Raw genomic sequence first — 121,896 nt, forward strand, 5'->3', positions numbered from 1 at the left:
CTGAAGAAACCACTTCAAGCTCTGAAGAAACCACTCCAAGCTCAGAAGAAACCACTCCAAGCTCAGAAGAAACCACTCCAAGCTCAGGAGAAACTACTCCAAGCTCTAAAGAAACCACAACAGTTCCTAAACCTGTTATTTCAACGGATGTCCAAGAAACAACTTCTATTTCGATTGATGACACAACAAAAATGACAAGTACGCCGTCCTTGTCAACAACTACCTTTACACCGATTGTCATCACTGAAGGTTCAAATGAAATTACAACTCGTCGATCCGATGAACAAACTACTCTTGATGTTGGAGAAAGTAATTTTTCAGAGAAGCCAAACACAACACCCTTTGGACCAACACGTTCTCAGACAACAACTACTTGTTGTGGTGAAAAAACAACAACGCAGGAAACAACTCTTCCTTCAACCAAAACAATCGAACTTGTCAGCACTGATAGTAAAGGACCATCCACTGATGAAGCAGGAACTACTAAAGCTCCATCTGAGACTACTCCAGGAGAAACAACTCAACGACCACTTGTCAGCACTGAAGGTAAAGGACCATCCACTGCTGTAGCAGGAACTACTGAAGCTCCATCTGAGACTACTCCCGGAGAAACAACTCAAGGACCACTTGTCAGTACTGATGGTAAAGGACCATCCACTGCTGTAGCAGGAACAACTGAAGCTCCATCTGAGACTACTCCAGGAGAAAAAACTCAAGGACCACTTGTCAGCACTGAAGGTAAACGACCATCCACTGCTGTAGCAGGAACTACTGAAGCTCCATCTGAGACTACTCCAGGAGAAACAACTCAAGGACCATTTGTCAGCACTGACGGTAAAGGACCATCAACTGCTGTAGCAGGAACTACTGAGGCTCCATCTGAGACTACTCCGGGAGAAACAACTCAAGGACCACTTGTCAGCACTGAAGGTAAAGGACCATCAACTGCTGTAGCAGGAACAACTGAAGCTCCATCTGAAACTACTCCAGGAGAAACAACTCAAGGACCACTTGTCAGTACTGATGGTAAAGGACCATCAACTGCTGTAGCAGGAACTACTGAAGCTCCATCTGAGACTACTCCAGGAGAAACAACTCAAGGACCACTTGTCAGCACTGACGGTAAACGACCATCCACTGCTGTAGCAGGAATTACTGAAGCTCCATCTGAGACTACTCCAGGAGAAACAACTCAAGGACCACTTGTCAGCACTGAAGGTAAAGGACCATCAACTGCTGTAGCAGGAACTACTGAAGCTCCATCTGGAACTACTCCAGGAAAAACAACTCAAGGACCATTTGTCAGCACTGACGGTAAAGGACCATCAACTGCTGTAGCAGGAACTACTGAAGCTCCATCTGAGACTACTCCAGGAGAAACCACTCAAGGACCACTTGTCAGCACTGAAGGTAAAGGACCATCAACTGCTGTAGCAGGAACAACTGAAGCTCCATCTGAAACTACTCCAGGAGAAACAACTCAAGGACCACTTGTCAGTACTGATGGTAAAGGACCATCAACTGCTGTAGCAGGAACTACTGAAGCTCCATCTGAGACTACTCCAGGAGAAACAACTCAAGGACCACTTGTCAGCACTGAAGGTAAAGGACCATCAACTGCTGTAGCAGGAACAACTGAAGCTCCATCTGAAACTACTCTAGGAGAAACAACTCAAGGACCACTTGCCAGTACTGAAGGTAAAGGACCATCAACTGCTGTAGCAGGAACTACTGAAGCTCCATCTGAGACTACTCCAGGAGAAACAACTCAAGGACCACTTGTCAGCACTGAAGGTAAAGGACCATCAACTGCTGTAGCAGGAACTACTGAAGCTCCAGTAGAAACAACTCAAGGACCACTTGTCAGCACTGATGGTAAAGGACCATCCACTGCTGTAGCAGGAACAACTGAAGCTCCATCTGAGACTACTCCAGGAGAAACAACTCAAGGACCACTTGTCAGCACTGAAGGTAAAGGACCATCAACTGCTGTAGCAGGAACTACTGAAGCTCCAGTAGAAACAACTCAAGGACCACTTGTCAGCACTGAAGGTAAAGGACCATCAACTGCTGTAGCAGGAACAACTGAAGCTCCATCTGAGACTACTCCAGGAGAAACAACTCAAGGACCACTTGTCAGCACTGACGGTAAACGACCATCCACTGCTGTAGCAGGAACAACTGAAGCTCCATCTGAGACTACTCCCGGAGAAACAACTCAAGGACCACTTGTCAGTACTGAAGGTAAACGACCATCCACTGCTGTAGCAGGAACTACTGAAGCTCCAGGAGAAACAACTCAAGGACCATTTGTCAGCACTGAAGGTAAAGGACCAACAACTGCTGTAGCAGGAACAACTGAAGCTCCATCTGAGACTACTCCAGGAGAAACAACTCAAGGACCACTTGTCAGCACTGAAGGTAAAGGACCATCAACTGCTGTAGCAGGAACTACTGAAGCTCCATCTGAGACTACTCCAGGAGAAATTACTCAAGGACCACTTGTCAGTACTGAAGGTAAAGGACCATCAACTGCTGTGGCAGGAACTACTGAAGCTCCATCTGAGACTACTCCAGGAGAAACTACTCAAGGACCACTTGTCAGCACTGAAGGTAAAGGACCATCCACTGCTGTAGCAGGAACTACTGAAGCTCCATCTGAGACTACTCCAGGAGAAACAACTCAAGGACCATTTGTCAGCACTGACGGTAAAGGACCATCAACTGCTGTAGCAGGAACTACTGAAGCTCCATCAGAGACAACTCCAGGAGCAACAACTCAAGGACCACTTGTCAGTACTGATGGTAAAGGACCATCAACTGCTGTAGCAGGAACTACTGAAGCTTCATCTGAGACTACTCCAGGAGAAACAACTCAAGGACCACTTGTCAGCACTGACGGTAAAGGACCAACAACTGCTGTAGCAGGAACTACTGAAGCTCCAGGAGAAATAACTCCCGGAGAAACAACTCAAGGACCACTTGTCAGCACTGAAGGTAAAGGACCATCAACTGCTGTAGCAGGAACTACTGAAGCTCCATCTGAGACTACTCCAGGAAAAACAACTCAAGGACCATTTGTTAGCACTGACGGTAAAGGATCATCAACTGCTGTAGCAGGAACTACTGAAGATCCATCTGAGACTACTCCAGGAAAAACAACTCAAGGACCATTTGTCAGCACTGACGGTAAAGGACCATCAACTGCTGTAGCAGGATCTACTGAAGCTCCATCAGAGACTACTCCAGGAGCAACAACTCAAGGACCACTTGTCAGTACTGATGGTAAAGGACCATCAACTGCTGTAGCAGGAACTACTGAAGCTCCATCTGAGACTACTCCAGGAGAAACAACTCAAGGACCACTTGTCAGCACTGACGGTAAACGACCATCCACTGCTATAGCAGGAACTACTGAAGATCCATCTGAGACTACTCCAGGAGAAACAACTCAAGGACCACTTGTCAGCACTGACGGTAAACGACCATCCACTGCTATAGCAGGAACTACTGAAGATCCATCTGAGACTACTCCAGGAGAAACTACTCAAGGACCATTTGTCAGCACTGACGGTAAAGGACCATCAACTGCTGTAGCAGGAACTACTGAAGATCCATCTGAGACTACTCCAGGAGAAACAACTCAAGGACCACTTGTCAGCACTGACGGTAAACGACCATCCACTGCTATAGCAGGAACTACTGAAGATCCATCTGAGACTACTCCAGGAGAAACAACTCAAGGACCACTTGCCAGTACTGAAGGTAAACGACCATCCACTGCTGTAGCAGGAACAACTGAAGCTCCATCTGAGACTACTCCAGGAGAAACAACTCAAGGACCACTTGTCAGTACTGATGGTAAACGACCATCCACTGCTGTAGCAGGAACTACTGAAGCACCAGGAGAACTAACTCAAGGACCATTTGTTAGCACTGAAGGTAAAGGACCATCAACTGCTGTAGCAGGAACTACTGAAGCTCCATATGAGACTACTCCAGGAGAAACAACTCAAGGACCACTTGCCAGTACTGAAGGTAAACGACCATCCACTGCTGTAGCAGGAACAACTGAAGCTCCATCTGAGACTACTCCAGGAGAAACAACTCAAGGACCATTTGTCAGCACTGAAGGTAAAGGACCATCAACTGCTGTAGCAGGAACTACTGAAGATCCATCTGAGACTACTCCAGGAGAAACAACTCAAGGAGCACTTGCCAGTACTGAAGGTAAACGACCATCCACTGCTGTAGCAGGAACAACTGAAGCTCCATCTGAGACTACTCCAGGAGAAACAACTCAAGGACCACTTGTCAGTACTGATGGTAAACGACCATCCACTGCTGTAGCAGGAACTACTGAAGCTCCCGGAGAAACAACTCAAGGACCATTTGTCAGTACTGAAGGTAAAAGAACAACAACTGCTGTAGCGGGAACTACTGAAGCTCCATCTGAGACTACTCCAGGAGAAACAACTCAAGGACCACTTGTCAGTACTGAAGGTAAAGGACCATCAACTGCTGTAGCAGGAACTACTGAAGCACCAGGAGAACTAACTCAAGGACCATTTGTCAGTACTGAAGGTAAAGGACCAACAACTGAAGGTGCACTCATCCAAAGATCCTCTTCACTTTCTCCAAAACAAACGACTGACCGAATTAGCGTGACCATTGCACCAACAGCAGATGTGCTGAATTTCGTCGAAGACTGTCCAATGTCGATCACTTGCTCCACCGATAACATGAGAGTTGTTCTTAACAAAGCTGATTTGAAAGGTTTCTCTATGAGTTCTCTGCATGTTATTGATCAAAGTGCTCAATGCCAACCTTTCATCAATGCTACACATATCATTTTCAATGTTCCTTTGTATGGTTGTGGAACTACAAGGAAGTATTTGGAAAATGCAATCTTATATGAAAATAAGGTGAGTTGGTTGCCTAAGTTTTTAGACTCGACCTTATCAATTCTTTTTCGTTTGTATGTACGATCACATAAAGGCAAGAACATAACGTAAGTGCTTTATAATCTGATCTGAAATATTATAACAAGTTCCTTTATATCAATAACCTAAATTCAAGCAATGAAAATTTCTCAAAAACTTTTGTGTTTGCTTTATATTTCTATCACTTGTCAAAGTTTTTTTCATCGGGTTCATCTATTTGATAACATTGTTGTTTCTTCCATCTCAAAGTTTCAAAGGCTAAATTTATTTATTCATTGGCAATCCGTAAATCGCTTGATCTCTTATTTTACAGCTCTTGAGTAGCACTGCAGATTTGATCACAAGATCGAGACAGCTTCGAGTCAATTTCTCCTGTGCTTTCCCAACCACTTCCAAAGTATCTGCGAACGGTTACGACATTAAGGACATCATCCCAGACGTTTTAAAGGAGGAGCAAGGCTTTGGTGAATTCGCTGTCCTCATCAATCTTTACCAAGACGAGAAATTCACGCAACGTTTGGATAACGGTGAAGCTCCTGTTGAAGTTTCAGTTCAAGATCGAATCTTCTTTGAAGTCAAGTTGGATTCTATCGATCAACGCTTGACGGTTTTTGCGGAGAATTGCTCCGTCACTCCGACCGCAAACAAAGACGACCCACGCCGTTATTACCTTCTCAAGAAAGGTTGTAAAACTGATCCCACGTTACGTAGCTACGCATCCCCGCCTAACGCGCATCGCATGAGTTACGAATCTTTCACGTTTGTTGGAGTGGAAGACCCAGTGACGTATCTGCAGTGTGATGTCTCCATTTGCGATAACCAAGCTAAAGATCGAAGATGCCGTGACCGAAAATGTGCGGCTGATGATAGTGACCGCAAGCGACGAAGTTTATCTCACGGATACATCATGGAAAAGGAGCATCCACATTCAGGTTTCGTAATCCACAGTAAAGCGATTGTCACGCACGAGTTACACCGACATTCACGCAAAGCTCGAAGCATACGTCCTCAAACCGACTTAACCGCCAACGAAAATAAAGGATTTTATGAATCTAACTTAGGTAAGAATCTTTTATCATTTTTCAGAATCTTTTCAATCTGTTAATCGATAGCTACGTTAGAAATATTTCATTTATATTTCCAGAAATTTTGAAGTTTGTTATGAATCTTTTTTTTGGAAATGGATGCTCATTTTTCTTTTAATTTTCCTCTTATAGGAATTGTGATGGTTGCGCTGATGGTCAGCCTGTCTGCCTGTTTGACGCTCGGAATAATTATCTACACCAGATATCAACAAAAACAGTCACCAACCACGTTTCCATAGAAACTTAATGCAAAGCAATACAAACATATAGATAACCGTTAAAAAATATACGATTTATTTATTTCTAAGAGACGTCACGCAAAATTTACAAAAATGCGACAGGGCTCGTCCTCCATTTGACGGTGACGTATTTGTAAAGAAGACGAAATACGGTCAAGGCTCGTTCATGCCGATGGTCCAAAGATCAAGAGGGTCCAGTACCTGGCCCATGACATCGCTATGACGACGATACCCTTGCCCAAAAAATGATGCACAATTTCCGAGACAAAAATTTTGGTTTTAAGAGTACAATTTTATTTTTATTTTTCGACATTTTGAAAGAGTTTATTGTTATTTTTTGATTGAATTGACGAAAGCTTTAGAGAGACAAGTTTAATGGTACCAAATTAAACATTTTTAGGTTTCATTTGCAAAATAAGATCGCCTGATTTCCCGGTCCTTTGCATCTTGTACTGAATATTGAGCCTAAATCTCGCATTGAATCATTTTAGTAGTCAACAGTTATAGAATCATTGTTTTTTTTTAAATATTTTTCTCCTAACATAATTATTGTTGTTAAAAGAAAACGTTAAAGATATTATTTATGTAAATACAGAAAGTAAAATAAGGAATATTTAACTTATTTCTTCCGTCATTCACGAAGCGTCTAGTCAGCCTGTGACCGAGTCCTTTTTAGGCGTTTTTTTTAAGGATTGAGTTTCGTCTCGTTTGGATGTTGAATCGCAGTATCGACTATTTTGTTATACGATAGCCGGGGGTCCACTCCTTGTCCACTTAAAGCTTTTTTGATAGGGGCCCCTAGCGGTTTGCGTGAATGCTTTAATGGTTTTTTTCACTTGCGTGAATGCGTGAATTGGAAAACTTTGCGTGAATTGCGAAAAAACATATTGCGTGAATGTGTGAATTCGGGAAATAAATTTGTGTGATTGCGTGGATTGAAGGTCCGCTGGGGGCCTCTTGATAGACTGGATGGTGTGACTAAGTGGGCCGGTTGTATATGGCAGTTCTCAATTTTAGGCAAAAATTAATCTTAAAGCGAATGGACTAAAGGCTGATTCTTTTCAGTTTAGAAGATTTTTGATAAAGGGAAACCCATCGATTTAGCTCTCTTCTTCCTGATTAACTTTAATTTCTGTTCTAAGAAATTCATTTTTGAAATAGACTTTTCTTAATCATTCTTTCTATGAGATTAATCTAAGATTGATAGCATTGTCGTCGTCGAAAAAGAGCTAAATAAATTATTGAAATCAAAGAAGATGAAAATTAAAAATTTGTGCCTGAAAAGATCATAGTAATTTTTCCATAGTATCAATTTCCTGTAAAAGGTAAAGCGTGGACAACCAGAAGAAGCTAAGTTTGAATACAGTATCTACTCAAAACAAGAAAACATAATTAGCCCCTTTAAATTTTCTTTTTCATCTTCTTTCGTTAATTCATTAAATTTTCTTTATCTTCTCTCGAAATGAAATTAATTAGTACCTAGTCGTTGAATCAAAAACTCTATATTGAGAAAGAGAACTTCCCCTAGGCTGGAATGCAAAATTTTGATAGTTTTTCTTAGTTCTTCTTTGAGGTCGTGATTTATTTTGACGGGTTTTTGATTTTTTATGTTTTTATCGTTTGAAGGAATGCATGGATGATTCTTGGAGTGCTTTTTACAAGATCACAAGAGTCGAGAAATATTGAAAAGACTGGTTGACTTTTGACTTTGGTACGTTTGATTTTTTATTAGGGGGTAACTCAATATGATTTTTCTTGACTTTTAATAATTTTCTTAGGTTTAATTTGAAGAAATATTTACTCAAAATAGACAGCTTGTTTACTCTCATGTAAACGCTATCAAAATTTAATTTCTTTCGAAAGAATTCTTTCGGAGGATTGAAAATAGTGTAAAATCCCTTGTCTCTCACTCAACTCTCACCAAACACAATCATGTTTTTTACAGACAAGATGTCACAAACCTACACACCTATCCAACTATTTGAACTGGTTGGTCTGGTTTTTATCTTTATTGTTGGACTAATTGGCAATTCACTCGTACTCTACGTCTTCTTGTCGAAGATACGACGCCGTGGAGTCAAGGCCAAACCTTTCGAGCTACTTCTCTCTATCCTAGCTATCGTGGACTTACTCTCGACTTTTTTCATGCCTGGACTTTTTATATACTTCACGTCAGTTTATTGGAAGAAATGGCACTTCGGATACATCGGGTGTAAGATCTTGAGAAGTTTACCAGTCTTCTTGATCACTATTTCTCAAGGAATTCTCATTATCATTGCGTACCAAAGATATCGAATCGTTAAAGACCCTCTTCATAACAAACTGACAAGGTGAAAGCAAAAAAACTTTTGATTCCCTAAATCTTTATCCAATATTAAGGAGGCCTCCCAGTGGACCTTCAATTCACACAATCACGCAAAATTTGTTCCCTAATTCTCACGCATTCACGCAATGTTTTTTCACAATTCACGCAATGTTTTTCACGCAAAGCTTTCCAATTCACGTTCATTCACGCAGTTTTTTTTCTACTTTTCACGTATTCACGCAAGTGAAAAAGCCCATTCACGCATTCACGCAAACCGCTGGGTGGGGCATTAAGTACAATGTTTATCGTTCGATAATTTTGACTCTTGTTTAAGAAATCATGTATCGTAGGAGTTAAGTAAGCGCTGGAAGAAAAATTGTCGGCGGGAGGGGCTTAAAGCACCTTCTCATCAAATTTTGCTCGTTCTCCTACGCACCTCCTATTTTAGAAAACATTCAACCGCTCTTATCTCCCCCTCTTAAATTATCAATTTATAGACTAGCTTGTTTGTGACTAGTCAAGTGAGGCTTTAGGTTAAGGCTGTTGATAACAATTTAAAACTTATTCAAGCATTACTCTAATCTAAGTTTCGGATTCTTTTTCTTTAGATGTTCACTTCTACCCTCACTGAGTATTCTTATCATTGTATCAGCTCTCTTGGTGAGTCCATGGACGGTCACTTTAAAAATCGTTGAAAACAAAGCTAATGGAATAGAGACTTGTAATTCTTCATCAATGGAAGGTCTGTGGATGGGAAGGGTTTTGAATTTCATATTTGAATGTTTGAACCTGACACGTGGTGTAGTAGCAGCAGTAACCATAATCGTGCTCAGCCAAATGACGTCACAAGCATTGGAAAAGAATAACGATTTTTATAAGAACAACCCAGTCTTACGTTTACGCGTACAACACGTACGTCGCTTGTTACGTACTATCACAATAGCGTTCAGTATCTTAGTCATCCCCGCGGATGCGTTTCACGTGATCTACCACACAATGACGTGGACGATGAAGCTCACACCAGAAACGTTCGCCGTACTCCTCAATATTCACGTTCTGCTTAAACTTCTCCAATCTTCAAACAGCGCTTTTAATTTTATCATTTACGCCGGAATGAAAGGCGACGTCAACAACTTCTTACGTAAACTCAGCCGGCGTGTCGTGAGTAGATCCAGATTCGTGGTAAACGTAACGGAGAAAAAGGGAGAGGAAAGAATACCGAGAAAACTAACCACTCTTTCGACTATATCTTCAACTGGGTGTTGAACGCTCTAAATCCAAACTCAAACCCAGACCCTTAACTCGCTTTTTTATAATGAAGATTTATTGGATCAAGAAAATATAACAGTGAAATACTGCATTGTACCAAAAGTTACAGTGACTATTCCACTCAAAAATAGCTTGCATTGGTGAAGTGAAAAATTAACTAACGAAATTAAGAGAGAATTATTTGTGCAATGTATTTATATTAAAATTGATTTTAAATACTTTCACAAATAATCCTAGTTTGATATAAATAATTCTAGATTTTTCTACTCTACGATAGATCTTATAGTCATTGTTGTCTCTGACCGATCTCTCAAAGAGAAGCCATCTTTCCAACAACAAAACAATCTCTGGAAAATTTTGAATTTGAATCTTTTAGAATATAACAACGGATTGATACTACATTGAGCGGCTTGCAGAGTCTTCAGAATAGTTAACGCGAATCTTAAGTAGGAGTAAACCTCGTGGTTCATTTTAACTTCAGCAGTTCTTAACACGAAATAAACACAATGGTATAAATCAATGGGAACGATGCAGATACAATACACCAACACAATGGAATACAACAATTTTCGCGTGTTCTTCGTTCGCTCGATCAACTTTGGGTGAGCGGCGTAAAACTCTTTATTTTTGTTGAGCGCTTTGACGGTAAGGCGACCGTATACGAAGATGTAAACACACGAAAATAAATCTCTAAGCAACATTATGATGTCAAAAACGAAGTTCAAAACGAATCCTTTTCTTGAAGAAGTTTGCGAGGTTGATGTACACGTGTTAAGACCTGACTTTTTGTTCTGTAAAATATCCAACGTCATCGTCCATGGGATGGTTAAGATGATTGACATGATTGCGGACGCAAGCAACCATGTGATGATGAAACGATTTGTTATTGGTTCTTCTAAGGGTTTGCTTACAACACGGTATCTTTGATAGGAAATAAGCATGAGTACACACTGTGACAATGTGATGAATATTGATGGTAAACTTCTCAAAGCTCTGCAGGCTGCGACACCAAAATGCCATCTTTTCCAGTCGACAGCAGTCAAATAAATCAGTAGACCTGGTAAAAAGATTGTAGACAGCAAATCAACCACAGCAAGCACTAATAACAACAACTCGAATCTGCGCGTCGGCTTTCGTTTCATCTTACCAAAGAATACCCAAAATGCAATTCCATTTCCCACAATTCCGAGCAAAAATATGAAAATGAGAAAAGCCAAGTTTACGTAGTTGGCAAGGGTGCTTAATAACATAATGATGTGTTTGATTCTTTTAGTGAAGTAAAATGTGTTTAAATTTGCTCGTCAAATATGGTGTAAATTAACATAAAAGTAATACATTGATGCCAAATATAAAGGCTTATTGTTTCGCAGCAATGTTTTCATATAACCAGAGACCCAGAAGACTTAGATGGTCAATACAATTCAGTTCAAAAAAATCTTCCTGAATCACTTTTTCGCCTGTTCTTCAGGTTCGTAGGTTTGTATTGAATGTTTCACAAAGTGTTGATTTTTGTTTGCGTGTAATATTTATCTTTGTTTTGAACATTCTCTGGTATCCGAAGAACTTTTTCAAAATGGTCACACTTACTTGAAAATGTTCAACAAGTCATGGAGGTATTTTATTCAAGGACGTGTGACCTCATTGTTTGTAATGTTTTGATTGAACCTGTATATTAATACTGTAAAATGTAACTTCTGTGAAACGCGTATTGGTTTCAAACGAAAAGTTTTCTTTTGAGAAAACTTCCGAACTTTTCCGTTTTCAATTCAAAAACAACAGATTTAGGTTTTATAAATATTGACCTTAAAGAGGCACCTACTTGAACACAAAAATTTAAAAAGAGAGATAATTTTGTACAACACTATTAGAAATGTCCTGCCCATCAAATTATTGTCCAAAAATATTACACTTTCGAAACTACACGTTATTAAAAGAAAATGAGTCATTAAATGAAATTATACCCCTGTCTCAGCTGAAATCTTTCAGACTTTGACAGTATGATAAATCGAAGGCGTTAAATGTAAAAAGGGTCTGAAAAGTTTTTAATGAGCAGGAATTTCAAATCTTATTGTTGTTTAAAATTCAAAAATATGTTGAGATTTTCAAAATTACATTCACTTTCACAGGAGTGGGGGTGAGATGAAATTTCACACGATATTTTTTTTCTCATCGAGACGATTTTTCAACCAAATTTCTCAGAAGGGAAGAGGGGCCTAGAGGGCCTGTGATACGAGCATGACAATTTCAAAAACATTGGCGATGTTGAATAACCAGACTCTCACGAAAAACAAAAACAAGAAAAAATGTCACGTTCTAAATACGAACACCTTTGTGGTCAAAACTGAAATAAAGTGGGTGCAACTTTTAAGGAAGTCCATTTAACCATATTTGATTGGGTGATGAAAACAAGTCCATTGTTTGATCAAAACCGCATAACTATCTGGTTTTTCGATCGCTACTCAAATACATCTGGAGAGGGTCTGCTCACTTTCTTAGCGACTGACATTTTGAACAGTTGGAGGAAAGTCTCGCTCTGGGTGCTAAGTGGAAAATGAGGTTCTTTTTGTTTTTCCTATCGATTGCACTTTGCAATGCTGTTAAATTCACAAAGGAAGGTAAGTGGTTTACTGCCTTGTTGTCAAATTTGACAAATAATTTACGCCCCTGTCTCAGTGACCCGGGGAGAAATTTCACACATTAAGGATCGAGAATTTAAATCCTTTTGCTTTTAATGAGTGGGATTTTAAAACCCTAAATGAAATCTACTGGGGATGACTTGTAGAGTTTTCTTTCAGGTAGAGAAGGGAGTGACTATTGAGTCTGTGACACAAAGTCCCTACACTTTCATCCATTTTGAGCCAATGAAGAACGAGATGGAAAGGAAGGAAGGAAGGAAGCATAATGACTATAATTGAAATGACACTGATTCTGTTTATTTTATCTAATAGATATCCAGTTTTTTGGTTGTTACTCCAATAGCATGTATATAGAGTTAGCAACTTACAAGATGGGGCTTCACGATCGAGAATTTCAAATACATTTCAAAGGATACAAAGATGATGAGGAATGTTCTCTTGAGTCTGGCGAAGACTTCATTAAGTACGAATACTTTTATTTGGGCCACTATTACAGTCATTGTGGTATTCAACAGACTAGACGAGGGAACAAAATCATTTACAGTCAAACCGTCATGCTGACATTCGGAAAAGATCCTGTCTCAAAGCTGGTTCATCGAACCGAACAAATTGCGTTCGAATTCGAATGCGTTTTAGATGCTGATGCAAAAGTGAAGCTTCTTGGACCTGGACACGTAAATGTCTCCAGTTTGGAGGAACAATCATTCGAGAAAAGTAGGGTTTATATGATGACAATTCTTTTTTTACCAATTTTAAACTATTCAACAACATATAGACATTTAAGCAATGTTATGAAAACATAGGGCTAAAATTTTGCAACAAAAAAAAAGAAGAAGTATAAGGACAAATTGTGGACAACTCCGATTTTACAGAAAGTACAAACAGTCGGGACCACTACATGAAAAAGGCAACTATTGCCTTAACGGGAAGAATTTGCCGAACGGGAAGGTGAAAATAACCCGAAAAGGAAACTGTTTCCAGATTGAAAATTTCATCACTTTTCTGTTTTCCGTTTTGGTCAAGAACTTTTCATCATCCCCGAACGGGATATAGAATTTTTGTAAAAAAGCAGATCTTTATTTCCTGATCGAGAAAAAGTTTCCAAATAGGGAAATCTTTAATTGGGAATAGGGAAAGTGGAATTAAGAAGTGATTACCCGGTGGATTTCTTAACTACCTGGTGAATATTATTTATTTTCCTTCCTTTACAAGAGGGACAAGTTTTAAACTTTCAACAGGAATTTCCGGAGTGCTCAGAGGCCACTTTCCCGATTGGGAAACTGGTGAACTTCCCGATTTGGAAAGTCTAGTCATTTCGGGAATTTTTCCACCTTCCCGTTCGGGAAATATTTCCCGTTAAGGCAATAGTTGCCTTTTCCATGTAGTGGTTTCCGACTGACAAAGAAAACATGATAAGCAAAAGATTTGAAATTCAAAATAAGATCGGCAACAGCCTGATAAACACAGAATAAAAACTAATTCTCAATTCTAAAAGAAATTGTTTATTCTGCTAAGCTTCGAATGAACTTTTGAGTGACTGAACAAACAGTTCACAGGATGGTGGATGAAGACAATGATGCTAAAAGGATTTTTTGCCATAAAAGCCAGTGTGCGATATTTTATTGCGCTGGTTAATCGAGACGGAATATCTTATGACAAACATGACTTCTAGAAATTCTTTCTCATTTCAAGACTATTGTTCTTCTTACTGCGACGGAAATGCTGTTAGAAAACACAACTGGACGCGAATTTTGGTATACAGACGAAAAAGTTGTAACACTGACTGTTCTAAGGTCTTCCAATTAGGTTTCCACTCAACTCCAAGCACAGAAAGTCACTAAACAGAAACTTTCTTTCTCCTTTAGCGGACGTTGGCGAATTTGACATCAAATTGGTGCGAACAACTGACAACACTTTTACTTCAGAAGATTCGACGTCGCAAATGAGACTTGGTGATCAAATGTACTTCAAACTCCACTTTGATACCGTCAGAGATGACCTGAAGATCGCACCCAAGACATGCTACGCTGCAAGTGCAAAGAATTCTTCGGAGAAATACATCTTGGTTGAGGACGGGTGAGCCACTAATCATTTGACTGGTTTAAGTACCAGAACTACGTGTGCATTTCCCGCCATTCGCCAAATTAAACTCACGCAAAATTTAAGTCATGAAATTTCCGAATTATAGGGCTATTTCAGTATTTTTGCCCAAAATATCCTGCAGCATCAAAATTGATTTCCTAATGAAGTACTAAGAGAAGAGTACATTATACACCCCCCTCAAATAGACCCACCGAGACTACTTCCCACTGGGAAAATTAGCCAAAATATCGTCCCCAGTGGAAAATATCCTCCGATTTTTGTCCCCACTGAAAGTAATCAAACAAACTAATCCTCCTTGCAAAATATTACCCTATTTCTCCCATTCCAACTGAATTTTCTGATTTGAAAACAATGAGTTCAAATCCCCAGCCATAAATCAATCCTCATCGAGTTTTAGTCCGTTAATTCCACTGGCTGAAAAGTACCTACCAGGTCTGTGAGAAAGGGATATGTTATACAAAAGGCGACAAAAGGGATAAATCAATGCATACTTCAAAAAATATTATAGTAAAATGCACCAGGCGTAACAAACCAATCAGTTTTCTATCGATCAAGTTTGAACAAAATAATCATTCGATTAATCGAACATGATTGTATGTGGTTTAACTGAATTTAGATAGAAAGGGAAAATTCAATTGGTTACGTCATGAACACAATGCGTCATTCATTGATTTACTTACATTTTTCATAGTTGTCCAAACAAAGCAGATGGCACGGTTGAAGTGACCGACACCAACAACCAAAAGATCTTCGAATGGCAAAACGAGGCGTTCCGATTTTTCGGCGATTCCGATGCCGTCTACATCACTTGTGACGTCACTGTTTGCAAAAGTTCCGACATGGCGGCTGAATGCAACCGATGTGACGTCAATAATACAAGACGACGTCGCGGTTTAACTTCGTCACATAAAGCGACATACTTGACGGTCTCTAACGGCATCAAATACACGTTGTTGTTGTAACAGACGGATACAACATTCTTGGACGCTGAAACAGAGATTTGGTAAAATTCAACAGTGAATGGTATTAGGATTTTAGAAATTTCATGTATCACGAATAATAAGTTTAAGCTTGTAGCTAACGATAAAAATGATCAAATCGAAGTACAGTGGTAATTTTTTTTGTAGGATTGAACTCAAGTTCTTATTTTCATGTTTGTTGTTTTCAATTTACTTTTGATCGTGGTTATTCTGTTCGAAACCTTTGCATGATGATAAAGTATGAAAAGAAAATATTTTATAGCTTCATTTTCTATGATCTGGAATTCTTGATAAACAATATAAATTATGTAAAAAAACATATCCTTGCACTATTTACACAAAAGAAGTGCTGCCTAAAAACCATGAACATGCTAAAAACACAGCGAAACTTATGCTAAAAAACGATCGCAGAGTTGTGATTAGTCTAGATTTTTTTACTGACTGTTGGAAATGAAAAGGAAACATACAAAAATCCATGGTTTTCTAAATTTTTAACCGCAACCTTCGAGTCTCAATTGGTCTTCATTCCCGCTATACCTGGTATAAAGAATGAATAAAGATAGGAACCAAATTTTAGTTAAAATGGTTAAAATAAATTTAAGCGAAATAAGAAAATCAAAGAGTCTACGATTTTTCAACAAGCGTTAATTCTTGTCCATTTTTTTCTCGAACTTGTTTGGTCTCTTGAATCTGTTTTTTGACAATCCATAAGACAAGGGCGAGGGAGAGTGTAGCAGCGACCACTGAGCAACCATAAAACAACACTTTAGCACCAAATTTTTCATAAATATATCCACCTAGGGTGTTGCCCACACATTCGGGAAGTGAATATTGAACAGCATTGATGATTCCATACATACTTGTAAGAACACGTTTCGGAGATTTCCTTAAAACAAACTCCAAACCGACCGTCTCTGTGATTGGATAATCGAACATCGAGAGAATTTGAACAACACTGATTAACTTCGGGTCATTGAAAGCAGCCACCAGGCTGAACCTCAACACTAACACAATCAGTAATATAAATATGGTGGGAAATGAACCTTTCACGAGACGCACCAGCTTTGGGATGATCAGAAAACCGATAAAGTTTCCAACAGTATAAATAATAAGGTACAAGTTCAAGTCCATGGTAGTCGCGTTCAGATCTTTAAGGTATGGAAAACTGTAATAAACAATTTCCGACATCAAACAACCGATACCAAATAACGTCAATACCATGACTAACATCTCCTCCTCAAGAAGTGTCCGAAATAAAACTGTCCGGAATGGTTGTTGTTCAAGCTTTTCTTTTTCTCCTTTCTCCTCAAGTGGTGCTTCTTCTTCGCTTTCCTTCAAATCGTGAACATCCATCTTCAGTCCATGAAACACCCAAAGCAAGGTTAGCATATAACAAACGGAAAGAAATCCGTACAAAATGAACACACCGGTATAACAAGTCACGTGATCACTCGGGAACAATGCGATCGAATAATTCCCCAATATTGGACCAACCATGTGACCAAGAACACCAAAGATGCGTTGAGGTCCATACTTATTTTTCTCGCCATTTTCGTTGGATTGTTTGATTCGTAACATAACTCCAGTATCTATAAAAGCATCTAAGGAGCCATCGAATAGCGATTGGATTAAATTGACAGCAATCATCACCCAAAACAAAACTTGCTGGTCAGGGGGACTGGTACTAGTGGGAGATTCTGTACTGAATGGCGAGGTAGTATTCAGGTTTGATGTTGTGGTCGAGTTTCGGTTCTCCTCACTTCCAGCTGAGCAATACAGAAATGTTTTGGAACCAAACTTCAACGCAAGGACAGGCTGCATGGCGTTGAATATGAATACGATAACGGAACAAAGCACAATCGTCAGTCGATGAATCCGATATTTATCCGATATCATTCCAATGAATGGAGAAAACCCGATAACGCTGACCAACCGTAAGCCAACAATTAATCCAGCTTGACTTTTCGATAAACCGATGCTCAATAGAAACAATACTAAGTTCATGCGAATTGCAAACTCTTTTGCGATCAACAAAAAATACGCAAGTTTACAAGGAATCATGCTTCTACTGATATTATACCACGCCATTTCCTTTCGATTTTCCTCTGAAAATAAAAAAATACAGAAATAAGTATGAAGTGAAAATTTTGTCTCTTCTTTTCTTCTCTGAATATGAAAGAAATAGAAATGTATGAATTTCTTTTTTGTGTGATGTTGGTCTAAATTATTTAACAGAAACTAAATATAACAAAAAAGAGGATGAAACACACGTCTAAGCGTCGAATATTTTTGTGTCATATTCACGAAATTAAACCTACAGTGTGTCCCAAAAAGGCGGACACATTTTCAAGTAAAGTTAAATCCTCAAAAATTATTATCTAAATTGGGCTCCTTAGAATAATTGAAATAAGGTTACAATTCTCTTTTCAATTCCCAAAATGATTGGATGGGCATTAGAGATTAAAATATACTAGCCGGTACCCGGCGTCGCACGCCGGTTTAGCTGTTTGCTGAACGCATTTAAAGTCCTTTGGATGTTGGGAAGGTGGCTTAAACACCCCTTAAACACGATGAAATCAAAATTAAAGGGAAGAATTCTCTTCAAAGTTTGACTCTATCCCTCCCGGGTGACGTATCTTTTAACCATATTTTGAAAAATATTTTTGTGGCAAAAATGATCAGAAAGCAGAAAGGGCGCCATTCCCAAATTACACCATACCGGCGACCAGCGACATCCGAGACGGCTCTGCAATTAGATTTTTTTTCTCGCTTCGCTCGCGTTATATTTGCCGTATTTCTTGATGTTTAGGAAAACTTTGATGTCAAGATAAGCGGAGTGAAATAATAGACATGACACACGATTCGTCGAAAAAAGGCAGCCCGGGGGGTGCTTAGGCAAGAGAAGGAAGGGTATTGGTATATGCCGGCCTTAAAGGTGCCTTTTTTGAAACATGGCAGTTTGAAAAATCGGAAAATCAAACTTCAGTCCCACTAAGAATCGGAAAAATAGGAAAATTTTAACTTTTTGCCCCCAGAAAGATAGAAATTTGGTGAAATTTGTCATTAGTCCAAAAAGTGAATTAAAATTCACACAATATCCCTTGTTTCTTCTCCTCTTTATTCTGCTAAGGGTCCAAGGGGCAGGGCCGAAAGTCAGCTCGCAACCATAGTCCCCCCGGAAGGCAGCAATTTTATGGTGCTTTTTATAAAATAACTTCGTCATAACTTCGATAACTTTTCAAATTCAACAATGACTTAGATTTACAGCAAAATAATTATCGACATAGATGTTTAAAGGTCCCTTTTTACGAAGAAAGAACTCTAGTTTTTACCGCCTTTTGAATGTATTTTTAATGTTGCTGTTGTTCTAACAAACTTGTCTTGTGATTCTTATGTTTTATTTTATATTTGTTCTTTTCTTTAACAGATTCTGTTTAAAAGATTTTCTTTTGTTTTGAAAAGAATTCGAATGTCTCAAATCAAATAGGTCGTTAATTACATTCGAAAATATAAAACAAAAGAAAAGAAATAAAAAAAAGAAAAAGTCTAATCTATCAATCAAAACAAAGTCTTTATAAAACGGCGCGAATCTGATTTAACACATTTGTGGAGCAAGAAGCAAAAGTCATCTTTTAAAAGAACAAAACATTGTTTGCGAAATCGAAAGTGACACACAGACAGAAAACAAAATGACATACGCGTTATACTATTAATATATAGATTAAGTATGCAAGTCATAAATTTGGCATAAATTGTGAAGATTTTACTTTACTTTGCAGTGGGTTTACCAACTGACGGTTTGTGCGGCGAAAAAAATTATCTTTTAGAATCTCACCCTTACAGTGCAGAAAGAAATTGGTGAAATTCATACCCTTACAGTGCACATCAAATTTTAAACTCTTTTAGTGCAAAAAAATCAAAACTTTCGAGCAAAAATTTGCAATTTTCCTAGATTTGCTGAACTCTCCACCCATACAGTGCATGTATTAAAAGTCCACCCTTACAGTGCATTTCTGATAATTTGTAAAACATACCCTTAACCGCCGCACATACCCATCGTTCAATTTGCCTGACTGCCCCCCCCCCCCCGAGGTTCGTACTAAACTAAATAACCGCAAAAAAGGAGTACCAGTTGCGAAAAGAATTTCCAAAAATACGAATTGATAAACACAAACAAAAACAAAACCGTTACATTAAATATCAGTATGAGTTTGAAATATTTCTATCAAAAAATCCATCCTTACATTACATAATAAACCCTTTAAAACAATGTATCTAAGTTTATTTGATTCCAAGATATTATCGCCGTAATATGGTTCTTATTCAGTGTTAGTGGTCGTTCAAACCAGATTAGAAAAAAAAAACCACACAGAACCAAATTTAGGATCTTCTCTTTCAACATGAAAAAGCCCGGTCTGGCAATGTATTGTTTTAGCTTTTCGTTCAATTTTCTTTTGTTAAACAAAAGACAAGTTGCGATTTGCATACTTTTTTATCACGTTACCAAAATCTTCTATTCGTGTAGATCATACAACATTACTCCATAAGATCGAAAGAAATGGTACACACTTTTTTTTTTATAAGAATACACTTTATAAGAATGTCCATGATGAAAATGGGCAAAAAATTAAGAATATGGTAAGAATATCACCATCATTGAATTTAGCAACTGAACCTAAGAATGTCATATTTAATGCATCTTAACCTGTAGATTGCCAATTTCGATCTTAACCTAAGAATACACTAAGAATATTTTTGGATGATTTTTGCCAAAAAGTTAAGAATATCCATGACGAAATGAAAAAACACCATTCTTATAAAAAAAAAGCGTGTATTACTGCAATGGATCAGATCTTCCCTTACTGGCAGGTTCAACAAATATATATCCAAAAAGACAGAAGTCATTGTTCTATTTTCTAATCACATGATCAAAAAGTTTGCAAAATAAATCCGATTTTGGTACGTAAGCTCCATCATCTTTGAACAATAAAAAGAGACATATATGCTTTCAAATATGAGCATGATGGAATCATGATGAAATCGACATTAACCTTTCATCATCAGAAAAATGCCAAACCGTACACGTTCTTTATAAGAACGGTTGATATTTGATCAAAATCTTAAACATGCCGAGCCTGAGATTTTTAACGTGATAAGAAAATGCATGAGGAAAATGGGTGGGGTTTGGTAAGTGCGAACCATAACGGTCTCTTTTTCACACCCTCGGAAGTCTCTCAAATGGGTGCATAAACCATTAAAAAGAAAATTCTCTGTAAGGGTCTAAAAATTACAAAATTCAAAATTTCCTCTCAGAAAGGCCTCAAAGGGTTGTGATTTTCCAAAATTTGGACAAAAATCGAGTGAAAATCGACAAAAGTTTTGAGAAATGCCTCTCTAAGGGTCCCAAAAACGCCAATTTTTCCTCTCTCTAATCTAAGGGTCGATTTTCGATTTTTGGTCCTGAAATACCCGTCACCTTACAAATCTAGTGCCCCCCCCCCCCGGGGAATGCTTGCCCCCTTTTTAAGCCCCTGAACAAACTAGTTTAACACATTAAACAAGACAAGAAAGCTGATCCATAGCTTCATGTTGTTCTTACAAAAAAATTAAGGTATCATAGCTTCATGTTTATCAGTACTTCGCTATTAAGAAACACTTCAAGTGTAACAAAACATCATCTATCAATATCAAGTTCGACCGGATCTTTCTGGACATATTTCAAAACAATTTGCTTTGATTGCAAAATTGGGTAGGAAGGAAAATTCAAAGATTTGCACCAAAGACTCGTGATCAGGTCCATGACCATAAGTAATAAATTTTGACCGAAAAACTCAAAAAGTGAATTTATGATTCTTGGATTTGGACCGTTTTTGTCAAGACCAACAAAATTCGATTCGTTTCGATAGATTCTATCCTCTGATGAGTTCATTTAGAGTTTTACCACTGGCCCCCTTTTTAGTCAATCGTTGCATGAAACAATTTTATCATCTACACAAGGTTCAGATCTACAAACACTTGCACTTCTACGATAAGGTAACCACGGTTGGAAAGTTTATTCGCAGGGTACGTCCATCTCGATTTCACGATTACGAACTGATACCAAACTATGCAGAAGATGGATTCAGAGGTGTCCAGACCAAGTCGTTTTATTATCGATGTGTGACAGCATGGAACCAGCTACCAAAAGAGACTGTTAAAGCTACTAGCATCAAAGCGTTCAAGGAAGAACTAACCAAGGCATGGATGGAACATCCATTGCACTACGAATCAAGATCTTTGTAATTGTAGACGATAGATCGGTTTAGAGGCCCTCGTGTGCCTGGAATGTAAATCTTCATAAAAAAGGTCACTCAAAGGGAATAATTTCAAAGTGGGGATAAATTTGAAACCCGGGGCGGAGTAAGCAGTGACAGAGGTGAATGATGTGTATTATTTATTCCAAACTCTCCGCTGCTATTTTGTCCCCTTAAACTACCCATAAGGCGGTATACTTATATATTTTCCCAGGTTTTCTATCCCACTATCGGGCGACAGCACGTCTATGAGTGAACCTGAATATTTTAATACCTATCTCCTACCACCGCTCATATTTCCATTCTAAAATGGGGCGCACCAAAGCTTACATTGGGTTTAAACTATCTAACGAGCTTCTAACCAATATCATCGAGGAGATCGACACTTTATCCTCCAATGCAGCATCAGGACAAGATGGCTTCTCTGCAATTTTCTTAAAATGAGTCAAGTCACAGATTGCTGCCCCTCCTCTCTCTAATCTGTAGAAATATACTCGACAAAGGCTACACACCTCAACTTTTGAAAACCAGTTTCATCACACCCATCTTTAAAAAAGGCAACCAAGGCTTTGCTGACAACTATCGACCTGTAGCATTAAACTCGCATGTAACTAAGATCGTCGAGAAGATTGTCAGAAAACGGCTACAAAATCTTGAAGAAAACAACCTCTTTAAAGACCGGCCTCCACTTGCACGCGCTGCGATCGCACTTTTTGGCTTCAATCCTTTTTGCTTTGAAAAAAGATTACGTCATAAAAATGTAGCGCGCGCTCTAAAAAAAAGTTAAACACATTTAACTTTTTTCAACCGTTATGTCAGATCGCGTCAATGGACTTCATTTTTCTTTTGACCAATAGCGTGGAAGCTTTGCTCGAGAAAGTGCGACCGAAGCGCGCACAAGTGGAGACCGGCCTTAACGATAACCAACACGGATTCAGGTCTGGAAGATCATGTTATAGTCAACTACTATCGCACACAGAACAGCTCATCCATCACATTGAACAAGGACATAAAGGTGACGTTATCTACCTTGGCTTTAGCAAGGCATTTGATCGTGTAGATCATACAACATTACTCCATAAGATCGAAAGAAATGGTATTACTGCAAGGGATCAGATCTTCCCTTACTGGCAGGTTCAACAAATATATATCCAAAAAGGCAGAAGTCATTTCTGGCGTTCCCCAAGGATCAGTACTGGGTCCACTTTTTTCCTGATAATGATTCAAGATATTGACACCAACATCCTACATTCATTTCCATCTTCCTTTGCTGATGATACACGTTTCATGAAGGAGATCTCTAATAACACTGAATGTTTCAATTTCTTCAAAACGACCTTGATGTGGTGTATCAATGGATATCATTAAACAACATGCAGCTCAAATTCGCTTGAAATTTGAACATCTTAAATATGGAAAGAGCAGCAGAAAATCTCTTATCTCTCCGTAAAATTTCAAATCGAAAACAACCTTTGTAGCTTGTTACAGTCCAACAAATGTCTCTGAACAGGTTGATGTCGATAGTTTCTATTCCATTCTTTCTCAAACTATCCTTTCTATTCCTGCGCATAACTTTCTTATATTAGCTGGCGACTTTAATGCCCAGTTAGGGAATGATAATGTAAAATTTTCATACCATAAATCGACAAATAGAAATGGTAATAAACTCTTTGATTTTATGTTACAACATCAGCTTGTTGCTACAAATACACTTTTTATGAAAAATACTAATAAGCTCTGGACTTTTCAACATCCCTCTGGAACTAAATCCCAAATAGACTATGTCCTTGTCCGAAATAAATGGAAAAACAGTGTCAGAAATGTTCAATCATATTTCTCTTTTTCTTCTGTTGGCTCAGACCACAGAGTCGTTTCTGCACACATTTGTCTAAGTTTGAGATCTTCTAAAAAGTGCAAACCCAACCCTCTGAAATCTATTGATTGGCAACAAGTTTATACAAGTTCTAATCTTCGCTCTATTTATGCGGTTGAAGTGAAAAATAGATTTGACCTCCTCTCTCGTCCCGATCACAATATTGAAGAGAAATACCAAACTTTGGTAGACGCAAATGAACATGTCTGTCTCTCTCTTTTGCCCAAAAAAGTTAAAACCAAAAGAACACATCTGTCTGAAAATGATCTTGTCATCGCAGCACGCAATGAATACGATAAAGTCAAAGCAAGGCACCTATCTCGCGCAACCAGAAAAACCTCAAAACGCCTTGCTGACGCCCAAAAATATTTAGATGAAGCTTATTTAACAGCTGAAGCATCTTTTATTCAAGGTAAAATTGACTCTATTTCACATCTTCATTTTTCCAATCAACACTCAGCTGCTTTGAAGACAATCAATGAACTGTCAGGGCGCAAGGATCATCCATCGATCCAGCTCAAAGGAGGATCTCCAGAGAAAAGAAAAGAGAATTGGCTTGCTCATTTCAAGTCACTGCTTGGAAATCCCCCACTTCTCGGACCTGACCAACTTCCTCTGAACCAAGTTTTTGATCTCTTACACATTTCAACAGTCTTTTACTAAAGATGAACTTAAAATAGCTTTAAAATCATTTTCTATCAATAAATCTTCCGGTCTAGACGATATACCCACAGTTTTATGGAAAGACCCTATTTTTCTTGACCTCCTTCTAGAGTTTTGTAACCATACATTTAACGATTTTGTGCCACCTTCTGCATGGTTAACAGGGGGTATCATTCCAGTTCCCAAAAAAGGTGATCTGACCTTAGCCTCAAACTACAGAGGTATCACCTTATTCCAATTGCCGCAAAAATTTATAACAAACTTTTATTTAACCGTATTGTTCCTATTCTTGACCCCCTCCTTAGGAGAAACCAAAACGGTTTCCGGAAGGGCAGGAGCACACTCTCTCAAATTTTATCTATCAGACGAATTCTGGAAGAAATGAGGAAACTCAATAAAGATGCTTTTATATGTTTTGTTAATTTCAAAAAGGCCTTCGACTCGATCAGTCGAGAAAAAATGTTTCAAATTCTAGGTCTCTATGGTATCCCTGAGAAAATTATAAATGCTATTCAAGCATTGTATACTTCTTCCAAAGCAAAGGTTGTATCACCTGATGGGGATACAGATATTTTTAATATTCAAGCAGGAGTTCTTCAAGGAGACACTCTTGCTCCTTTTCTTTTTATAGTTGTTTTGGATTATGTTTTAAGAATTTCTGTTGATACTTTTAACAAAAAGGGAATTCAAATTAAAACGCCCCAGGGTACACGTGACCCTGGCTTGTTTGTGACTGATCTGGACTTTGCTGATGACCTCGCACTTGTTTCAAAAAGTATTCAAAATCTCAAAATTCTACTCCATTCTTTAGAAACTGCAGCAAGTCAGGTTGGTCTATACTGTAACGAGAAAAAAAACAGAATATCTTTGCTCCTCTGAAAACTTTCTCCCTTTATTTTCTTTGAAAGGTGTTGACATTAAAAAAGTAATCGATTTCAACTACGGCTCTCTTATCAACAGTTGTGATAGCGACTTTAAAACCAGGAAAGCACTTGCGTGGACAGCTTGTAATAAGCTCAACAAAATCTGGCAATGTGATCTTGACAATAACCTCAAGCTGAAAATTTTCAAGTGTCTTGTGGAGCCCATTCTTCTTTATGGTTCTGAAACCTGGACCATGACAAAATCTATGGAGAAAAGTCTTGATGGGTGTTATACTAATCTCCTAAAAAGGGTTCAAAATCTTGATTGGAGAGATCATCCCAACCTCGCCCAAATCTACCAAGGTCTCCCTAGAATCTCTTCTGTTCTTTTTTCCAGGAGGCTAACTTTCTCCGGCCATTGTTTCAGAGCAAAATCTGAAATCATTTCAGATATCTTATTGTGGTGCCCTACTGGTCCTAGACACTCAAGGAAGCGAACTTTCCTCGACAATTTGAGGCGGGAAACAGGGCTCGAGTTAGAAGAACTGAAAACAGTTATGTCAGACCGTGAGCTGTGGAGAGAGATACTCGGTATTTTCGACCTAACGGTCGAAGGATGATGATGAAATATGGAAAAATGAAGAGGAGTCACTCTGGATGTGAACATGACATACAGCAAACACATCACAAACCAGATCGGGAAAGTCAAAAGAATCATTGTTTGAATACATCGAACTTTCAAAACAAGAGATTGTCAAGTAATGTTAACTCTTTTTGGAAATCACTCGTACTACCAAACATTGACTATTACTCCCAGTTGTGGTCACCTTCAAAAAGATATCAGATCCAACAACTGGAATCACTTCAAAAATCCTACTTGAATGGAATCCCTACACTTCAACGTCTCAACTATTGGAAGAAGCTGAAAGAACTTAAACTATACAGCCTGGAGCGGGGCAGAGAAAGATACAGGATTATCTACACCTAGAAACTTGTCCCAAATTTCAACTATGCTGAGAACAAAGATGGCATTTTCAGTAACGATAACCAGAGAAGACTGGGCAGAAAATGTTATCTAAAAGAGGCCAACAAAAGAACATATAGAGAGACTCCTTGTCAGAAGAAGGTCCCAGACTATTTAATGTCATCCCAAAGTCCATCTGTAACCTCAAGAATTGCTACAAAACTAGTTTTAAACATCAATTGGCCATTATCTCAATTCACTACCACTTACTAGTATTTACCATCCTGAACGCACCTATAACGCGCCGCAAAAAAGACGGATTGTATCTAGTGGTTCCTTTGTTTTCGAAGACTGCATTTTTTTACAGTAAACTCTTTTTGGCAAAAAACTCGTTTTCGAATTTTCTTAGACTTTGGCCTTATAGTATTTCTCAGATAGTGATTTGTTTTAGACATCGTGTTTTAGACAATATCATAAATCCAAACATTCACTAACTGAGATTTTGGGATATAATAACATAATGAACTTTAGATACTTAATGTAATAACAATCATCACAGGTTTCAGAGACAGTTCGCACGAGGTTAGGTGGTGCGATTTTCTCAGAATTTCTAAAGCCTGAGATGACGAAATGGATAGAAATTACCAAATAAGCAAATGGAACCGAACTTGATTGGAAGTGATTAAAAATGGCGTCATAAAAAACTATCGGGAATCTAAATGAAGCAATTTAGACAAATTAAATGAAAGTCATCAAGACTTCTCTCAGGCAATTTATTTGACTAATCAAAGAACATCGTAAGAAAAATTTGATGCTTTTTAAAAACCACACATCAAACAGTCTTTTAATGCTCGTTTCCAAAAATATCGAAATCTAAGGTAAGTCTTTTTTCGTGACTTTTCCGTGCTTTGTTGATCGTAAACGTTCAAAGAAACACAAAGGTTGAAGTTAAACACTTTGGGATATCATGTGTAGAAACAGAAATTCGTTATGATGGTCGGATCCGGAGAAAAAACGGCTCCCTTTTTTGCCTTGAAAAAGAACGGGAAATCAACCCCTACAAACCAAGACCCTCCTAACAGTGCTCACAGATATGTCGACAAATTTTCTTTAATAACGCGTTCCGATTCGATCCAACATCGTAAAAAGAATAAATCAAAAAAGCTAAAAACGGACACTTTTCAACGCAACCCATTACACATGTGACACAATATATTATGTAAGAACAAGACAGAGTATACCGTAATTTCTCTAATTTAATACGTCCTCTAATTAATGCGAGGAAATTATTTTCGTCATTTTGAACTAATTTAAATCCGCTAATTATTAGTGCGAGCACCCATTTACCTACTTTTGATTTTCCTCTAATTTAATACGGTAAAGTTCAAATTTTCCTCTAATTATAGTACGAACTGATTTTTTCAGGATTAGTTTTGTTCTTTCAAATTTTTCAAATTTTCAAAAATATTATTTACAATTCAAAAGGGTCGTCATCGTCATCGTCTTTTTCAGTGGCATCGTCCTCTAAATCTAAGATAGTTTTAGCATTACCCATGCATTGTTCGTAGAATTCTCCACTTCTCACTTTGCTTGGATCAGTTGTTGTGATGCCACATACTTCAAATGATCTGGCTACCATCTCTTTGTCGTTTGACAGAACTTTGTGTGCTTTGTGTGCTTTCTCAACCCAGTCTACAATATCTTGTTTGCTTGGTTCTTTCGGTTTTGCCTTTGAAGATTACCATTGGAGGCAGCATGGTTCCGTCTGCAGCAGCTGACAGAACTACGGTGACATGCTTTTTCTCACCACCTGATGTTCTCACCACACATTCTTTGGTACCGGTTTTAGTGATGCTTTTAGCTGGTACCATATCAAAAAATGCCGGTGTTTCGTCCATGTTCCCAACAAGTGACAAGGGATATTTACCGATCCTCATGTAGCGACCAGCATCAAGATAGAACTTAGTGATAGAAGATTCTAGTTGCTGGGGAAGCTTTTGGCTGACAGATGTTCGGCTGCGTAGGGATAGTCGATGCCTTGCGAAAAACTTTTGGACCCAACCACGACTAGCATTGAATGTGGGATTGTGAGGGCAGATAACACTTCTTCCCTTCTCCTGTAAAGCGAGCACAGATACTGGAAAATGCATATCTCTTAGCTTGAGAATCCAGCATACAAGATCATTTTCAACTTCTAAGGGGTATGTTAATGGCCTACCAGCTCCTGAACGGTTTCCTTTGTCAATCGGTTTAACGTTTCTAGGGAGGGTTTTCACAATATTACGAAGGGTGGATTCGTTAACATTAAAAGCTTTGGCAGAAGCCACAAAGTTTTGCGTGAGTAGGTAGTGTTCTCTCATTTCCCTTTTTGTTTTTCTCGGTGTTGTAACGTTTTCTGGTGGAGTGTTCAATTTCGTTGGCATTCTTCACGCTGTCAGGGTTTAAGTAAAAGTTGATGATAACTGAATCAAAATACGTGGCTTTTCGTAAGAGATCGTTGTAGTCATGATTCCTTTCCAGCATTCGATTGATTTGGTCATCTGTAAGTGAATTTGGTGGTCGTCCGACACGCTTTTTACTCGGTGGGGGTGCTGCTGCTTTACCTGAAATGGTAAAAATAATAATTCAAATACTTTTACCAAAAAAATACCAACTATATATGGTAATTTTAACGCAAAGGGAAGATTTTATTTGTTCTTCGCAGAGCAAAATATAGTATGTACTTACTTCTTAGATATACCACAGAGTCATCAACTTGATTTTGTCCAGGTGCCAGGAAAGATGTAATAGTTGACTGGCGTTTCCTTTTGGTATTCGATGCTTGTTTTAAAAAACCGATTATATTCGTTTGGGTAGACATTTTCTTTCGAAGAACAAGAACAAAATAAACCACACGTGTAAGTTCAGAAAGATAGATCTCGCGAGTGAAAAGTGATGGCCGAAGAAAACATTCGAATGTCAAAAAACATTCGATTGTGCTGTGAGTTTTTTTAACAAACAAAGTTCCACTGCAGCGACTTCTTTTTTTTCTCAGGTCGTTTCGACAAGAAACAGCTTTGCGTATACACAACAACAAAAATGTGTGACAATCTTTTTAAATCTCTTCTTGTTCAAGATTTAAAAATTCCAATAGTATTGGAAAAGGAATTTACAGCTGCTTGTTGTATTAGAGGATACCATATCTACAGCTGGACTGGGTGGACTGCTGATATCGGCTCCATTTTGACTGTGAAGCCAGAAGTTAGACCTGGTGCATTAGTCGAAGATCAATACGCGATTGCTATCTGTAGTGATGGTCAAACGGTTGGACACGTTCCCAAATTTTTGTCAAAATTAACATATTTTTTCATCAAGAATGGAGGAGGATTGTCGGTGAAAATTACAGGAGAAAGGAGATACTCTCATGACCTGCCTAAAGGAGGAATGGAAATTCCCGCAAGCTTTATTTTTAAGACTGAGAACGCTGATCTTTTCGCCCAAATGAGGCAGATGACACGTGAAAAGTTGGAAGAGTTTGAAAAGAGAAGAAAATATGGGTTAGAAAAAAGCTTAAAAAAGAAAGAAACAAAAAACAGAAAATAAAAAAAATTGTCTTTTTTATTTTTCCTCCAATTTAGCGCGCCTTTACAAAGTTTTTCCTCTAATTATTAGTACGATAAAAAGATTCCAGATTCAGAGCAATTTATATCCTCCTATTATTAGTGCGACACCTCCAAAATAATTATTTTTTTGGTCGTATTAAATTAGAGAAATTACGGTACATCTTTGTTAAAGCTTTGGAAACAGGACCCTAAAGTAGAGATGTCGTCAATTTGCGAGAGAGAAAAAAGATAACTGTCAATTTTTGTTTTTAGTTTTGTTGCTGCTTGTCATATTTTAATTTTTTTGTCATGTAAATAAGGATAATAATAATAATACTTTATAATCTATTTATATTTACATATATATCATAATATTTCCATATCTTATAGAATTAATCTGAAGCTTCTGTTAAAAATTATTCCTCGATAAACAAAAACATTCCATCGAAGATTCAGGTTGAAGAGTTTTTGTTCAAGAAAGTCGATAATTAGAAGAAAAGAAGGGTTAAAAAATTGTTCCATTGTTGTTATGCATTCTTATGCCTTGAATTTCGTATACAAGGCGAACACGCGCATTCCGTTGCGCTTAAAAGTTTCACACTTCGCATTTCGTCTTCCTGAGTATCAGGATTTTGACACAACACTTTCGTGAAAACAGTAATATCTTTGGTAGGAGTACAACAATTACATTTTGGAATTATACCATGCTCAGAATGCAAGTCAATAGTTGTATCTGATTTACAATAACCTGCACACCCCAACACTTTGACGACAGTGGGTTGACAGTTTGGTAAGCGAATGGGTACTGTCACAATATTTAGTTTACAATTTTCTTCGCCAAATAAGAAGTCGCGAGTAGGACGACACCAAGAGATATCCATTAATAAGAATAGTAGAATAAACACGATGGAGAGATGTTCCAGTAACTTCCAGTTCTTAGGTAACATTTTGTGAACGACCATTACTCTTTCAACACACCAGCAAACATTCAAAACAAAACGCACTGTCTCTACTGCTTGTCTATCAAACAAAGTATAATCAATGACAAAGTTTCTCTCTTTTTATTTGAAACAATCTTTTCTTTTTTATTATGTAGCAAGATATTGTCTTTTCCGTTCTTAATTACCCGTCACTGAGCAAATTGTCACAAAATTGTTTTCAGAGGTCGTCCAACTGATGATGATGATAATAATCCACGCGCAAAACGAACAACTGTTCACAAAAGCCAAAATTTGGTTGGTCCTCCACGAAAGAACAATAGATAGTCGCAAACTACCCAATTATTTCGCTTTATTAGCAATCAATCAAACAAGCTGCCCTTCAAATACAAAATGGCCACGATTTGCTACTTCGTTAATCTTTTTCAATGAGCCGCTATTAACGTCCATAAGCTTCTTTCTTCTCTTCGCCACCGCTCGATTTGTGAAGCGCGAAAATCGTTCACCTCGCCAACCGACAAAATAACAACAAATTAAAGATTTCCAGGTAAAATCCTTTGTTTCCTTCTTTTATCACTTTCTAAAAAAGAAAAAAAGGAAAAGATTAAGTCGTAGTAATAAATCACAAAATTCGCAACAGTAAATTAACTTTCGAGTGTAGAGAGATACGTCAAATTATCAAATGACAATTTTTGACCGTAAAAAGAGTCGTCCATGTTCCGTGTTAACTGCGATGATTTTTTTCATCAAAAGCGAACAAGTGTATTAAAGGGAACACAACGAGATGAAAAGTATCAAAAAATGTCGATGTTTGCGCTGTGAAAGATAGCTGTTGGTACGCACTACCACTGATGAGCCAGTACACAATCAACTGTTTGACAAAAAATCGATCTATTGCCCTCTCAAGCATTGAATTAAAAGACTTCTTTACAATAGAAGCATGATTTGATTTCAAATGTGAATCCTTATTGAATACCCATCTCAATAGAGAAGCATACAAAAAAAACTAAAACAAATTTCATATATTAAATAATCCCCCATGGTTAAATAATCAGGTTTTTATACAGTTCGCTCAAAGAAACTTAAATCCAATCACTTTTATCCTCTACTGGCCTTCTTCGTGAAAGCTACCCCGAAAATGATGTTACTCGAATCTCTAACCTTTCAATAAAAAGTCTTTTGTCATCCACTCACGACCATTGTTTTCATCCAACGAAAGTTGCAGTGAGATAATAACAATTTTTGAATTGACAAATTAATAATCTACCCCCTGGAAAGCCTGCCTGAAGACGGTATAATCCTTTAACATGAACCATCAAAAAGGGGGGTTAGGATAGACAAGAGGGTGTTAATCTTGTACTCAGTTCTCTTCGAAGATCTATTATTAGAAACACGTAGACGCTCACGAGCTAGTTTCAAAACGAGGCCTGAGGACGGGAGGTATTTGAAACCAGACAGTAGAAAAGTTGAAGGAAGAGAGCGTGTGAAAAAACACTTCGAATCCGTTCCCCTTTTTTCTATGATGTTGTAATTGAGCAGATTTCGATTAGTGATAAAGAGAGATAGAGAAGGAGATTAATCTTAACAAGCCGATCTTTTTATCATCATTACCTTCTCAATCACCAAAACAAACACAAAGGAGGAGGCTCAACCTTCACCTTATACGCTCAAACACTCCTTCCTACAGATACTGAATTTCGAGAAAAACAAATTCTGGGAGGTTAATCTCATGTGTTTAAATCCCCCATCAAAATACTTCACTTAATCTAATTGAACGGAAAAACGTTCGTCAACGCCGTATCGTGACTGGATGTAACTTCCCTCACAAAAAATCTGTCTCCTTGTTGAAAAATGGTGATGTAAACATTTTGACCCCTAAGGTGCTGACCAAAATGCTGTCATGGCAACAAGTCATAATACTAGTCTATTCATTGTTAGAAGGTAGTATAGAAAACTCTTCAAAACACCATATCATCCATCAAAAAAGAATCCATTTGAATGCAGTCTGTGGACTATCTGCCCACGTGCGAACTACCAGCTCTAAGCTGCTCTTTCCCGGAGGCTTAAAAACGAAATTGAAAATCATAAAATGAAACCCGGTCAATTAATAAGAGACTTAGTAAAATGGCACAGCTGAAATGGTTGGTACACTCTTTTTTGTAAGAACATGGTGATTTACCCCCCGGACAAAGAGACTTTTGGCCCCCCGGACAAGCATCAGTTGACCCCCCGGACAACCCAAATTACCCCCGGACAGAGCAAAATTACCCCCGGACAAGGCAAATTTTGATGATTTTTCGCTACCCCCATACAATATATCCTCCACCCCATGTACAAAGTAGTAGCAAGGTAACAAAGTAACAAAGTAGCAAAAGTAGTACAAATGGGATTTAGAATTTGAAAACTAAAGAAAGTGAAAGAAGAAAGGGCTAGGTTCTATCTGTCATCCGAAATACGGCTTGAATTTTAAGCTTCACCTTTTCTTGCTTGGGAAAGGTTGAAGATTCAATTGAGTTTAAAACCCGAAGGGCTAGAATAGAATCTCTAACTATTCCCAGGCAAAAATAAGTGGCTTCATTTCCCATCTAGGAGTCTCGAGTCTAGCCCTTCGGGCTTGGAAATCAATGGAAGAGTCCTCTCTAGTCTTCATGTTCGAAACTCTTTCACTCATGCATAACGCCAGGATATAGTTTGACTGTAAACTATTTTCTATTTTGATTTTCCTGGCGTACAGTTGGATCTACCGAGTTCGATTTGCATTCCAAAAATCGGAACCAGTCGGTTCCACCGAATCGGTAGCGCATGCATCGACTTTTACTCAATAAGTCCGTCCAGATAAGAATTAGCCGACCCTGAAATTACAAACGCCTGTATAGGTAAAGCAATCTGTACACTGGAAAAACATCGAAATCAAATCAGATATCTAGGCTATCGCATCTATCTACCACTTTGTACAATTTCAAACAGAGTTCTCACAGCCTCGTCCACGAGAGAAGAAAGGCTATAAAGATATCGGAAAAAAGTCAAAATAAATGGATATCTAGCTATCGCATCACCACTTTGTACAATTTCGAGCAGAGTTCTGACAGCCTCGTTCGTGAGACTCAGAGAGGCAATAAAGTTAAAACATGTATGAGTGAACTAACCAAACATCAATAAAACGGTCGAAGGTAGAAGAAAATGTTGATCGAAAAATACACAACAACAGCGATAAAGGTTCACACACCGAATGAACATCATACATACCGTTTGATGTGGGATCAAGAAGGTTTATTTTATCTTTCTATTTATACGTCTTCTCTCCACGCAAATTGATGTCTCTAATTTCCTTCGTCCTCCTGATGTCACAACTTCAATGTCGAGAATCTAACTCTTTAAAAAATGCTGGCTAATGATGTGTTGGCGTATGAAAACTCTTATGTAAAAGGAGTGCTTAAAATTCCAATGTGAAGATATTCTCCTTAGCAAGTGTTTGTTGTCCAACCCTACCCCTACCGAATTCCACTATTTTTGAAGTCTCGAAGCATTTGCCAAATTCGGGACATGCATACAGAAGATACAGAAAGACAATCAAACAGACAAACAGAGACTCTCAGATTATACATCTACATCAAACTGAAAAAAGGCTTCATTCCAGGCTTGCCCTGAAATAACTGAACGGTTAAAAATAAATGAACAAAATTAAAACAAATGAAAGGCTTCCAAAAAAATGTTCTTGTTGTCAATCTTATGAGTAGGGGGTATTAACCTTTTCTGTCATGGATCCGTATGTCAAAAGTTATGACGTCATCAATGGAGGTGACAAACATACCATATAATACCTCATAGAGGATTACAAATCACCAATGCAATACAATACAGGATATTATGAATTAAAATTAGCAATACTTTAATCGTAGAAATTTTAGCGAGACTAATTTTAGCGTATATTAGCGAGTCAGGAAAATCTTGATTTTTTTTGGATTTATTTTAGCGAATCACGATTTCAAAAAATTTCGCGTGTATAAATTTTAGCGAATACTCGTATTACATTATTGACTGAGTTCGTTTTCTAGCATTTCTATGCACTGAAACCCTTCGTATTGATAAAAATGTATTAAGGCAATATAACCAGAAATTTCGCACGGATAAATTTTAGCGATCTGTCGATTCGGCGTGTTTTAGCGAGATTTATTTTAGCGAAAATAGGGAAAACTCACTAAAACGCTAAAATTAGTCTCGCTAAAATTTATACGATTAATGCACCATTTTCTACCTTTTCTCGAGACTTTAGGAAAATTTATTAGAAAATACATCGTCAGCATAGTAGGTAAAGGGATCTCCTAATTTTCATTTGATTTTAGGGGTTACAGTACAACACTGGGATCTTTATAGTGAGAGGGGCGTGTTTGGGAAAGGGGCGTGTTTGGGCGTGTTTGCGCCTTCTATGACTATTCGATTAACGATCAAATCTTATTAAAGGAAGGAAATTTCGTAGCAATGGAAAAAGAATTAAAGTGGGAGAGCAGAGGAATTTGGGGCGCCTTAAATTGTTTAATAGGTCCTCAAAATAATGTTAATTGGAGTTTTTGGACGGTCATTAAAACTGCTCATCTTTGATAAGGCCTTCCGGTCATTTGAATATCTTAAAATTTTATGAAAATTTGGCTCATCGTAATTTCTTAAAATAGCAAAGTTGTTTTTGACCTATTCTTTCGAGATAGGGAAAGAAATTTGACCTGCGGGGTTCACAAATGTCCAATATGGGCCGCGAATTTTGTTGAAGAGAGATGGATTTTCAATATTCATACAGAGATTATTTACTGTACTTCACGTGACCAAGATGGAAAGCGGGGATTTCATGTATCTATGCGAATCCTCTGACGGTGGGATTGAGTGGGGTGGTGCAATTGGGATCTGCTTGGAGATGAACAATGTATTTCTTGTTGATAGGGCTCTGGTAAAAGAGGACTGTTTGTTTGTTTGTTTGTAGAAAGTTTGAGAAAGAGGTTCTATAAAAAGGCATTTCTTAAAATAGCTGAGTGTGTTAAAAGAGATTTTCTTCTGAGGCAGTGTTGACCACATGATAGCGTACCGTGAGAATAAAAAAGAGACAGGTCAAGTCCTGTGTCTTAGGATGCTCTTGTAGAATTTTGTGAATGGAAGCGTCTTCTGATTCAATGGAAATATCTTCGTTAGCCCAGACCTTGTCAATGATTCGTGATTCGAGGAAATATCTTTTGTGCTGACGTTGGAAATAAAGTTTCTTTGATTAGAAAAAAAATTCGATGACTTCGGAGCTCCTGTGTCACTAATGCATTAAAATCCAAATTATGTGAGGTCCAATACGAGAAGCGAATAAGGCTCATCCCAGTGATTTTCCAAGAGTGTAGATATGTCCAGACAGACTTGTTTAAGTAGAGCATAACATACAAGTCACATTCGCTAATCTTTTAAATCCAAACTAAACTTAAGGGTGAGAAACGACGACAGACAGGAAAATTGAAGATCAAGATAAAAATACTTCAAAAGAGGGTCGTGACCTTGTTCCCAAGGGAAATATCAAAAGGAAACATTAAAACAAAAATATGGCGACGCAAAAATATTCTTCTTAGCGACAAAGTTATGATACAACTTTCAATCGACCGACTATATTTAACGAGACGAGTAGTAATAATTTGATTGGTTCAAATGGCACCAGTAAGTTTGGTCAGCCAATCAGAGAACAGCTTATAAAAAAGCGTATTGGAATGTCAAGATTCCACTGTGTGTAGGAGTAAGCAAGCATATAAGGGGGAAATGAATTTTTCTTAAACTATTTCTAAATGAAGATGGAAATGATTGAAGGAAAAAGATGATTGTTTCCTTTTATGGCAACCAAAAAATCTTCTATTTCCCTTCTGATTTAAACTTCTTCATCCGAAAATTCTTCACCAATATAAATTGTCTAGGTCGATGACATTTACATCAACATCAGTGTGTTGATACTAATACGATTGCTACGTGATGTGGCAAAGAAATGCCAAAATTGCAAGAAATCGAACGATCGATAAATGGATGGTATAAATAGATCCGAAATTACGATTTCTATAAATATAAGGAAATTGCGATTAGCGCAGAAATAAGCGAATGTAAATTTTTAATGCGAAGTTAATGATGTCATCTCCAACTAAACTATTTCCTTGAGAAACGTAAACAGTCCTGATGTTTGAATTGCTCGCAAACGCCCTGGTTATCACAGGGTGGCTAATAAGGGGGAGGGGGTGTTTGGAAAAAATCTCAAAACTTAATAAGCGGGGGGGGGGGGGTTTGGAATAAAAATATCCTGGGTGGAAAATTTTTGAGAAATTAATTAGCACCCCCCCACCCGGCTATTAGGTATCAGAGAGTAGTGTAGCTGCTTGACCAAGAAATTAGGACGTCTCTTATTAGGTGAGGTACTTTGGAATTAAAAGGGTGCAAAAATTAATGATCTGCTGAGTATTTTGGATAACTGATGATAGGAAAACTCACCCCATGAGTGGGGGGGGGGGGGGGGGGGGGGTCTACTCTGATGTTTTACTATTGAGCTCTTTACGACGACTGGATATCAAATACCTTTTGTGGCTTAACTTTGTCAGCGGTTAAATCTGGTCGGACAAAATTCTACGTTAAAATCCCAAAAAACCGGCAAGGTATTTTATGGAAGGGTCGAGGTTAAGAGGTAGTATTTTCACTCAAGTCACTTTTATCTTAAGTACATCGATTACTGAGGATTCAATACATTCAGTCTTTACAACTGAAGCCAACTTAGCGATGAAACCCGAAAAAAATCTCATTTGTTTATTTCTTAGTTTGTTTGACGATGAAGACTTCTCTGGGGAGATAAGACACCTCTTTAGAAACCAGGAACAAGGATGCAACTATTCAAGACGGAAATTAGGAAAGAAAGAAATTGACCAAAAAAACACAGCATGTGAAAGGAAACAACAAGCCTTCCCGGAAGAAGACTGAGACGTGTTGTTGTCGTGCCAATAGAAAGAAGACCTTGCATTGCGAAAGAAGGGACCGTTATACGGATGGAACACGTGGTGTAATCCTCTGACCGGATGAACGTCTTCTAAAGGTCTCTTGCAACGAAATCCTCACTAAATCTTTAATCTTATACCAAGCCTCATAAAGAGCATCGAGTGATGATAAGGAGCTTTATAGACGTGGCTTCTTTGGATATGAACTGAATGAAAAAACCGTTAAGCTGCTTAACTTCACTCAAAAGGATAAATAAAACTTTCGGTTGGATATTTTCGTGTAAAAAAAGATGATTTTGATGAGTACTTTGACAGGCAGTTTTACAAAGCACGTGATTATTGCGTAAATATGCAGATATTCAAGTGAAACCGTTGTAAGATCGAAATATTGACACAATACTGATGCGAAAAACTATCTATCCAAAAGGCTCCTGAAACAACATTTCAGGATCGACTCAAATGTCATACAGTCCTATAACAACCCAAAATCAGTGAAGAGGAAATGACAAAATATGATTATTGTGAATCAGCAGAAAGTCAAGCGAAACCGTTGTGAGATACAATCGGCTCCAGAAACTCCAGTGTTATACAGACCTACAATAACCCAAAAATCAGAGAAGAGGAAATGACAAAGAATGGTACAAGATGACCTGAAAATGATGATCCTAAAATGACAGCAGAAAAGACTCAATAATAATAGGTCAATGATAAAAATTACGAATAGAAAAATAATATATCTTCAAAGAATGGTGACGTCAGCAGAAATTCTATTTTTATTTTAGCTGTCATCATACTCGATAAATTATAATTCCTTCATTTTTCCTTTCCTCTTGTTTTTATCCTTGGGAAAATCAGGCAGTTTCAATTACACGAAATGAGATAAGGGCTGACCGATAATCAATCATTATTTTGTTTTTAATTCACCAAACTGACTTGGACATGAAGCCAATCGATTTCTTAACCATTGCTAAACTTAACTTATCTTTTGCCGACACGTGTCCCTCTCATTTCTGCTGACGTCAGCATGATTTAAATTTCAATACTTCGAGCTTTTAAGATTCCGATCAAAGAATTAAATAGATAGAGGTGATATTTTACATGATAACCGGTAATCTAGACCTTTTCTTTCGATTATTTTCACGAGGTCATCGGTCAATTATATACTCTCTACGACCTAAACTAACAGGGGGAGGACTGAGGTATGGGCTGAGAACCTCTGATTCGGAGTGTTCACACTTTTGATCATTAGACCATGATAATAAGGGTTAGAGATAATGAACGTGGGCGGTAAAAGTGGGTGGTGGGCGATTCAAGATAACGAAGGTAATCTGAATCTAAATGTATGTGGGAGTCGAAATTAAGGTTCTCTTAAGCCATCTAGAATAAAAAATGGTGTGTAGGTCAGAAAGAGCTATTCGACTTAAAATCATGACAAAAAATCCACGAAGTCCTTGGAGAAAGTATGAATAATCCAGGCAAAGAGTGCTTTAAGATAAAAATGAGACATTGAATAAAAAGAAGCGAAGCGAAGAAAAAAAATCTTGATTGGATTTATGACCAATTCACCGAAACGTCAAGACCATGTCAAAGATGTTTAGTTTAGAATGATACTTAGTGTCAGAATCAATTAAACTTCAAAGGGGTTGATCACCAATGAAAGTTGTCATCAGATAGGTTACAAAGAAAGTGTGCATGATTTTAATCTCACTGTCTGGCAAAGGCGTGACTGCCGGTGTTCACCGAGGACGTGGGTCAGGTCAACTTTTTATATAAAGAATCCGCTTTTCAGTAGCCTATTAAGGGCCAGCATAAATGAAACCGAGGTTTACTTAGAACCAACGTAAAAAGATCGGTGGGTGGTTTATCTGATATTCCGATGGCGAATTGGCGGCCGCCCACGCTAAAGCTCTAGAGAAGCGGGCCAATTTCCCATCAGAGAGGAATGTGCCGCATCCCCAGTCGGGTTCAACTATTCTTGCACGAAAAACTGAAAATATTTCGGTTGGACCGCCAATTCCCGAAAACGAGGGCTGATGTTCAGGCCCCATCGGAATATCTTGCGAAAACTCCGTAATGTAAACCTTTCAGATGTTGACCTTCAGAGTTTTAGCGTGTCCGTTAAAAATTTCTGCATCTGGGTGCCAGATAAGTGGGCGGTTGGGAATCAAAATAACCGCGAGAGCGCGCGAACTAGAGAGGTTCTCAAGCGATTCGATAAGTCCGCAACTTTTTCGTTCTTAACATACGTCAATGTATTAATTATTTAACAGTGAATATCTCAAAAAAACTTCTGTCGCAGTTATCTGATGTGATTGTTTCATGAAAAAAACTTAATTATACCAATCGTATTATTTTTTGTTCCTGTATTTTTAGTAAGCTTCACAGGGGAATAATATAATTACTTCTCACAAACATTTTTTATCTCTTAGTTACAGAAAAGTTTCAAATTAATTTATTTTCGTTGATCGGGATGAAGGGAGTATTGAAAATATTTTGAGGAGAATATCAGTAGCACATATAGAGAGCGTAGAGATAATCTCATTAAAGGTATTATCTGACGGTGACAATTTTATGGAATAGAAAGCTTTACGACTGGGAAAACTATCAATTTTTTCGCAACTGATTACCCAAAGACTGCGAGCTACACCAGAGAAACCTTCTGATGGAGAAGTTATAATAAAACTGTTGTTTGTATGGAAGTCACTGAAAAGTGATCTTCACATAGTTTTTGATACAAATGATTTTTGATTAAGCAAACATCTTAAAATTGGGAAGACGCGTGGTTGGAAATTTAAAAAGATGAGTGCTTTGGTTGTGGCAGTACAAGCGGAACGCATTCATCAAGTGAAGCTTCTGTTAGCCAACCCTGGCGTGGATATCAATTACCGGGACACAAAAGGACAGACAGCTCTCTTCAAAACTTGCTTTATGAGAAAGAAATGGAAAAGTATATTAGTGGCCAACCTTCTTATACAGAATAGAATCAACATCAACGCAGTGGACCGTTCACACCGCACATGTCTGTCGTATGCTTGCATGGTAGGCAAAGAATATCTAGTGAAGATATTTTTAGAGACGGGAGATATGGCCCCAAACACACGTGATGAAAATGGTTTCACCAATCTGATGCATGCTGTGCAGTCCGCCAATATCTCTGTTGTCTCCATGCTGCTTTTGTTTTTGAATAAATATGGACTCTCATTGGATGAGCGAACGACCAATGGATTTACAGCTTACATGCTAGCTTTAAAGGACGGACATGTCGCGATTGCCGACCTTCTAAGGGAAAAAGGAGCTTCTACTCAGACTTTCGATTTCGAGAACTTTCGCAGCAGTGAGGACTGGAGGAAGTTTTCGGCGGGTGACCATCGGAGAGCCAGCACAGCACCAGGTGTGTTAACGCAGCACATTGAAACTCTGGAATGGGCCAAATGTTCACCTCACTTACAAACTTTATTTATGTTGAGAGAACATTCGAAACAAGAACCATTAGAGTTTTATCATACAACTCAAATCAGATCAACTGGTCTTAGTGAAGCCAAAACAATCTTGCGTGGCTCACAAACGGCTAAAGAGAGATCTTCAACGCAAAAGCTACCAAACATCAACAAGGGAGAACCAACAGCAAGAAACGTCAGCCAACATCAACGTAATTCGATCAACTCAGCCCCACCCAATTTATCACATCATCGTTCACAATTTTGCACTAAAAACATTTTAGGTATGCTTCTCAATGAAAGTGTTTTGACCAAAACACAAATCGAAGAAGACCAAGAGAGATTAGAACGAGCGAAGAACGCTAAAATTGTGCGCAAGGTGAGAAAGGACACACTGCTACCAAACATCGACATCAGTGGACCAACAGATGACCCGCTCAACATACGGAGATGCTATTCGACGGACCCCACAAATATCCGGAAACGGTCGTTGAGTTCCGCACATTCTTACACTTCCAGAAGAATTAGTATGATTAGTTGAGAGACCTTCAACGGGAACGTCTTTGTATCTCATGTAGAATTTATTTCGTGCTAAATTTATTGTTTTTTTGTCAAAAAGATCTAGAGGTAAAATACTGAAATGAAGTTTTTATTAAGATTCTCTATCGAGGGATGAATAGCTAGGAGAATACAAAAGGGCCCCAGCATTTTGTAAGAATGGGATTTTTCACTTGCGTGAATGCGTAGTAATTTTAGAAAAACTACATGAATGCGTGAATCTCGAAAAAAGTTTGCGTGAGTGCGTGAATCCGAGAAAAATGCGTGATTACGTGAATTGAAGGTCGGCTAAAAGGTCTCATATAATATCTAGTATCTTCGAAATTCGGAGGTACCCAAAAGTAAAAATGCTACCAGTTCTATGTATGGAATTCAGAAGCGGTGATGTATAACGATCTTTTTCGAGTGTTTCCGTACGATAGATTACATCATGAATATCAAATATCGAGACCAAGGAGTTGGAAAATAAAGGGATGAATAACAGCATTCAAATAAATGAATCATAGAGGGGATTGAAAGAGGCGACAAGATTTTAGAGGGGAACAGAAAATGAAAAATGAAACTTAATTTGTCTTCAGTAAAAGAAGGATCTTACTTGAAAAACCTGTTTACTGTTGCTTTGTTTTATAAACAAGATATGAAGGGTCTTGAGGCTAAATGGAAAAAGGGGGGACAAAACAAAGAAACAGTCTTCTCTTAGAAACCATCAAACGGTATGAATTATTCAGGACCAAATTTCAATTCCAGATCTTTGAATGATAAATTTGTGAATAATTGAAACAAAAGTTTTATGAGAGGAATACAAAAATACAACTTCATCATTATAAAATAGAAGAGGAAGAAGAAGAAGAAAAGAAAGGGAAGAGAAAATTACTTAAACAAAAAAAACCGAAAATAATATTTAGAAGGAATATTTTGATTACAGCTTTCAGATGAAGCATATATCGAAGAGCGGGATGTTTGCTGTCTTTCTGCGGGTTTTCACTGGTCTCTGTTTACTAGCCAGCCTTTTTCTTGGAGTAATATCCGTAGCTAGTCATCGCTGGATCGAAAGATATGCCAAGAATGGAACACAGTTTTACCATATGGGATTATGGAAATTTTGTGATATGAAGCAATGTCATGTTTCAATTGAAACTGGCTTCATCTTGAACAACAACTTAGGAAGTATGAACATTTTTAGATTTGTGGAAGGGTTTAGAAGAGCCACCCCGCGGCGGTTTGCATGATGGCGTGATTGGGGCTTTTTTTTTGAGTGATAGCGCATTTAAGATTTTTGCGTGTTACGTGATAGGGACGATTGAGACTCGATGCGTGATTTGAAGACAAATTCGGCAATTTTCGTGATCGCGAGGAGAGCAAAATAGCAAGTGAAGGAGAAATAAATCGCGAAAAACCAGGCCTATTTTTTATTAGTAGACTCAGTCAAGCCCTCTTTTTTCGGGCTAAACGCAAAATTTTATTAATGAAGTATTTTTACTTTTTAGATATGTTGAAGTACGTTCGAATTTTGTTCTGCGTTGGTGTTTTCGCGAATTTGGTAGCTTTAAGTTATTTCATGTTCGATTGTTTGATTCTGATGAAGAAAGGACACCTTATGGTTATCAACATGTGCATCATACTTTCCGGTACGTTCTTCCCTGGTGCATTTCTTAAGAAAAAAGATTTAAGTCCCCTTGATACACGTTTTAAGAAAACTAAGTGAATTGAAAATGTTGAAAAAATGAAAGTCTTTGATATGCCCAAATTTGATCAGCTTTTATAAAAGGGCGTGTAAAACCATTGTTCTCACGTTTGCTCGTATCTCCTCACATTTGCTGAGACAGCAATTTCTCATTTCCCACGCCATGCTGCGCGAACACAAAATTCGGAAAAACCTTATGTTTATTTTGCTTTGTCAGCAAAAGAGGTGCGCCATAAAATTAGCAAAATCTTTTATTTTACTTTGAATGTTCGTGGGTTTTCTGGAAGATGTGGTTTTGCCACACCCTCCAGAAATCTTTGTCCTCAAGGATATTTTGGGAGCGTCTCCAGGGGAAAACTCGTCTAAATACTGAGATTTTACTTAACTATTAAAGAGGTTTTAATTCATACCCTGCAGGAGTGAGAAGACGTATTGGATAATAGGGAAAAGTAAACTTCCTTATTGATATCTGTCTACCCCCTGAAGTCTTACTTACATTGTTTGAGCACCCTGGATAACATGATGGGTTGCCGGTGTGTTTTTCCTTTTTCCTAATTTCCGAATATTTTCTCGTAAAGCAGCGTGCGTACTTTGTAACAGGGCTTAACAGGGTAAACCTTTTTTGATAATTCCGTAATTCATATTTTATAGAAGAAAGATACATTTCGGATGAGTTCAAACATTCGATCAAATAATAAAAACGGAAGCATAGTACACTTCAAAATAAAAAGAGATTTAGGAGGTGGTCTAGGCTGCGCACATCCCGGAATATAGCTTTGTCCATAGATGCAATCCCAAATACAAATATTCCGAGTCCGATGTTCTTTCTCTAAAGTTAAACAAGTTAAATGAATCTTTGATTTCCTTTAGGCGTATTGAAAGGTGTTGGGATGATTTTGTTCACGGAACATTTCAAAGTGAACAACTTCCAATGGGGATGGAGTCACACTGTCGGGTTGAGTTCAGCCATACTCCTGGCGGTGGCATTATTGACAAGTTTTTATTACATGCGAAAGTATGGATGGACGGAAGAAGACCGAAGGAAAAAGCAGAAAAGTTCATCCTACAAATTTGACAAAGTCGACTTTGATGGATATGACTAATGAAACGAGAGACAAGATGAAAAAAGATTTGGGGTTACAAAAGCAAATGAACAGGCACAGTTTTCCCTTGGAAGGCAACGGGTCATTTCTCGAGATTTCTAGTTTCATTATTTTCGTTTTGACGTCAAAAATTCGAAAGAAGACGTTACAATGGCGGAATTTCTAAAAATAACGTCAATAAAAATCGCTTGTCAAAAATGAAAACGAAATAGTCTATCAAGAAGTCTAGAGTGAATGAAGAAGACAATTTCTGAATGATTCAAAACGATAAGAAGAAAATCAACTCAAATACCTTATGCAGCTTGACAAGTTTGTGAACGTGATGGGTATTAACGTAATACAAGTTATCGATCAGATACAAAGTGATAAAAATGGAGGAGACAAGAAGTTCATCGACTCTGAACGACTAATCGACAAAAACTGGTTCAAGAAATTAGAGAGAAGAAGATTGAAAGAGAAACTTGCTGCCGAGAAAGAAGAAATTATTATACTGTCCGATCAGAAACTTTCCATCAGAAAGAATGAGACAAATCACACATACAGGGTGTCCTCTTCACTTAGCAAACGCCGAGAAGAAGATATTATTCCGACAAACTTAATTTTTCCAATGAAAATGAAAGTAGCTGAATTTCCGAGCATCGAGACAAAGGAACAAGGAACTGAGAAAGATAAATCTATACAAAGTCTACGTAGTCGTGTCTGGCAACGGCCGAGGACTATGAAATGGTGTAAGCCAAAAGATTTTTTATCCAATAAAGTGAAAACATACTCAGAAGCTTGCGAACTAGTCAAACAAAATGAAAACGGTGTTATTGTGAGAGTGAAAAGGACTTCTCCTGGAGAGCATGATGAATTTTTCAACCTTGATTCTGGCGATAATTCAGTCGACTTTATTACTTTCATACCTACTTAAATCTGATTTATGTAACTACTGTAGCTATATAAATATTTTTAAAACAATAAAAAAAGTTTTAAAATTGGCCCCATTTCCTCTGGGAATTTCTGACGAGTAAAGGCAGCAATCATACAACATGATAATACAAGCAACGATATGATTATCGATCACTGATCAAAATGATTATTGTTAAACACTTAGTATGTTTTGGGTGGTTGATGAACCTGAAAGAACTTAAGTAACTCTTATCGTAGATTAATTTTCAAATGTGTTTGATGAATTTCTTGAGGAAGACTAATCTGTGAAAGATTACCCCGTTAAAGGTTCATTACTTTACCTACGTAAAATGAATACTTTTCAGGGAAACCTTTTCGCCTCTTTTTGGAGAATTAGTGATATGAGAGAAGCGTTTGAAAATGAGAACATAAACTGAAAAATGAAAGAGGTAAGATTCTTTCACCAAAAATCTTATTTGCAATTAAAATCTAATCGCGAGAAAATTTTAAATACTGTAATTAAAAAAAATCGATTTAAAAAATGTTAGGAATTATAAAAATTCTCTAGCAGACTTACCAACCACCCATGGTATTCATTCACTCACTCATTCATTCATTCATTCAATAATAATTCTAAATCTTCAAGTTCATCTTGAAATTGTTCTCGTTTACTTAATTTTTCAAGTTGTTCTTTTTCAAGAGTCTCTCCTTTATCCTGTCTCTCTTTGATTTGATCACATTGTTTTAGCTTCTTTCGTAAACCTTTGATTTTCTTCTGAATCTCTGCATTCTTTTCATCATCATTTCCACCAAAACTTTTATTGCCATCGTTCTTATTCAAATCAACTTTAGCCATCTCCTTTGTTGCCATGGCTACCGAAGGTACTGTTGATTCTTCCTCGGTTTTTTCTTTCCGTTTTTGTTTCCTTCGTTCATTTTTCTTGGCGTTTTTACTCATGGGTTTATTGACAACAGTTTGCGGTTGGGTGGGTAGCCCAGGTGTGAACGCCGCTTGGTTAGCTTGGAATCTTTTCCCTTTACTTTCGTACTTTTCAGCTTCGTCAGGAGGGACGTACCCCGCCTTCACTTTGCGCTCTTTACGCCATGTTCCGTCAGGTCGGCGACTTGCCGGTATAACGGTATCACCACCTGACGCCATTAAAAGATTTGATATTTTTTTGCTTTTTTTCACTGAAACAAGAACAAAGAATTTGTAATTTGTGATATTACCACATTTTACCCGTTACCTTTCTAATTCAAATGCTTAACTCGATAACACAATGGCAAAGATATCGATTTACATATATTTCAGAAATTTTATTTACAAATTTACATATATAACATACAACGATTACATAGATTTCGGGACGAGTGACTGGAGATTTCTGAGTTTATGATCCTGAAATGAAAAGAAAAAAAAATTGAAAGTCAAAAACATTTCAAGCGAAATTTAAGGTTGCAACGAGCAGCAACGTGATTAACAAATAAAGAAACCACTTACTTCGTTGACAGTACCTCTATTAATTACTCAAAGGAACCAAGTCCAGAATCTGTTTCCAATCTTAACAGACGAAACCCAGGTTGCAATGGAGTGTATGTGGTACTATCATCTCCCATTGTTCTTACACAAGATCGCCTCGAAGGATTTTTCCAAGAAATCTTTGTACATTGTCAACCATAGTTTCAGGCGGTTCACAATCGACGCCATTTCCGTCTCCTAAAAGGAGAAATCCATTTTTAGTTCTGAGGTTCACAGCCTTGACAATCATGATATCTTTTGATGGCACAGATCTTGTGCGAAAATTCCTTATCGACAGAATGTAATGTGAATACAGTTGATACTCTCTAATTCGACGTTAAACTTATTGAATACTTTAGGCGTACAAACTTTCGCGAGCAGAAACTTTCGCGTGGACGAAAAATCGCGAAATTCATGACATTTACTTCCGCGAATTTAACGGAAAGATATTTTTCGCAAGCATAAACTTTCTCGAATCAAGACGTAAAATTGAGAATTTTCACATGAAAAAATGGCTTAGAGACACAGATACTTCTTGGGTTGGCTTGAAACATTTGTCCTTTGACTTATTAGTCTTCCTAGAATTTTTAAAGACATTTACTTTCGCGAAAAGGGCCAAAATTCGCGAAAATCGCGAAAGTTTCTGCTCGCGAAAGTTTCTACGCCTAAAGTACGCTCCATTAATTGATAATATTGAAAGTCTACTGCTCGATATTCTAACTTATAAAAATCAAATTTCGAATTAGAGAACGTCAAGTATATTATCTTGGTATCTTCGTAAACTAACCTATGCTATTCTCATTTGAGCATACCAAAGAGTGTAATTTATTCAACAAACTATTAGCCATCAATTGAAAGAACATTTGTAGCAAAGAAATGAGGAGTCGAATGATGATGAAAACGAAGTAATACAAAGCCACTGTTGGTAGTAAGAACAAGAGAATGGTGAAGAGCACTGTTCCCAAGATGAGTTGGTCTGCATTGTATGATAAAGAATCCACACGAAGGCGAAGCACATTCCATTTCTTACCTGAAAAAAAAAACACGAATAAAACAAGCTACATTTGTGCAGAGATGCGCTTTAAACCTTCTTCACTTCTGGTTTATTCGGACGATTTTCAATTGAAATGGGTAGAAAGTTGGCTGTCTAAAGTCAATGCATTGTCTTCTTTCAATCTTCTTCAAGCAAAGATTTTAACTACCAACTTTCTACCCACTTTTTTGCCCACTGTAACAATAGACCTTATCGGAGTTTTTTATTTTTCTAAAAAAGTGATGCATTGTGGGATTGTTTCGAGTGTATTACAATAGAATTCCCTCGAGGAATTCCTAAGAGATTTCTATTGTAATACACTCGAAACAATCCCACAATGCATCACTTTTTTAGAAAAATAAAAAACTCCGATAAGGTATATTAGAAAGTCGACAGTCTAAATTAGAGCTACCAATGTTAATATTTCGTTCAGGAACGGATATTTTCAGAAACTCTTGTAGAAAATTACGTCAAATTTTAAAGATACGGGACATTAAAAGGTTTTTCAAGCGGAAAAGGACTTTATAAATTATCAACATCATCTTTACAAAGGAATACAGTTACCTCTGAAAAGTCTTGCAAGTGTCATCAATGATTTCAATTGTATCCGATAAAGATTGGAAGCATAGAAGTAAAAACAGTGAAGGTGGACGCTCAAAATACTGATAACGTCATTGATCAAACAGAAAAAAATGCCGAGACCGAGAATATTGGACATCATGAGAATCTGTATGATTTGTGGAAGGAAAGTTTTGATGGTGAGAACGTAAGCAACCCACACGTTGACGTGGTAAAGGAACACATTTCCAAGGAAAAATGAAAGTTCTTCGTTCAGTTTCAGACCAGCAGGTGCTCCCATCAACCATTGCAAAAGCTTCGTTAGATCATCTTGAACCAGTAATACGAAATCTGTAAAATTCGAATCAATATCCAACCCATCTATCGTTCTTTTCAATACCAAATATAACACCAAACCAAGTAAACAATCCATCAATTGACGGTAAAGTAACATCTTTCTCGATTTAGTATTTTGCATTTCCAATTTCAGTTTGTATAAGTGGCGATATAAGTAACTCATTTCTAACAATGTGTTTGTCATGTTTATCTAAGAATGGAAGGGAATAAATATTTAAAGGTATAACATTCAAAGAAATAAAAAAGCAATGTACAATTCTTACAAAAACCGAGGGCGTAACTGTGAAATATTCCCTGAGTCAAATAGAGGGTGGTTCCAAAGGTTCAGAGCAATACTTTCAGGAGCCCCCCCCCCCAGCCAACTCTCAATTCACGCAATCACGCAATTTTTTTTCGAAATTCACGCATCCACGCAAATTTTCCTCGAGTTTCACGCAATAACCCTATTTTTCAGGAAATCGGAAAGTTTTCGGGAAAAATCGGGGAAACATTAGAAAATCGGGAAAACTGCATGATCAGAGGAAAAAAGGAAAAATTCACGTATTCACGCACAAAATGGCCCAGATTCACGCATTCACGCAATCAAAAAGAGAATTTTCACGTTCACGCAAGCTTTTTCAATTCACACATTCACGCATTTTTTTCAAATTTTCACGCATTCACGCAACCGAAAATGCCCATTCACGCATTCACGCAAACCGCTTGGGGGGCCTTTCAGTGAAGCATGATTCAAACATATTAGGTTTAAGCTGATAGAAAATAAAATATGGACCAGTAGAGTTAATTCACTGGTTTAAATTGAAAAAAAACACAAAAAGTTCAAGCAAATGAAAATAACCCTTTATCTATCTTTTAAAAAAAGAAGTGAAAATGTTCTATAAAAATACAAAATAATGCTACAAAAATATTAAAAAATTATCAAAATGGTACAAAAACTCCTTCAATCCATACCGAAAAACACAATGTCCCAAAATCAAGGATTACAAAAGGTGTTGAAGTTTGATGAGAGATTGAAGTCGATCGGAAAGCAATGCAATATCTTCATTTCCTTCTTCTTTGTTCATTTGAACCAATCGTAAAGTTCGTTCAATCATAGGTATCCCTTGTGACGTCAGATGTTTATTGAGCTTGGTTTTGTTTTTCTGGTCTATTAACTGTTGTATCCAGGCCATGTAAACATCGGAAAGCTTCAATAACTCGTTGGTAACTTCAATACTCTCACCACCGAAATGCAACTCAGTGACGGCAACACTTTTAGTGACGTAATCCACACTTGATTCGTAATTATCCAACGTGGCGTAACATTTACCTAGCGCGTCATTTGTCTCGCCCAACTTCTTATGATTGGGACTTAAAACAGCGAGACGAGATTTCTGACAACGTTTTAAGATCTTGATAGCAGCCTTGATGTTCAGTTGATCGTCTCGTTTGTTGGTCATTAAAGAAAGAGCGTTCAAGAAATTATCATGGCATGTTTGTTCCATATTTTCACAATACACAAGTCGGTCCTTATCAGTTATCCGACAACTCTGGCAACATCCTTGATCGTTTAGGATTCCTTGACATTTTTCACAAATGAAGCAATCGAGCTCGTTCACCGACGTCAAACCTTGTTCACAATGAGTACACGAACAAGTGAAAAAGTACTGCTCCTGTAAGATCTTTTGTCGTTCTTTGAATTCCATTCGACGGTAATGAGGGCCGTAGCAATTGAAAATTTCTTCACCTTTCTTAACGTCACGAGTCAGTTTAACAATTAAACGTTCATTTTGAAACGAGTTGACGATCGAAGGTTCGCATGAATGGTTGAGGAGGCTGGTTGTCGGGTAGATGGCCGTCGCTATACGTACCTGATCCTGTTCTACCACATTTGATTGGCTGTCTGTGTAACTCAATGACGTAATCGCATGAGCATTACAGACCAATTGTAATATATGACGTAAAATAAGGCCTCCAATGAAAGTAGAGTCCGCCGAATCGTCGATATAGGAAAATCGAGATAAAACTTTGAGCATGAGAAGAGCAGCGCATGAATATTGGAACAGGTCTTCAGCTATCATATACTGGCTATTGGAAACAAGATGGTAGACACTTGTGTATTCTTTGCTGTCATAGCAACCTTCATTGCTACAACCCGACGATACAGTGAGCTTTGAAGAATCTTGCTGTTCAAACAGTCGTAGGGTCTGCATAGGTGTTATCAAGATAATCCTCATCGCTAACCGAGAAATGCCAACTTTGTCCAATAAGTTGATTCTACAACACTCAAAATAATGATACTCTTCCCAAGATGCTTTGCGACAAGTTTCAGAACAGTAACGAACTTCGATGCATTTGTAACAGGGAAATGGGAGCGATATTTTGGTGAAACAGTGTTGACAGTGCGTTTTGAACATAGGTTTCAGTAAAACAGCTGCATATGGTGTCTCTGAGAGGATAATACTCCCTTTGAGAATGTCCTGATCAGAAATTATATATCGTCCTTTCGTTTTATCGAAACACCTTTTCAGATGTGAGCTTGCATACTTCATTGTTGGGTTAAACTCGCCGACGGGTCGTACAAGTTTACCACTTGTGGTGGAATTAGAAGATTCGTCTTTTTCCACGTCTAAACTTATGAGAATTTCAGTCAATTTTGTGACTTCGTCATCCTTGTTGCCAAGGCGATGCAATTCCTCCAGTGCTTTGTCTACGAAAATTTTACCCTGAAGACAACGTTTAAGTTTAATCAGCGCTTCAGCTTTCCGTTTATATAACTTCCATAATTTGTCTGTTGGAAAGTTATTCAAAAGTGCAATATCAATATCAGTAATACATTCTTCGAAGCGTTTCTGAGAGAACAGAACAGCTGATCGATTGCCTAGCACCAGAGCAAATTCTTCACCCTGGCAAGCATGAATCATAGCTTGGTTATACAACTCAAGTGCTTTATTGTTATCCTTACCGATGTACGCTTTATTACCCTTCGTCTTCAACTCCATATATTTTCCTGACAACTTCTGCTTCTCTTGAGGGATGTTTTTTTCCAACCATTTCTGCAACGAATTATTAATATTTTCATCAGCCAGACAAAATTCAACACGTTTTCGATCAGTTGGCAAATCTTTGAACTGTGTCATTTTCTTTTGTTCTTTCTTCAAAAGAGCTTCTAAGAACTCTTGCCAACTCAAGCATTCCATTTTTAGTCTTTTTCCTGTTGTTTCAGTTTACTATTTTTTCACTAAAAATAAAAGGAAAATGTAGATAACTGATACCGAGGAGAGAAAAAGCATGCGTGATTAAAACTTTTTAGACATACTGTAGAAAAAAACTTGATGCCCTAATGAAAGAAGACCTCATTGAACAAAAAAACGACACAGGCAGCAATGAAATAATATCTAGACTCTCTTTTCTTCCACTTTCAATCTCACAGGTTGGAAACAACACACCCTATCTCAATGACATCAATAATTTATACATGACTGAACCCGAATTTACCAGTAGCCCGGACAAAAAATACGGCAGAAAATATAATTCTATTTCATGTAGTTGAGTAAAATATAAAAAGAAGTTCAAATTTATTTACAAATATAATGTGACTTTTAAACCAAAATAATAAGACTTTCGTTTTTAGCAATAAAAAGATTATTCCACAAATTCCTTAACCATTAAACATTGATCTGGTGGCCCGATCTATCTTGAACTCTACAATAAAATAAGAAGGGAAGAAAACTTTGAGATATTAGCATACGTTTGACCAAAATACTTAAATAAAAAAAATTAAAAGTTCAATCTTCCAGCTAGGGCGCCATAGCTTAAGATTACTCAATGATGATAGAACGGCTAGAAAAAGGCAGATTTTAAAACTCGAGGAAATATAATTTCCAAGGACTCGTAGAAGACTGATTTCGTTTAGAGGTGGTTAAAGCAAGGTTTGTAGTCTGATACGAAAATGGATTATACAGAAAAAATCAGCAAACATTCTTAAAATGTTGGTGAACTATGCAGAATTCTGAGACAGCTCTTTATACATTTCACTGAGACGAAAATCCAACAGAGACAGTAGAAGTAACTTGGTAAGGTAAAAAATGACTGACTTGCAATTGATAATGCTTTCAACAATCCAATCAGGATGGAAGATGTTCGGTTTGTTGTTATACATTGCAACTGAAACCAAAACAAAAGAACACAATGAGATAAGTAGCAAAGGTTTTAAGAGGTCGTAGAGGGTTCAGGTGGTTGTATCCTTTCAATTTTAAGGTTCTAGGACATCTCGTTTATAAGGAAAGGAGATCAATTTTGGAGAGCTCCCTCATGTTTCAAGCCTCACGAGAGAAAAGCTTCCTTGCAAGATTTCGAAATGTGATGATGACAAAAATAAAAGGTGATTTTTATAAACCACTAAATGTCACCACAATGAGCAAGTATGTTTGGAGGAGTGAAGAGGGTTGGAGTTGATGAAGTTTTTTGTATCACCTCTTTCTTCCTTTGTCAAGGCTTTCACATCATCTGTTATCACCACAGTCTAAAAGAAGAAATGGTCGTCATGTGAACAGGCTAGTGATATTGTTAATTATCGCGGAATATTATCGCACAAACTTCTCTAATGTTTATTATTGATTTTAGATTTAGATATTTAGTTTTTATTATCACTATAAAATAATGTTAAATAATTAAAATTTAAAATTAATCTTAGTCAGAAATGCGAGCATTACTAGGATCAATTTGTCTATTCAGACACTCCTATTAAAAAAAATGTTGGACACAAAGGTCGGATACAGATAAATGTCTCATATTGTAGCTCAAATGAAGTAACTGGGAAGAATTCCGACCCCTTTTCTTGTTTCATGTAGTCTACACAGTAGACAGCTACAAGCCTTACTTTTGGTCTATAGGCACTCCTATAGGCGACCACTAGTGAGCCCCTCCGGGAATTCGCTTATCAATTGTGTTTAACTTAAAAGAAACTTGTAGAAAAATTATCAATATAGACAAGAGCAGTGCATATAGCTCGAAGAATAGAGTTTTGCAATCGAAACGAAAGAAGATATTAAGTAGCCATTTCAAACAGTGCAATTGTTGGAAAAAAGGCCACCTACATCAATTTGACTTGAAGAGCAGTCCATTTCGCTTGGTGAGTAAATAACATCCGACTTGGACTGCCGTAAAAGTGCGATCAGTTGAGCTAGAAAAAGAAAAGTATCAACCTTCATGACCATATTGAAGATATGAAGATCTAGGACTTCAAACTGGCCAAGATGTGAAGATCTAGCACTTAAAACTGTCCTAGATGCGAAGGAATAGAATGGAATTTCACGTAAACCAAGAACAAAACTGGACTTTATGACATTCAACCAGTCAGATGTTATACCTTTAGTTATCGGTGAGTTTTCAAATCTTCCAAGTAATGCGAATCGAAAGCCGTGAAACAATGGTTTAGCCTGAGAAAAAAAGAAAGAAAGATGATACAACGCTATCTCATTTTGGGCCCTCGGAAGACCCCACTAAAGTATCTAAAGTAGTTAATTTGGCCTCTTTATTGGTCCAAACAGATTTCGAAGAATTTTTCTTCTTCAAATCCAGGTCGAATTGTCAAGAGCTTAAAAGAAATCTTTCAACCAGAAATTTGAGCACTATCAACAAATTTAAAGATTGCCAAAACATTAGAATAAAGTTCACTTACGTTTCGTCTGTGGAATCTTGCTCGCCAGAGGTTAGGAATTAATTGATGAAGGAACTCTGGATCACCTTTTACTTCGTAAGGGTCCTGAAAGAAAACAAACAAACGTTTCCACATAGAGAAAGAAAGATTCCAAGGAATTGGAAAATTAAACTTTATTTTTAAAGGTGATTCAAAGCCTTGTTTTGCAAATTCGTTATTCTTTGAATGCATAGTATTCCTTACAGTTTACTACCCTTTCCTTACAGCTATTAATTTCAAATGAACGCCCCTACGAAAAGGGAGGCGTTTATTAGAAGAAGGCGTTTATTTGAGGGCGTGGCTTATTAAATTTTTCTTCCTTTTAGGAGGGACATTTTATTAAAGGGGGTATTTATTAGAGGGGGTCGTTAAAAAGAAGGGGGTGTTTATTGGAAGTAATACGGTACGTCATATACTAACCTCCTTCACTAATTTTTGCGCTTTGAATGAAGCAAAGAGCCCTGAAAGATTTAACAAAATAATCCAAAATATTAGTGAAATCGCGTTTTAAATGAGCAGTCAAAAATGCAAATAAATAAACAAGAAAAGTTATACGGAGAATATTTCTTAAAAATACTTTGAAGAAGCTTACACTTGTAATTCACAATCCACAGACCGGATACGAGCGCCATTAGATATTTGAATGTGTAACCACTCTTTGAAAGTGAGTTATTCTCGTCTAAAAATACAAAAAAATATGTCACTGGATAAAAAGCGTCCAAGAAGAGTTTGATGGCATCACTTTACTAGAGCAATGGAAATTATTAGATAGTCAATTGCTGAGAAAAGAGTCAATTAAAAGTGACAATGATAAGGAAACCTGTATTGACGACGAGGTGAGTGACTTCGTGATCGAATTCATTCTTGTAAACAATATCAAACTTCTGAGAAATGAGGCGACATTGAGACTGAAAGAAAAACGAATGTTAAAGTATTCATAGGAAATTCATGTAATAGCAAATTTCATATTATGGTTCTATTGTCAAGCCAAGTCTTAATCTAAAACCTCAGGGCGTGTTACTATCGAACAAAGTCAAAAGCAGAAAGAGAAAAATCAATGATCTGAATTTTTACAAAAAAAGATTAGTATATTTGTTGGGCGAGGAAAGTTGGTGAGAGTGATCGTAAGCTCGTCCCTAGAGACTTGAAAACACATCCAAATAAGTTTAAATAGTGTTTACCAATAACTTTCTCGATATCCGCGTGGTCATTATAACTGGTTTTAAAGGTTTAGTCGTAGATTCAACTTTTGGTGAAGTCTCCTCTAAGCTTCTTTCCATTGAGACGTTTTGTTTTCTTGGCGTAGGAAGTTTCTTATAGGTGGTCAAAGGGCTGGAAAGTCGAGAGACGTTAGGTAGACCTGCTTTAGTGGTAACTTTCTCCTTTCGAATGGCTGTTGATTGTGAGACGGGGATTGGAGGGGCGAAGGGAGGAGAGGAGGGGCGTTTTGTGACGTCATCATCATCTGGAGCATGAATTGGTGATCGTAGCTTGGTTTTCCAGTCTTCAATCTCCTCATGTGACACATGGAGAATGCTTTTATTGGTAGAAGTGTTTTGTGTTGTGTCCTCTCGAAAGCGTTGACCTGGTGTAATGTAAGAGCTTCTCACTGATTCCACTGTTGCTGAAAAGTTATAGAAATAAAGCTGCTTTCAAAACAGAGAAACACCATTGAACAGTGTATCCAATAGTTGGTTGAACTGTAAGTTTAGCGCAAAAACAGAACTATCTGCATCCGTGGATGGAGCTAAAGAACGATATAGTTAAATGAAAGGAATACCGCACTCACCTGTATTGAGTTTCTTCTTCTTGAAAGGAACCTGAGGTAAGGTATCATCTTCATCGTCACTCGATTCTGATTCGTTTGGGAACTGCGGCGGTGTGTATGAAATGAGAGTACTTTTCTTCTTTTCTCCCCGAGAAGGAGGATTGTCTGGCTCTCCATCGCTGTCACTTGATGAAGATATTCTCTTGGCTCGTTTTCGTTTACTTGAGTTTAATAATGCTTTGACATGATTCTTGGAAATTGATGAGTCCGTGCTCGGTGTGGTGTGACGTTTGAGAGGAGATGATTTTCTCGATGTTGGGAAATTATCTTCTGGACTGGATGGATGTTTCGCAGGAGATGATTGTTTTTTAAAAGGGCTGTCAGGCTTGTTTTTTAATAACGAACTCTGCGGTTGACTCAAAGGTGGTGACTGATTTAAGAGTGTCTCGTCAGGGATTCCATCAACATGCATGTGTGGCGGTTGGGGCGGGGAGGGCGGCGGAGATGGCTCTGGAAATCTCTCATCATCATTCTGATATTGATCAAACAAATTTTTGGTTTTTTCTTCTCCGCTTTGATCGAAATCCGCGCCAATACTCGACCCAATAAACATATCTGCTTGTTTATTCATCTTTTGATTAGGTGCATTTTTAAAAGGGGATGGATGAGCTTCTCCAAAAAGTTCGTTTTCCTCTTCATGCAAGCTTTCTGGTTGGCTTTGATCAAAATTTACATCAATGCTCGAGCCAATGTAAATGTCTTTATCTGAGCTTTTAGTTTTATCATAAACTGTCTTTTTGTTAGCCGTTACATTCGTGTCATTTTCACATGGCCGCTCGATATCAATTTGATCAATAATTGGTTCTTCTAATATGTTTGATTTTCTGCTGATATCTTTGTTGGCTGGTGTTGGTAGGTCAGTCTCCCCTATGCTTGATCCAATGTCGATTACATCCCTCTCTGTATCTCTAAATGGTTTTGCAGGGCAAGCTTCAATATCAAAGACAACGTCAGCAGAGTCAATAGTTCCTTTAATTTCTTGTGAAAGTTCTTTAAGTTTTTTAGTATTTCCTACTCGAGTGTTTAACTTAGCCTTTTCATGATCACGTTCATTGTCAAGATTTTTCTCGTTTGTGAATACTTCCATAGGTTCATCATCAAAGTCTTCCAAATTAATCTCTTCTGGAAGTTTGGTAACTTTCGTATGATTTGTTGAAAGCGTAGTATCGTTATGTTTTATTATTGAGTCTTTTGATTTGAAATTTTTGGATTTTTTAACTGGAGGGGTTGGTGGAATGACGCAATCTTCACTATAAGATCCTCCTGTATGTTGTTGGGATTTTCCTTTGTTGACATTTGGAACTTTCATTTCTTCAGCTAAGTCGAAAGAAACTTTTTCTGTTCTATTAAAAGTTATATCTTCTGCTTGTTCTATTGGATGGTTGTCTGTAAATTGATAAGTTTTATTATTTTCATGCTTCTCTTTAGCTTGTGGAGACTTCCCCCTTATTACTTTGACTGGGGATTTTGTTGCACAAAGTGCACTAGGTTTATTGATGTGAAGTTCATTGTTAGGTTTTTTTACTGGAGCTTTTTCATGTTTTGGTTTGAATGGGAAGTTCTCTGATAACTTTTTCTGTTGTATTCGAGCACGTAAAGGTGATTGTTGGTGAGTAAATGAAGGGTTACTGAATAAACAATAATCTCTGTTCGGGCTTTCATATTTTGTCCACATTGAAGTCACTTTTTCAGCATAATCTGCGGATGAGGGCGTTGTTGGAGTACTTCCCTCCGATAAAGAGCATTCTGTATCGCTTTTGAAGGGAGAAGTTTCTAAATGCCGAGAGGGGCTTGATTTGTTAACTTTCAATGGCGAAGAAATCTCATTTGACTTAATATCAGTCCTTGCTGTTACAGCCTCGTTATTTTCAATCTCAGATTTTGAATGTTTGAAAGGACTAACCATATTAATTGATTCCATCTCCTTTCTGTCTGGCATTTCTATAATATTATTTTTCTGGTTCTTTTCTACATCATTATTGAGTTCATGTTTATCATCTGAATGGAGGATATCAGTTTTTACAGCTGGTGGTGCTGGTTGGTTTTCACTTTTATTGCCAATATTTCGTTTTGTCAGTATTGTGAAGGGAGTTTTGACTCTCTGTTTCACAAGCTCAGGCTCAGGTGATTGTTTTTGAGGAATTTTAGGTCCAATATGTTCAGGGTCCATATGTTCAGGATCTATATTTTCAGGTTGTATTTGAAGTATATCTTCAGATTTTGTTCTAAATAGTTCAACCTCTGAAAGTTTTTCTTCTGAAAGTTTTTCTTCTGAGGTTTCAGGTTTTAAAGTCCCAGTTTTGACATTCTTATCACTTTCATTTTTATTGACTTTAGATAGTCGTTCATCAACTCTATCAGGTTCAGACTCAAATTGTTCTATTACAGGTAGCTCTTCCATATTCACAGTATTAGTAGCATCAGGTATAACTGAATCTATTTTATCGATGGATTTAGAAGAATGCTTATCTGGTGAAACACAAGCTTCTTGATTTATTGATTCATCAATCAAAGTATTTTCACCAAGATCTTGAGGAATGGGAGGCACATCATCGTCAATGAAGATTTTGTTGACATTTGGTAAAGCGATATATTCATTTGAGTCATCAGTTGATGTTGATGCTTGAATGTCGGAGAATTTTTTAGTAGTTGAAGAAGGTTTCTCAAATTCAAAGTCTTTGATAGGAGTTTTGTCTGATTGGAGTTTACGCATCTTGGTTGGAGATTTCTGTTTCGTAGATTTTGATGGCTTCTTTTTGTTGTTGTTGATTTTTGATCGCCTATCTTCTTTTTGTTGTTCTTCTTGTTTAGAGTTTTTGACCGAAGAACTATTGTGAGCGGTACAGGTAGAACTGAAAGAGAGAAATGTTCCATTGCGTTATAAAAAATGATAAAGAGAAGGTTACATTCAAATGTTCATGATATCATCAAACCTGTAAGTTATATTGTAAAGCTCTATGTTTGAACTTTATAAGGCCGTTAGATTTGATTGTTAAAGGTTTACTTTGAGCAACAAAGTACATATCTAAATTAAGTAATAGTAAAAAACAAATAACTGAGCCTGCTGCGAAATTCCTTACTATTTTTTCCCTGGTTGACCAAGAGATGGTCTTGTGTTGGAGCTTGTGCCTAGAATAAATTACATAGTTCAAGGTGAGCAACAAAAAGAGATCTCTAAACCTATCACGCAGTACGCAGTGCTCATGAGTCCCAATAAGGACAAAATACATATGTTGCTCTGACACCCACCTCCTGAAAGAAGATAGTTGGACAGAAATTTTATGAATTTTCTTCATATATATTGTGACAATATCCTTCATCAATACTGATAAAAAATTTTCATGCTAAGTTGAATGTAGGATGAAACCATTATCCCCTAATTTAAAGAAGAACACAGACAAAGCTTACCTTGGGATTGGTCTAAATCAAAATCAAACAGGGAAATCTTTTTCTGTGTGTCCATCTTGACTTTTTCCAAACTACTACAAAGTGAAGAAAGAGAAAGTATAAGGTCACAGTGCTGTAAAGCCTGGTGACTGAAAAAGAAGTCCTGAATCTATCGAAAAAATATCATGTTTAAAGAACCACTAACGACTTTGTTACCTTTTTCTTTGTAGTTCAAATTTCTAAAAGTAGAGAGAAAGAGAAGTTTTCATTAATTTTTAATTAAAAATAAATATTTATTAACATGCATGTTATTTTGAATCATTATGTATTTTCGATATCATCATTTTTCAAAGAAATATAGCCTGAGAAACTACACTTTCTTATCTGAGAACGACTAAAAGATCTTGTATTCTCTTACCCTTTGTGAAGCTGGATCTCTCTGTGATAATAAAGGCATAACATCTACCCCTAAAAAATAAAAAGCAAGGTTTTTTTATTAATCTAATATGATTTTCAAAGAGTTTAAGTATTCTATTTGGTTAGTTTCCCATAGTTTTGCCAATATATTTTCCAATTTAAGGCTTGGGGACACAAGAAGTTTTTTTCCTGTTGGTGCAATGCTCCATCCCACCAACACAAGAAAAAAAGTGCGTGTCTCATGGTTTCTTTTTTTTTATTTCATGGGACAAAAAGTGAGGAAAATACCCAAAAGACACGCTGATTTTGTCCCTGGGACAATGGAGCAAAATTGATTCAAATTATTTTTTCAGGTTTGTGGGATGGAGCATGTTGCATTGCACCAACGCGAAAAAAAACTTCTCGTGTCCCCAAGCCTTTAGTCTAATGAAGCTATATATTATGTCAGAACATTTAAAAATGAAAATACCTGATAATTTTTCTTGAGCTTTGGCGAAAATGAAAAAATGTAGTGTTTCCGGAATGCGGGGAAAAAAGCTCTCATGCGGTCGGCTGAAAATAAATTTTTTTGCTATTTTTGATAACTTAAGATCATTTAAATAGAACTTTAAAGATAACTTTATGTACGAACAGTATGAAGTAAGCCCTGAATACTAATGAGTTCGAATGGGGAGTTCGTAAAACTTTACGGCGACCGAAAATTTTCTAATTTAAACTAATGTAGCCCAAAAGTACAAATTTCAAACAAGCCAGTACCAAATTATTGACTTTAAGATCATTAAAATGGTAAGGTGCTGGCTAGCAAAGCCAAAATACTTAGTACTGTTATGTCATTGTCATAATATGCTGACAACATGACACGCTCTTGTAAAAATATTGACAAAATCTTTAAATACAATGATTGTCAAACAAATTCCCCAAAAAATATTGATCATACTGCAAGTGATGCTTTATTATATAAAAAGATATAAGTTTACAGTAGAAAATAGCTTTCCATGCTCTCAGCGCACGTGTTTAAGGCAAATATAAGCATATTATAGGTGGTATATGTATTATACGTATTATATGTGTTATATATTACTCTCGTATTACATTTACTTACAAAATCGTACTTTTGATGTATGTTATTCTTTTTCGGTAGCTGGTAATTTTTTAACTCCCCAACTAAAAACTAGCAACTCCCTAACTCGCGACTAGAATAGTTTCCAAACTCAATACTAATGTATCAACTACTAACGAACAAAACTTGATTTACAAGCGAGAATATCTAACCAAATGACGTTTGATAGCTTGAACGGTCAACTTGATTTTCTTTATGATGAACCATATAGATGAACCCATAGTCTGCGGCCGGGTCATAAAAAATTTCTTTTTCACCTGGCCGGTTTCCGGAAACACTACATTTTTTATTTTTGCCTTTCCTATAATATTTTTAACTTAACACAAATAAAAAATCTTTTAAAAGTTCTAACATTGCTAAAAGATATTTTATTGGTACAGACCTGCTGATTGACAGTCATCCTCAAAAGCATTGCATAATTCACGAACTGACGACACAAGGCTTCCCATCACTTCATTCTTATGTGTGCCTCTGAAATCAAAACAAGGAGCTGTGAAAAGTCTGTAATATAACAGTTCAATATAAGAAAACATTAAAGCATTTTCCTGCTAGACTTTGATCAGATCAGAATAATTATTTCAATAATACATTTCCTATTTTAATAAAATTTACATTTTACCTTTTGTTTACATTGGTGTTGCAAAGAGGACATCTTGCTGTCTTTGCCTTTTTCTTTGAGCCTATCATTTCCGTTAGACAATACCTAAATATTTATAAATCATACATTACATTACATTTTTCTTAAAACTGTTGTTTGAAGATAGAAATTTTGTATGTGTAGAACAAAACAAAAAGAAACTGGTGAAACTTAAGCGCTGAAGTAATGTTAGTCGTTTCAACAGATTGAAATCATAAAATGTGTGGAGAAAAAACGTACTGACAGAAGATGTGGTTGCATTTTGTTGATACAGGTTGCGAAAACAATTCAAGGCTAAAAAGAAATAAAACAGGACATATTGGTTAAGTGGAATTTTTCTGTACACTTTCTGTGTACCCCAGGCATTAGGTTCAACCCGATTATATACTTTCATATTTCACATATTCTAAATATATATAAAGTGTGCTTTACAGATACAGTGCATACTATAAATGTATCAGCATACTAAAATCCAACAGGGTTATTTTTTTAATGATCTTTGTTAAAAACTGTTTCCAATGATCTTTCCAACGATTTTTTTATTTTCAAGGATGAACTGAAAACACTGAAATTGTGGCAATAAAATCTGAAAGTTTTGTAGCCATTAGCCACTTATACCATTCAAAAGCTCATGGAAAAATTTTGATACTTGTTATTTGTTAATCCCGCGGAGGCGGCAGGCATTCTCTAATTCTCTAATCAGCGTCTGGTCATTTTGAATGAAAACAAAAAAGTTAAAAAGGGTGCGCTATCAGTGAAAGTTATTGTGCGACATTTCATGACAGAAAGTATAATTGATAAACTTGGTGGAGTTATTAAAACAAATTTGTTGTCAAAGATATTCAATAGTAAGTGAAAATACAGGCCAGATATCAAGTCCCATGTTTTGACCAATCGTGTCACATCCAAGTTTAGATAGGGGAGTCAGCCAAATTTTCAAACTTAATCAGAAGAAACAAAAGTAGACTCGTCTGATAGCCCTAAGGCTATCAGATGAGGCTGGTTTATGGACATTTTGAGGAAAAGTTTTGGACAGGAAGATGGAAAAAAAATAAAAATGAAATTGATGTTTAAATTTTTTTTTATTTTCTTTAAAAAAATCTGAAATCGGAGAAAATAATAAAATAAAATTTTATGAAATTTCCTAAAGTATCGATTTTTCAGATTAAAGACAAAAGAATAAAGTGCAATTTGTTGTCATAGATAGTCTATGGATAAAAAACACTAAAAATAAACTTAAAGATAAAAATGTACACATAAAGACTGATACTTGTTTATGTAAGACTGTCATAGGTTCCCACTTAGGGTTCACCCTTATTAGGGTTCCCACTTAGGTTCCCCCATCAAATTTTCTGGTATGCCTATTTTTATATCTACTCTTGAATTTTAACAATCACATAAAGGACTTTAAATAAAAAGCAACTACAAAATAAAGAAAAAAATGAAGAAAATCCATTGTGTATACAAAGAGTTATATAATTTAGTTTGTTTTTTTTGTGGATAGGGAAATTCCATGGGGAAGTTCCCTGACATTAAGGGAAGGATCAAAGTATCTTTACATTAGTAGAATAGGGCACAGCTGTGTTAGATCATTTAACCCCTCTCTCTTCTCTTCTTTTCTTTTGTTTTCCTGTTTAAAAGTAAAGGTTTTTTTATGTTTTTTTCTTCTTTTTTGAAGGTCAGTGGAGAAAAAGTAAATAAAAGTTTTTGAAATCTCTATTTTATTTTTTTTAAATTTTGGCAAAAATAGCGTCGACGGATCTGTAAACCAATAAATAAAAAAGTATTTGCCTAAGCATCAGAAAAAAAATTAGGGGTTACCTTTGAGAAATGATAAAGTACTTCAAAAGATATAAGCAAAATGGATTGTGAAGGGCTCACTGTTTTGGTCAAAATGCGTTCAACCTCTTCCAAGCCAAAAGTGCTGCGCGCACCAAAATATTCAAAAATGGGGCGTGGAAGCAGACTACAAAGATGACGCCACACACACGCAGTCTGCTGGGGCGAGGTTAAAAACTTCTCAACCATCATGTTTTAAAATAGCAATCGCTATTGAAGCAATTCATTTAAAGAAAAACAAATGTTACCACCAAAAAGCCCAGGCTTTAAGGATTCTTTTGATGCCTGCTGATAATGTGAAAAGTTAAAGAAAAGTATAAAAAATCTTAAAAATCTTTTTACTTGGATTTTTCTCCGTCACCTTCCGAACAAAACCCTGCATCAGCAGACTTCAAAAAAAAGCTTGAAACTTTACTGCGTTCAGTAAAAAAGAAATGGGAACGAACGGACCATCGCTTCAATAGCGATGGCTGTTTGTTTGCATCTCAACAAAAAAAATTTTTAGTTTTTAGTGCCGTGACATTTTCTTTCTCAAGATGGCGACGCGTGATGGGGGAAATGAATGTAACTTTCGATAGAAAAAAGATACCAAAGTGATTTCTTTTTAATTCTCATCTCTGATAAATTCTCTACTATTCAGGGGGGGGGGGGGTCAACATTTATAATACCAACCCATAGCCCAAAAACCTGACTTTTGACCTTTTGAGCTAAGTTAACACCACCACCCCAAAATTGGTATCGATTTTTTTTTTTTTTTTTTTCTTTTTTTTTTTTTTTTTTTTTTTTTTTTTTTTTTTTTTTTTTTTTTTTTTTTTTTTTTTTTTTTTTTTTTCGATACCAACTTGAAAATCATAATTTTCAGAAAAAGGGGGGACCCACCTCCTTATTTTAGTATCGATACCAACTTGAAAATCATAATTTTCAGAAAAAAGGGGGACCCACCCCCTTAATTTGGTATTGATACCAACATGACTTTTTGAATTTGACAAAATATCATGGGACCCACCCCCTAATTTAGTACCAATACCAATCTGACAAATTTGAGTTTAAAGCTGGCGGTCATTAAAATTCATACGAAGTTAAATCAAAACAAAAATGGTAGGAAGAGCTGCGAGCGGAGCTGCGTAGTTGTATTTTAATGACCAGCCAGGTCTTTCATTTGTGATCTATGCATGTTAGCCTCCACTGATGCAAGTTACCCAATCTCACGGTAGAACTAACTAATAAAAAAGTTATTTTTATTTTTTTCAAAACCTTATCTTATGATGTTTTGTTTTACAGTCAGGCACATCCTGGCAAATGAACGGGGTATTTTTCACTTGCGACCATTGGCAAATGGACGGGGTTGAAAACGAAAGTGACGTAATAGCGCCGAATACCCAGTTTAATTGAACCGGGTTGGAAATATTTTGCTTCATTTCAAAGAACTGCATACTGTAGATGAAATTTTTTTTCCATGGGTCAATTTTGTCTTCGAAGATTGAAGAAACTTTTAATGAAAAAATAAAGTTCCCAGTTTTGTTCCTTTTTCCCCTTTTTCAGTTTGAAGTTCATTTTTGTTCATTTTCACGCTTTTAGCCTGAGACGTCCTATCTCATTTACACTGGGTGACGAATACCCCATGCAAATGCTCACCCTGTTCATTTGCCAGGATGTGCCTGACTGTTTTATATTTTATAGAGTTAGATATTGTGTCTCCTGCTGGAGGTTTAAAGGTAAATATGTGAAAATGAACAATTAATCTGATGTTGAAATTTGGCTTTATATGTTATGAGAAAAAAAGTGATTAAAATTATTTTCACTTAATTTTCAAAATAAGTTGTTCTTTCTTAGCTAAGTTAAACTCACCAAATTGTACATTGAAAATTTTTCTTCAAATCTTCCAAAAGCTTTCTTGTTTCCTTGACTCTGAATTCTGATTCCATGATCAAAATAAAGCTTGTGATTGTGAATTATCTAAACTTGAAGCTAAAAATTTTGATCAGCCATCAAATTTTGTGACTCCACAACATTTCCCGCCATTTTGAAACCCAAGGGCCTATCTATACTGTAGAAATCTTTCTCGTGGATTAATTGGGCTAAATGTTATGTAATCTTATTGTGTAGGTGTAAAATGGCCTTTAAATATACGGGTATAACTAAAGCCGGAATGACCTTCAAAAAAGGACCGGAAATGGTAATCATGCCTTTAGTGCATGCCTCATCAAAAAAAATTTTTTCTTCCATAAGAGCTTGTCACTTTTGTCTGCTGGTTGTGAGGTGTGACCTATCTTATCCTATTGCAGGATTGTCAGGTACGAAATCCAAAATCATTATCTAATATAACTTCTGAAGTCCTGGTCGCCGTGGTATAGTGGACATCAACCTTGATTCCTGTACAGGCGACCAAGGTTAGGTTCGATTCCCACTCACAAACGACCCACGGCATGGCCCGAACATGTTCGGGCCTGTTCGGACCATGCTCGGGCCACAAAAAAGTATTATTGAATCGGCCCGAACATTTTGTTCGGACCATGTTCGGGCCATGTATTTACAATTGATACGGATTTGCTCGGGTCATGTTCGGGCCATATATAATAGTAGAATTTAATTTTATTTACCTTTCCTGGTTTTCATCATCCTGTTAGTTTCATTAGACAAATTCAAAGTTCCAAAAACCAGTTTGATTCACAAAGTTGTATAACATTACAAAAAACGATCCAGAAAAATTCTGCTTCGAATAGGAGAAGACCACGAGAAAAGGGAACGGGATAAAGAATAAAAAGAAGACCATATTATGTAAGATTCAAATCATTCTTTTTAATAATTTTCCTAACTTAATTGGAAAATAGATGATTAACTTTTATATTTGAACAATATATATTTGAATAAAAATGAAGATTTTTAAATTTGTTTGCTAAAATAAGGAATTTAAAATAGTTTTAAATATTGGGTCCTGAAATTACATGCGCGATCGTAGCAAGCTTTCGAAAATCTGGCCCGAACATGGTCCGAAACTGCGCGGGCCACGCGCGGGCCATTTAAAAAAAAGTATTAATCAAGAGGCCCGAACATGTTCGGGCCATGCCGTGGGTCGTACTCACAACGGTTCACTTGGCAAGTTAACAAACCTTCGCCCGGGTCAACCCATGCCATGTGAGGGGAATTGGGTAGTCAGTTCAAGTTGCTGACGGGATGCTTACTCAAAGCATCTATAGTTGCGTTAATGGGCTCCAGAGCCTTCTTAACATGTTCTGTAACTCAACCACGATAGATAGTTGATAGATGGTCTGGAAAGTTCCCATCCCCCCAAAAGAAACTTCTGAAAATAGGTTCTTTTATTTTTATACACACATCCTTTTACATTTAAATTCGATCCCCAGGTGTTAGGGAGGGGGCGTTGCGTTGGGGGAGGAGGCGTTGCGTTGGGCAGTCGAGGATTATGCCCTAAATAAGAGATATACTCTTTTTAAGAGAAGGTCTCTTAAGTAGGAGATTTCTTTCTCTTAACTAGGAGACTTTTCTTTCTTCGTTAATTTTTGGCCTTCCCATAATTTTGCGCAAGTTTTGAACTTCATAGATCGACTCAGCACTCTTTTTTCTCCCTTCTAGCAAAATTTGGTTGAGTTCTGCTTTTGTTTTGTGGACCTAGGATGGTTAGGGTCTATCAATCTAAAGGCCGATCTACATCATGAGAATTTTGTGAAAAGTAATAATATAAATCGGGCCATATTTAAGAAACGCGTTTAAGTGCGGTCAAAACGCGGGTCAAACAGAAAGTGAGTTGCTCTTGTCTCTCCTAAATAAGGGGGGTTTGAGAAAAAACGCGTTTTGAAGGTCGAGGGTGTTTCTTCATTATTTTAAAAATTACGTCAACACATGCAAATGAGGCTATTTATGGTTTTTCGAAGTTTGAAAAAGAATGAAAAGGTATATTATTTTGGTTTTTGGGTCATTGGAATCACGGAAACGTGATCTTTCACGTGATCTTATTTTCATATTGCGCAAATAGTCTGCTCTGAAGTAAATTTGTGAAATGTACAGAATTCTCCTAGTTTAGGTAACGTTCTCTTAAATAAGAGACTGAAAATCTCCTAAATAAGGTAATCCTCTAACTTGGGTATTCTCTTATTTAGGGCATAATCCTCGACTGTTGGGGGAGGAGGTAGTACAGTAGGTATGCGGGTTGACTACTTAAGTCTTCCCCAAGGATGACTTCCTTCTGGAAGTCTGGCGCCCTTGCCCTGCAGAGCCAATCTTCAAAAGTTCAGTCAGATTCATTTGACTAAGACTTTTGACTGTGAATAGTAACCGTATTTTTCAACCTGTACATACAAACTTATTTTTTAACTATATAACTGCGAATTCACTTTTTATCACGCAAATACTGTACTTTATCAAGTTTTAACATTAAATTTCGTTCCACAAAACAGAAGGATTACTGTAAAACCTGGAGAAAACCATTAAATCTCACTTTGTTGCAGGTAAAGTGAATAGTGGTAGAAGCATTTAACAAGAAACCGTTAGTATGGTTCTCCTATCTGTCCGTTTGGCCTCCAGGCTAAAGGGATTTTGCCCAAGTTAGTTGGGTACTGCACACTCTGCATAGGTTGGCTTCTTGCAGTGTTTTATTTTTGCCTCATGGGGTGGTTGACCTCTTTAGACAGTATTTACTGTCATTCTCCCTATGATGTATCCAGTGGCGCGGAGCATTAGAAACATTTAGCTATCGAAAGAAATACCATGAATAACTCTTTAAACAGCACCAGGGTTAAAGCCCCTGCTTTCTCAGTTTCAAACTTAAACCTTGTTTCCCGCGAAACCAATGAACCGTCTTCTCCAAACTCACCAGAGAGAGTTGACAGTGATAGGATTGAGTCTGTAACAAAACCTAAAACACAAAGACTACTAGTTTGCAAACATCCAGCCATTTTTAGCACTTTCAACGTGCGCTCTCTATCTCTTGTTAGTAGAAAACAAGAGCTTTTGTGTTTTTCCAAATTCCAAATCGATGTGCTCAGTATTCAATAGCATAGATTTCTACACAAATACATTGAATTCCTCCACTCAAATCTTGGTAAAAACAAGCTTGTAACCGCCTCAGCATGGAAAAATTCCCAGGGAACAACAATCGGGGGTATTGGTATGCTACTCTCTTCTAGAGCAGCAGAAAATCTTTTATCTCTCCGTAAAATTTCAAATCGAATTATTGTTGCCGAATTTAATAGCAACCCTAAAACAACCTTTGTAGCTTGTTACAGTCCAACTAATGTCTCTGAACAGGTTGATGTCGATAGTTTCTATTCCATTCTTTCTCAAACTATCCTTTCTATTCCTGCGCATAACTTTCTTATATTAGCTGGCGACTTTAATGCCCAGTTAGGGAATGATAATGTAAAATTTTCATACCATAAATCGACAAATAGAAATGGTAATAAACTCTTTGATTTTATGTTACAACATCAGCTTGTTGCTACAAATACACTTTTTATGAAAAATACTAATAAGCTTTGGACTTTCCAACATCCCTCTGGAACTAAATCCCAAATAGACTATGTCCTTGTCCGAAATAAATGGAAAAACAGTGTCAGAAATGCTCAGTCATATTTTTCTTTTTCTTCTGTTGGCTCAGACCACAGAGTCGTTTCTGCACACATTTGTCTAAGTTTGAGATCTTCTAAAAAGTGCAAACCCAACCCTCTGAAATCTATTGATTGGCAACAAGTTTATACAAGTTCTAATCTTCGCTCTATTTATGCGGTTGAAGTGAAAAATAGATTTGACCTCCTCTCTCGTCCCGATCACAATATTGAAGAGAAATACCAAACTTTGGTAGACGCAAATGAACATGTCTGTCTCTCTCTTTTGCCCAAAAAAGTTAAAACCAAAAGAACCAGGGGGGGGTCGGTACTAAAATCTCAGACATCATGACATTTAGTGACGTGGTGGTACTGCAAAAAAGCTCAAAAATAATTTTAGTACCATGTGTACTAAAATACCAAAAAGGGTGGTCCCTTAAAGAAATTTTTGAAAAATCTTAGTATTTTGTTCTAAAATCAGCCAAAATGGAGCATTTTTTTACAATTTTGGAAAAAATTTGATTATTTTTTCTCAGGAATTTTTCAGAAATCTTTCAGAATTTTTCCAATTTTTTAAATATTTTTTAAAAATATTTTTATGTACAGTTCAGCACAGTTTAGTAATAAAATTATATTATTTTGCAGATTGATGCACTAAATTCGACTAGGTTTGTAACAATGACCCCATTTTGGTAAATTTAAAGCCGTAAAAGGGCAAAAAATGGGTGGTATCTATGTTAAATTGCTCAAAATAATTTTAGTACATGTGTACTAAAATAACATTTTCGAAAAATAGGTGGGGGTATGTCAAAAATTAGCGAAAATCCTTTTAGTACTCATGTATGTCTTACATTTTAGTACTGACCCCCCCCCTGAAAGAACACATCTGTCCGAAAATGATCTTGTCATCGCAGCACGCAATGAATACGATAAAGTCAAAGCAAGGCACCTATCTCGCGCAACCAGAAGAACCTCAAAACGCCTTGCTGACGCCCAAAAATATTTAGATGATGCTTATTTAACAGCTGAAGCATCTTTTATTCAAGGTAAAATTGACTCTATTTCACATCTTCATTTTTCCAATCAACACTCAGCTGCTTGGAAGACAATCAATGAACTGTCAGGGCGCAAGGATCATCCATCGATCCAGCTCAAAGGAGGATCTCCAGAGAAAAGAAAAGAGAATTGGCTTGCTCATTTCAAGTCACTGCTTGGAAATCCCCCACTTCTCGGACCTGACCAACTTCCTCTGAACCAAGTCTTTGATCTCTTACACATTTCAACAGAGTCTTTTACTAAAGATGAACTTAAAATAGCTTTAAAATCATTTTCTATCAATAAATCTTCCGGTCTAGACAATATACCCACAGTTCTATGGAAAGACCCTATTTTTCTTGACCTCCTTCTAGAGTTTTGTAACCATACATTTAACGATTTTGTGCCACCTTCTGCATGGTTAACAGGGGGTATCATTCCAGTTCCCAAAAAAGGTGATCTGACCTTAGCCTCAAACTACAGAGGTATCACCTTGATGCCAATTGCCGCAAACATTTATAACAAACTTTTATTTAACCGTATTGTTCCTATTCTTGACCCCCTCCTTAGGAGAAACCAAAACGGTTTCCGGAAGGGCAGGAGCACACTCTCTCAAATTTTATCTATCAGATGAATTCTGGAAGAAATGAGGAAACTCAATAAAGATGCTTTTATATGTTTTGTTGATTTCAAAAAGGCCTTCGACTCGATCAGTCGAGAAAAAATGTTTCAAATTCTAGGTCTCTGTGGTATCCCTGAGAAAATTATAAATGCTATTCAAGCACTGTATACTTCTTCCAAAGCAAAGGTTGTATCGCCTGATGGGGATACAGATATTTTTAATATTCAAGCAGGAGTTCTTCAAGGAGACACTCTTGCTCCTTTTCTTTTTATAGTTGTTTTGGATTATGTTTTAAGAATTTCTGTTGATACTTTTAACAAAAAGGGAATTCAAATTAAAACGCCCCAGGGCACACGTGACCCTGGCTTGTTTGTGACTGATCTGGATTTTGCTGATGACCTCGCACTTGTTGCAGAAAGTATTCAAAATCTCGAAATTCTACTCCATTCTTTAGAAACTGCAGCAAGTCAGGTCGGTCTTTACTGTAACGAGAAAAAAACAGAATATCTTTGCTCCTCTGAAAACTTTCTCCCTTTATTTTCTTTGAAAGGTGTTGACATTAAAAAAGTAATCGATTTCAACTACTTAGGCTCTCTTATCAACAGTTCTGATAGCGACTTTAAAACCAGGAAAGCACTTGCGTGGAAAGCTTGTAATAAGCTCAACAAAATCTGGCAATGTGATCTTGACAATAACCTCAAGCTGAAAATTTTCAAGTGTCTTGTGGAGCCCATTCTTCTTTATGGTTCTGAAACCTGGACCATGACAAAATCTATGGAGAAAAGTCTTGATGGGTGTTATACCAATCTCCTAAAAAAGGGTTCAAAATCTTGATTGGAGAGATCATCCCAACCTCGCCCAAATCTACCAAGGTCTCCCTAGAATCTCTTCTGTTCTTTTTTCCAGGAGGCTAACTTTCTCCGGCCATTGTTTCAGAGCAAAATCTGAAATCATTTCAGATATCTTATTGTGGTGCCCTACTGGTCCTAGACGCTCAAGGAAGCGAACTTTCCTCAACAATTTGAGGCGGGAAACAGGGCTCGAGTTAGAAGAACTGAAAACAGTTATGTCAGACCGTGAGCTGTGGAAAGAGAGATACTCGGTATTTCCGACCTAACGGTCGAAGGATGATGATGAGTACAGTAGGGTTGGCAGATGAGGGTATGTGTGGACAGGACCTCTGAAAACCTGACCCTTTATAATAGAGGGGCTGATTTTTGCTCTGAAAAGGTGATCTTATAGCCCAGGGGTAGTTAATCGATATAATCGATAATCTTGAGTAATCGATAAATAATCGATAAGTAATCGATGGATTAGATATCGATTAACCGATAGAATCGATAGGTAATCAGACCTTCAAAAAATCTTGAGTATCGATCAGCGATCAATTATTTCCAAGCTATCGATTACTTATCGATCACATATCAGTGCGTCACAAACAGCGATATTTCGATCGCACAGAAGCACTTCAAAACAACAGCTTTTTTGGAGTTTTGTCTCGTTTACCCAAACGCTTCAATCTCACACGTAGGCTTAGGGGGGCCAAGACTAGAACCCCCAATACGAGACATTTGCCTGACCGAAAAAAAATCATCATCAATTTTGTTAATTGTCGGGATTGTTTACTCACTGGAAATACGCAACTTTCTGAAGTTTCATTTTTTTTCAGTTGTGCACTTCATTTTAAAAATAACGAAGATGAACAGTTACCATCAATCCCACGAGTAAAAGAAAGTATACCGACTAGTCTACAAAAAGTGCGCTCGCAGTCGCACGGCGAATAGAATACCTCGCAAATTAATTTATGCATTATAAATTCATAATTTTTAAATACTATTTTTTGAAAGTCAAAGGACAATTAAGTGAATTTAAGCTGATTAGGTGGATATTGGGCGGACGGGCGTTTTGCACGTTCCGAGATCGGAAATTAAACTAGAGTAAAAGACGGGGGCGTCTTAGTATGTAATATTAATTCATTATTTTTTATTTTTCGCAAATGAAAAATAAATTTTTGATTTTTGAATTAAGGAAATATAATATAATATATTATATTTGATTGTCAATGCCAAAAGATATTTCTTTACTTTACGAATAATCTGCTGTATTGCTTCGCCACTTACCCCCGGATTGTTTTAGTAGGCACTTCGATCACGTAAATAAAAACATGTGTATATGTTGAAGCCGACTGTGTACTGACCGAAATTGCAATTACATAAATTATTGTGGAAGTGAACGCTTTAGAGGAATGTTTGGGAAATCAAAAAGACAACTTTTGTGAGAATGTTGAGTTTTGTTGATATGGCTGTTTGTGACGCACTGCATATCGACTACATACAACCTATCGATTACTTATCAATCATGTATCGATTGTTAACAATCATCGATTACTTATGTAATCGATCAAAAGCTGTGATCGATAGCCGATCAATTTTTAACTCAGGTGAGTTAAGGCAAGTTTCAAGCATATTTTGCGTGACGCGCACCGCTTCCCATTGTTCCTTAACTTTCGTATATAGCTCAAAAGAAGCGTATTAACGAGAGGATTTCGGAAAGTGCTGGGCCGAAAATTTAAATTAAGCCAATCTCAAGATATCGGCCAAAAACTGATTTAGACGTTATGAAATACATCGAAAAAACACGTCATAAGTAAGATTCAAATGACGTCATTATAGAAAACAGCGATAACATCAAGTCTATTAATGCAATCAACACCAAATGTTGACTGGAGGCGTAGATTAACGATTCTAAAATATTTGTTGAGAAATTTTTAAATTTTTTAGATGACGTCATTTACTGTCGGTAAAAACTAAAATACGTCAAATAATGATGACGTCATCAAAAAATTCAACAATCAACGTCTCCAATCAAAATTTGGTGTTACTTGTAGTAATGGAATTGAAGTTATCGCTGTTTTAAAAAACGACGTCATTTAACTTGTCTTTTTGACGTGTTTTTTCGACGTATTTCATAACGTCAAAATCAGTTTTTGGCCGATATCTTGAGCTTGGCTTAATTTAAATTTTCGGCCCAGCACTTTCCGAAATCCTCTCGTTAATACGCTTCTTTTGAGCTATATACGAAAGTAAGGAACAATGGGAAGCGGTGCGCGTCACGCAAAATATACTTGAGACTTGCCTTAACTCACCTGAGAATCGATACTTAATTTAATCGATATGTAATCCATCGATTACTTATCCATTATTTATCGATTACTCAAGATTATCGATTATATCGATTAACTACGCCTGGTATAGCCAGACGGTGTCAATCGAACAACTTCAAACGAAAATCGCAATCGAACCAATCGAACGTAATTGAATGAGATCGAATGATTGCGATTCGATTGTCAAACGCAATCGAATGAGATCGAACGGCCGATTCTTGGGTAATATTTGATTGTGTTCAATTGCATTCGAATAACGTTCGATTGGTTCGATTGATTGTAACTTACCTTTGATTATGTTTGATTACGATTATGTTCGATAAGTTTGATCGCGATTGAATTAAATTTGATCATCCTTTAGAGCTTTTTTAGTGAGGACGGCAGGGCGCGTAAGTACGATACGAGAGTGAATAAAATTGAATACAATTGAATCATGGAACATACAATGGAACATAATCATTACAATCGAACGGCAAATCCTGGGTAATATTCGATTGCGATTCGATGCGTTTGACAATCGAATTGCAATTATTCGATTGTGTTCGATTGCATTCAATTGATTCGGCATTTGATTCATTCGATTGACATCGTCTGGTTATAGAGAGACATTTTTAGACCTACCCCGGTGGGGTGGAGGTCCTATAAATAAACCGTTCGTCCGTCCGTCCGTTTGTCTGTTACCAACTTTTCTCGAGATTGAATTATAGGAATCTTTTGATTTTTGGTACAAAGGTGCAAAATGGTTGTCCAAATTTCGGCCAAAAAATGGCTAAAAATCAGGTTTTTTAGACTTGGTGAAAAATTGGATCATTAATTTTTTCTGATTTTTTGCATGAAAGTAGGTAAAAGATGGCTCAAGCAAGATTTTGTAAAAAAAGAATTTTTCAGCTCAAAAAACGCATCTTTATCTATAAGAATCACTATTAATAAGCATACATCAATGTTCTTAGCCAAATTATTCAATTTTTTGATGAGATTGATATTTTTTTGCTCACAAAGTCTTGAATATGAAAGAATATGAAAGAGTATGAAATTTTGGTTTCTAAACCTTTTTATATAAGAAACAAACGACTAATTTTAATAGATCGTCACTATTTGTGCTCTGAATGATTGTTTAACGATCATGCTCGCGTAGATATCAATTATATATGTGTTAAATGCATTACCAGGTAGGTCCTTTAAAGTATCACTTGTTTAAACAACGATTACCCTTTTTTAAGACCATTTTTTTTGGAAAAGTTTCAGAAATGAAAATAAATAGTATATACTATCCTCCACTCAGTATAGACCTAACCCTTCATACAGAAATTACAGGAAAAGCATATTTTGACTTTTAGGCCGTGGCCAGTAGATTGTTTCAATGTTTCAAAAGTAAAGAAAAAATTCAAAATGTCTATGACCAACTTTTCGATATGTTTCTTACTATGTTTGGACTTTGTACCCTATGCCTATACGCAGGCACTCAAGCTAAAGTCCCACAAAAGCGGGACAAAATTCAGTTTTTTGAAGTTTGCAAAAAAACGCCACATAGAAGATCTTTCAAATTCAGTATGTAAAAAGAGTCAATAAAAAATACAACTTTTCTATTTTTCCTTTTTTTTTGCAAAAATTATTGGAATGAAAGGGATAATAATAATTGAATACATCCATCCACTGATGATTCGCGGCACTTGTAAAGCTAGAATCGCTTCGTGTTCTCTTCGCTTGAGAAAATGATTGACAGACTGTGACAGATTAAAGTTTTTCACTCGCGCGGACGTTCTGCAAGTGTTCTCCACTCATTCCTCTGACCGCGCTAAAATGGTAGACTTAGCCGTGACAGATCATTCCGATGGAAGTTGTTGGAATGTTTACAAGGCTCTTGACAGAAAATCCTTTATTTTATTGTCAGTGATGACAATGCACAATGCCGTTATTAATTTTGTTAGATCTGACATATTGATGTTTGTAAGTGCACTTTATAGTTTTGATTCCCATAGTTGTTTTGGAAAACACGACGGCCTATTGAATAACAAATTATTCCACATACATTACTTTCCCTCAGCCAATAAAATGTGATAAATTATCTTGTCTCTAGGTAACTGTTAGGTAACTAGCCTGCCACTGATGATCCGTCGCGCTACTATTGTTAAGCTAGTATCCTTTCACGTCACACTCTAGTGTGATGAGAGATTCATCATGGGTGAACCAAACATAGAAAGTTTTCCAAATTCCCTATCTCAATTATTATATATAAACCAATAAAAAATGAAACTTTTCTATGTTTCACTTTTTTGCACCAATTATTCAAAATGAAAAAATTTAAGATTTTAAGTTCTACTTTTATTCAATGATTTTATACGGCACTTTGTTGACAAACAAACTCTTGCATCAAATTTCTGCTTTCTTCAGAAAATTGCAGATGAAAAATTTGTTTGTTGCAGATTTCAATTTAAACTTCTCAGAGGGATTACTTGTCAATGTTTTGTGTTAACTTGCAGCATTGTATTGGTTCAGAGGGAAAGATAAAAGAGATGAGATTAGCCTAGTTTTTAACCCTGATATAGGAGTTTAAGTCTAGACTGGTGAGGTGGCTTTTTCAACTTGGCTGAATCCTTAAACCTCAAACCAGTCAAACCGTGCAAAATGGTAGAACTTAGCTTAACTTGGAAAGTTGTTGGAATGTTTACAAGGCTCTTGATAGAAAACCCTTTGTTTGATTGTCAAATGATGACAGTGCTATTTATTAATTTTGTTAGATCTGAAAAATTGATGTTTGTGAGTGCACTTTACAGTTTTGATTCTCATTGAAAAATCATATTCTGGTTTTCATGTTACTACCGTAACTTTGTGTAATACGGACATACCTTGTCTAATTCTGGCATAGCAACTATCTGGTCTTTTAAAAACTTTCTGAGTAAGCTGTTGAAAAATCACTCTAACTGTTTTACAGACTAGATAATTGCTATGACACTTAGACAGTGTATGTCAGCATTACAGGAAATTACGGTAGATGCTGTTTTAGAGCTTTAAGAGCTAGCCTGCCTATGGGAAAGTGGTGTTTTTTTTGCAACCTAAAAATTATAAGGATTTAAAAATCTTCCATGATTTCAATCTATACATCCTTAATTTTAGGGCGGAAAAGTTTTGGAAAACCTTATTTATGTCTAAATTTTATTCTTTCATGAAGCATCACGATGAAGCATTCAACTAAATGTAAATGTAGCCTAAAGTTTTCAACACATTTTGATGATGTCCAAGACAGTTTAAGGCTTTATAGTCATTTAGGAGAATGTGACGGTCTATAAAATAAAAGATTACTCCAGCAAACATTACTTTTTCTTAGCCAATCTAAACAAGATAAATTACCATGTCCCTAGGTAACAGCTGTGTTGTAAAAGACAAATCAATTATATGACGTTATCATTAGCAAAATTTATGCTGGAGTAATTGGTTATTAAAAAGATCATCAAAGAATCTTTTTGAATTTTCAAAAGAGTGAACCAACCTGCCAGGACATTATTGTGTTCTTTTTGTGTCAATATTATTAATATTATAGTTTATAATAAAGGGAATCAAAATGTGTTCTTTTACATATCATATGCATTTGAATTGTTTTTGCTCTTTTTCTTTGTTCAGTTGTTGAACATTTTCTTTTGGAAAAGTAGATGTAAGTCTTCAGATCTACATTGCTTTTTCATTATATTATATTATTAATGGGAGCACTTAAATATTTTGATTTTTATTTGAACTATGTTTTTGGTGTATAGATGGAGTTTTACATGCCACATTGAATGTTTATAAATATCTTCTGTCATTTTTAGAGTATATTAATATGAAAAAGGAAATGATTTTTATTTTTTTGGTGACCTCATTGCTGTTAGCTGACTTTTCATTAGGTAAGTGTCAATCAATTAATTTTATTTGTGAATACTCAAACAATGTTTTCTAAAATTTGTAGTCACTCAACTTTGTTATATGGTCATAATATTTGGAAAAATAGGAGTTCTGCTACAAAATTTTGAAAACTGCAAGTAGTTTTTAAGTGCCTTAACCTAGGGTTAGAAAATAGAGTTTTAACTCTGAGTCTTAGCACAGGACCAAGACTTAGGAGCTTAGGATCTGAGGATCCAAAAGCTTGTGAATGGTCTGACTAGGCTGAGAATATAGCCTGGAAGCCACATCCTGAATTTAAATATCTGATTAGACAAAGTATAGCCTGAAAATGTCATTCTTGCTTCAACTTAGATTCTGCAAAACGCTAAAATACCCAGAAATGCCAACATATTCTGATAGTAGATCGGTCATTCTTATTTTTGCTTATTTTCAGGTGAAGAGACATGCTGTGAGAAAAATAACTTCAAAGAACGATGTCATTTCTTGTGTGACAAGTCAGAATCAACATTTTGGGATCAATTGGCTTGTGCGAAAGAACGAATTAAAGTCATCTCCTGTAAAACAAAAGAAAGTAAGATAAATCTTATTCAAACTACGTGTATTTTCAATCTTCAAATCTAATATATACTTCTGAAAGAATCTTCTACATCTAAGCCCAAAGTAATACTTTTCCATCAGGGTTCATAAATATGTTGGTGAAATTTTGTTTTACATTTTAGAGTATGATTTGGCAAAACTTTATGGTGATAAATTTACAGATACGTAAGTTGACACACTTCACAGTAACAAGGTCCTTTTAGTCCTTTAAAAACTTAAAAGTTTATGAGGAACAAAAGTTTCTATTTTTATTAAAGAGTTTTGAACAATCTTTTTGTTTTTTTTGTTTTAATAATGATTTTATAATAAGTTTTTTTGTTATTTTTGATGATATTTATGATAAATTATATCAATTTGCACTACCACTAGTGTTTCTCAAGGATGGGAGAAGCTAGCAACTAACGTTAAAGACAAACTGGCAGACGCTAAAGAGTTCTCAACCTTGTCTGTGAATGAATTGAAGTCTCTACATCAGGACTTACTCAGTAGCCTGGTAAGTACTAGTTTTTAATCTCTTTTGTCTCTTCTATCCCTTAATTTACTTGGACAATATAGTCATTTCAAAAGGGTTTCCATTTGGCTAGGTTTTGTAAATTCTAAACTTCTTCATTCTGGTTTTTTTTTAGCTTTAGTTAAGCTAATTTCATAGTTGGCGATCTTCAGTGAAATTCTGTTTTTTTTATATTTTCATCTTATTTTAAAATTCTCTCTCCCTTCGAGAGTTTTTTTATTTATCAATGAATTCATTCCTGATATTTTGTTTTAACTTTTCTCAATCGTTTTGAGCGCTTTCTATTTTATTACGTTAATATTGTTTAGAGTACAATTAAGGGCTTAACATCATCACAACTAGGAGGTATCATGAGTAAATTCACGCAATACACAAAAGAAAATCTACATCAACTTGTACAAAAGATTGATATTGATGTTTTATACTCCAAGATTAAAACAATGGCTGTAAGTACTACCAGATTTTAACAATGCTCTGAAAGCTCAGAAAACTTAAAATAATTCCTATTTGACTTTTTAGCCTTGTCTGCTATTGGTAAACGTCAATCACAAATGAGAGATTGGGTGCATGCTGTATGATATGTAGAGCTCCATCCCTGCTCTGAGCATACAGAATATAATATTTATACAATATTTGTTTTCATGTTTTTTAAGAGCTACACATGGGATAAATCACAACTTGGAGTGATAGCTGAGACAGCTTTCAAGAAATATGGCACAAATGTTGAGCAATGGTCGAGTGATAATTTGAAGAATCTGGGACGCTTCCTGTCAGGGTTGCCAACAAAAGTCTTTTCAAAGTTTTCTGATGAAGCTTTCAAGGAAAGGTAAGAGACATTTTCTGATTTTTATTTGTAATGCTTTAGAATAAAAGTCTTCTTCTAACTGAACTTTGCTTTCTGATCGTTGTGACTTTTTTTGATACTGCTGGTAAAAAAGGCATTTTTCTTATATCATTCAAGCATAACTAGTTGGTACCTCTGCTTGTTTAAAGGGACCTTTCCTTTTTGTATCTTTTCTTACATTATCCGACATTCTACTTCCCTTTCAGCTTGCAAGATTTCTGTGATGCTTCTCTCCCCACAGAGAAGAAATCAAAACTGATTGCAACAGCAGAGAGAGTCTTTGGAGATAAAAACACTTGGAATAGCACAACTATTGGCAAACTTTGCAACCTTATCGAAGCTCTCACACCTCAAGAATTCCTTATTTTGAAAGCTAAAGAGGTATTTTGTTTCATTTGAACATTTTGTGAATTCATTTATACGGTTTAATAGCTAATTTATTGTTGAATAAGTCACTGGATACCAATGTGTGCAACAACAGTCAGAAGATGGGAATAACAAGAAGCAAATACCAACAGGAACGAATATTAACAGTAACAAATATCAACAGGAACAGTCTGTATAAAACAATTCTGTCGGACACAGCGTCCACATCAACACAACATATATATAACAGGATCTGTCTTTCACAGCGTCGAGCCACTTGACCTAGACCATCCACTTGATCAGTAACAACGTCAATTCCATTGAATAACATTTATCTTGCTTAGAAACACTTATAAGATGCTTACCAAAACGAAATAGCTCACATTTAATATTTACTTCACTAATGTAACAAGTTTAACAGTGACAATTGAATTTACCTTCTTCCAGGTTGAAAAATCCCTGAATTCATTGTCGCAAAGGTTTCTCACAAAAGAACAAAAGGAGGTTGTACTGAAAAAGCTGAAAGAAAATTGGGGAAAATTTTCTGCTTGGTCAAAAGTCAATTTATCGAAAGCCAAGGACTTTTTAGAAGGACTTGATGTTGAAGATTTTAAAGAGCTTGACAAAGACAAAATAAAGGTAAAACTCGTTTTATACAGATGGGCTGATCCTCCAATTCATCTTTGCATGATTTTTTAGGGATTCATACAATCTGATGTTTTTTTGACACTAGGAGATTTTGGATTCTGGTAGAATAAAGTTCATGAACAAGGTGCAGCAAAGTGCTTTCTATGAGGAAATCATCAAACAACATGGTCCACCTGAAGATTGGCCCGAATCAATCCTTTCAAACGGGTTAGAGTTGATCCAGTCAGTGAGTGTAGAGGACTTGCAGAAAATCAAAGCTAAAGCCAAAGCCTCATTGATCGCAGCTCTGGAGAAAGGACAGGAAATGGACTGGAGTCGTGATCAAGCAGAGTTTCTTTTGGAGTTGGTTGAAGACGAAGAAGCAGTAAGCTTTTTTTTTCTTGGTAAAATATCATTGGCGATGTGGAGACCTAAAAGTTGGTTAGTTAAGGGTTATAATTTCACACATTTGGATTTAACACATCTTCATGGATTAATATCTGTGGGCGTTTAAATTTTTCATAACTATGGACAGCTTTTCCCACAAGCTTAAAATGGGCCTCTAAACAAATATTGAAACTCACTTTAAGGCAATATAGGCTATTCAACTTTGCGGGCATAAATATAATATATCAATATTGGTATATACTCCCGAATTTAGCTTGCAACATTCACCAAAGAAAAAGTTGTCCAGTTCGGATACTTATTGAAGGCCTTCTCACAGTCCGATGCAGGAAAAATCTCCAAAAAAGTGTTGTATGCTGCCTTCCCAGAGCTGCTTGTGGTCAAAGGAATCGGTGAACCTGTATTACGTTACTTCATCAAAGTGGTATGATCAATTGCTATTTGATTTGTTTGAATTGCTTTGACTTTTCTCTTTCTTTGAAAACATTAAATTTTCATTGACTTTGTTTCTAATTTGATTGCTCATGCAATCTTGTGTAACTTTAGAAGTTAATACTCATCAAACTTGGCCATCTTTAAATCAATGATATTGTATTTTCAGTACAAGGAGGAATCATCTAAAGGCGAGATCAAGAATCTTGGTCAATTTGCCAAAGCCTTGACACGATATGAGATTGAACAACAAGACATTGAAGACATTCTTGAAAATTTACAGAAATTGAGTGGAACCGACTTTGATGAAACTCAGGTAATGTTGAATTAACTTAGTAGTGTGTTAACCTATTTTTTTACGTAAGCTTTTTTAAAGTAAAAACCTATGCTATAAAAATTCATATTTCTTTTTTTAGGCTGCAGAGTTATTGATCAAAATTCGTAAAGAATTAGGAAACATGGAGCAATCTGACCACACAGATGCTGATATTTTGCCATGGGGCTTCCAGAACATTCGGAAGATCGGTCAAGTGATTGTTGCATTGACGCGAAAAGAAGCATTGAAATTCCCTTTCAAAGGAATAGAAAATACTTATGAAGAACTGGGAAAACATGATGGTTGGAAAAGAAGAGTGGTAAGTTTAGATAGACCCTTGGCATTGAAATTTCTTTTCCTATGTCTGTTATATGCAAAGCAATTTTTGCTTAGCTTGAGGAAAAGTAATAAGTTTGCGTTTTGTGACCAGGTTTGATTAAGTTACTGGGAGTTCAGAATTTTTTTCATATTTTTTTCTGTAGTTAAATGATTGTTAATTTAAACTTCATTTCAAGGTATTGGCTTTTGTGAAAAGAATGAAGGAGAACTGGACCCAACAAAACATTACATTGAACGACCTCAAAGAGGTCGATATTGAAGTCTTGGGAAAGTTTGTTCAAGGTTTGACTATGGATGATTTGAATGAACTATCAGATGATGTTCAACTGGTGGCTTTCAAACAACTTGGAAAATATACTGGTCTTCCTGAAGATAAATTGAAGTCAAGAGCTAATCTCGCTTATAAATACTTTGAGGTAACTCATTCTGAAATCCACAAGTTTTTTTTTCTTATTAATTGTGTCGATTGACCATATATTGTGGTGTAAACAATCAAAGTCTTTCCGATCTTATTGATAATTGTAATAAAGGATATCGAAAAGTTTACTCTTAGGTTTCGTTTGAACACCAACTTCAAACATGCTTCTTTACAAAGACGGAAAAACGTTTTTTGTCTTTTATTTTCTCCAGAAACAAAGAAGTGGATCACTAACAAGCAATGATTTACAAATGATGGGTAACTTGTTACCAGGCCTTTCCCCAGACCTCCTAAACACCCTTGATGAACAAAATGTGGTGGAGCACCTCCAAAAGTTTGCTCAAAGTACATCCAAAGAAAAGCAAGAAGTCTTGTTGAGAAAACTGAAATCTCATTTCGGACAAAGGTAGGAGCAGATAAATTTTTTTTCAACAAATCTCGAAATATCCTTAAACTCCGAGGAGTTGTGATTACAGTCGGTTCAAATGTATACTCTAAGAAATCTTAATTCTGTATAACCCTGCCTTTGATGTGAAATAAGATTGTCGTCCTTATTAGATACCGGCCAAAGATTTAGTTCGCCAATCCAATCCTTTATTTTGTGATATCACCCCACATTTTAAACTCGCATCTGTTTAAACCTGTTTTTCAGTGACGTTGCTAAATGGACAGCCTCACAATGGAACAAAGCATTACCATTGGTCAACAAGATGTCATCCACTCTCGAACTTCGTTTAATGAATAATGAAGTCTTTCAAGAAATGCTGAATGAACTTGGTCGGATCAAATCGTGGAGCAAAGATCAAACTGATGTTTTGCTGAACAAAGCGAAAAACCTCTTCGGAAAAGGTACTTTTTTCTCAACCAATATTTTAAATGTTTATAAATTATTAGTTATCGTTACACCAAATTTGGATCTTGTTCGATTTAGCCAGGAGGACCAAATAAATTCAATTATCTGCATGTAATCATTGCATTACTACTATCCATATACGTCCCATCCTTCTGACAGCCTCAGGGTTAATAAGGGTATATTTAGATTAAGTGTCTACTTTGAGGAATTGTTGTTAATGATTGACTGTTTATACTCCTGCTTAATTATTGTCTTAATTGAGTTATTCTTTTTTTTTTGTATGTAGACATTAGTTCATGGGATTCTAAGATTGTTCACAAAATTGGTTCCATCTTCACCAGTTTGGCTTCAGAAGACATTCCCAAGATGAGCAAACAGTTCTTCGAAAATCTCAATGTTGATGTGTTGGATGGAAAGAACTTTTCTGCTTCATTGAAAAAACTCATGTCCAAACAATTCCTCAAGGTTGGAATTTTTGAGATACATATTTCTTTGATCATTGGAAATTCTTGTGAATATTATATTGTTCGAATACTGTAAAGTAAACCCCGAATGTTTAGATGGAGAGAGTGCTTTGGCTGAAAAGTGTGCCTTGGTAAGGTGGAAAATCCCATCTAGGTCACGTGACATTACAATAAAATTTCAACGCTTGACCAATCAGAATCTTCGCGATTTTCGAAAACATAGCAACAATATTTGCGATAATTTTTTGCTTGGAAAAGCACGTCATCTGGCCCTTGTGGCTTTAGAGAAGTATGTAAATTCAACATCTTGTCAGCAAAATTGGGGTCCTTCTTCTCATACTGCGACAATATTATTATGATTTCATTTAACTATAGGAATTCACAGGTGATGACGTCACTAAACTAACATCGAAAATGATGCAACGATTTCATTTCTTGATTTCTGGATTGGATGTTGAAGATTTGAAGAAGTTATCGTTGACCAGTGATGATGTGTTGGAGACTTTGAGTAGTGTCTCTGATTGGTCTGAAGATCAGGTATCAAATGGTTTTATTGATATTTTTCACTGACCATATACTCTGGTCCAAGCTATATCCTTGATTGGAGTTTTTTGAAAATTGATACCCTAATGGTAGGACTTACTTGATGTGGGTCTATTTACAAATTTTCTCGTTTAGAATTTTTTCATGCAGAGTGCTACGATTAGGATATAAAAACTCCGATAGAGGATCGAGAAACTTTTTCCAGGGTTTATAAAGATCGATGTATTTATTGTTATAAATGCTTTGATTTTAAACCTTATTAAACCCTGGACTACAACCGCAATCTTTGATCGGAGCTTTTGAAAGTGGTACCCGCAAAGAAGTCATTGTAGTGTTAAAGTGTTTAGTGTTGAGTAGTGCTATCATTAAGTACCACTTTCAAAAAAACTCCAATCAAAGATTTTGGTTTGCCGAGATTTAGAAACTGTCTCATGGTTTACGTAAAACTCAATGGAAGTAACTTCACCAAACGATTGGTTTGAAAATGATAAAAAAATAATCAAAAAACAAATCCTCACTGAAAGATGTGCTAACTTTCCATCTTCACTGAATTTTCTGACTTGAAAACTATGGAATATATAAATTACAAGCCATAAAAAAAATAGGAATATCAATCGAGTTTCAGGCAGTGATTTTTACCCTGACTTACCTCTACTGTTCATAGTATTAATGTCTACTAAATTAGTTTTTTCCAAAAAAATGTTATATCCTCAACCCCCGATTTATGAACATTTTCTTGACAAAATAAAAAAATGCAACGATATAAAAATAGTTGAATTCGAGGCTTTAAATGATACACCTTCTTGAGCGTTTTGTATCGAAATTCCTCATTCTACAAGCGTTAGATGCCATTTTTGGACCTACCCCGGTGGGGTGGAGGTCCTATAAATTAACCTTTGTCCGTTCGTCTGTTCGTCCGTTCGTTCGTTATTAGCTTTCCTCGTGATTGGTTCATTAGTTTTTTCTGATTTTTTGCATAAAGATGTGTAACTATAAACCCTCGAATGTGACGGAGCCCGATTTTCGAAAAAAAAAATTTTTGGGTGAATTTAGGCCAAAAAACGGCTTTTTGGACTTTGTGAAAAATTGGATCATTAAAGGAATTATACGGTGTTATATACACCTGACTCGTCTGAAACTGATGTCAGCAAAATTTTAATAAAAGAGTCCTTTCAAATTTGTAAATAAAAGGAAGAAAAAAATCTTGCTCCACATTTTTCTTTATTCATTACAAAAGATTCTATTTATTTCAATCTGCTGAATCAACATACATTATAACTATGTAAAAGGTCAATGGCTTTAACTTTTTCTGATTTTTTGCATGAAAGTAGGGTACCATCATAGGTAAAAGATGGCTCAAGCAGATTTTTTCAAAAAAATTTTGTTGGCTCAAAAAACGCATGTTTATCTATAAGAATCACTATTAATAAGCATACATCAATGTTCTTAGTTAAAATTACTCAATTTTTTTATGAGATAGACTTTTTTATAAGCACATTATCAATTACTTAGGTATTAGCTTTCCTCGAGATTGGCTCTTGATTCTTTATGATTTTTTGCACAAAGATGCATAACTATAAACCCTCGAATGTGACGGAGCCTGACTTTCGAAAAAAAAAATTTTTTGGGCAAATTTGGGCCAAAATACGGCTAAAAAACGGGTTTTTTGGACTTTGTGAAAAATTGGATCATTAACTTTTTCTGAATTTTTGTATGAAAGTAGGGTACCATCATAGGTAAAAGATGGCTCAAGTAGATTTTTTCAAAAAAATTTTGTTGGCTCAAAAAATGCATGTTTTTCTATAAGAATCACTATTAATAAGCACCCATCAATTTTCTTAGCCAAATTAATCAATTTTTTGATGAGATACCGGGTGACCCACGAAAAAGTTCGGACCTTTCTCGGCGTCTTGAGGCCGAACAAATGTCCCAAAGTGCTCAGAATTTTGGTATTTAAAAAGTAGATATCCTAACTTAAAATTTGAGCTATCACTTTTTAAATTTGACCAACTAGTTCTCTACTTATGAGCTTTTAAACTCAAAATTCACTTTTCGGAAAGTGTAAAAAACACGTAAAAAAGAGGTATTAAATTAATGCAATCAATTAGAAAATCTCTTATAAATTGACTTATTTAACGAGTTTTATGACATTAATAATTATTAAAAACACCTTTGAAAGTAGTTTTTGTTCAAAACAAGACTAGTTTTTATCAAAATTGGCACTTTCAAGGAATTTTCTCAAAAACTGTATATCAAAAACGTCTAAAAATACCTAATTTGATACCCCTTTTTTACCTGTTTTTTACACTTTCCGAAAAGTGAATTTTGAGTTTAAAAGCTCATAACTAGGGAACTTGTGCGTCAAATTTAAAAAGTAATGGCTCGGATTTTAAGTTAGGATATCTACTTTCTAAATAATAAAACTCCAAGCACTTTGGGACATTTGTTCGGCCTCAAGACGCCGAGAAACGTCCGAACTTTTTCGTGGGTCACCCGGTAGATGTTTTATTTGCTCACAAAATCTTGAATATGAAAGAATATTTCAAGAGCATGAAATTTTGGTTTCTAAACGTTTTTTTATAAGAAACAAACGACTAATTTTAAAATCGTCCTGGATCGTCACTATTTGTGTTCTGAATGATTGTTTAATGGTCACGCTCACGTAGATATCAATTATATATGTGTTAATTGCATAAACCAGGTAGGTCCATAAAAATATCACTTGTTCTTACTTTCAGTTGGAAGTGCTTGGAGAGAAAGCAAAACCGTACATCAACAGTTTCTTTAACGTTGAAGAAAGAGCTGTCTTTTTCAACCAGTTGGTGAAAGGGCTTCCCTTGGATGATATCAAGAAAATGACTACTGCTGTCTTCAAGTATGTACTTTCATTACTTCAATGCTCAAACTTCACGTTTTATATAACTTAGGCTTTGTTGATACTTTATTACGTGTATCCCAGGCTTTAATTACGTTACTGATTGACACCAGATTATACCTTAGTGCAGGCTGACACTAGTTAGAGGGGGGGACTTCTCAAAACAACAAAATGAAATAGTCTGACGTTACAAAGATTAACGGCAATCCGATGGTTTCAAATCCAGGAACAAAATGAAATCTGAAATTAACATTATTAACGTCAAAAAACTGATAAAACGCAGAGAATGAGGTTGATTTTATTATTTAGTCATGTTTAAGGGCTTTTACGAGCATTTAGATCATGATATTTTAGTAGTTAATGGTCTAGCACTGTATGTAGAAAAAAATTACACTTGTGTTTCTGCTTTCAATGTATTGAACTTTCTGCTTTCTCCCATCTAGTCAAGCCATCAGCAAAGTGGGATCGATGGACGGCCTCAACAAAGATCAAAAGCAAGCTTTGATGGGAAAAGCCAAAACTGTTTGGGGAGGTGTTGAGAAATGGAGTGCTTCTCAAATTAGTGAAGCTAAAAAAATTATTGGTGCGTGTTTAGTTTGAATTTCTCTCGTTTTCTTTTTTTTTCAATTGTCATTTTTTAATATTCCACTTATAAATACCATTTTATCAAAAAATCAAATCCAAAACCACAATCATATCCCGATCCAACCAAAATGCAGCCTTTTTCACCCCTTGAAGATTAGTCTCCCCTCTTAGTATCCCAACTCTCAAATAAGCTTTCTTCATTTTTAGATGGTTTGGAGCCGAATGATGTGAAAAAGATCACACCAGAATACATGAGTTTTGTTAGCTCTGATTCCATCACTAACTTCTCTGACGAACAACTTCAGGTACACGAATAAAAAAACGCAACAGCCTTGTTGTTCATTTGATTCGAATTTTTTTCATTAACCCATCTCTTTCTTAGAGGATCTAATACTAGAAATGCGCTATTCAATTTTTACCTCCTTCCTCTCCCCCTTAGTAGGTCATATTCACTATCTTTTTCCTTACTGATTATTTGCATGAAGTTAACAACACTGACCTTATACCCTCTCTTCATCCTCATTTACAGGCTTTGACAGTTGATCAATTAACAGAATTGGATGACAACCAAATTTCCTCTTTGACTTCGCAACAAATGCGAGCTTTCGATGCTCCTCAAGCACAAGCCCTGCAAGCTGTTCAGGACGAAGACCCTAAAGATGAAGATCCTTATGCGAGCAGTAAGCACAAGTTTTTTGACAAGTTATCTCAGAGCATACCCTGATCCAATAGTACTTAATCTTTAGAAGAGGAGAAGTGGATTCATTTCCCAGGTAGATATAAAGTAGTCACATCCCTACTTTAATCTAGCGCGAATAATGGTATGGAAAGCCACTGGTTTTGGCAGCCCTTTTTGGTAAATGTTTTCTTGAAAATTGCTACCATTTTTGTCTTAATTTGATTCTTTCAGGTGGAACGCGGATGGAGGTGAACATGATGTTGTATTTCATCTTGATGTGTTTTGCTCTCTTCATGACATGGATGTAAACGTTCATATACAGCGTGTCTTGGTCGTAAAGGTTTGTCCAACATAATCTCCTTCACTCTGATTCTACGCACTCTATTTTGTGCTTTTTGTTTTTTCAATGCAGGGTCAAAAGAATTGACATTTTCAATGATTAGCTCCAGAAAAGTTTTTGTAGTGCTTTCTGCCGTTGCAATTTCTTAAAACTTTGGAGGACTATAGTAGTGGGGTGTTAAAAAACCTATTGTTTAAGGCTCTTTAAATTAAGTGCACAAAAATATATGATTGTAATGGCTTACTGTATTTTAAGAAATAAAATATTTCTAGAAATAAAATATTTCTAATTTGTAACTTAAGAAATATTTTATTTCTTAAAATACAGTAAGCCATTGTAATGCATTTTATTTTAATTTGTTTGGATATTCGGGATTCCACTTTAATTTCCGTCCCTCTAAGGGATTCTCTTTTAGCGCAAACCCAGGGACGCATTTAGATTTGATTTTTTTTAATGACAGTGTTTAGTTTTAGTTTGTTTAAAAACCAGATCTCTTTATTCTGTGGCCTCCATTAAAATGTTCGAAAGTTGTTTTATGTATTTACTGTATATGATATTTTTCACGATTTTTTGCTTCCAGATCAGATTGTTTTATATTTTGTAGATTTTTTTTTTCACAACATGAAGGGATAAGAGTTTTTTTATACACGTTTTTTATAAGGACATCCAAAATCTTTGAAGCCTTGAAATGTTCTTAACATTTTGAGTTTTAAGCCTAAAAATGTTCTTAACATGTTCTTATTTTCGCCATTTTTTGAGTATTTTTGTCAATTTTCTTAAGAAATCGCGTGTTTTAGAGTCTGCAAAGCCTTAAAATGTTCTTAATTCGTTCTTAATATTTTGGCCATCGAAGCCTTATGTTCTTATATAGTTTGTTCTTTACTGTCACGCAGATAATTTTAATTTTATGTAAATTTTTTTGTTATAAGATACATTTTACACATTTTTATATTTTTTGTACTTAAATTAATTACACTGAAAAATTGAAAGTAAATATATTTAAAGTGAGCGCAATCTAGCACTACAAAGAGAAACTTCTGTTTTATTTTTTGAGAAATCTGAGCGAAATCTCATTAATTCAGCTGTGTTAATTGCTCTCCAGTCCCTTGTGAGAGGATGTTGCTATGGGTTTCCAAGAGAAATACATCTTAACTCTGTCGTTTTACTTTCTTTTGAAAAAATACTGTATCAACGATATCAAAAAATATAATCAAGATCAAAAGAGCGTCGTTCTACTCTCAGATTTGTTTAAGGAAAGACCATATCATAGCATTGTTTAGTGTTTTTCAAGATGAATGATCATTGGGGACGTCGCTATAGTTACGGGGTCATGGCACCCATTTCAGTCCCTAAATTAAACAAACAAGGGGCACCACCGACACAGATGCAAAAAGGACACCTTCATTTTGGATGTGGAGGAGACTCTGTACCAAGGTATTCTATACACGACGTTTAACGTCAACGATGTTGGAAGCTTTTAGATGACGTTCTTATAATGTTGTTCTTTTTCAGTATTTTGTCAGAATTTTAGTGTATTTTCATAGAAAATGCTTGTTCAGTGTTAAAAAAATTCTTAAACTTTTGGTTTCGGATTCTCATACTTTTTTGCATACCAGGTTTGTTCACGTATAAATAAAAATTTTGTTTCCCTACGTTTTACTGCCGTATTTTATATGAATTTAAAGTCTAACCCGACTTATCCAACTCGTGATTATTCCTTTCAAATTGAAATGATAAATGTTCACTCTTATTTATTATACCAGGAACATTCCAATGCAACAATCATATGACGTCACAACATTACGTAAGAGTCTCAACCGGCCACATGACAGCCTTCAACCAGCACCACACGCACTCCACCCTTCATGGTGTCAAATGAAAAGTAAAGACATCCCCAAAAATGCGCTCGCTTCGCATCAATCCAAATTTCAACTCTTCCCTGATTGGCGGAAACCATTTGATGACGTCACAGATAAAAGTGACGTAATGAACGATGACTTTATTAACGAAAATGAAGAAGATGTAGAAACACGATTGCCACCTTTGAAAGAAAAAGGGAAAAGGTTTTTCTCCAGACATTCAACGATATCATCTTTCAATCAACGCAATCCTTCACAAACACCAGCATTGATGACTCGTTGTGGCCGAAGACCAGCTGATTGGCATCTTTTGGTTGCAACACATACTGTCGGTCGTTGATGGTGTTTTATCCAAATGTTAATTAGACTTACATTATTTTACCAAGTTTCAATGAAACAACGATTTTGACATTCAGATGTAATCTTCGGTGAAGTATGTATGGAAAATTCTTCCACTTGGAAGAGATTTGCACAAAATTTCATGAAATCCTACAGGAACAAAAAGTAATCAACATATTGCTCAAAGAAGAATGGATTGACCAAAGCTGGAAGGTCAATCATGGTGCTTAGAGGGCTTAGGTTTTGGTAAATGTCCAAACAAAACTTCCTTTTTACTTCCTTCAACTTACTTAATACGGCCGAAGATATTGAACTGAATTTCCCCGAAAATCCAAACGAAACCGAGAATCTAATTGAAGAACTATTTTCTAAAATGAACAGAGATAGCATTTTAAAACTCAGTTGCGTTACTGACCAATTAATCTGGCGGCTACTTTACATTCTTTTGAATTATGGATTAAATCTAACTGTTGGAGGTTTACTTGGCTTGATTTGATGTAATTGGACAATTCTTTCTGCTTATCAGTGTTATAACACATGTTCATTTTGTGGATCGGGTGCATCAAATGGACGAAGTTATCAATATGATTTCCGAAAAGTTGAAGATAACAAAACTTTTAATTTGTCTCGGAAATTGACGACTTAAGATTCGTTGATGAAGATTAATGATAAAGACTGTGTGTGTGTGGATCACTCAATCCATTCGACTGGGACACTCAAACAACTTTGTAAAGTTTTGAATAGATAACTCGGTGCAATATCACGTGTTCGTGAATTTTAGCATGTTTTTAAGAATACCTATTTTTATGAATGTCGTATTTGCGTCAAAGATAGCAGGAATAGGCATGTTTCTACCATTTTCATTTTAACAAAGATATTTAATGTTATTTTAATTACCGATTGGAATGAGTTTGTTTTGTTGGCATCCCTTCATCAATTTAATTATGGGTGATCCCAACTCGATTTGTATTTGAAATTGTCCACTTTGTGCGCCAAGTTACCATTTCATTGAGCACCATCTAGCTAGCAACATTGCAGCGTTCTTATGATTGCTCTTTTTGCAAATTTGATGAATTTCGCACCAAGTTCATTCTGATATTTGTTTTTGTTACTTTTTACTTTTTTTAGTGGAATAAATGATTTTGGAAATTTATATCAGAGGTTTTTGGTGAGCCGTAAATCATAGAGCTGTAGAACGACTCGCCTGAATATTCGTGCTGTAAACTACTAATCTGCTACGGCTTTGATGAACATGGTTTTCAAACGTCTTTCGTCAACGCGACGCAGGAGAAACATACATATAAATATAAATAAAGTTTACAGCTCGGATATCTAGGTTATAAAACAACCTTTTCAATTTTCCGTTCAAATGGTCTCTTGGCTATTTCATAGCAAATATTTCATATTTTAAACTCTGATAGATTTACGCACGTTACGCCAGTGACATATTTTGGTTTTTTATTGCATTGCTAATATGTGAGAATTTAACTGTCAGAATACCCAGAATATTTCTTCTAATTTGGTAATTTCAGTGTTAAATTTTTAAACTTTTCTAAATTCACTTAAGGAAAAGTTGCACTACTGTAAAGTTTCTAGGAAATCTGATTTTCTGAGAAGTTGTTTATATTTGTTTACGTTCCGCTTTGATTACATCATGGTCTAATTAAAAAACATGCCATGGATTGAAGGCCTCCCTTTCCCAAAGTCTTCTGCTAGTCGAGCAGAAAAGGTCAAGGTTCTTCAAAACCGAAAAATGCATAAAAATGATTATTCAAACTTCCCTCAAAAGTCTTCCGTTAAGCGAGCAGAAAATGTTGGCCTGGGATTTTCGCAAAACTGAAAAGTGCATAAAAAACATCCTCTTGGCTTTACTCCAAAGACAGTTAATTGATTTGATTGCAAGCAATTTGTAAGAAATTACAACTCTTGCGAATAACAACCCCATTAAATCAGTATAACGATGCCTTCGCTTAGATATCTTGACGTCACGTGTCAAGACCCTAAGGAATGTTTTTTATTTCTCATGCATTTTTTAATAAAACCATACATGACCACTTTGGTTTAATCTAAAAGGATAAGATTTTAATCTGCATACAGTACAAGAAAAAATATGTCATGCGTTTAATGAAAATGTATCATTTGATTGTTAATAGAACGTTTTACCATACCATTATCACGAAAATCGAAATGTTTTTAAATTACTCACAGTACATCACAACACGAATGCTTTGTTAATACTCTACGGCAATGCAAAAACTAAGACCAAGTTTTTAATAATTTCATCTTTTGACAAAGTAGATATCTTGTGTGTACATTGTGAAGCAATATGATTGAAACTTGGACATATTTGTGGCGTATGGACTAGCATGAAGTCAAAGTTTTTGATGGGAGAGCTCCCTTTCTGATAAAATTTAGAAATTTAGTTTTGTTATAGAATTATTCTTTATTTAGAGCTAAGCAATAAGTAATGCTGCTAAAGTCTGTGTTACGAATATTTTTCGTGATTTTTTACATCACTCAATTAAGATGCGAAGACAAAAAAACGTAAGTTTACTATCCCTTACCCCAAGTACCCCAAAATAACTTCTTAAAATTTACAGCTCTGTTACTACGATCTTGTCTTAGTGTTATTTTATAATTTTGAATCTCCTAGTTCGTTTTTCCGGGTTTTTTTTCTGACTAACTGTCAGTAGCGTGGTGGCAGGGATGGGCAGTTACGGCGGATTTTTTAGGGGCGGCACGCCGAAAGACAAGGGTCGGAAACAGGCGCCTCTGATTACAAATTTTGGCACCTTTTACTTTTATACGCCTTAAAATTAACAATTTTTCAGCTAAAAAAAAAAGAAAAAACCCAAAAAATTTTGTCGAACGACCACGTGTTACATGCTAACCCTCCAATGCTAAACGTTCTTAACTCGAGAATGTTTGAAAATAACACATTGCGCGAGGCAGACCATACTGACTTTTTTTAACCTCGATTTTCAGGAACGCCCAACCGAAGATCTTAACCGATGATGGTCACATTAAATTTCAATCGGCCAAAAATCGGAATATTTCTTTCGAGCTGGAAGGTGCAGATGCGGACGTGCAGTTCGGCGATACTAGCATCAAACAAATAAAAAATTCCGTAAGAAAGAAAAATTTTTCCGACTTTAATCTAATTTCTTTGTTTAATTTTTAAGAATTTTTCTATTCTACTTTTAACTAGCCTATATATTAGGCCGTGGTTAGTGGATGGTTAAAGCTTCAAAAAAAAAGAAAAAAAAGTTTTTGACCACAAATATGCCCATAACCTTTGATCAAGAAAAGCTGAGACTTTGATGTAATAGACTTTTTTGCTCAGTTTGAAGAGCTCTATCACGTGGTATAGGTCTTTTTTGATTTTGAAAAAATGCGGTTTTTCAAGCTTGGTAACATTTAAATTCCGAATCAAAACCCTCAAATTGACCCAAAATCAATTATAAAAGCTTGGTCAAGGACATTTTAAAACTTTTTGGTGGCACTGGCCATGGCCTATATGTGGAGAGTTGGAAAACTTTATTTCCTTGTAAATATGAGTACACCGGCCTATTTCATGGTACAGAATTTTTCCTGGCATCGTTTTATTTAATATTCTTCTTACAGCTGGACAGTCATTCGTCAGATATCAAGAAACTCATCCAGGTAAACTGGCGCTGTGCTTTTTGTAATTCAGTTTTTGAGACTCTTTTTGACGACGAGGGAGATTGTCACAATTAAGTACCCTGTCGTGTGCAGAGTTACTCAGTTTGTATTGTATGAGCTTTATTTTTCGGTGTCATCCTGTGTGCACTGAGGGCGTTCGTTCAAAACACATAGCATGTGACCTCCTCATCTTGCACAGCTCTCCCTCACTCAATTGGATTGGCTGAACACCATGTATCTATTAATTATTTTGTTGTCCAACCATTAATTCTGCTAATGACCTGACTTTGAAATCACAGTCATTGTGTTTAATTATCGAGGCGTCTTTTCAACAAAATTCCTTTCTATTTGTGAGAATTTTACGACCTCAAAATGACAAGGCATGTTTTTATTCCGACCCAGGACTTCGCCTACAATTAGACCTACGACAAATAAAGAGTAATTGAGTAACCACGACACTTGACCATTAACTGGTAATTTTGGTCCCCAATAAAATTCTTTCGTTTTTCTCTCTTCAAATTTTTCACTTTCACTTTCGTTTTTACAGGTTGGAGAGAACCGCGCATGCGCCAAAAGTAATCCTTGTGGAGAAAACGGTGTTTGTGTGGATGCTTTAACAACCAATCAAAATCAGGTACTGAAGACGTCTCGTGAAGATTTCATTTCTCCATGTTTTGTAAAAACCTGTCCTGTTAATTCTTAATGAAAACGATTTTAAACCCTACCCGAATAAAAAAGTCAAAAGTAATTTTCTGTTAGTTGAGGCGTGGTTGGTCCAATTGATGGGCTTTACGTTTTTTATGAAAATATCCAAAATTTTGAATCCTAAAAATGTTCTTTACATGTTCCTATTTTCACCATTTTGTGAGTATTTTTGCTCTATTTTCCTAAGAAAGTAAGTGTTTGGGGACCCTACCTAAAGCCTTAAAATGCTCTTAACTCGTTCTTAACATTTTGGCCACGGAAGCCTTATGTTCTTATATATTTTGTTCTTAAAAAAACGGTCAGTTTTTCTCTCCCATCATAGGATGGTTACAGATGTGTCTGCAGAGGGATATACAAAGGCAAACATTGTGAGCAAACAGATCCATGTCTAGCTTTGACATGCGCCAATGGTGGAGAGTGCCAAGAAATTGGTGGGAGAGCTATTTGTGTTTGTTCTGCGCAATGGTTTGGTGCAACCTGCAGTGTTCCTAAACCACAAGGTATGACTTTTTTTCCATTTGCCAGTTTTAGTATATTAGTTTTTATCATATTAATAATTTTCTGATAATTTACGGATTATTCTTTTTTTCAAAAGATCTTCTATCTGATTAGCTTTAGCAAACATCATGAGTTAAGATAAGTTTTGTTCAAAACTCAGATCGTGCTCGAACGTTACGGTTTACCATCGCCCTAGTAGGGTTGGTTTTCGTTACGAACAGGAAGTGTTCAAATTGGTTTCGGAACGTTTCGGAGCAACGAAACGGTGCAGTTTCGTGATAAAAAAAGTGGAGCGAAACTGTTTCGATACGTTTTGCTTTGTAACGTCTTCATTTTGACGTTGACACATACAGTGTTTCGGAGCCGTTTCGTTTCGGAAATTTATACGGAATCGTAACGTCTGAACATGGTCTCAAGGTATGATATGAAAATTCTCAAATCCTTTCAGAATGCAAGTTTGTCGTCAAAGAGAAGACAGGCTTCATTGCGTCGCCTGGTTACCCTAATGGTTACCCTAGCAACATGGATTGTACATGGGACCTGGAAACAAGTCCAGGGATGGTTATGCAGTTAGTATTGGTGGTAACTGGTATCGGACTCTCACCTCAATGTACGACTGACTACCTTGAGGTAAGTTTCGCTTGAGTTCGCCTCCTGCGTTGTATTTTCCTTTTTTTCCTAACACTTTATTCTTCTCCGATTTGCTTTCCTATCATTTGCCAATAATTGAAGTTCTGAATGCTTAGCGTAACTGGTTACTAAATATTGTAATTTCGTAAGGAGCGTCTTGTTTGCGAGATTAATTATCAAGGTCTCGCTTACTTTGTCTCGATCACTTTCCTCTGCTTCTTTTTCGATCACGCTGTCTCACTCACTTTCTCTCTCGCTTACTTTGTCTCGATCACTTTCCCCTACTTCTCTTTAGATCATTGACGCCACAACCTCGCAACGCATCACACAAGTCTGTGGTGTGGTCCCTCCTCAATCACATTTCTCTTTCTCCAGTAAAGTTCAAATCAAATTCAAATCTGGACAAACACCAGTCGGCTTTGGGTTTAGTATCTTCTTTCAAGAAATCAAAAATGGTAAGACATGTTTATTATAGTTGCTTAGTAACCAACGAATAACCAAGAACTGAAAGAAAGTAGCTTCTTTGTGACAACGATGTATATTCCCCTTTTTTATCGGGGTAGTCGGGTTCATAATTCTAAGAAAATCGACGTCACCATTTGTTAAGTAAGCATTCAAAGAAGGTCGTCGTATTTCTGTCCTTTTGCTTTTTTTTCATCGTCCTGTCGTTTTATTACGAATGTTTTAGAATATTGCCTGAAAAACTTAAACTAACATGTTGAGGCTATTACGATCCGGATGACCCCTGATAGTTTCTTAAATAAATAGATGCTTTTCCTTCATTTTGTAAAAAGATTAAATGCGTACAAATTTCACTTTAAGAGCAATGTGGCGGACTTCTGGAAACATCAACAGGGCGGATCACATCAGAGGGCGTTAAAAAGCAACCATGTGTTTGGCTCATCGACACCAAATCAAGTGAAAAACTCTTCTTGAACTTACAAACATTAAACATCGTGAATGATGCTGGAAAATGTGAGAATTATTTGGAAGTGAGGAGTGGTTTGACATATGATGCACCTCTGGTGGAGAAAGTATGCCATTCCAATAGCTCCATGACCATCAAGACCACCAGTGGAAAACTTTTCGTGAAATTCGTCTCCAAAACTGAGGGCAATGCAATGGATGCGATCTATGATGCAGGTGGGTACTTTTCGTTTTCTATATTTTAATTTTAGTTTAGCACTACATAGAGAAAGCTTTTGTTCACGAGATTGTCCTTTGAGGGAGACACAATTGAATTTATGCTCATCTTAAGCTCATCTTTTAAGGTTTGAAGTATAGTAGAAAAATGCATAATTTTCATTCGATTATTTCGTCAAAATTCTTTTAAATCGAATATATAAGTTCACGATTTGTCAACAATTTAGAATGCGGTGGCATTATCGATCTCTCTGCCGGCCAAACGAAGTACATTCACTCTCCATTCTACCCAAACGCCTACCCAAGCAAACGACAATGTAAATGGGTTTTCCACGCGGACGAATTCCAACGCATCACTGTCCGCTTCAGTGATCTGGCGGTCGAATACCACGAGTCATGCGATTTTGACCGCGTCACTGTGGAGACTGGGGAGAGCATTCGAACGTTTTGTGGGAACGAGAAACCATTTGCAATGACGTCACATGGCAATCGAATGGTGGTGGAATTTCGGACGGACGGTGATGGGGATTTCAAAGGATTTAAAGCGAGTGTCGTGGCTGCCGACCAAGGTCTGATTTTGCTTTCTTTATTTAAAATTTTTATTTGCTTTATCTTACCAGCTTCTAAGACGCAAGTTTTTAAGGACACAACAGCGCTTTTCAATGTAACTCAAGACAGAGCTCTTGTGACTGAGTCACTAAAATCCAGTTTTCAATCTACTTTCTGCGTGGGTTGACATTGAATTTTCAAACTTGACTATTTTGTATTATCTTCAGATTGCACTGCATCATTCTACGGTAGCGAAGGAATCATCCATTCACCACAATATCCCGGTCTCTATGACAACCGACGAGATTGTTTGTATACCATGGTTTCAGAGGATTCAAAGAGTGCTGTTCAAATCACCTTCAACACCTTTGAATTGGAACAGAGTGAACATTGCGAAAAAGATTTTATTGAGGTTTACGATGGAGATTCTACCAACTCACTAAAACTGCTGACAGAACAATTTGTTGGTGGGCGTGTGTGTGGTGGAAGGCGGCCGCCTGTTATTACGTCTTCAACGCGCGTTCTTACTGTCAGATTCCGCTCAAATGAAAACACGACAAAGAATGGATTCTCAGCTAGTTGGAAATCGATCGCTACGACAAAGGGTACGCCATTCTTTCAGTTTATATTTTGATGATATTTACGTCGGGGTTTCTGTGTGTATAAGGATCGAGCTATGGAGAAATTGAATTATAAGTGCCGTTTGAAAAAAGCTTTATCAGCTTTAGCATTATAGACAATGTTCTGTATTCCATCCCTCTCACTCACTGAGCTCACTGAAATATGAGTGGAGTGCCTGGACGCTTGATTATTGTCAGATTTTCTTAAACTATTTTTAATTGGCTTTCTTTAAGATTGTGACGTCACCCTTGAGGAGAGTACTGGCAGTTTTTCATCACCTCTTTATCCTTCCAACTATCCAACAACTTCCAAATGTCGTACCAAAATCACATCTCCAGATGGACACAACATTCAAGTCTCTTTCAACTTCTTTGAATTGGAACTTTCAACCGAATGCTCAAAAGATTCTGTTGCTATTTATGATGGTCCTGATGAGAGAGCCAGACTTATCGGCAAATTCTGTGGTGGGGACAACCCAGGCAGGATGGTTTCCTCCGGGAATGCTATGATGGTGGTCTTTGATTCAGATAAAGATTTTGTTGACAAAGGTTTTTATGCAACTTACCAGACTGGAACCAACCGTAAGTAACGAATATACCAATCGCCTTGTGTGGAGACTGGATACGAGTTTACTAGCAAGGAATGACGTCAAAATGTCTGAAGTCGTTGTATTGACAATACCGAGTTTATGTATGTGTGTTTTTCAGCGACGGAGACGGTAAAGTTCTAATTTTGCTGGATCATGACCAACTGAGGGACGACGGTAAATCAGCACTTTTACCGTCCTTCGATTTTGCGGGTCAGAATTGCGGGTTTTCCAAATCGCTTCAGTCACTTTACCGTGCTCAAAAGTGCAAATACATAAACTAGCTCTTCTCAAAGAGTACGATTTTTGACGTCATTTTCTTTCAAATTCATTACAGTACCCTAATAACTCGACTATTCATGATATGCACCACTGGAGAGTCTTCTAATAACTTTTAAAATTTTCCACCCAATACGTCACTTAAACAATAGAAAAAGTGACTTATTAGGTGGAACAAAAACAGAAAAGTTGCATAATTTTGTGAAGTCAATGCAGTGGTACATATCATGAATACAGCTAAGTTAAATGTTCTCATTTTTTAGAACCTATAAAGAAAGGTTTCCTCTGATTACATCATCATGGCAGGTTTTGTAATTGCAGAAAACGGTTTTAATAATCTCAAATCAAATTTTCTAAAGTGCTGTTTGACAATGTCAAAGGTCATCTGTAATGACGATTTCATTAATTTTGCTCCGTGAGAAAGAAAGGTCAAATAATGACTTCCCATCAACACGATTACAAGAAAGATTAAGATAGATCGAGATCTCGCTAAGTAAGTAAGTCTGCAACCGCAGTCGGAGGCGACCCGAAGGATCCTTTTTCGATAGCTATCTACCCGAAGGTAGGAGAGGCACCACTCTTTCTCGCTGGATTGCTCCACTTACCCTTGATCCTTCTCTTAAATGCTGTGTCTCAAGGAGAGAGGCATCAGTACCATTTTGGAAATCTTTGGTATGACCCGGCTGGGGGTTGAACCCACAACCTTGTGCACCGTAGCCGGATGCTCTACCACTGCACTACGGTCGCTGAACAACCTTCTCCTCTCTTTTCTTTTCAGTATGCGGTGGAACATTGCAAGGACCGTCCGGTTTCATCCAATCGCCAGGCTATCCGAACTCTTACCAACCACTACTTGAATGCAATTGGTTGATCAAGGCCAGTGAAGGGAACACCATCTCTTTAAGAATCTTATCTTTCGAACTTGAACAATCAGACAATTGCCTCGATGACTCGCTTTCTATTCATGATGGTAGAAATAATGGAGGGGAAGTAATCGAGACATTATGTGGAACAGTAGCACCAAAGACTTTTCATTCAACCGGCAAATTCATCTTCCTCAAGTTCCGCTCAAATGCTAATGTGCAATGGAAAGGCTTCTCTTTACAATACACAGAAGGTTAGTTATCCTTTCTCTGTCGTTAGTTTGATATTCAAGGGTGGAGTACCTACTACTCAGATTATATAGTCCATAATGCTAAAATCTATTTCAAGTTTCACTGTATTGATTCGACTAATTTATATCTTGTAAGTGCAGATAGATAGAATCACAAAGTGCTCATGAAAATTCGGAAAAATTCCACGAGTGAAATATTAGGAAATAGAGAACTAACTTAACGGACACTCTAAAAGGCGGACACCTCTGATTAGCGGACAAATTTTTTCGCACGAAATGGCCAAATACCTTATTTTAGCTCTCCAATTAGCGGACATTGAATATCAAACGGGTCACAGACGTCCAAAATCGAAAAAAAAAATTTTATATATTTTTATTTCAAGCACTTATTATTCAAATTATTTCCACAAACTTCCAGTTTTCCCTTGACCCATTCAACGAATTGTGTACTTTTCAATTTTGGTGTTATATTTCTAGATTTTCTTTTATCGTTGCGTATGGCCTAGTGTCTACAGATAAGTACTTTAGACCCCAATTTTGTATTTTTGACACCCTATTTTGTATTTTCGACACCCTGGGATGGCCTAATTTCAAAATTGGAACTCCGAGATCAAAAGTTTCTAAAAGGCGGACACTTATAATTAGCGGACACTAACCCCTTTCCCCGCTAATTAGAGGTTCCACTGTATACGGAACAAAATCGGCGGGAGAGTTTCGAAGAACTCGCAAACTCTACAGACTGTAAACTCTTTTCGACAAAAAATTTTCTTCGGCTTTGGGCTTTTCTGTTAGATAATAGTGATTTGTCTTAGACTATAGCATAGTCTATGTTTCATGCTGGCACAAAATTTAGCGAATGCAGTGTAATGTATATTTCGTTTCAATCTATTGTATTTCCAAAATTCAGTTATATTATAAATAACTCCGTTTACTCCTAGATTGTTCGCGAGATTTAACGGCGCGTGACGGCGTCATTCTTTCGCCGAACTATCCACAGAATTATCCACCAAACAAACAGTGTACTTGGAACATCAAAGGAAACACTAATGACGTCATCACCATCAATACGATGGCTTTTGATATGCAAAAAAGTGACGACTGCAGGTGATTTCCTTTATTGATAGTATTTCTCTTTCTTGACTTTTGATGCTATAGCACCCTAATCATGTTAAAAATTGACAAGTTTTCATTCAAAATTCCATAGAATGGTACGAAAAACTGCGAGACTCTATAATCGACCGATCACCTACCGCATTTTGTCATGGCTAAATTTTCGTTTTTCGTGACTTGTTTTTTTGTTTGATATTTCTCAGTGCGGATTCGCTCTCCATCAACGGGCGAAAGTTTTGCGGAAATACTGGACCATCTGTTACTCTACCCACTGGATCCGTTGTCATGACTTTCAAATCAGATGACGTCATCAGTGAAAGCGGCTTCAAACTTAACTACACCATTCAAGGTAAACTTCTTTACTTCTTCATTCGTTCATTTGTTTATTCATTCGTTCACTTCTTCATTTGTTCACTTCTTCATTCGTTCACTTCTTCATTCGTTTACTTATTCATTCGTTCACTTATTCATTCGTTCACTTATTCATTCGCTCACTTCTTCATTCGTTCACTTTTTCATTTGTTCACTTCTTCATTTGTTTATTCATTCATTCACTTCTTCATTCGTTCACTTCTTCACTCGTTCACTTCTTCATTCGTTCACTTCTTCATTCATTCATTTGTTTTTTCGTTGATAGGTTGCAGTGAAGATTTTTTCAATGATAAGGGTACATTTACATCACCAAACTATCCAGCAGATTACCCGAATCGTGCATACTGCCTGTGGAGAATCCGTGTGTCTGCAGGAATGAAAGTACAACTCACTTTCCAAGACTTCGCATTAGAAGGTCACTGCGATCGGGATTCCGTCACTGTTTATAACGGTTATTTACTGACGTCACCGGAAGTCGGAACTTACTGCTCCACACAACAACCTTTCACTTTGGAATCGAGCAGCAATGAAATGACTGTGCTCTTCAGAAGCAGTTTCAATAGAGTACGAAAAGGTTTCAAAGCTTCATACAAAGCAATCAAAGGAGGTTGTGGAGGGCGGTTGACGGGCGTTGAAGGCTCCTTATCTTCACCAGCATTTCCAGCAAATTACCCGCCCCTGTCATCTTGTGAGTGGACGATTGATGTCAACTCAACACAACGCGTTTTCATGACCATTTCTCCTCTCGCTTTCCCTGGAACCGACAACAATTGCAGGTCAGTGATTTCTTTCGTCCTTTAGTGGCGAATAAGTCAGATAGTAAAAAGCTACTCGCTTCAGATGGACACTCTTCTTTTCCGTGTGGAAACCACGTCAGCGTGATCAGAGTAATTCCCTTGAGAGTGCTTTCCATGTGACAGCAAAAAAGAGTGTGCAACTTAAAACGAAAGGACTTTAAATTTCCAGTCCATATTCTCATAGCGGGTTAAAAATGACTTTTTCGTTGGAGGATGAGAAGAAGCCTTAAAACAACCTTCGTTGAAATTTGTTTATAGAGTGTTTGAATTCTAGCTAAGCGTAAATTTTGTGGTAGAGTTTTATGAAAAAACAACTAATAACTAATCAAGACTTTTTTCAGATTTCCCTTGAAAGGTTATTGAGATTAATCACTATAATAGACTTAACAGGTTTTTAACAGAAAATTCCACTCATTTTTTATACAGCGATTACTTAACAATCGCCGATGGTGTCACTTACAACGAAATCGGAAAATTTTGTGGCTCTACAACCACCATCGTACAATTGAACGTCACCGGAAGTAAAGCCGTCATAAAATTCGTCAGTGACGGAGATCAAGTTCAAGGAGCAGGATTCAAAATTGATTACAAACTTGGCAAGTTCTTGAAGTGTTGTTTTTAAGCCATTTAATAAAAAGTCCGGATGTGTTGACTGGATCGGCTCACCGAACAGAAAGCCTTATTTTGAAATACAGTTTCAAAATTTTTTAAAAAGCTTAAACTAAGTCTTGCCAAAATCTGAAACGAATACTGACTTGCCAAAACAGATCCTCGGCAGAATTAGTTCAATTTAGGTATTCGGTTTTTCGGTTGTGAAATTTCTTCTGTCAAATCAGCACTGATCATGTTTGATCATATAGAAAGAACATATCACATAATCCTGTCCAAAATTTGGTTTTTTAACTTGTTCACTTTTTACAGTGTGTGGAGGTGAAATCGAAGTATCAGGTGATGACGTCATCTTTACGTCACCGCATTATCCAAACTATTACAAGTTTGACGAATGTGAGTGGTTGCTAAGGACCACACCTGGTAACAAGATTCATTTGCGATTCGTGGATTTCTCGGTTGAACGTTGTGGATCAGGCTCATCTTGTACTTGCGATTATATTCAGGTATTAGTTTAACCTAGAAATCAAATCTATTTTCAATTTAGTCGCTAGGATTGTTTCTAATCATAATTACTTTTAAAAATTTTAAGCGACTCTTTATTGCCGTCAGTCGTAACTTAGTCTTGTGATTTCGGGCTTGGTTCACGGTTAGTAATACGCGAATTCGCGGTAGAAATAAATCATGAGTAATCAGGGCTGATTGTGCCACTATAACGGCTTCCCGTTGGTTAGACTCAAATTTCCAAAATTTAGACCAAGAGAAAGTTGTTATTAGCGCCAGGTGGTTCCTGTCGATCATGAAATCACACATCAAAAGACGTTAAACATTGTTCTGATCTCAAATTCCTTACTCATCCAAAAAACGTCTTCTTTTTTATAGGTACACGACGGTTCAGATATGAACACAGGATTGTTAGGTCGTTTCTGTGGCAACAGCATCCCAGCAAGTCTGTTCTCATCTGGAAATGAAATGTTCGTCAAAATGAAGACCGATCAATACTTCCATCAACGGGGATTTAAAGCTATACTTTCAACGAACACTGCTGCTTGTGGTGGTCGGTTGCTAGGTTACGAAGGTGCAATGGTATCACCACTCTACCCAAGAAATACACCACAGAACGCTGATTGTGTTTGGTCTATCAATGTATGTTTACTCTATTTTGAAAGTGAAATTTTTCATGAAAACTATACTTTACTTGGCTGGCACACAGATATCTAAGCCCGAAGGGCTAGATTTGCAGCTTTAAGCTTTCTCCAGCAAAAAAAAGTGAAGCTAAAATTTGACTTTTTAAATTTCGTGCCGATGGATAGGATCTAGCATTTTGATTGTTTTCGGAGCGCGATATCAAAAAAATTAGGTGGCAAACGCTATTTCACATCTCTCAAACCGGTGAAATTGCATATTTTAGTCACGTGACTCTGGTAGGAAATCCTTCCAAAGATGAGCTTCACTTTTTGAACAAAGCTGCAAATCTAGCCCTTCGGGCTTTACAGATATCTGTGGGCTGGCATCGTTCAATTTTGAGGACGACAAATAAGGTCTCGCTATTGATATACCGTGATAGGTGAAAATCTATGAAGACATTTTCAAATTGATTTCCTCACTTCCAAGGGTTAGAAAGGTAATCTAAACATTCCTCTTATGATATACATGTATGACATGCTTTCTCTCCACAGACATCTGAAGGGAGTTTGGTCTCGTTTGCATTTGAGACAGATTTTGAAAGCGAGGCTTGTAACAACACTTACATCAATCTATATGATGGACCTTCCACGGCAAGTCCTTTGATACGGAAAGTGTGTTCTTTGGAGAGTACCCAATCAGTGAGAAGTTCCTCCAATGAAATGACTGTCCAATTCGTCACCAACGAACCACATAATGGGTTCTCTGCCAAATACACCACAGGTAGATTGCAATTTAGAAACGTTTTAATCCAACGGGGTATATTAAAGTTATGCTGGTATTTTGAGCTTGTTTAAAAGTCTTTATGTTTATCAGGACTGTATCTTTAAGCGGGAAATCCACAATTATGGAACACAATATTTGAATTTGAAGAAGTGATTCAAATCGATTTCTTTGAAAATTACACATTTTTTAAACTGAAAAAAAACTTTTTTCATTATTTGTTAAATTACCCCTGAAAATTACTAATAATAGTTGATGATTGATTCGCTGTTATATTTCTTTCAGGTTGTTTGAATGTCATGCAGTCCAAATCATCCGGTTACATCGAATCACCGGGCTACCCGAATTTTTATCCGGAAGACCTCCAATGTCAATGGTTGTTCGATGTTCCGGAAGGCAAAACGATTTCTTTTGTGTTCGAGGAGATGGATTTAGAGGCGTCCACAGTGGAATGTTCTGATTATGTCGTCATTTTCAACAGGGAAACTTATAAACGAGCCGTAAGTTGTTTTACTTGTTGTTTTATATAATATGCTATTCTATCGGATGGACTAAAAATGGCTAGGTCGTAGAAAAGATGTCACGGAACTCCAGGCTTGGTCCCCTACTAATATACGTTTCTATCAGGAAAATTGATGGTTCCAAGTTAATTGTTTGATTTTCCGAACCAAACATCATTTTCGACATTCTTCCAGCCAAAACTTCAATCCTAAACTTAAAGATACTTTACTTTTAAAAAGGTTTTCGATTGTTTTCACAAGGTCCAAGGCCAGCCAGCTTGGCTATCTAAGAGCTGAGTGAAACCTTGGAAGAAGCCGACGCCTTCACTACTAGGCCATCGCTCCCTAGAAATGTTTCTATGTATTATATATTATACCATCAAGTTTTCAATCTCCACAAGAACTTTCGTTCTTTCTTATAGACGGATAATTTATGCGGACGTGAATTACCGGACAGTCAACTATTAAACTGGAGACAACCGGCCGTCCGGTTCATCACGGATGGCTTCTTACAAAGACATGGCTTCAAATTACGATACTCTATCATCGAGCATGTACCAAGTAAGTTTTCCTTTAAAGTATTCCTAGATTTCTTACAATAGTTTATCGGAGTTTTTGATTTTTCTAAGAGAGCGATTCATTGTGGGATTGTGGGATTGTTTCGGGAGTATTACAATATAAATCTCTTAGGAGAGAAGGAATTCTATTGTAATACTCCCGAAACAATCCCAAAATGCATCACTTTTTTAGAAAAATCAAAAACTCCGAAAGGTCTATTAAATCCTTTTTTCTTAGATATCACAACCATTTCTTTTCAAAAGATCTATACAATGGTTCTATAAGTGGTTTCATAGCCTTTACTGTCGTCCCCTTACCTTATTTGTATTCTTATGTGTCTAAACAGATCTGGTTTAACTTTTAGTTTGAGGAGGCAACGGTACATTGGTACTGAAAGTTCTTTTTCTCTTGACCACCTTTCCTCACCCCTCCTCAGCTATTTAAAAATATTTGTTATTTTAATTTTTAGTTTGTGGAGGCAACTTGATCGCTACTCAACAGAATCAATACATCACAACACCAAACTTCCCGCAAGAATATCCAAACTTGAAAGATTGTCGATGGGAGATCACAGCAGAAAGAAAAGATTTACGTGTTTCTTTACAATTCGTGTCTTTCCATTTGGAAGCCTCTGGAACGTGCAATTATGATTTCATTCGAATCACTGGTGGTGAAGAACCAATCACGTTGTGCGGATTTCAATCCAACGTTCCGAGTATCCAATCAGAAGGCGAGAAATTGATTGTGGAGTTCGAATCAGATTATGGATTCGCGAGACCTGGTTTCAACGCTACCTTTACTTCAAGTGAGTTTCATCCTTCTTCTGCTCTCTCTTGTGAATGATTTTTGACTTGCCTCCACACAATTAAATTTGATTGAAAGCATTAGGTCTGTTTCTGTGGTATCTATATGTGAAGGAATTCAAAGAATTTCTGTCCAACTATCTTCTTTCAGGAGATTTGGATGGCAGAGCAGCATATGCATTCCGTTCTTATTAGGACTCGTCAGCACTGCATACTTATATTTATTTATAGCATGACCATTTGGTATCACCATTTGCTCTACTCTCTGTAAATTGTTGTATCTAGATTTTTTCGATTGTAAATTTTCGAAACTTAAATTTGAAGGATACTATAAAAACATACATCCCCGTACTCTTGGGCCATAGGAGGTTGAGGTTTAGTGACACCGCAGCAAAGCTACGGTACGACGTACTCACTTTCTCAATTTCACCTTAGTGTGTGAGCAAGAGATGATAGCAACGAAGGGAGTCATCAAATCATTCATCGACCCCACCACTCAAGAATATTCCTCAAATTCTGACTGTCACTGGTTGTTCAAACAACAAGGAGGAATTGTCATCGTCAACTTCAAATCGTTCGATATCGAGCTCTCCACAAACTGCTCCAAAGATTACGTCGTGATTCAAGATGGTATCCAAGCTACGTCACCGGTTCTTGGCAAGTTTTGCGGTAATGAGCTTCCGGATAGGGTGAATTCAACGGGACATGAATTGATGGTGACTTTTGTGTCGGATGGAGAGAAGAATGGAAAAGGTTTTGAAATCGAGTACGAAAGATACATCGAAGGTGAGAGTCACCTTATTTCTCTCTCTTCTTTCTGTAAGACCTTCCAATGATAACCATGGAGTAAAACTGTAAGGTTAGGGTCATCAAAATGCTTCTTGTTGTCCTTTCCTTACCATTTTTCATGAGAGCATCTTTAGTTCAGAAAATCTGAATTCTATTGTCTCAACTATCGTTGGATTGAATTTATTTGAGAAAATAACACAAACCTTTTAAAAGCCAAAGAATACCCTCAGATCTCAGAACAGAGAAGATGGATCCTTTTGGGGTATCGCTCGGGGAACGTTTAGTTTATTATGATTTTTATGCTTCGTTCTTTCAGGATGTGGCGGTAAAGAAGTGTTGACAGATGCTGGTGTGTCTTATCAATTGAAATCACCTGACTTTCCCAACAACCTTCCACAGAATACTGAATGTGAGTGGAATCTGGAGGTACCGAACGGATATGCCATCGATTTCGTCTTCAACTCGTTAAACTTCTCCAAGACTTCTTGCGATGAAACCTTCCTTGAGCTGACCAGTGGTGAGAAGACGGTCAAATATTGTGATGGTGAGATTAAAGAATCTTCACCTGTCTTCAAAAGCAGTTTGAACACCATGAAAGTTCGTTTGAGGACTGGACAAACTGGTTTGGATTACAATGGATTCTCTGCGACTTGGAGGATAGGTTAGTTTCATATTTTTTTCTGATTCGATCGAATTAAAGAGTGTCATTAGGCTCGTCGAAATGGTACTTGTTGTCCTTTCCTTGTAATTTTTCATGAGGGCATCTTTAAAGGAAATCATTTGTTTTTAAGTTATGTAATACGACACCAACCAATCCTTATAAGAAGTTAGGTTTTCCAGCAACATAAACAGATAGAGTCGATATTTTACGTGGATAGCCCAGTAATCTAGGACTTTCAGGCAGTCTTTCGATTGTTTTCACGGGGTCCACGGCCAGCTGGCTCAGCTATCTATGAACTGAAGGAAATATTGGAAGGAACGAATCCCTGGTTTGAAAGGCTGACGCCTTTGAACACTTGGCCATCGCTCCTTATACATATTAAGGTAGAACTGTCAAGACAATATTCAAAATACTCACATTAATAGAATATCTATTCCTTTCTTTTGAAGGTTGCGGTGGAGTGTTTTCGACGTCCAAAGGAGTGATTGCGTCCGCAAATTACCCGGACACTTCGTACCCAGACTTCTTGCATTGTATCTATTCCATCACCGTCCCTGATCAACATAAACAGGTGGTCTTACATTTCGACGAGTTCATATTGGATAATTCGGATCAAACATGTAGTGACTTTGTCAAGGTTGGTTGGTTTTTTTAAGTACACCGGCATCTACAGGATCAACGAGATAGAGATTTAGGGACGTTAATGGGTACACTGTCTTCTACAACACGAATCTAAGACAGAGAGGTTTTTTCAGCACCGATATTCTTTCTATCTTAGTCATCAAATATGAATAGACTGCAGGGGTATATATACAAGATCAACACGGCTTTTCCCCAGCATCAATCCGCTCGCAACTTCTTTGTCACTTTGATGGAAGTTCAATTATGTAAAAGAAAACTTAAACATAGCACATGTATTACCATAGTCTAAACTACCATTTTTAGAACCCAGTCGTAAAGATAAATAAAAAGATATTCAATTCGTTTCCTTTCTAGCTATACGAAGATAAAGAACGAAGTGATTTGATTGGTCAATACTGTGGAACCCAGACTCCTTTCTCAATCAAATCATCTAGTAATCATTTGGTTTTGGAGTTCAAAACAAACGGAGTGAATTCTTCCAAAGGATTTTCTTCCAATTTTTTCACGTCCGATGCAACGGGTAAGCTTGACCAATTGATGACGTAATGTTTTATAGGGAAGCATCCAATGAATAGAACTTTAGAATAACTAGAATTGAATAGAACTTTTTTTGTATATTCAACCCTTAATAATACTTAAGTTGTGTCTAATTTTTATGATATGACTTATTCCATCTGCCGGGGAAGATTTATGTCTGTCTGTCTGTCTGTCACTCTTTAAGTCATCTTGTACCCTGGTTCTCATTACCTACGTAAATCATGTAAATCATGTTCAATTTCATAGCCAACACTTTGAAACTTATTATTTCTTTTAGCATGTGGTGATGATTTACAAGGCAGTGGCGAAGTTACGACACCTTTCCATCCACAGAACTATCAAAGTGCTCGTAAATGCGTGTGGCAACTAAACAGTGTTGACCAGCTTGCAGTTGAGTTGGATATCAAAGATTTCGACCTCCCTGATTCCGTTAACTGCACCGAGGTTTGTAGTACTCATCCACTAAATGTTTTCTTTTGATAAGTACTAGTTCAGAGGGCCCACTTTTCGACGGCCCTGCCTATTCTTGTTGTGAATTAAGGTGGGCAGAAAGTTAGCTGTCTAAAGTCAACGGGTTGCCGTTTTTTGACGTCTTTTTATTGAAGATTTTAATTGACAACTTTCTTCCCACTTTTCGTCTACTCTAATAATAGAAATAGTTAGGGCTGAAAGTCCTGAAAGGCCCCTTTAAACCAGAGCAATTACAACTGATTCGCTAAAATATGGGATTTTGTTTTTCTGTATCATTTCTTCAACTGAAATCGAAATTGATTCTTACAATCTTTTTGTATTTTTGAATGATGGAAAGTTCAGGTTTACTCGATATATTGCATCTACTATTTGGTTTTCTCTATTTCCAGGATTATTTAGAACTACGTGATGGGGATTCTGCAACTAGTCCTGTGATTGGTCGATATTGTGGATTGAATTTCCCCAAAAAATTGGTTTATTCTGCGGGAACCGCCATGCGATTGGAGTTTGTTTCAAATCGAGACAATAAACGAGGAAGAGGCTTCAAAGCTACATTCAAGTCCAACCACAAAGGTTATTTTTTAACCTCTTGTCATTTTTCTCTAAGGTACTCTAGTACCCCCAACTGACCTCAGACTTCGCCAGTTTATCGCTCTCTCTCTTTTGGTATAATTACATGTTATTTAATGCCTCCTGTGTCACCCGGTGACCCGGTGGGGCCCGCTACCTCCATAAAATTTGGCTAAAGTTTTTTTTCTGGTAGGAAGAATACTTACTCAGAATACGATTTCAGCCCCACTGGAAAATTGACTTTGTTTTCATCTTTCATCTCAAATTGCTCTCCAAAAACATCCCCGCTGGACTTTTTGACCTGGGAACAATGGAATTTCTAACCCAATAAAGATTTTGATAGACATTTTTATCCCAACTGTGGGAAGAAGTTCCACCGAGGCTGTGAGACAGGGGTGTTTTTATGTTATACCTTTCGGTTGTTATTTGTAGAGCTAGTAGCCTAGTTAACTAAGCCCGTATTCACAAGGCTTATGGCAATATGGCAATATGGCGTTTTTCGGCGCTTTAAAGATTTTTTATATTTACTGATTTTAAGTTTGCCTTGGAATACAGTTATTCAGTCACAACTTAACCATCAGATTTATCCAAGTGACTGAATCAAACTAGCTTAGATTTCTAGGCTATAGAGCTAGTAGACCTCCACCCAAATCAATAATTTTGTATCGTGAAAGCTGGAAATTAGACTGAATGATATTCACATTATTTTCTTTATTTTCTGTAATCAGGTTGTGGTGGAGAGTTATTTGGTTCATCTGGTTTCATCTCCTCCGCGGGTTATCCTTCTAACTACCGTGAAAGTGCAGAGTGTGTATGGACCGTTAAGTCACTTGATCCTACACACCAAATACACTTTACCATCCTTGATATGGATATCGAAGAAGGAGATGATGCGGATTCTTGTGATTATGACTACCTAGAATTCATGTGGGTCTCGATTTGTTTTGTAGCCTCTTTAGAAAAAAAGGTGTGTTATCCTTGTCAACAGTCTCTCTCGATGTCAAAGGCTTTTGAGAAAGGACATTTCAAAGTTAGACAAACCATAGACAAATAAACAAACAGTGTGATCTCCCATAAATCGAACCTCTCGAGTTCGAACCTCCATAACTCGAATATGTTCCTTAACTATAAAAAGTTATCTTGCCTCTTAAGTTTTCGAAATGTCTTCCTAACTGTCATAATCATTATTACAAAACAAATCGATTTGATCAATTTCATTTTATTATGATTCGATAAATTTCACTATAGTACTATAGTACACTTTACTTCATTTTTCAAAGGGATGGAAGCACAGAGGAAGGTCAACTTCTCAAAAAAATATGTGGTTCGTCTTCCAATGGACAAATCATTTCCACATTCGGACCTTCAGCTCATTTGAAGTTCGTCTCTGATTTATCTTTTACTGGAAGAGGTTTCAATATTAGCTGGGATACCAACTCACATCGTAAGCTTCAGTACCTCCAAAGTTTTTCTGTCCAAGAGCTTACCTCCTTTCGCAAGAGATAAGCACAAAATTCTAAACACAATCCGAGATTGCGTGAAAAATAATTTTTTCTTCAAGATTTTCAAAGCCAAATTCATATTCGAATGCAAATAATTCTAAAAACTGATCTATGATGCAACTTTTGAACCACAGATTTTTTCTTTTCAGAATGTGGAGGAACATTAGAAGGAACAAGAGGTGAAATCAAAAGTCCAGATTATCCACAATCTTATCGTTCAAACGGACATTCTGATTGTGTGTGGATCGGAAAGCTCCCTCAAGAAGGGTTCGCCTCCATCACTCTGACGGATTTCAATCTCCCTTCCTCAATAAATTGTTCAAGCGATAAATTAATCATTCAAAATGGACAAAGCATTGACTCACCGATTGTCGCAACTCTCTGCGGAAATATGTCGGACCTTGATCATCGGGTGTTTCCGTTAAGTGGATCCCATTTCCGTATTCATCTCATCTCAAACAGTCCGGTTGTCGCTGATGGGCAGAAGTTCTCTTTGACCTACACTCTCTCCCAGAGTGGTAAGTCTTTGATATCCTTCCAGTTATCTCGGAAGAAATCTGTTTTAATACACAATATTGCAACTTACATCGAGGCCTCATTTTCTGAAATTCATATTTTCTTTCGTTTGGGAATGAAATTTTACAGAATTTGTGATCTTAATACTAGTGCCAAATATTAACATTCTAATTTTGAGTTATTGAATTTTTTGGTGAAATCCGAACAATTTTATTCTCTGGTCTGTAAAATACACCAGTGTCCGAGCGAAGTCAAATAATCAAACAAAATTTATTTTGTTATATATAAAAGTGGTATAAGGGAAGGTGATTTCGTCATCTACTTTGTTTTCTGATTCTCTCATAGAGCCTATTTATCTGTTCTTTTAGCCTGTGGTGGCATCTTGACAGATGACGAAGGGGTCATCACTTCTCCAGGCTATCCGAATAATTACGATGAACATAATTGTTATTGGGTTATTAAAACATCACCTGGAAGTAAAATCATGTTGTACATTGAGGATATCGACATCCAAGACTCGTATGTTCGGATTGTGTTTCAACTTTAATGTCAACTGTAGCTCTGTCAATCTTTGTTTTTTCAGGTCCCGTTTCTAAAGATCAGTTATTTTTTTAAATTCTTTCAATTCTTTCCCTAAAAAAAAGATGAAAACCCATTGAAGTAATTACAATCAATTATTGAAATTTCCTTCTTTTTTCAGGTGCGATTATGATTATTTAAAGATTATTGATGGCACTTCTCACCAATCTCCAGTCCTCGATAAATTGTGCCACACTCACATCGACAAATCCACTTATCAATCTACTTCCAACGCTCTTTCCATTCGTTTTGTGGCTGATGATTCACTCAGTGGAAAAGGTTTCAAGATCAGATACAATACCGGTAACATGTTTGCTTGTTTGTTTATTTGTGTGCGTTCAACGTTGATTGGTTGTGAGTGACGTAAAATCATTAATTGCAACGTCACTTGCAACCAATCACCTGTCAGGTCCTTGATATAATGTTAGAAGACGTTTCTGCTTCTATTTATAAATATTTCCCAGCATGTCATACATAAGCTGGTTGATTTGAGTTGTTTGGCAAAAAAAATTCAATTCATCTGATTCCTTTCTCACTGTTTACAATCAACTCGTTGACTCAACTCGTTTGCTTCACCTCACGGATGAATCAAAGCAAAAGCAAAGCAAGCAAGCAAAGCGTTGACTATCATACACATTAGCTGCTATGACCTTTAATTACCTTCAATATCACCAAGCGATCTCATTTCATTGTTCAGGTTGCGGTGGCATACAAAGAGGACGACGGGGGTTCATCCAATCACCTGGCTACCCGAACGGATACGCTGAGAATCTGAAGTGTCAGTGGATTGTTCAAGTGCAACCTCATTACAGCGTTAACATCAAAAAAGCCTTGGTCAGCCTCCCTCCACCCACATCCTTCGGTTGCAACAAAGACGTTATCTTCATTCGCCAAGGAAATTCATCCAGTGGTGAACTCATCTTACAACTGTGTGGAAATGAAGAATATTCGGACTATAAAACCGGGTACAACCAACTCTTGGTCGGGTTCGAATCGGATTCGACGAATGACGGATCGGAATTTAAAGGAGCTTTTTCAGAATATGACACAGGTAAACATTTTCATCTTATTGTAGTTTTTAGAGAAGCTTCCATCATTTCAACTTTCTAGTCAATTAACTTAATTTATTCAGACGGAGGCTTGTGCTTGTCTGCTTCGAATGGGCTACGAGTTTATCGTTTTTCGTTTTTCTGATCTTCTGTTTTCTAATATAGAGGCTTTTCATGGTTTTGTTAAGTTCCATAACTTCCGGAAATTCGAACATTTGCTTCAATAATGGTGGAAATTAGATAACTCAACAAAACATGAAGAACTATCACTCTTTCTTTATAGTCTGTGGTGAGCACATCAAGAAGTTGGACGCGACCAAACCATTATCTGGTGTCGTCTCGCTTAAACCAGATGGCGGTTATGATTCAAGTGATCTTTGTGAATGGGTTATCGAGTTTCCAGCAGGAAAGAAAATCTCCCTAAATACAAAATTCTTCAATTTGGAGACTGGTTACCCAGAATGCAACTTCGATAAACTCGAAATCAGGGATGGCAAAGATAACAATGCACCATTAGTTGGGAAATTTTGTGGAGAAACTAAACCACCACCTGTGCAATCGTCCGAAAACTTTTTATATATTCGTTTTACTTCGGACGCTTTTAGGAGCGGACAGGGTTTCGAACTTGAATACTCTGAACAGACAATCGGTAAGTTGCCAATCTTCTGACAATGAATGCGTTTTTCTTTCCATTTTGACTCTAAGAAGTCGAAATTTGCTCTAAATTTCTCTTTTTTTAGTTGATTATCAACAGTCATTGGATAAAGCCATCTAAGTCACTTTGATCACAAACGTCTAAATTCTACTCTGAGGATGTTTGTTTATGATGGGTGGGACCAGAAAAACTCCAAAGAAGTCTTTAAAATGACATTTCTGGTGAACTTCGTGAAACTCTGATTTAACTTTCCTCAATCTTTCACTTTTTCTAGCTTGTGGAGGAAGCTTAACAATCGAAGAATCAACCATCTTAACCAGTCCTAACTTTCCTGAAGATTATGGGTCCAACAAAGATTGTGGCTGGCAATTAAAAGCGGCGCCAGGGAAACACATTGAAATAGTGTTTAATGAGATTTTAATCAGTGAATCATTTTTCTCTTCATGTTATGATTATTTGTTGGTTTATGAGAATGGGCAACCTGACGAACATTACAGACGAACAAGGTATCTATCTCACTGAATAATCTGAATCGCAGACCTCTATAGATGTTCGATAGACTCGAAATCAGGGGCCCAAATTAGGGATGGCAAAGATAACAATGCACCATTAGTTGGGAAATTTTAGACCAACCCGCATTTTTTTCGCTGGATGATGAACAGAAGCCTACTTTATGAACCATTAAAAAGTTGAAACTATTTCTTTATTTGTTATTACCTGAATAATAAAACAAGAAGCCCAGAGGGCATGAAGGCCCAGCAAATAAAAGTATGAACTGAACAAGACTTGAGTAGCAGAGGGGATTTGAACCTGGAGTCGCTAATACAAGCCATAGACGCCTTAGACCATTCGGCTATCTCTTATTTACAACAATAAGAAATAATTCATAATATTTAAATCTTATATACGGAGATGTTTTTTTCCTAACACGTGAACAACTGAACTGTTCACATGATAGAGAAATGTAAAAACAACTTTTTTTAAAAAGAACATCTTCCTAAAGAGAAGAAGGTTTGTTACGGTTTGTTACATTGTTTTTCTTAAAACACACTACATCTGTTATGTTCTTATAGTTTTAATAGTTAATTGTATTTTCTCCTTTTATGTTTTTAACCAATAAAGACGATTTCAATTGTTTTTTATTCTGTCAATCATGTTCTAACAGCCAATCAAATCCTTCACAATCTGAATTAGCCTGTGCTTGAAAACGCCATATATGAAAACGCGTATCGCCTAGTAAATTGTTACACACTGACACCGGGCAGAATGCTAATGAAAGGCCCAGTACGCTAAAGCTAGCTGGGCCAATGATATATTCAGAGTTCACTTCAAAGGCTGAAAAAAAACAAAAGGAGGAGATTCATTGACCAAATGTACAATTGTTGCCTATTTATAACCCCTTCCCATATTTTGACCACTCTTTCAGTGCCTCCCAAAGTTGAATTATGCAGGTGGAGATAAAGTAATTCTTGTCTAGGATATAACACTTCACAGGTTTTGTCTCTTTTCGAGATTGTAACGAACATACATTTTCCTGTTTTCCTCTTCAGATCAATTTGCGGCACGTCACCACCCTCCGCCATCACCTCCATCAGTAACTCCCTATATCTTCTGCTTCACACTATCGACAAACCTTTCTTTTTCTCCGGAACACGAAAATTCAATATCACTCTCAACGTCGTAGAAAAGGGTAAGAAACAAGGATATTTTCTACCCAGAGTGCTTTGCCATGTCTACCAACTTTCCTGAATCCATTCCAAAAAACAAAAACAAAAAAAACCAGCCTTCCCTCCCTGTTGTTGTCTTGAAGAACATTTTTTTTCTCTGAGTGGAAACAATAACGTTTTGTTTTATTGCACTGTGAGTGTGTGATGCACATTTGAAAGAAAACCCATGGTCGAAAATGCACATTTTAGAGAAAACCCATGGTTGAAAATGTACATTTTCGAGAAAACCCATGATTGAAGATGGATCAAATTACAAAAGAGATTCCCTCCCTGAAAAATTAATCAAATATTTTTTCTTCTCAACTTCACTATAGCATGCGGCGGGGAGTTCAAAATCGGGGTAAACGAGACCAAACAATTGACCTTACGAAACATCCAATCAAACGGAAGCTGTGAATATCTTTTCAAAGCACCTGTTGGCAAACACGTATCAGTGACCATCAAGTCAATGTCTCTTGCACCAAGGGAACAGGATGGAGACTGTGCAAGGTGATTGTTTTTCCGCTTTCTTGGAAATTTATTTTGATCCTTTATTCGAAAACAGGCCAGAAGAAATGAGACATATTTGACATTATAAGTTTCTGCTAACTCTAACGGTGGCAAAAGCTTTTCTGGACCAACTAAGTTTTCAGCCAAGAATTGGGAAATATTGAATAATTTTTTTTTCATTTATCGATTCGTTTTCGAACAATCTTTTAGTCTACGAGGGTTTCAAATAAAGTTTCCCCTTTTGTCTCGCTGATTTTGGCCAGTCATACTTTACTTTTCACTGATGATTTTCTTTTCAGTAATCAAGTTTCATTGCGAGACAGTTATCGGAGCATGGATCATATTTTCTGCGGCGAAGAAACAACACAGTTTCGTGGAACATGGAATTCTGTTTTCATGACATTAAAAGAAACACAAATTTCGAATACCTTAGAAATCGAATACTCGACACTCGAAAGTAAGTTCCAGCCCATTTGATTTTCAAACTTTCTAGACTTTTCTCCCTTACAAAGATGTTTATAGATTTTATTTCTTCATCTTTCATTTCTTATAAATCTTCACTGGATTATAATTTTCATTTCTTTCTTAGATTGTGACATGAAATTCACCGGAAACAATGGACTTGTGACGTCACCAAATTATCCATCCACATACCCAGACCATTTGAATTGTCGTCTCTCGATCCAGGCTCCTGTTGACAAAGTCATCTCCCTGTATCCTGTTGCTATGGATACGGAATCATTCACCGGACGTTGCATCGATAAAGTGGATATTTATGACGGAGATAACAATGAACCTCAAAACCGCTTCTCCAATGACACATACTGTGGAAGAGTTTTATCTCCATCATACACAAGTTCAGGGACACAAATGTTGATCACTTTCACATCCGATTATGGAACGAGTCATTCAGGGTTCGCTTTCACGTACCTCATACATCCTCCACAAGGTAAAATACCATTCGGCCTGCCTGATATAATTACTTCTTATTATTGTTTTTGTACTTCCAAAAGAAGATGACATATAAGCTCAGGTGTTGGTAAGTTTATATTTCAATCTTGATGACATCACTGTTTCTTTCGTTTCAGAATGCGGTGGTGAAATCACCGGTACCGAGGGAGCATTATCTACACCGAGTTACCCATCATACTACACCGCCAACTTGACATGTACGTGGAATATCCGAGTGGGCGAAGGAAAACGTATTCAAATTAACGTGCTTGATTTCGAAAGTGAAACTCCTTCAGCTGGACAAGACTGCTCCAATGTCGATTATCTACAGGTGAGATGTCTTCAAAATGGAACATGTTTAAGCCAAGAGAATTTTTTGCGCCATATTTGGTCATTTGAGAACGATATGAGAGTCCCCAGAGGACCTTCACTTCTCGCATTCAGGCAATAGAGATTCGAGATTCACGCAATCTCTGTTCGTGCAGTCTTCCGCTCATGCTTCCCTTGTCTGTACAAGCTTTTTCCTCGACACCGTTCAAAGTGTGTTGGGATAGAGGTTTAGTTTAGTTTTTTTTTTAATTTTACGCATTCACGCGAGTAGAAAAGCCCATTAACGCATTCGCACAAACCGCTAGGGGGTGGCTTTATAAGCTATCTTTCTTCGGCTCTCCTCGATATTATCCACATTGACGTGGCTTTAGAAATACTTTAAGTTATATTTGCAATGTGTTTCAATTTTCAAATATATTTCTTTTCGAGGAAAATTGTTTCAAGTGGTCTATTATATTAAATCGTTTGTTGTTTGTTTCAATTTCAACTTCTTTTCTCTCTTCAGTTCACCGACCAGAGTACTGGCCAAACGATGGGTCAACACTGTGGCACTTCAGAACCCGCCCAGCGTGTGACGACATCAAATACTTTACAAGTGAAATTTCTTTCAAACTCCGAAATGAACGATTTCAGAGGGTTCAGGCTGACCTTCAAAGAAATTTAAGCCCTTTTGTTTATATTGTACCTTTTTTGCATAATTTTATAGTTAAATATTTTTAAGGAAATTTTGGATTCTGCTATTTTTTATATTCATATTTTTTAAATTCAATGTATCTTGTTTCGTTAAAATTATTTCGTAACGTTCATTTTATCCACTTGAAACACACTTATCACCAGGGAGGGAAGGATATTCGGTAATAGCGCTCCGCAACGCTTACGTCATAATTATTACTTTTCACTTTTTTTTTGACATTTGTACGAGTTGCAATCCCACAATTCAATGCGACTCAATTAAAGATGCGTGCAAGTTGTTATATATCTTTTGTCAAATAATGCAATTAACATGCAAAAGAGATTAACGCAAAGGTTGATGGGATTGGAACTCGTACAAACACATCGAGAGTAATTATTATGTCAAAAATAAAATATATTTTTAGATTCCAGCGCGGTGCGCTATTTCAAGAGAACGGTTAGACCCCTTCCACACCATGAGAGATTAAATCTTTTGTGGTGAAAAAGCAACATAGTATTGTTAAATTCAAATAACTCATTTAAATTTTTTGTTTTGTTCTACGATCGATACAAAGGTTAAATGTACAATACAGTACAATACTAAATCTTGAATATTTTTAGAATCTTCGGTAAAATCTCAAATGTGTCAAATTAAGACACCCTGTGTCATAGACCCGTTGGGACCTCAGCCCCCCTGGTAAGTTAAGCAAAGACTTCGTCCACGGTGGGAAAATTCAGCCCCACTGGGGAATTGACTTTGATTTGATCCCCACTCGAAATTCCATGTTTAAAATTTGCACTCCAAAACCATCCCAATGGGTTTTTTAACCTTGGAACAATAGAATTTCTAACCCCATTGGGATTTCAATAGGAATTTCTATCCCCACTGAGGAAAAGAGTTTTATTGGGGCTATGAGACAGGGGTGTATTAAGTTAAAGCCACATAAGTTGGTCCAGGGATATATAAAGTGTATACGCCTTGTTTTAGGTATTTCACACCTTTTGCTAGATTGTTCGTTTCATACAAGTTATTATTCACATGGCAGTGTCTCCATGCTCCTGAAGAAGTTTTTCTTTTTCATCCAACATCATGATTATTTCATTTTTATTATTCCCTTTGTTTTGGTTGCAATCTTCACCATCGTTACTGCTGTTTCCGCTTGCTTCGCTCTTCATATCATCGCTCATTTTCTCTACTTCTTGCCGTTTCTCCATGGCAACGAGGCGTAATTCAGGCGTCATCGTCCAATCAAAATCGATGTCGTGCGAGGAGAACTTTTTCGGTAGGAAAGGTTCTTCGGATAACAAATGGTTGAGATCGTTCCACAGACTTTCATAATCTGTTTCAACTTCACAACGTACCATCCGCATCATCAGCACTTTAAAATCTTTCGCTGCTTCTGCTTGAATTTGTCTCCGGTCGTGTGGCCTCATGTAAGCAATGATTGCTGAAAAAAGTGTAGTGAGTGCGGCCACACTTGATACCACGTAACCAGGGATGGAATCGATTAAAGAGAAGAAAGTAGTGATAGCTCCCAACAGAATGAGAGATAAACTGAAGAAATGATTCCAACGATCCCAATATAAGGAAGCCTTCATGTGGCTCTTACTTTTCGATTTGGTGATGTTGATGAAATTTTGCCAATTTTCTTCGATACCCATTTTTAATCTATTGAACTGCTAGCACAAATAATTCAGTTGCAAAATGCTCACCAGTGAAGTTCTTTTAGGTTTTTCTTTATTTTCATAGGTGTAGGTATTTTCTTTTAATTAGTATGCAATTAAATTTAAATGCTTTGTGTAAAATTTAGCAACTCCACAATTATCTAGTTTTATCCAATTATTAATTGACAGTAATAATATTTGGTCGTACTGTGATTTAATAATTCACAAATG

At 36.7% G+C, this 121,896-nt stretch overlaps 15 protein-coding genes across 17 annotated transcripts in view; 8 read left to right on the forward strand and 7 right to left on the reverse strand.

The window, feature by feature from the left end:
* The window catches only part of LOC136816968 (serine-rich adhesin for platelets-like), a 29,427-nt gene extending 22,549 nt beyond the window's left edge, over window positions 1–6,878 (forward strand). The window contains exons 14-16 of the mRNA XM_067073312.1: window positions 1–4,925; window positions 5,257–6,004; window positions 6,161–6,878. The exon at window positions 1–4,925 is cut by the window's left edge and continues 5,937 nt beyond it. Of these exons, the coding sequence (XP_066929413.1) occupies window positions 1–4,925; window positions 5,257–6,004; window positions 6,161–6,267 (5,780 nt within the window). The 3' untranslated portion in view covers window positions 6,268–6,878. The remainder of the gene's footprint in view (window positions 4,926–5,256; window positions 6,005–6,160) is intronic.
* Window positions 6,879–8,217: 1,339 nt separating this feature from the next.
* LOC136816890 (proteinase-activated receptor 2-like) lies at window positions 8,218–9,880 on the forward strand. The gene is made up of 2 exons (XM_067073223.1): window positions 8,218–8,597; window positions 9,181–9,880. Exons 1-2 carry the CDS (start codon window positions 8,218–8,220, stop codon window positions 9,836–9,838), a joined length of 1,038 nt encoding a protein of 345 aa, XP_066929324.1. The 3' UTR covers window positions 9,839–9,880.
* A 224-nt stretch (window positions 9,881–10,104) lies between these two features.
* On the reverse strand, window positions 10,105–10,983 carry LOC136816969 (endothelin receptor type B-like). Its single transcript, XM_067073313.1, has one exon. The coding sequence runs from the start codon at window positions 10,981–10,983 to the stop codon at window positions 10,105–10,107; it is 879 nt and encodes a 292-aa protein (XP_066929414.1).
* A 1,321-nt stretch (window positions 10,984–12,304) lies between these two features.
* LOC136816891 (uromodulin-like) lies at window positions 12,305–15,719 on the forward strand. Its single transcript, XM_067073224.1, has 4 exons — window positions 12,305–12,456; window positions 12,790–13,191; window positions 14,343–14,553; window positions 15,272–15,719. The coding sequence occupies exons 1-4, from the start codon at window positions 12,393–12,395 to the stop codon at window positions 15,540–15,542; spliced, it is 948 nt and encodes a 315-aa protein (XP_066929325.1). The 5' UTR covers window positions 12,305–12,392; the 3' UTR covers window positions 15,543–15,719.
* Window positions 15,720–16,184: 465 nt separating this feature from the next.
* Window positions 16,185–17,648, reverse strand: LOC136816970 (major facilitator superfamily domain-containing protein 6-like). Its single transcript, XM_067073314.1, has one exon. It carries the CDS (start codon window positions 17,646–17,648, stop codon window positions 16,185–16,187), a length of 1,464 nt encoding a protein of 487 aa, XP_066929415.1.
* A 12,415-nt stretch (window positions 17,649–30,063) lies between these two features.
* Window positions 30,064–46,580, reverse strand: LOC136816894 (partner of Y14 and mago-like). Its single transcript, XM_067073228.1, has 2 exons — window positions 45,972–46,580; window positions 30,064–31,315 (listed from the first exon to the last, which is right to left on the reverse strand). Exon 1 carries the CDS (start codon window positions 46,551–46,553, stop codon window positions 46,008–46,010), a length of 546 nt encoding a protein of 181 aa, XP_066929329.1. The 5' UTR covers window positions 46,554–46,580; the 3' UTR covers window positions 30,064–31,315; window positions 45,972–46,007.
* On the reverse strand, window positions 30,325–30,759 carry LOC136816971 (thyrostimulin alpha-2 subunit-like). Its single transcript, XM_067073315.1, has one exon. The coding sequence runs from the start codon at window positions 30,757–30,759 to the stop codon at window positions 30,325–30,327; it is 435 nt and encodes a 144-aa protein (XP_066929416.1).
* On the forward strand, window positions 40,115–41,799 carry LOC136816892 (homeobox protein Wariai-like). The gene has a single exon (XM_067073225.1). It carries the CDS (start codon window positions 40,521–40,523, stop codon window positions 41,697–41,699), a length of 1,179 nt encoding a protein of 392 aa, XP_066929326.1. The 5' UTR covers window positions 40,115–40,520; the 3' UTR covers window positions 41,700–41,799.
* On the forward strand, window positions 42,587–45,657 carry LOC136816893 (uncharacterized). The gene is made up of 3 exons (XM_067073226.1): window positions 42,587–42,883; window positions 43,204–43,344; window positions 44,271–45,657. Exons 1-3 carry the CDS (start codon window positions 42,649–42,651, stop codon window positions 44,501–44,503), a joined length of 609 nt encoding a protein of 202 aa, XP_066929327.1. The 5' UTR covers window positions 42,587–42,648; the 3' UTR covers window positions 44,504–45,657.
* A 104-nt stretch (window positions 46,581–46,684) lies between the features above and the next one.
* On the reverse strand, window positions 46,685–49,051 carry LOC136816897 (phosphatidylinositol N-acetylglucosaminyltransferase subunit Q-like). The gene is made up of 4 exons (XM_067073232.1): window positions 48,511–49,051; window positions 47,701–47,943; window positions 46,896–47,111; window positions 46,685–46,793 (listed from the first exon to the last, which is right to left on the reverse strand). Exons 1-3 carry the CDS (start codon window positions 49,043–49,045, stop codon window positions 47,017–47,019), a joined length of 873 nt encoding a protein of 290 aa, XP_066929333.1. The 5' UTR covers window positions 49,046–49,051; the 3' UTR covers window positions 46,685–46,793; window positions 46,896–47,016.
* A 628-nt stretch (window positions 49,052–49,679) lies between these two features.
* LOC136816896 (SET and MYND domain-containing protein 4-like) lies at window positions 49,680–52,087 on the reverse strand. The gene has a single exon (XM_067073231.1). The coding sequence runs from the start codon at window positions 52,038–52,040 to the stop codon at window positions 49,842–49,844; it is 2,199 nt and encodes a 732-aa protein (XP_066929332.1). The 5' UTR covers window positions 52,041–52,087; the 3' UTR covers window positions 49,680–49,841.
* A 270-nt stretch (window positions 52,088–52,357) lies between these two features.
* LOC136816895 (uncharacterized) lies at window positions 52,358–65,828 on the reverse strand. 2 transcript variants are annotated; one of them, XM_067073229.1, is made up of 19 exons: window positions 65,618–65,828; window positions 62,171–62,224; window positions 61,913–61,996; window positions 61,676–61,764; window positions 60,175–60,224; window positions 59,973–59,995; window positions 59,778–59,851; window positions 59,450–59,498; window positions 56,331–59,221; window positions 55,723–56,165; window positions 55,362–55,449; window positions 55,134–55,220; window positions 54,962–55,002; window positions 54,524–54,607; window positions 54,212–54,281; window positions 53,940–54,025; window positions 53,317–53,365; window positions 52,938–53,007; window positions 52,358–52,545 (listed from the first exon to the last, which is right to left on the reverse strand). In XM_067073229.1, the coding sequence occupies exons 1-19, from the start codon at window positions 65,692–65,694 to the stop codon at window positions 52,509–52,511; spliced, it is 4,446 nt and encodes a 1,481-aa protein (XP_066929330.1). In that variant the 5' UTR covers window positions 65,695–65,828; the 3' UTR covers window positions 52,358–52,508. The 2 variants fall into 2 exon arrangements, with proteins under 2 accessions (XP_066929330.1, XP_066929331.1); XM_067073230.1 differs by having other exon boundaries at window positions 59,778–59,848; window positions 65,618–65,809.
* Window positions 65,829–77,952: 12,124 nt separating this feature from the next.
* LOC136816898 (uncharacterized) lies at window positions 77,953–89,416 on the forward strand. The gene is made up of 22 exons (XM_067073233.1): window positions 77,953–78,025; window positions 78,457–78,594; window positions 78,743–78,785; window positions 78,990–79,113; window positions 79,440–79,577; window positions 79,785–79,957; window positions 80,182–80,356; window positions 80,789–80,980; window positions 81,075–81,353; window positions 81,630–81,797; window positions 81,975–82,121; window positions 82,222–82,440; window positions 82,637–82,876; window positions 83,091–83,284; window positions 83,531–83,727; window positions 84,018–84,196; window positions 84,571–84,732; window positions 87,477–87,613; window positions 88,057–88,196; window positions 88,406–88,503; window positions 88,728–88,878; window positions 89,109–89,416. The coding sequence occupies exons 1-22, from the start codon at window positions 77,962–77,964 to the stop codon at window positions 89,183–89,185; spliced, it is 3,435 nt and encodes a 1,144-aa protein (XP_066929334.1). The 5' UTR covers window positions 77,953–77,961; the 3' UTR covers window positions 89,186–89,416.
* A 990-nt stretch (window positions 89,417–90,406) lies between these two features.
* LOC136816899 (sperm-associated microtubule inner protein 4-like) lies at window positions 90,407–92,077 on the forward strand. Its single transcript, XM_067073234.1, has 2 exons — window positions 90,407–90,651; window positions 90,981–92,077. Exons 1-2 carry the CDS (start codon window positions 90,509–90,511, stop codon window positions 91,414–91,416), a joined length of 579 nt encoding a protein of 192 aa, XP_066929335.1. The 5' UTR covers window positions 90,407–90,508; the 3' UTR covers window positions 91,417–92,077.
* A 1,764-nt stretch (window positions 92,078–93,841) lies between these two features.
* LOC136816900 (cubilin-like) lies at window positions 93,842–120,117 on the forward strand. Of its 2 annotated transcripts, XM_067073236.1 has the most exons (42): window positions 93,842–93,959; window positions 94,401–94,542; window positions 95,040–95,078; window positions 95,626–95,712; window positions 96,106–96,283; window positions 96,730–96,911; window positions 97,207–97,366; window positions 97,734–98,054; window positions 98,282–98,623; window positions 98,831–99,208; window positions 99,458–99,805; window positions 100,868–101,206; window positions 102,142–102,307; window positions 102,517–102,662; window positions 102,951–103,461; window positions 103,909–104,078; window positions 104,404–104,597; window positions 104,974–105,237; window positions 105,771–105,999; window positions 106,285–106,499; window positions 106,922–107,060; window positions 107,527–107,862; window positions 108,296–108,646; window positions 108,966–109,310; window positions 109,760–109,947; window positions 110,307–110,472; window positions 110,767–110,933; window positions 111,350–111,533; window positions 112,259–112,457; window positions 112,811–112,974; window positions 113,182–113,550; window positions 113,917–114,067; window positions 114,249–114,430; window positions 114,825–115,178; window positions 115,460–115,825; window positions 116,106–116,337; window positions 117,382–117,521; window positions 117,873–118,047; window positions 118,347–118,504; window positions 118,637–118,996; window positions 119,136–119,329; window positions 119,834–120,117. In XM_067073236.1, exons 1-42 carry the CDS (start codon window positions 93,883–93,885, stop codon window positions 119,990–119,992), a joined length of 9,567 nt encoding a protein of 3,188 aa, XP_066929337.1. In that variant the 5' UTR covers window positions 93,842–93,882; the 3' UTR covers window positions 119,993–120,117. The 2 variants fall into 2 exon arrangements, with proteins under 2 accessions (XP_066929337.1, XP_066929338.1); XM_067073237.1 differs by lacking the exons at window positions 109,760–109,947; window positions 110,307–110,472; window positions 110,767–110,933; ... (4 more) ...; window positions 113,917–114,067; window positions 114,249–114,430.
* The last annotated feature ends 1,779 nt before the right edge of the window (window positions 120,118–121,896 follow it).

The sequence above is a fragment of the Clytia hemisphaerica genome, unplaced genomic scaffold, assembly GCF_902728285.1.
Source record: "Clytia hemisphaerica strain Z4C2 unplaced genomic scaffold, Clytia hemisphaerica genome assembly, whole genome shotgun sequence".
Taxonomy (NCBI): domain Eukaryota; kingdom Metazoa; phylum Cnidaria; class Hydrozoa; order Leptothecata; family Clytiidae; genus Clytia; species Clytia hemisphaerica.

Bases quoted from the DNA above. Each gene is read 5' to 3' on its own strand.
- LOC136816895 (XM_067073229.1), bottom strand. From the start codon at position 65,694: ATGGAATCAGAATTCAGAGTCAAGGAAACAAGAAAGCTTTTGGAAGAT. The intron at 55,003-55,133 runs GTAAGCTTCTTC...TAAATCTTTCAG, and splicing joins GTGGATTGTGAATTACAAGT to GGCTCTTTGCTTCATTCAAA. The intron at 52,546-52,937 runs GTCAGTCATTTT...ATTTTATTGTAG, and splicing joins GAAAGCATTATCAATTGCAA to AGTTCAAGATAGATCGGGCC.
- LOC136816971 (XM_067073315.1), bottom strand. From the start codon at position 30,759: ATGGTCGTTCACAAAATGTTACCTAAGAACTGGAAGTTACTGGAACAT.
- LOC136816899 (XM_067073234.1), top strand. From the start codon at position 90,509: ATGAATGATCATTGGGGACGTCGCTATAGTTACGGGGTCATGGCACCC. The intron at 90,652-90,980 runs GTATTCTATACA...TTATTATACCAG, and splicing joins GGAGGAGACTCTGTACCAAG to GAACATTCCAATGCAACAAT.
- LOC136816890 (XM_067073223.1), top strand. From the start codon at position 8,218: ATGTCACAAACCTACACACCTATCCAACTATTTGAACTGGTTGGTCTG. The intron at 8,598-9,180 runs GTGAAAGCAAAA...CTTTTTCTTTAG, and splicing joins CTTCATAACAAACTGACAAG to ATGTTCACTTCTACCCTCAC.
- LOC136816892 (XM_067073225.1), top strand. From the start codon at position 40,521: ATGAGTGCTTTGGTTGTGGCAGTACAAGCGGAACGCATTCATCAAGTG.
- LOC136816896 (XM_067073231.1), bottom strand. From the start codon at position 52,040: ATGGAATGCTTGAGTTGGCAAGAGTTCTTAGAAGCTCTTTTGAAGAAA.
- LOC136816898 (XM_067073233.1), top strand. From the start codon at position 77,962: ATGAAAAAGGAAATGATTTTTATTTTTTTGGTGACCTCATTGCTGTTA. The intron at 82,122-82,221 runs GTAATGTTGAAT...TTCTTTTTTTAG, and splicing joins CCGACTTTGATGAAACTCAG to GCTGCAGAGTTATTGATCAA. The intron at 84,733-87,476 runs GTATCAAATGGT...TCTTACTTTCAG, and splicing joins CTGATTGGTCTGAAGATCAG to TTGGAAGTGCTTGGAGAGAA.
- LOC136816969 (XM_067073313.1), bottom strand. From the start codon at position 10,983: ATGAAACGAAAGCCGACGCGCAGATTCGAGTTGTTGTTATTAGTGCTT.
- LOC136816970 (XM_067073314.1), bottom strand. From the start codon at position 17,648: ATGGCGTGGTATAATATCAGTAGAAGCATGATTCCTTGTAAACTTGCG.
- LOC136816897 (XM_067073232.1), bottom strand. From the start codon at position 49,045: ATGACAAACACATTGTTAGAAATGAGTTACTTATATCGCCACTTATAC. The intron at 47,944-48,510 runs GTAACTGTATTC...TTTTTTTTTCAG, and splicing joins ACTTGCAAGACTTTTCAGAG to GTAAGAAATGGAATGTGCTT. The intron at 47,112-47,700 runs GTTAGTTTACGA...TTCTCCTTTTAG, and splicing joins CTCAAATGAGAATAGCATAG to GAGACGGAAATGGCGTCGAT.
- LOC136816900 (XM_067073236.1), top strand. From the start codon at position 93,883: ATGCTGCTAAAGTCTGTGTTACGAATATTTTTCGTGATTTTTTACATC. The intron at 99,209-99,457 runs GTACGCCATTCT...GCTTTCTTTAAG, and splicing joins ATCGATCGCTACGACAAAGG to ATTGTGACGTCACCCTTGAG. The intron at 110,473-110,766 runs GTAAGCTTGACC...TATTTCTTTTAG, and splicing joins TTTCACGTCCGATGCAACGG to CATGTGGTGATGATTTACAA.
- LOC136816891 (XM_067073224.1), top strand. From the start codon at position 12,393: ATGAGGTTCTTTTTGTTTTTCCTATCGATTGCACTTTGCAATGCTGTT. The intron at 12,457-12,789 runs GTAAGTGGTTTA...TTTATCTAATAG, and splicing joins TGTTAAATTCACAAAGGAAG to ATATCCAGTTTTTTGGTTGT. The intron at 14,554-15,271 runs GTGAGCCACTAA...CATTTTTCATAG, and splicing joins TACATCTTGGTTGAGGACGG to TTGTCCAAACAAAGCAGATG.
- LOC136816894 (XM_067073228.1), bottom strand. From the start codon at position 46,553: ATGGCGTCAGGTGGTGATACCGTTATACCGGCAAGTCGCCGACCTGAC.
- LOC136816893 (XM_067073226.1), top strand. From the start codon at position 42,649: ATGAAGCATATATCGAAGAGCGGGATGTTTGCTGTCTTTCTGCGGGTT. The intron at 42,884-43,203 runs GTATGAACATTT...TTTACTTTTTAG, and splicing joins CTTGAACAACAACTTAGGAA to ATATGTTGAAGTACGTTCGA. The intron at 43,345-44,270 runs GTACGTTCTTCC...GATTTCCTTTAG, and splicing joins CATGTGCATCATACTTTCCG to GCGTATTGAAAGGTGTTGGG.